This window comes from Centruroides vittatus, unplaced genomic scaffold, assembly GCF_030686945.1.
Source record: "Centruroides vittatus isolate TY-2023 unplaced genomic scaffold, ASM3068694v2 scaffold_2802, whole genome shotgun sequence".
NCBI lineage: Eukaryota > Metazoa > Arthropoda > Arachnida > Scorpiones > Buthidae > Centruroides > Centruroides vittatus.
Window position 1 is genome coordinate 1,781,256 of NW_027122693.1, and position 134,830 is coordinate 1,916,085.

Sequence of the window (134,830 nt, forward strand, 5' to 3'; positions counted from 1 at the left end):
GCATCCGGATAGTGTAAATGTCGTCATGTTATCAGTAATGATTCCTGCATCAGTACAACTCGACCAACTGCTACATTTCTCCAATCTAACAGCATCTGGACAATCGAATTCAATGATGGGTTGTCTAGTGAATCTCAACACTCGAGGGATGAAAAGTAAACCCGTGTAACTAACAGCTGATAGAAACAGTGATAAAACGATGAAGGTTTTATATTTAGCGTGTCTGTCTGCAATTATTCCAGCGATGAGAGGTCCAAAAATACTAATAAATGCTGCTGCGGTGTTGACTACAATGGTTTCTCTATACGTTAATCCAAGATCTCTGGTATGAGGACTTAGAAAGGGTGTAAGACATGCCAAACCTGAAAGAGAAAATGTATTTGTATTAAACATATTATTTCTATCGTGTCCTATATTTATTCCTCCTCTTTTGTGCCAATTTATTTTATAACAATGTAAACAATACACATCTTTGAGCCATGTTCTCGTATATTTTAAAGAAAGGTTTTATTTTTATCTTTTCCTAGTAACTTATTTAATTCATTCATAGATCCGTGAATCAAACAATGATTACATTCATTCATGGATTCGTGTTTATCAAGATTTATCAAGAGGCAGAAGACTTAAAAAATGACAAAATCTAACACCTTATCTTCGCTGAGAAAGTTTAATTTTAAACAAACGTTTTCGGCCTATTCTATAGGCCATCATCAGGCTAAATAAATCGAATAGTACCGTTCCATAAGAACGAATACAAATATTTAAACTTAAAAATTAACAACGGATTAATACAAATATTTAAATTTAAAAATTTACAAGGGATTAAAAGATGATACATAATAAACTAATATCGTATAAAATTAAAAAAACAAAATAAAAATCAAAAATAAACTCAGAAAAAACTTCTAAACACAAGCATAGAACTATAAAATAAACATGTAAATTAAGAGTTCCTTGCAGAGTTTTTAACCATATACTTCCAGGCCGATGGAAGGCCCTCAGCGTCCCTCGCATTTATACACGCCCCTTCCAGTTTGCTCTTGTAAATCTCTATCTTCTCAGCGGTCCTCGCCAACGCTGGGGAGCTCACGGGTTTTATAATGTCCGCTTCATCCCATTTAACTATCGAGCTTTCGGTCTGAGCCATTTGGGATAGTACCGTGGCGTTGGAGCTTTTTCTGATGTTATACCTGTGCTCCTTGAGTCTTACACTCAAACTCCTTGTCGTAACGCCGATATAATCTTTCTTAATTCCCAGCTGTGCGTTCTCGTATGGTATCCTATACACACCTGCTTTTTCTTCCTTCCTAATGCTATCCTTGTCATTCCTTAAAATCTTATAAAGGTTCGGGGCTCTTTTCAGAATTATTGATGTCCCATTGCGGTTCGCAATTTCTTTCATAATGCTTTTGGCATATCCGTTATAAGTGAATTTAGTGATCTTAGCGGGACGTCTAAAGCCTCTTGCTACGTTCTTCTCGTACCTTTTAACCATTCCTGTTATTGCGCTTTTCCTGTATCCTAAGGTTTCGGCTACCTGTAGAATTCTGTTAATTTCCTTTGCTCTGTCCATAACGTTGTCACAATATAGAAAGGCCCTTCGGATTAGAGCCCGGAATGCCGCCATCTTATAATGATACGGATCATTTGATTGCGAGGGGATATAAAGCGGACTGTGCGTTGGTTTAACGTAAACACTGGTAGATAAATGCCCGTTCTTGAACTGGATGTTGATGTCTAAAAAATGAATTGTTACGGAACTTTTCCAATATTTATATTAATCCGTTGTTAATTTTTAAATTTAAATATTTGTATTAATCCGTTGTTAATTTTTAAGTTTAAATATTTGTATTCGTTCTTATGGAACGGTACTATTCGATTTATTTAGCCTGATGATGGCCTATAGAATAGGCCGAAAACGTTTGTTTAAAATTAAACTTTCTCAGCGAAGATAAGGTGTTAGATTTTGTTTATATAATTTTTGCTGAGCACGTTTTATTTAATGTTAAAAAATGACATTTACTTGTATAAGTATATTATTTTGCGTAATAAATACGCATCAATCAATATAAAAATTATTTAATTTTTAAATCAAAACAATACACTTTGGATATCAATTACATTAATTTTGAAGTATCTTCTCTGATTAAACGATAAACAATAGATATTAAAGTACAAAAATCAATTGTTCTAAAGGTAAAAAAGGAGAAAACATTTCAGCTCAAATTTCAGTTTCAAAATCTCTCAGACAGATCAGGTTACCAGATGAAATTTCATATAAAATAAGTAAATTCCCCCGAATTTAAGGTATAAATTGTTCGAACTTTATAAAAAAATAAAAATGTTGTGGTCCTAACTTGTAACATTTAATAAACACTTCCCTACGTAGAATAATAATATAAGTAAAAAAAAGTAGGCCTCATAAAACGAGGCCCTAAGATACAACTTATATGCCAATCTAGCCTTGCTTAAACCACCAGGTTGGATCTCTTGTTAAATAACTATGAGGTTACTTTAAATTATCATAAAATATTGGCTCGTGGTTTGAAAGAAAAAACGTCCCCTTAAATTGTTTCAATTGTTAAGGTGCATTAAAATAAAAATAATTTTTACTTAAAAATCACTTAAATAATTAACAGACTTACCTGAAAATAAGAAGAAATAAATGACTTGTATAGGAATTAAATGTTTACGGCCTGAGAAAGACATCATGATTGTTGTTTATCTAAATGGAAAACAAACAAGAAATTATTGCACAAGACATAAGACATTTAGCCAAAAAATAAAACTTAGCCCACTAATAAAGTAAATAATTTATAATATATAATAAGAAATGTATTAGATAAACTAGTACAGTAATTAAGAGCCCAACCAAGGAGGGGGCCCATCATAAACTGTCATTCTATATAGGTAATTCACCAGTAAGTAAGTAAGGGCCTAACCATAATAAACTGCGATTCTATACAGGGTCCATAAGGCCACGTATAAAATCACAATTTGTCATGGGCCCTTATTAAATACTCTTTTTGAAATTGTTACGCCTATCTTTCCTTCTCTACACCTATTCCTGTCTACTCCTCTCTTGTTATATATTTTATGTTGTAAATTTCTGTAAAATTAAAATAATTTAAACTATTTCTTGTAAATTTGGTTAGAACATTCAGCAAAATACAATTTAAATTTCAAGTTATTTTTTTTTGTTTGTTTTAATGTTTTAATCTATGAAGTCGTTGAACTTCTTCACCTTTTTAACAAGTTGCGTGATGGGTAAAGGGTGGAGTGAAGACAACACCCTTCTGCTTAAAAAGTGTAGGAAGTATAAAAGCTCCTTATCTCTTTCCTTAATTTCTTATAGTAATTATTATAAAATATAAATTTAAAAGTCTATAATTTTAATAATTTTTAACTGATAAAACCTAATTTAAATCAATAGAACGTTAAGTTATGCTCCCTCTTTATTATTATTATTATTATTAAAGAAATGTCGGTCAAGTCTTGAAACTCGTTCAATTTATGCATCTCACGAGAAGGTAAGTGTTTGTTATTCAGTTACAAAGGTGACAAAACTGACCTAAGTCTATGGCGTAACTCAATTGCAAAGTTCAAATTACTTGTGTAATAGACCTATATTATAACAAAGAAATATAACTTTAATGTTTCACGTTTTAATTATAAATATATCATTTATATTTCTGATTAAACGATCCAAAATTGAGTGAATCGATGCATAAGTAAGTTCATTTATTCGGTTAAACACTTGTTACAGTATGCCGGATATGACGAGTTCCACCCCCATTACGGGCCTGGTCGAACTCATAATGGATATAGAAAAATGCTCTCTTAGTCCTTGGTCCTCTTAGAAGTATTCAGGGGATGAAAAAATCACTTAAAATTATAAATTTAATACTTTATATAGTAAATCCCCGCTTTACGACCGCTCGCTTTACAACTCTAGATTTATAGAAACGGTAAAAATTTTCTATTATAATTAAATTAAATGCCGTATTTAAATGCCTCGTATTTACTGATTATCTATGTATTTTATTGTACAGTTTGAAACTATTTTGGAGAACGTAACCTCCATTAACGACGCTGAGTTTGAGTGTAATAAATGGCTCGCTTTACGACGGATTTCTCAACAGCCAATAGCCTAAATTTATAAAAGTAGGTGGGTGATGTTACACATTTATACAGATTTAAGGATCAATGTAGATAGAAAGAATTAACTTTTAAAGTTTAGAACACAATCGAACCTCTGAATGACGGCCGTTGATGAGATGGCCGTTTTCGGAGGTGGTCGTTATATGGAGGTTCAACCGTATAAAGCAAAATAAAGAATTCGATTATATAATTTTCTAAAAAATATTAATAAATATAAAAATAAATGGTGATTAATCATTATTTTTTTTTATTATGTTTTAGTTAATATATTTTTGGCATTATTTATTGCACCCTAATTTTCATTTTGCCCTATTTAATGTAGTACAACAACCGTTATCTATAATAACGAGAACAAACCATAATTGTTAATCCTCAATTTGTTTTTTATTGTTCTACATATATTTTAAATCATTATGATAAACAGGCCTACGTGAAGGGAGTGCCATTGAGGCCATCTGGAATGCTTGGGATTGAAAGGAGCCTTAAAATTTAGTCTTTTAAGTGAAAAATTATATTTGATAGATCTTGTTGGTACCCTCTCTCTCCCTCCCTATGAGGTCTGGATAGATAGGGTATCAGTTGAAGGGGTTACGATGACAAAGTGGCCCAAAATTCAGATGTTTGCATATAAAACATGATAGAAGTAATATGAATTTAAATTTCGTTTGTTATATGGTTTATTTACTTTTATGGATTTCGGAAAGTGTGGGTCTTACAGTTCTGATTGTTAAGGGCACCTATCTGCTCCTCATAAAAATTTAGTGTTTATAATAGTCAGTCAATAGTTACTTCTAGATTACGCAAACTAGTGAAGCAGCACATTAAAATTGTACATTAAATTAAGAATTTGTATTTAATGTTTGATTCATGAGAATTCATTGTATTCAACCCCTCGTTCCAACCCCAACATCCTCAATCCTGACGTCCCTCTCCAGATTGTTCTATTAATCTAATCTCTTATCAAGGAGAATAGCCGGAACATGCCACTGACCTCTGTAAAATGCCTTCGAGTTATAAATGCGATGTTAAAGTAGAAGATAACGTAAATAAAAGTTAATATAAAGATCATTGTATGAGTCAAAGATATTATCCTATTGACAGGGATAAATCTCCCTTTATGTCTGACCGATTTTGGTAACGATTTTCTCTCTTACAACCCCTCTAATAATTTAATGGGTAGTATCATATCCGGATCAATTTATAAGATTTATAAAAGCAGGAAACAATTCTCTAATATAGATATTTTCAATTGATCTAGTCGATTAATCATTCCGCACCCTCATTTTTGCTCTATTTACTTATCATTATCACCAATAAATAACGCTGAATACGCTACTGTTTCTGGAAATAAATTAAGATTTTAGTGATAATTTTATATTTTAAAACTTTATTTATAACAAATTATTGTTGAAAAATTAATTACTAGTACATCTGATGCATCTCTATATCAGTGTTTCTTGACCTTTATAGTAAAAGGCACCCCCTTGAATCTCAAAATAAAATCTTTATTATCTATAAAGCCGAAATTAATATAATTGTAGATATCTCATTATCTTATAGTTAAGGTTTATAGAAATCCTAAAAATTAATCTTCTATTTTAAGTATAAATAGAAATAATTGGGTGAGCATAACTCGAACCAGAGCAATAGATCAAGATAATACTGATCGATTCTAACAAGCAAAGGGTCATTTAACGGTTAAATTTAGACTAACCGCAAATGGTACGGCTAATCTAGCACTTATAGCTATCAAGCATAAAGTATTCCTTCTACTTTTCTTAATTTTATGTCCCTGTTCCCACTAACGGTAGCTGTGAAGTGCTTCATAAACTTAAGAGAAAAGACAATACGTATGCTTAGTATTGTATCTAAAAGTGCATTATCGTAAATTTTAATGCTTACGACTTGATAATAAGCATTCAATAGTTATATATATATTTAATATTAATTTTATTAAAACCTGTTCGAAACAGAACCTGCCTAAACGGAAAACATTCATCGGAAGGCTTCGATTTTCCGTGTTAAAAACCTGCCAAACCGGAACAATATTCGGTACCGTGCCTGACCGGTTTACACAGGTTTTGCTTTACCTGAAAATAAATTGAAAAATTCATATTCTTCACGTCTTTCATGTGTATTTCCTGTGTGCTTAAGGCTATTGTAGTTGAAAGTAGACTTCACGAATTGTTACATAAGAGAATTTAAACACGAAACCTTGGCATCTACCTCTTATTTACATAATAATATGGAGTAATAAATGAAAATTTGTATTACAAAATTAGTAAATTAGTAGTTTGGAAATTAATAATTCGCCTGTTGCAAGTAGAAGTAAAGAAAAAACACCAGCGCATGCACTAGCTAAACACGAAAAATCTGTTATTTATTACATCAATTATAGGGGGTGAAAAACAGAAAAAAATCGTAAATTGACGAAGGTTAAAGTAAAAAAAAAAAAAAATTAATTCTAAAAAACATAATTTTAACTTAATGTCTGTAATTTATATATCAATTATGTTTTCTATTGTTTGATGTAAATGTTTCAACCTTGAGATCAAATTAATAAACAGAACATAATTTTATATTTTTCTTGGTTTATTTATTATTATTTTTTGCTGAACAACTTCCGCTTGAATCACAATTAAAATGATTTGACTTTTTCATTTACTCCATTCAATCAAATCGTTAAATTAATTAAAGAGATAACAATTACAATACGTTATATTTTTTATATTTATTCGTCACTGCTTACTAGTTAATTTGTAAAGTTTCATAAATATTAATAGTAATTAATTATAAATAAATTAATTATAATTTGTATCTTACCCCCTACTGTTTATAATTAATAGGAAAAATTAATTAAACATTCTACATTAGGTTCAGATGTTTCGAGGAGGCCTGGATGGAGAGTGAGGCCCCAAAATTTAATGTTTTATGTCAAAAATATAATAGGAAAGTAAAATAAACTGTTTTTATTGTTTAACTGATTTTATTTACATAAGTTTATAGTTTTTAGAGAGGAGTTGGGACACACACGTGTAAGTGTCACGTGCTTTTCTCGCTTCCCTCACCCTCTAGATGTGATTGAACTTTAACCTTTCTTTAGTACAATAGACGTCCACTTTATGACTGGTATAAATTTTCTCACTCGATAGGTTTTGGTGAACATTTCCATGTGGTATTGTAGTTGAAATTTAAACAGAACCTCGATATAACATACTGAGCTTATGGAAGATTACGGTACAATGAGTCCAAGAACCATAAAAGCGGGATTTTATATACATTTTTTCATGTGTATTCATGCCGTTTTAATAATAGTAAAGTCCTTTTAACCAAATTGCAGAATGGGAAATGTTTGCAGCTTTCAAATGAAGCTAATTTTATAATTAGGGTGTAGAGTCTACTCAGGGTCTAGGCAGAAGAAAGGGTGTAAAGGACCAAATTAAGCAAATATTCTAAACTAAATATGTGATAAAATATTTCTCTTATTCACCAATTAAAATTAATAAATGATATAGGAGACTCCACATAGGGAACTGTAATAGTTATATGCGAAGAATAACTAACTGACAACCGAAAAAAAATCTGAAGTTATTTTCAAATATAAAACAAATAAAATATCTTTATTTTTTAAATTTTTTACACAATTTAACATTTAACCTATAAAATATTTATTTATAATTTTATATTACTTACATTATCATTAAATAATGATATACTTTCGAAGAAACAATATATATATATTTTTTTTTCCTGACATAAACGAGTTATTATATAATTTCCCTTTAAAAATATAAAATTGTTAAAGTTTATTTTATTATTTAAGCAGTATTTTATAATAATAATAATAATAACAACAACAATAAAAACAGAATAACACTGTAAATAGAATACAAAATTGAACCTTGACCTAAAATACTTTTATAAATTGTTAATTCTTAAGTCTGTTTTCTTTAGTTTACAATTCTTGTTTTTTATAATTATTTTAAATAATATTTAGAGAAGAAAAATAGAGTGAAACCAGAACAAGTTACAACACCCAAAAATAAATCTAAATTTTCTTAGTGACGATTGATTAATGACACGAAAATCGTCGAAGTAACTCCTACTTCTTTCCTTTTCCACGTCTCTACCCTGTTTAAACAGAAGAAATTCCTTTCTTTTAAGGATTAGTCATCCAAATGAGTTGGAGAGCAGAAAATTCATGCTTATATTTTTAGAAATTATTCGAATTTTTGTATCAAGAAATTCGTATAATTACAGCATCCTTATTTATCATCCTCATCACCTAAATTGGTAAACAAAGCTTTCATTTCTACCTTCTATACACAGATCTATACCGCTTTGCATTTATTTCTATTAATTACTACACTAATCTACTATTTAAAAAATTAAAATATACAATAATACCTTTAAAATACTTCAGAAAATATTTATATATGAAGAGTAAAAACAATTAAATTTTAACGTCAAAAATTAATGTGAAGTTCAATACGCTGTTAACGATCGAATTTAAAGGTTTAAAACCTACGAAACATTTAAAAATAGTTAATTTAAAGTTTATATATTATTAATTTAATTAAAAATAGTTCAATTTATATAAATCATTTGACCATTATGTAATAATGGAGCTTCTCCTTTCTAGGATAAGTTCAAGGACCATTGATGACCTTCGTTTGAAATTGAGCTCGATCAGGCCTCCGTAATGAAAGTTAGAGTTCAACGAATGGAAGAAAAAGTAAAGAATTTTCTACCTTAATAATGAATTTTAAAAGGTTTTAATTATTATATTATTAATAAAAGATAATTAGGTTATTTAAATTTAACTTCGTACTCAATACGGACATTTTATCTTTGAATTTTCAAGTAGTCGTATGATAAGCATGGTCTAAATATTTAATTTAATATCTTTAGATAAAATTAGAATTAAATATAAACGAGATAAAATTTAAAATCGTCTGATTTTTCTATAATTATTCTTAATTTTAAAACGAATTTGACACTTATTTTCTAAATTATTCCACCTATTTATCACTCACCTAAACGACACTTTTACGTATATTTTTAATTTTTTTAATAGAATTTAAGCTTGTAAATTAAAAAAAATATATATATAAATCTGTCTTCATTTTATTTTTCCTAACCTAATTATTATTTAAATCATTTATTTCCAAACAGGACCTATTTTTTCTCTTCCGTATTTCCGTACATCTGCTTGAATATTTATAAGTTAAATCCACAATATCCAGTTTATATAATTATGCTTATTGAATATTCATATACTTCCCAGTTTATAGCTTATTTTAGATACGATTTTATAATCCTGTTCAGTTTATAATCGCATAAACTAGACAGGTCTTGTGTGTAGGTGAAACACCGCCTTTACCCCTGTAAACCACGTGAGAATTTACTCAATTTTTTTGTATTTAACCTAATTTTTTCGTTAATTTTACGCTTCTAAACCGAATTTAATAGTTAGATAATTAAATTTTGCCATCTCTCTTACCTGGTGCTTAGGTTAAACCATTACAACACCTGCCCAAAATTTTGAAATTGGCTAACAAGTCCAACGAGTTAACTTTCGTTTTCAATAGCTTTCACATAATAGTTGCTTCATAAGAAAGAAACATTGGACATTGCAGTCACACAACTTTATCAACCGGTTTATGAGGGAGGGAAGCAAAAGGGAAGAGACGAAACAGGAAAGAAATGCCTTCATATACACATTCTGTCAGGTCACTTCTATATCGAAATATGTATCTAATTTAATATAAGCGATAATGTTATAAAGTGTGCTATACAGAAGTATGCATAAACAAACTAAAGTCCGCTTTTCATATTTGGAAAAACAAGTTTATAAATGGAAGAATTTTTGATTTATCACGGAGATTTTATTTAGAAATTATACTGCTTATAACTGTATTTTAAAATAAATTAATATACTTTGAAACCTCTGGAATAATATAAAAACTATCTACTGAATTTTTCCTATATAATTTATTGATATTTATCTACTACGGTTAAAATGACAATATATAAAAACTAATACAAAAACCCCAATAAAATATCCCTACAGGTAATAATAGTCTATTAAATTTTCATTCTCTAAAGATAAAGTAGCCATTTTTATTCCCTCTTTAAAGATAAATAACTTATTAAATTTCCGCGATATGAAAATTTCTACTGAATTTCCCTACAATCCTGCTATTTAAATGAAAACATCTGCTTAAATTTCCCTACAAAATTAAAAAAGTTACAAAAGAAAATTTTCCACACAAAAATAAATAAATAAAAAATCCGTAAACAAAATTAATTAAATTCCCTTTCTAAACACGGAGTAGACATAAATAAAAATTTTCCGCATAAACACGAAGTACAGTATCATAAATAATACCACGTGAACACACGAAGAACATTTCCTTATAAAGTATTCGAAATTTCAATCATATAACGATATAATATTATTTAATTCATTTAAATTTTTTATAAATAACACACACAAAAAAAATCTCCACGCTAATTTAAATTAATTCTTAAAAATAGGGATGATACAAGGCGAATAAATAACGACCCACGCAACCTGCAACGTCCTCCTCCGAATTTCAAAAAAAAAAATGCAACGAAAACGAAGTTATTCAGCCTAAAAAAAAACTTTAAAATGGACGTAATGATACACTAAACGGAAATAGAGAAAGCATACCTTGTTTTAAATCCACCCTTACTCATTTTTTTATATATACAGTACATATATAGAAGCAGTTCACGTTAGACGACCTTCAATACAACCCTGAGGGCCAAATAAGAATGTGGAGTCAAGCTCTGGAACGTTCACAAAGAACACTATGCTAACAAAGAAACGTGGTTTTTCAACATATCGCCCACGTTACCTATTATAGTAATTTTCTCAGCAACAAGTGGACTAGAAACCTGACTCGAAACGTGACACTAGAAAAAAAAACAACTGCAAACACACCAACCAGCGAGCTGCGAGCCCTACTAACACATACGCATACACACTACTAACACACCCCTTCAAAACTATCTAAAGGTGTTGTTACTTAGTTAAAGGGGCCATCACTTCTCGAGATAGATCAGAATTAATGAGCGATTTTAACGTGTAGTTTCTTAGTGACAAGTCATTTGTCATAATCAAAATGCGAAGTAAATTGTGAGAACTTGTCAAATTCTTCTTTTAAAAAAATAATAAATAAATGAAAGCTTGTAACTAGTTGATTCACGCTGTTTATCCTCCTCATCTCTCGAGATTAATGGAACTTGTCTTCTATCGTTTATGAAATTCATAAAAAGAACAGAAGGAAATTGTAAATAAATTTAAGATTCCCCCCTTTTAATTATTAATTTATTTATTAAACTCTAAAAAATTTATTTAAAATTAAAATAAAATAACATTACCTAATAAATCGAATGTAATAATTCATAATTTCGTGTACCAAAAGAACACTTTACGAGTTTTAAACGAACGAAAACAAGCAATGTAGAACAATAAAGGTGAATGAACGGAAATCATCGTTAAAACTCCTTAATTTCGATTGTTTTTGTTACAATTTTTTATTTTTATACTTCATTAAAAAGGCGTAAACATAAAAATTAAGTAAGAAATAATATAATTTATTGTATATTATAAGAATTTTCATTGAAAGTGAAGCATGAAGAAGGCAAATTCTTCACATTCCACTCGAAGAAAGGCAGCACGAAAAGACCTTTATAAGGCTTGAATAGGTGAATCAGTCTCCACATTAATCTTCTTTTTTATTATTATTCTAGATACTTTACATTTTCTAGATACTTTTTTGTAGAATATTTTTCTAAAAAAGATTGCCATTTTCTTAATTTTTTTCATTTTACATTATTAATGCATATTTTCTGGTGTTCTGTATTAAAATCAACCTTGATTTAATATAAAATTTAGTTAAAATATTAAAATATTATGATCTTTTATAATTATAAAACTAATTAAATTAACTTTTTAAATTATCTAATTAAAATTTTTGAGGCATTTTTTTTTTTGGTAGTTAGCAATTTGTTACGTCTTCTAACTTGCAGATGGTTATCCTTCACTAGGATAGAAGTATTTAAGGAATATTCGAAGTTTTTCACTCCTACGCAGCTTAAAATTTAAAACACAATTTAACTTTTAATCCGTGATTGATCCTAATTACAGATAATGCAATGTGTCTGTCTGTTACGCTCTACATCTCACTAACTTTGCCTTGACATTAAATGCTTATTTGATATATTGTATACGTGTGCTAGAGCAATGTCTAAAGTATTTTTGAAGATTTTCGGTCCTTGCGACGCGATGCGATGCATTTAGCACTTAAAAAGTAATGTCTACGCGACGTCGCGTACGTATATATATATATATGTATGGTTAAACCACGCGCGATGCCTCCCCCTCAAACCGACGTCTTTAATAGACGAATATAAATCTTTTAAAGAGTAAAAATAATATATTTTTAAAGTAAAAAAAAAAGAAATAAATAATTGATATTAATAATAATAATTTATAAATTATTAAATTTGCCAGCTTATAGTTTAAATGGAAGGAAGGAAAACTAGTTTCTTTCTATAAATATATAAAAATAATACATCATACGTTTTAAAGATTTAAATAAAATGATGTCAGCATTATGAAAAGAATAGGATTTCTAGTTCCACTTATAAACAACTGTGTATATCAGGGTGTTCCGTCTGACTGACTACAGACTACAGGTGGGTTGTAAAGTACCTGTACAATTTTGGAGAGTAGGCAGGTGTGTCTGATGGTCACCTGTCTGTCCGAATCGTCTCTATTCTGTTAAATACAGTATTAAAAATACTGTAGTATTAAAAAAATTACTCTCGCTTCATCGATTTTGCAACTAATTAACGACATTTACACCTCAACAAGCACAGAAGTTATATTGTTTAACATAAATATCGAATGTTCATTATAAATTCCATTTAAAATAACAAGAAAAAAAATAAAAAAAAGTCATATTTTAATGTGGAACTTTGCCAAATTTAAGTATAAATATTTGCCTTTTAGCAAGTCGAAGATGAAGTTGAGTTAATTATGTATTTCTATAAACAATAATTTTATTGTAGTGTCTATAATTTGTGTTTTGATATACGAGGAAGAAATGTCGGGTTAGATGTAATTTGAATGAATTTAAATGTTTAAACTTAAATGATTAGTAAGAAGGATTGTATTTATTGTAATTTGATGAATAATCCTTAAAGAATTTTATGCTAATTTTTTTTTTTTTTTAAATATGCCTTGTTATATGCTTAAATTATATCTGTAATAATGTTTTTTGTGTGGTTTTAAACGTATTAAAAATTAAATTAAAGCCTTAAACCGGTTACGTACATTTAAAAAAAAAATTGTTTTTTTAATTTAGTTTTAATCAGTTTAAATTCATAAAGTACAATAAAAAAATTAAATAATTTTTGAAGTTATTAACAATAGATCTAATTTTTTCCTCTATTATCACAGCTTAAAATAAATTAAATTAAGTCATCACGTAGCTTGAAAGTGGCACAAAAGACTTAAAATTTAGTATATTTTTAAATTTAAATTAGATAATGACTTATTAATTAAAATTATTAACGTTTAAATTCAGTTTTTGAAATCTTAAATTAAACTTTCAAGCTAATTTAATTTACCTAAATGAATACTTTTAAAGCTAAAAACTATAATTATAATTGTTTTTATAGAATTTTCTGGCTTATTTTTTAAAAAATAAACATCTAACGAAACATAAAACAAAGAACACGACCTTTACTTTGTTTATAGAAAGCTGAAGGTTTATTATTATTATTTTTTTTATAAATAACTATTTAAAAAATAATAATAATAGAATTTAACGTTTCTACGCTCGAAGAAAGATAATTTTTTTTATTATAAAATAAAATTTTTATTAACTTTTTAATTAATCCCGCTCCTCCAAACTAGACTGAACAGTAAGAAACCCTAAATCAAAAGCCATAAATATGTCATAATAGTTAGGACACTTATTAATTACACATCATAGGGTGTTAAGTGTATATATCTGGGACATAAATCCAATTTAAAACTGGAAAAATAATAATAAAAAAATAACTTATTTATCACTGCACAGCTTCGATTAATAACTACTCAAAATAATTAATTTTCTGTAATCTTAAGCACTTAAATCTCATTTAATTAAAATAAAACACATATAAGAACTTATCTATAACTAAAATTTAATTATTTATAAATATTTTAACCTAAAAAAACGAGTATAAAAGCATAAAAATGCGTGTGTATATGACTCATAAACTTGAGCTTATTATTAAAGAAAACCTGAATTTTTGAGTAAAATAATTGACTTTTTTTTTTTTTTTTTAAAGTAAATACCAAAATTATATATAATTTACTTACTTTTACAATTATTTTATTTTTTAATAGAGGAAATTCAGCTTCCACGACACTTCATGACCATCTCTAGCAGAAGCAATGCGCTTAGTAAACTATGGAAGTAGAGAACACTACAAACGAGTTTTCGTTGCTGTTAACAGAAAACGAAACGGGAAAAAACGAAAATAACCTGAATTTCACTTTATCAAACTAACGAAATTTTACGTCACATTATTATTAAATAAAGGAAAATAAAAATTACAAAATCATTACGTAAATATAATACTTACTCTATCATTTCGTATTATGTAATAATATATATAATTTTATTACTATTATTATTATTTTAAGAAATTAAAAAAAAAAATTACATAATTCGCCATAAAATATTATTAATTTTTAAGTTAATTTAAGTTATTTTTAAACATAATTTAGCATTTAAAAGAAGAAATTAATATGGAGAATAATTAAACTATTTTATTTTGAAAAGGTGGAAAATTGTTATATAAAATAAATAAATATAAAATTTAAAACCACAAAAAATTATTTAAAAAATAGGAAAGAGAAATTTGTCGAAGGGGAATTTGAACTTATCACCAAAATTAGAACATCCCTACTTTTTGGCTCTCAAAATAGAAAAATATTTTTCTCCACTAAAACGAACGAAAATAGATTATTAAAGCAAATTATATATTGAATTTCCATTTATATAAAAGTCATAAAACTTTTTAATGAAAACAAAAATTAAATTGTAGACATATAAATACCCACTGTCGTTTGTTTGTCTGTCCGCACGTTTGTCTTTCCTTAATATCGAGAACGGAGTTAAATAGATGAAATCCGAAACCAGATACGGAAAGCTTGGGGGCAGGAGGCCCCTGTTAACTGTATAAAAATTTACGGTATAGATCGGAAGTCACTTGAATTCAATTCAAAAAGTCCCCCCCCTCCTCCCGAAAGCAGTTAATAGATGACCCGCACGATTGTATTGTTAAAGGAAAAGTATGAAGTACAGGGGCACGCCACTACTTATTTGAGGTGAATAAATTAAAATATGATTAAGATATTGCAGCCTGGCATTGTGAGAATATTGCAATAAACAATTGCTCGTTAATTAATATAAAATATTTATTTTTCTTGTATGAAAGTTAATTTCCAAACTCTACCATTTATTCTGTATAGAAAGGTAAGTTTAAAAATACCATTCCGCATCGTGGGAGAAAAATACCTTTTTATTTGTCAAGTGCAACCAAGTGTTCTAATGTCTTTACTCAACCGAAACCGTATCCTGACTAAATTTTCAAAATTTCAAAAGATTAAGTCGATTTGCACGAGTTTACGTCATGAAATTTGCTGCAAAAAAGAAAAAAAAATCTAAAATAAAAAATAATAATTATAATTTTTAACTTTTTTCACCACGTGACTCTTTTTTCCGCCCTCATTTTGGGTTTAACGTGGTCCACAATGAGGCATTCGGGTGATACGAAAGGGTCCTAAATTTCGAGACAGACTAGATAATTATTAGATGATCTGTCTTATCCTATCATTATATACCGAGAGGGTGGACTTTCTATGGTAAACAGGACCCCTATTTAGTATTAGACACGTGAATAAAATCCACGTGGCAAACGGTTGAGTTGGTGGGAAACCCACGACTCAGTGGTTTTATCAATAGGCCATTAGTGTGTCCGAAATAGAGTATATATTAAGATATCATGAGGAGTTTTTGGAGAAAATTTGACACGTGTCCAGATTTGTAAGGTACGCTTACGCCTTAACCGCCTCTACCATCCTCCATCTTAACGTAATAAAATAAATTTTGGAGTTTATTCGAAGATTTTAAAAGAGTTCCTTTGTTAAAATATTGTTATAAATCCTATATAAAACGTACCGTACCAATAATTATACGAGCTTATAGAAAATTCTTAAAATAAATTTGTACTTTTTTATTATTTAAAATATTTTTCTATAGATACAAAAAGACTGCAAAACATCATGTGGTAATGTTAACTCAATAATGCAGTTTGTAACAGTTGAATAAACTCTTCTCAACAATAATAATGACGTGAATTGTAAGAGACGAACACATCGTGCGAATAAAAGTTATAAATTTATTTTTACAATATGTTGTTGGAAAATGGTGTCAATGATCTTTTATATCCGTATGTTTTACGAGCGGTTATCATACATTTACATATAACACATACGATTGTGTGATATCTGGATTTTTATAACATATTTTTTCCCCACATATTTTCGAAATATTTTAACTAATTTTCTTAACGCCATCTTTAAAATAACATCGCCGGAAAAAGGGATTGAATATCACCCTTCTCATAAACAACCGTTAAAGATTTAACCACTACAACCGCTAAACGTTTATAACTCTCCTTCAAGAGTGTCAACATTCGCCTGCACAAACATCGTCAATCTAGCATTGCAAGAATCAGAGTTTACAGTTGACATCCGATTTCGTCATTTTATTATAGTCCCAGGACAACCTATGACCCAATGCCTGCTAAAAGCGACCTTCGTCTTCGACAACATGCCGTCACCTGACCAATTTTCCCAGGCCGATCCGAAAATAAGACCGATACACCCCCCCTCAGGGGCAGTCCTACTCCGAATTAAATTTTTGATTTTCTTGTTAATGGTGTCCATTACTCGTATATCACCTACACCTTGCCGACGACTCCTCTCTCCCTCCTTCACTCGACCTGACAAACTGATCCCGACCTCACGGGATCAAGAAAAGTAAATGCACCATCCACTGAAAAAGTGGGCAGGATCTAGAAATCTGTTGTCGAAAAAACGGTTAAGACATCCGCCATATCTCCGGTTACCCACGATTGTAAGCATCTACAACAAAATTTAATATTTAGAATTTATGCAAAACGAACATTTTAAAAAGAGTTTATACAATTTATATGCTAAAATGCACGACAAATTATCTAATCCAGATTTATTATATAAGTTAAATACAGTAGACCCCCCTATAACGCGGTAGATACGTCCCGTGTTATATGAATCCGTGTTGTACGAGTTGCTTAAATACATGAGCCAATCACAGCCTGGCACGTGTGCAGTTTAGGGGTTACGGTTGTTTGAAAGGTTTTCATCCATAAAATTAATCGATTCTAGACTAATATGACTCAACATTTCCAAATCACGTATAATTTTTTAGGAATAATTCATATAAACTATGCTATAAACAAAAAATTGTAGGATTACTTACCGAGTGTGCACCGTTCGACGACGCTATTGCTTAAGCTTGTTTTCGTCGCGGAGCGGCTCGTCGAACGGCGGACGCGTGTTTCCCGTCAGCGAATTTTTCGCAGAAAAATAACTTACCTTTGGAGACATCATTAATAAAAATATAATTTTTATGGCCGTTGAATAATAAATGTTTTTTAGAAGGTCCAGTGCTCGTTTAAACTCAACGGTTTGTACAATATCCGCTATTGGTCTCGATTCGACCAATCCTGTCGCGACACGAGTCGGCGACGACGTTTTACCGTGTTATACGCGTCTCTTTTAGCGTGTTATACAAACCCGATCGCAATTTTTTAGCCGTGTGATACGAATCCGTGTTATAGGGGTCTACTGTAGAATATTTATGCATACACACTTGTAGATGGTTGTCCCAGGAGGAGATCCTCCGTGGCAGCTTAGTAAAGCAATATATAAGAGATTTCAGCTAAAGAAACTTGAAGTTTGACTTGAAATTTTACTTTGACTTAAAACAAGGATGTCAACACTCATCGTTACTGTATATGAGCAAATACTATTGCGAACGGCTTTATAAACGTTCATATTCAAGAGACTATCAATATGTAGACGTAAGCACCCACAATTTGTAATTCATTGGTCAAGTACGATCTGCCATCTACTACTAGGCAGTGCCGTGCTGTCATTGGAAGCGGTGGAAGCGCCGCTTCCCTTGTATTTTCTAAAAAAATAAATACTGGTATGTTTTTATGATAGTTCTATATAGTTGACAGGAGTTTTAAAAAATCCATTAAAATATTTGGTATATTTATTCGGCTCTTCCATCTTGTATTACGGAGTTCAATGTTAAACTAGTGATATTACGATGTAGTATGTCCCATCTATTAGGAGACACAGAAAAACATGTGTACAATTCTTGTACAATGTTAAAAAATTATCTGTTACTTTGGCAGCATCATTTAGCAACAAGTAGTTAAATCATTAAGAGATTAGGGAATTTGGTAGATCACCTAAAGGTTTATTTACCTTGTTTTGTCAAACCACGTTTGTTTCATATAATTGAATCTTCACTCTACTTCTAGTATGTATGGGGGGCACGATTTTGTTCACTCTCTTGTAAGCTTAATAACACTTGTATTTTTTGTCGAAAATTACCGAAATATTGCACGATGGTTTGCATATTAGGGGGGTTGATGCTATTAAATTTTGGTGGTTATGAATAGAAGGGAAGAGGAAGGAAGTCATGTGTCATATCTCTAGTAGAGTCGGACTAAATAACGATTTTATTCGTTATTAACATTTATTATTTTTAATAAAACCCATCCCTACTCTCAAAATTAAGCTTATTGACCATTTTATAATAAGTTTAAAAAGTTTTTTAAAAAAAAATATCATAATAGATGGCGACACACATTACTATTTATTCGAAAATATCGTTTCTTTTTTAAATCTAGAGAAATTACTCATAATTCAACAGAACCGCCCCTTTCCGAAATATAAATTTTATATCGTAATAAAATTTAAAATTATCGAACTTTCTTCCTGGCCGCTTAGATACCATAAAAGTGGTGCAAAAGCTCATTCTAGTATTGTTTAAACTCTTGTTTTAATTAAGTAGTCCCTTTGCAATCCTGCAATGAGATCGGGCCAACTCTAAGTGGTCTTTTTACACAGGGTCTGCTTACAATTTTTTATGTCCTTGTGAATTAGTAAAACTTGGATAACGAATTTCTTCGCAATTGAATTATTTAGCAACGATACAATTTTATACGCTATATATTAGTTATATTCGGTAGAATTAGATAAGAATATTTTGTTGCATTGTGTGTTCCCCTTCGATGCCTTCCTTAACTTCAAAAGTCCTGAAAGAATAGAATGCAACGAACTCGCCATCTGAAAAGAACGATACTCGAAATTAGATAGTTACATTCAAATTTAAAAATGTCATAATTTTCCGGAAAAAGCAATTTAATAAATACTTATATGATTATAAACTAAAATAACCTTGGAAAGAATTTTCTTATCCACATCAAAGAAACCACCGATTGAAAGACACAAGGAAACTTTCCCAAATCTTTTCATAAAATCTAAGATCTACAAAGTAAAGAAAAAAAAGAAAAAAACAATTATCGCAATAAAAACGGTAGTAAAAAGTTGTAAACATTGTTTGGTGATTCAATTTTATTATAATAAATATTACTCGGTGTTGAAATATATTATATCGGACCGAATAGAGAAATATTGCCGTAATTCATTCTATTTTGGCATGTAAGATTTATATATAACTTTACGAAGGCTCAATATATTTATTATTCATGGGTAAAATATATACCTTGAGTTTTTGTTCGAGTCCAAGACTGCAATCTGCGAGTTGACGAATATCTTGGAAACCATTCTTCATCTAAAAAGTAAGAAATTAGCTTTCGGAAAAGTAACTTGTTAACACGAATACTTACCGAAAATGCGAAACAAGACAGTAAACATCCCCAAATTGTAAAGACGAAAGTGCAGAAAATGGACCTTCCTAATGCATGGAAATGCATCGATTCGTTCATTTCTTCAAATACGTATCTATAAAACATATAACTCGTTGCCCAGATGATAAAAAAGTACAGAATGCAGAATGGATGATTAAGTTTAGTGTTGAACTGATTGATAAATATCCACAATTCTTGGTGACGTAGCATCAATTCTTTCAATTTATTCGGCATGCTCTTGTCTTTCTTCTTCAATGAGGAGCGTTCAAACGGGATATGTTCATTTTCTTTATACGCGACAAACAACAATAACGCTACTAATACTAAAGCAAATCTAAATCCTCCTAACGGAGGTATCTGACCAAGAGAACATATAATAGAGCATAACAATGGTTCGCCTTCAAATTTTTTTGTACTTTGTACTCCGGGATAATAATAATATACATTCATATACTGAAAGGAAATAACAAATATTATCGTACAGAAAGATGTGGACAGGGCAATATTTCTAATTGAAACATTTTTTTTTTTTAATCATCTTTTGCTGTCATCTTTTATCATCTTGTACTTTTTAAATCAACTTTTAAATTGATTTTGTTGTTGTTATTTTTCGTAAGTGTAGTTATGCAGATTGAGTATGCTAAATGTACTATTGCACGAATCATAGTATATTGAATGGGTTTATCGCTTACATTATCAAACAACCCTTTACAAATTGCGTATTTATTTAATCCCGGTATTACCTGCCAGAGGAACAATAGAGTCCATAGCCACACAACATATTTTATGAATCTGACATAATTATTTTTTAATTTAATAATATTCGGCGTGAACACTTCTTTTCTGCAGCTACACACGTTAAAAATATCAAAGCCAAAGATGATTGCCATCCTGATGAAAGGTTCCAAGAAACAAGTCAGACAAATTTTTTCTTTTAAATTAGAATACATATTTTCTTTTCCTTGTGAAATTATTAGGAAAAATTTAAATAATTAACCGATTTTTGCATAAATTATGTCTTCAATAAGCATTTTATAATAATATATATAAATGGAATAATCACATGATTTGTACGATTATGTATAAAATACTAAGAGGAAAACGATTAATTAATGAATTATAGTTATCCGCTTTATCAATTAATCGATGTTATTTTAATACCTTTTTCACAAAATATTAATTTTACTTACGATAGAATTTCGGTTTAGATCGTATCTATTACAGTTTCTTAAATTCATTTATAAAATTGTGATTGAATTCATGTCGATAATTATTTGCAATAATGGCATTTCTGACGATTTAGTAATTTCTGTATTAAAAACACAAGAAAGATTAGTTTAAAAGTAAAAGCATAATAAACATCAGAAATACACAAACAATTTTGCTAGTTTCTAATTTTATTTAATAAAATATTATTTTTAATAAACGTTAAATTTTTTCAGTTCGAAAATGTAATTAATTTTTCTTTAGTTACGCCATTTTTCTGTTAATCCACTCAATTAAGAATTTGTAAATAACAAGTGATTTTTGACACGTTTTTGTTTTTCGTTGAGAATAAAATCATTTTACTACAATTGTTGTAATCTGTAAAACAGTGAAAAACGTCGACAATGAAGTAGTAATATATTAACATATAAAAGAAAAATTTTAAATTGTATTAATGAAAATCGTGTTAAGTCACACAAGTGCCGTGTTTATATAACATTGAGAATAGAAAATGGCTATTTTTAGTATTTTACTAAATTATGATATAATACATTTATTGATAAAATTTAACCGTTATTAATTAATGAAGTAATTTACCTGGGAGTGTCTGTAAGTCATAATTCCAATAATTAGAGTTACATTGATATCTTCGGTAGCTTAAGGTTTGAAATAGCGATTCCTTTCGTTGAGATCAGAACATTGTGAATTTCAAGGATCTTTTATTCTGGTATACATATTTATAATATTGATTTAAAAATCAATAACATGTACAGTACACTATACTAGACTTTTAAAAGATTTATTCCTACGTATATGTATTAATGAAGTAAACATCTTAGAAAATTAATTATCGATCTGCTGTTTAAACAGTTTTTTAACAGTAAAAACTGTTTAAACAGCGATAATTCACGTTTATGTTACAATCACGTAGAATAAATTGATTATTAAAAGCAATTTTTCGAATATGGCTTTCATAATTAAAGATTATCAAGAATATTAATATGCATAATGTCCTTTTCTCAACAAATGCAATTATAATTACGTATTTTTAATTTCCTCAAATCACGACTCAAAATATCACTGTTCGTGAGAACAGACCCAAACTTTTAAGATAATTATTTTATTAATGGATATTAAAACTTAATGCTTTTATGTTCCCAATATAATAATAAAAATTCAAAGCACAACAAATAGAAAATGGTCGGAGATTTTAACAGAATGAAAAATTTATCCAAAATTAATTGGTAAGAAACCATTAATCGATCCTCCGTTAAAATGTTTATAAAAGTATTGATTTTGAATGCAAATTTTCTCGTTTATTTCACTATTTTTTACGATAAATTAAAAATATTTTAATAATTAAGAAGAAAAAAAACAATTAATAAATGAATGAGTGCATTTAACTAATGCTTAAGACTTTATTATGAAAAACTCTTTTGTATTAAAAATTGGTTTAAAAAAATACGCTTTCGATTCACCTAATGAAGAGTTTGTGTACATTTTGATAGTAATTTAATTAATACAATTAAATTAATTTTAACAATTATTTTATGACAATCAAAGTATTAAGTTTGCTCGCGAGTGTAAAGATGTAAATTATATTGTAACTTCTGTAATATTTTTGTACGCAAGAATGTAGAATATTTCATAACTCTTCGATACGTCTATTGTACTTCGCATATTCCTGATGCCCACAGAAGATGTAATCTTGTATATGTAATTAGTCTACTTTTAAGTACATTATATGTTTATTAGTTTTATAATATAATATACAACAAAAAATATCTGGTTTGCAAAACAAAACATTCTGCAAGTCAAAAACAGATACATTTGATTTTTTCATTTGCTCTTACAGCAAGTGCGCGTAAACAGCACAAATAGCAAGTTTGGCTTTCAGTTACCACAATATATTAATATATGGCGTAACATTGTACTTTATATAGAAATTACACGTATACACCATCTAGCCCTTAGTTACTCTATAGAGCTGTCCATAAATGTCCACGCTAGGGAGGGAGTTGTTAGAAGTTGGCCAAGATCACAGAAGAAAAAGAGGGGTTGAGCTTCGATGAATATCAATTTTATTTCTTTAAATTCTATAAAGTTTATGCATTTTATTATATTTATTTCAAAATTACTTTTATGTTTTATTTTTACTTATGGTATCTATTATTCATGCAGTGATGGTGGTTTTAAGGGAATTGAGTTTTATTGGAAGTTCGAAAATGAGAGAAGGATTATGCAAACTTAAACAAACCGATATAAGAGGAATAGGGGGAGTAAAAGTTTCAAGAAAAGTGCAGATGTTATTTATGGACAGCTCCTATACAGTAGACGCCCCCTATAACACGGTAGATAAGTTCCGTTTTATATGAATCCGTGTTGTACGAGTCACTTAAATACGTGAGCCAATCACAGCCCGGCACAATGGCTGTGATTGGCTCATAATCTCTGATATCAAATATCAAATCTCAAATCTCTAATCTCTAATCTCTAATCTCTAATCTCTAATCTCTAATCTCTAACCTCCAACCTCTAATTTATAATTTGTAATCTTGAACCTATAATATCTAATCTCTATTCTCAAATTTCAAATCTCTAATCTCTAATATCTAATGTCTAATCTCAAATCGTAATTTTTCATAGTAAACGTTCTACAGGTTCCAATTTCTTATATTTCTAATGGCCGGCACCATCTTGAAATACAAAGTTTGCTGAAAATTAAAATTATTTTTTTCTTTTAAAAACCAGTTAAGAAAAAATAATTTCTTGCACTTCTCCAGGCAGGAGGTACAGCAGTAAAATTTATGACATTGTGAAATCCGGAATTTCCATAGGCAAAATTTTTAATTTTTTTCCTTCTTTTTGCTAAAAGAATGGGGGGGGGAGAAATAGTTCCAGGAAAAATCTAGCAAGTAAAATTGTCAACAATCTCTTGTTCCAAAAACAGCCCAAAGCTTGATTTGCAAAGGAAGTTTACAATTAAAATCCGATTTTTCACTTTGTTTTAGTCCCGGGAACCCTTTAACCTCCAATGACGTTTACCTCTACAACAATTCATCACATGATGTACTTTTTCACCACGAAGCTATAAAAGCCACTTCTTCCTCCCCTCAGGGGAGTCTCTCATCAACGGCTAGTCCAACGACGTCTAAGAGCTGCAGAGGAGTCTACAAACCGCCACGTCTCTGAGCCTCGTATTACTAACTACGATCCGTGTCTCAATTCGCAAAATTTTTACCTTTGTGCCATTAACCAAAAATGAATTTGAACTGTGTGGAATCTTCAAAAAGGAATGATAACCATCGATGTAAACTCTCTCTCGGCCCCTTGCACGTATTGGAAACTTAGAAACTAAATCTCGATGTTAGAGTTTGTAATTATTAGTTTAGTTATTTCAAATAAAGCGTATTTTTATTGTTAATGGTCTTATTTATTCTTATATCGCTTACGCCTTATCGTTGACCCCTCTCATCTCCCTCCACTCGACAGACAAAAATAATCCACTCGACAAAAGAACCCCGAACCCTCGGGATCAAACGTAAACCCGTCATCCTCTCAGAAGTGGGCAGGTCTCACTAGCCTGTTTGCCGGCAAAAAGAGGTACGACTCCGTTCTATCTCCTGGGCTACCCGCAACATTAATTTTTTGATATTTTTTTTAATTTAATGCATTTAATCAGCGGTTGAGAAACAAGTCATCGGGTGTTATACTGAATACCTTTAGTTTATGTTCTAGTTGAAGGTTACATAAAGCAAATTCATGAATATCTTCAAAACCATTTTGCACCTAAATAATAAAAGTACACAAACGCTATTTACATGTTATTAAATAATTTTTACTAATTAATATAAGCAGTAATAACGCCAATATTCTTTAAATCTTTATATTTTAAACGAATATTATAAAAACTAAAAAAATTCATTAAAGGAAAGAAATGCAAACATTTACCATCAACGAAAAACAGCAGAAAAACAACCCACATATATGCACATTTTTATAAGGGAAATGGACAATATTAAGACTATATTTCTTACTGAATCGTTCATTTCTATAAATAAACATTCATAACACCGAAAACTTGTAATCTAGAGAATACCAAAATAAACATGGCAGAGAATGAAATTAACCTTCGTATTTAATTAATTGACGAATATCCACAATACTTGATGATGCTGCATAAATTTGTCAAGTGTGCTTGGCAGCTATCTGTTACGTTTCTTTATTGCAGAGAGTTCGCACAGCAAATGTTCAAATTCTTTGTGTGTGACAAAGAACACCGCTGCTCATGAGAACACTGAATATCCAGTGCCAATCTTAAAAAGTATTGTAGCTAAAGCAAATTGAGTTCTACAAAACAGTGCTTCACCCACAAAATACTGATTCATTTGTATAGCAGAGTAACACAGGAATATATTAACAAATTGTGTGCTAGCAATAGACACCATTACGCTGAAAACTATAATTAAAGAGATTTTTCTCAATGAGGAATTATTTTCGTTTATCATAACATTTCTGAAATAGGCGTTTTTCAACACAGAGTGTGATAAATGAAATTTGTTATTTCGTACGAAACTGAAGGAAATTCAATAAAAACAGAACACTAAAAACAGCAATAAATGTATTTTCAGTAGCAATATAATCAAACGCTCCTTTACAAATTGTATAATTTTTCAAACCTAATACTGTTTGCAACAAGAACAGTACAGTCTGTATCCATAACACGACATTTACAGAGTTAATATAAGTCTTCTTTAATTGTGTTACACAAAATAGCAATGTTTTTATAACAGTTACATATGTGAAATGGCTCGTGTCCGAATATGAGCAACATCATGTAGCAAAGTCTTAAGAAACAGCTCATGCAGATATTATCTTGTACATTACAATCCGTGTTTGCAAATATGGAATTCGAGGAGAAGGTTAATTTTTTCATTAATTCGAGTCTTGAACTGTCATTCGTAGAATTTCGCAATTTCCAAATTGTATATTTTCAATTATAAGACGTATAATTACGGATGAAGTTGTTGTCACATTGTATCTTCATATTCGATACGTTTCTTAGCTTTAAAAGTCCCGAGAAGACAGTGTGCATGGTTTTTGCCATCTGAAAAACAATAGAATTCTGTAATTATCACTAAAACTTTTACTTCTATTGAACCACTAAAATAAATGAAATTTGAAACTTATCAACAAGAAAAAAGGAATGACAACCTTAAGAGGGATTTTCTTGTTAACGGCGAAGAATCCACCCACTGTAATACACAAGGAAACATTCCCGAATCTTTTCATAAAATTAAGAATCTGTAGAAACATGCAAAACAATGTAAAATATAAAAAGAATATATAAATAAATTCTTTAAAATTAACAGCAATTCAATACAGTTCTTTAAATGAAACTACGTAATACAAGAAATTCGTAAAGACAAATTTCAAACTGGACACTCAGTTACACCACTAAATAGTGAAATCAGTTTTTACCATGAAACTATCAATTAAAATCCTTGTATTTTAAAGATGTACAGTTAAATAGCCGCTGGTACTAAATATTGATTAAGGATTTAGCAAAAATACATTCTTTATACAAATTGAAAAGAAAACCGGCAAACAGTTGCTTAGCTTTTCCTGCAACATTTAAAATTTTACTGGCGCCATCTGTTATTACATTTTATTTTAAAAACTTTTAACATTTTATATATTATTATAAGCTGACCCCCAAAAATTGAGAGTAATGGAAAGTTTTATTTAAAAAAAATTGAATTTTAATAACGTGTAAAATCTTCATTACGTCCGACCATATTACAGACACAGACGACTCCCTTTATGTCCCCACTATCAACTTTTAACCACTAAAATTTTATAGTATCAATTCTCCTAATAATCAAACCTTCCTGCAAAATTTCAGAAAACTTCGACAAAAAGCACAGGAGTTATTAAGCTTCAAACAATTGAACAAAATCGTGCCCCTCTCACACACATACACACATATAACGTTCATACATAGAAAAAAAATAAATTTTTTTGCATGTGTTGACGTATCAAGTTCCCTTGTGTCCAAAAATGTAAAAACTGGAAGGTCAGTTTTTGACCGATTATTACAATTTCCTTCTGTAATATATAACAGCAGGAAAAGTAAATATTTATCTTTGCCTTCTTCTTCAATACTCATGTCCATATCCGAGAAAACTTATAAGCATACATATACTCAGCCTGTTTGTCAGCTGTTATGGATGTTATAGCACATGTCGTGCTATAACATCCATAAACTATTGGAACTTATGTCAGTATTGAACTCCACATAATCTTCTCAGCTACACGACATATTATTTAACTTTTGAAATATCACCAAATTTAATTAATTTGAAACAAACTTAAAAATAATACACACAATACCTTTAGCTGCTGTTTTAGTGTTATGTTGCATACAGCAAATTGACGAATATCCTGAAAACCATTCTCCATCTTTAGAATAAATAAAATAAAATGTAGTCATAACAATAATTTATAACAATTTATAATTTATGGTAATAGTACAAAACACATATAATAATATAATGTAAACATTAACGATAGAAGTAAATAATAGAACGGATAGAATAAGAATAAACTGTTACCGTGAATGCAATACAGCACATTAGACAGCCCAAATATATAGAGATTGAGGTGTGGACGATGACCATCCCGATAAATATATATTGCACTAATTCTTTAACTTCTGCAAAGAGATATCTATAAAACCAAAAACTCGTCATCGAAATAACACCGAAATAAACAAAGCAGAACACAAAATCAAACGTCGTATTCAACTGATTGACAAATGTCCACAACTCTTCGTGATGATGCATGTGAGATCGGGGGGGGATGCCGAATAAGTCGAACCCCTCTCGATTGTCACCAATGTGTGAGATCCCGGGGAGGTAAGAGTTTGTCGTACCTCTTTTTCCGGTGACTCACGTGTCCAGGATGGCTGTTACGTTTACGGCGCGTTACGCGTTACGCGAGTGGAGGAGGAGGAAGGATGGGGTCGACGATAAGGCGAAGCCGACAGTCAAGAAAGACACCAGTTTATAACAAAAACAAGATTTAATACAAGCTAAACGAACTAAAGTACACTTCTACCCTCGTATACAAAAAGGGGCCAGAGAGAGAGAGTTTACAATTATTTTTCATACCTCTTAACAAGTCCGTAATAGACGGAATCCGGAAAAAAGTTGTAGAATGTCGTAGACGGGCACTCAAAACTGTAGAATTCTTTAGAACTTTAGAAAACCTCTATAAATTCCGTAATAGACGGAGTCCGGCGAATGGAGTCGTAGAAGCTTTTGTGGGTCCGGAGGATGCCGCAGTGTACTGTACGTCGTACTCGAAAGACGATCGGAGAGCCCCTTAGGGGGGGAAGGAAGCGTCTTTTATAAGTTTTTGATGGGAAAACCTGTCACGTGATCGAAAACGAATCGCTATTAGGGCCATAGGTGTTCCCGGGATATTAAATAAACGACTAGTTCGGACGCTAACTATAAACCATCGTGCAAGATGATCTACCTGCTCCGAAGGAATAACGGTTTGTTGATAGTTAGGGGACAATCGTTGCCATTCGAGGGTCAATAATTTCCCGGGTATGGAATGTTGTTGATTAAGTTGTTTATAACTGGAGTGAACAAATTCAGAAATTTCTAGGTTTTTAACTTCCAGATTTCACAATGCATAAGATCCTTTAATCTGTTTGGCAAACATTTATTTTTCTTTATTACAAATAGTTCATTTAAGAGATGTTCAAATTCTTTCTGAATGACGAACAACAATGATAAACTTGACAGCATTCCATATCCAAATCCTCCGTGGCCAAATATTTGAGCTAAAGCAATTTCAACGCTGCACAAAATAGCTTCTCCCTCGAAATACTGTCTTTTTTGCATAGCAGGGTAAAACAGAAATACATTAACCAATTGAAAACCAGATACTGCCGTCATTACAATGAAAGCAACGATTAGGGATATTTTTCGCATTGCGGAATTATCTCCGTCTATCATTTTCTGTCGGAAATATTCGTTTTTTAATCCATTTCGTAGTAATCTAAATTTATTGTTTCGGAGAAACCTAAAACAGATTGAATAACTTAGAAATAGTAATCCGAAGGTAGCATTCAATATTGTATTTTCGGTACCGAAATTATCAAACCATCCTTTACAAAGCGTATAATTACTGAAATCCGGTGTTGCATGCAACAACAGCAAACAAGAATATATCCATAAAATGACTTCTATACACTTAATATAAGTACTTTTCAATTGTTCGTTATACAAAATGGCAATATCTCTTTTACAGTTGCATATGTAGAATGGCTCTAAACCGAAGACGACAGACATCATCCAGCAAGGTCTCAAGAAACAGCTCATGCAAATATTCTCTTCTAAATTCGTATCCATGTTTGCTAATTTATAGTACAGTGCCGAAAGACAAATTGCTAGTTCAAGCTAACCTAATATATATATATAACCGGTGGTGATATTCACCGGGTTCGCACAGGTTCGGCCGTACCCGTTGTTAAAATTTTCAGTCTTCCGAACCTTGTTAAACACACGGAACATTTCTCAGTGGTTTTGTTTTTTGAAATTATAACCTGTGGTATCCATGGTTGCGCTAATAATAACTCCTATCAAAATTTTTCCATGCGTTAGCTAATTAAAGCACTTAAGTTCGAAATTTTGCATACTTATAAAAGAATTTCAAGTTATTATTATCGAGGAATCGATTATATCAATTTAGCTAACATAAAATTACATTTTTCGATAATTTGTCGATAATGATTATCTATATCTTATCACGAATTTGAGTTCCTGAGATTTCACTTCAGAAATATCCTAATGGGTATCGATTGGTTTTCTATTTTTAGAGTTACAGCATTTTAATATTTTCTACTTCTAAAATAAGATAAAAACTTTAAAAGTTATATTATAACTTGCAATTCTTAGAAAATTTCTATAATTTGCAATTCTAGAAGATTTGTGAGTTATTCATACAACACATTTATAGCAGATTCATACAGAAATTGCATTGAAAACAATAATCTTACGCAAAATTGAGGAATTTCATAAAAACAAAATTCAAGTCGGCAGTACTATAATTGAAGAATTATAATTGATTTCTTGCATGTTTTACAAATTAAAACGATAATAATTGAAATTCGTATAATGTTAAACGTAATAAATAAAATTTTCTATAGAGCCATCTATTATGATATTTTATGATAAAACGTTTTATATTATTAATTATTATAAAACGTCAACGATCTTATTTCTTCTGCTTTTTTCATTTTCTACCGTGCCACGTGAGCCTTGGTCCAATTGAAATTGATAATATTGGAGGAAGTCATGGTTTCTTTGATAATGTAGTTTGCGAGCAGGTGATATGTTGAATTTTGCGAAAGATGTAAGGCAGAGGCGCAGTCAGTAAAAATAGAGAGTTAATTGTTGCTGAATTTGCTGTTGCTCCATTGCAGGGCCCTAAGAATGGCTAATAGCTCAGCTTGAAAGCAGTGCCTTAACTAGGGCAGTGCCAGCGGTGCCCAGGCACAGGGTGTAGACCTTGGGGGTGCAGAAATGACCTGGACCAAGATTTGGGTCATAGTTTTGGGGCGTAATTACAGATGCTCGCACCGGGCGCATAAAAGGCTAGTTACGGCGCTGCCTAAAAGGCAGAGCAGCTAGGATGTAGCTTGTAACTGTTCTTGTGAATTTCAACGTGTTCTTTTGGTAGGTCACGAAACTGCTTTCCACGCTGGTGTCTTGTTTGGAGCCATCAGTAAAAATACTTATTTCTGTATAGTCGTTGGAGTTAATTGAAATTGTTGCTAGATGGTAGATGCTGATGGTACCCTGTAATCTACAGGTTTATAAATATATTTTGCTTGGATGAAATCGTAGACTATGCTAATGCTATCCCCTCTGAGAATATTCCAGATGTTTGCATACTTCTCTATGAGGAAGTTGTACGGACATTTTTTGTAATGACTTGCAGGCTAGTGGTGGGGCAAGTCCTGTAGCCTTTGGCAATATACAGAAGTGCGTTCCTTTGCGATGATATTAGCTCTCTTGAGATGTGTGATTTGTTAATGGCTGTTGCCCTTGCACTGCAAGCATATGTGATAATCGGTATATATACCATGTCATAGGTAGTGGCCAAAGCCCGAGTTCAAACCCCCATGTATTCTTTGCAAAGCGAGCCAGGTTTTGAAATATTCTTCCTGTAGTGTTAGTGATATACTCGATATGGTTTGTCCAGAGAAGCTTATGATCCAACAGGATTCCAAGATATTTAAGATATTTTTTTATTTTTATTGTGTTTCCTCCCAATTTAATTGTTGGGACTCTCTTATAAAGGTGTTTTTTGCCAGGTCCGGTTAAAATAATGCCCTGTGTCTTGTTGGGATTGATATATAATTTATGTCTAAGTGCCCCAGTGTTCAATATTGCTGAGGATCTTGTTGCCTCTTAACTCCAGCTACGCGCGGGAGTTGGCCCTAATGAGAATGAAGACATCGTCCGCGTAGGCAGCAGTGTTGTCCTGTCCGAAGTCGTGAGTTGTCAAATAGCACTTTCCAAAAAAGTGGGCCGCATGCTGAGCCTTGCGGACACCCCCTGGTAATATTGTATTCGAAGTAATTGTTTCCAGACTGCAGAATGGCTTTATGGTTAGATAAGTAATCTTTAAAGATGTAAATATTTGCAGGGCATTCAAAGTTACGGAGTTAATGGAATACCAGCGGCCACCAGGTGGAATCAAACGCCTTGCTGATGTCGAAACTTATGCCCATAACGTACTTATTATTTTTCAGGTATGACGAAACATTGTTAATGACCATTTTTATTGCATCTGTCGTAGATTTCTGTTTTCTAAAACCCTGCTGTTTTTTGTTTAACTTGTTATTTGTTTCCAAGTGCCAGAATAGCCTTTCATTCGAAAGTTTTTCCAATATCTTTCCCCTCACTGAAAGAAGTGAGATGGGTCTTACGCTGTCTGTATTTCTGGGCTTGGGAATAGTCACTAGCGTAGCGATCTTCCAACAGTTGGGAAATGTACCATTTTTCAAGCAGTTATTGTATATATCAGACAATATTTGAGGGTGATTGTCCCAGAATGCTTGAGCTATGTCTGCTGTTATACCGTCCACACCTGGGGCCTTTCCCTGTTTGATTGTTAATTGTTTGATGACAGTATTAATTTTTACATAAGTATCAATAAATGATGGGTCGTTCTTGGTAGTGTACGGTTTATTCATCTCTGCTCTGATGCTTCTATGACATTCATTGTCATCCGTTTCTATATCGTCCATACAAAGCTTGTTGAATTGAGCATTTATGGTTGAGGTAAGGTCGTGAGTATAATTGCTTCCAGTATGAATGGTGTATATGGCATTATTAGGTTTAAGCTTGTTAGTGGATAGTTTAGTAATAAATCGCCAGAGATTTTTGGAAAGGTGGTCCTTCCGGATATGTCAGACCTCGTCCCTTACAATCCAACCACCCCATTGTGGGCTTGGCCGAACCCATAATGGGCCTTACTAAAAAAAGGAGCTCTTAGTGCTCATATGTCAGAAAAACCAAAAGAGTAGTAAAAAATATAATTAAATCACTCAAAAAAGTAAAACATGAATAACATTTACCGTAAATGCTAAACAGCACGTTAAATATCCACAATGTGCACAGATTAATATATGGACGATGGATATCCGTAAAAATATATCATGCAATAATTCGTCCATTTCTATAAACAAACATTCATAAAAGCAAAAGCTCGTTAAAGAGAAACCAATGTTTATGTTGTTAAGTCGTTAGTTTTTTTATTAATCTCTTTTCGAGTCGTTTCTAAATTTTACTTATATTGAGTAGAATTGAATTGATGATTATTTTTTTTATTTGTAATAGGAAATTATAATTGATATGAATTTATTATTTACACCAAGGATGACACCGCAGTTTCTAGAATGCCCACTAGGGGGCGTCCCGGGCTAGCTCGTAATTTATAAAGAAGTAGCATTTCAAAATACATTAATCAATCAAAGCTAGAACCTCCATATGAAACAGTAGTTGAAGAAGAAATACATTAATGAACGTATCTTGGAAAGTAAAATACTCAAATATTTACTCTCAGAAAAAAGATGATGATAACTATTAGTGTTGGTGCTGTTGCTTTACATTTACAAAGACAATTGATTCGTAGACTTAGCGAGGATGCGGCCGAAGTTTTCAACGCGTAAACGTGAACGTCGGACGTTCAGCGCCTCCTTCCTGTAAGCCTGGAAATTTGACAATGGCGTTCGGAGTGTCGAGCGTAATTCCACTGACGTTCCAAACGTCATTGTCAAACTTCTAAGCTTACAGGGAGGAGGCGCTGAACGTCCGACGTTCACGTTTACGCGTTGAAAACTTCGGCCACAACCTTGCTAATATGGCGAATTTTGACGTGTTCCGCTGAATACATTTTCAATTATTATCGTTTTAATTTGTGAAATATGCAATAAATTAGTAATAATTCTTCAATTATAATATTGCGGACTTCAATTTTGTTTTTATGAAATTCTTTAATTTTGCGTAAGATTATTGTTCACAATCGAATTTCTGAGTGAATAATGTAACTCATAAATCTGGTAAAATAGCAACTGTTGAATAATTGCAAGTCAAAATATTACTTTTACAGATTTATATAGATTTTATCCTATTTTAAAAGTAAAAAATATAAAAATGCTGTAACTCTAAAAATAGAAAACTAATCGATATCCATTAGGATATTTCTGAAATGAAATGTCTCAGATATTCAACTTCGTGATAATATATAGATAATTATTATTGATCAATTAGAGAAAAATTTAATTATATATTAATTAAATTCACGACATCAATTACTCTATAAAATTAACAAAAATTCTTTCTCATAAATAAACAGATAAACCCGACAAGTAAAGTTTAATGCATTTTATTAGTTAAATCTGCAGAACATACGATTTAATGTTATTATATAAGCTGTAAGAAAAGTATCGCTAGAATGCATTTACTCAATTTTAATTCACTTCCTCAGGTAATTACAGAAAATGGAAACGTTTTAAAATAAATTTAGCATAATGTCAAATCATTTATGCACTCATTCATGGATATCAATTAGTAATTACCATTATTTTACACTCGAAAGTGAATATTTTACTTTTATATTACGTCGATTAATGTATTTTCAAATGCCATTCCTTTATAAAATATTAATGTATATAACCACTTAATATAAAGATGATGCGGTATTAATATAACTACAGGCACAATGATTAGAAAAGAAATCAATAATCTTCCTCGACAACTCAGTGCGTATGTGCTCGAATGCCAGAATTTTTCGTGTTTTCTTTACGTGCGTAACACATAAATAGAGTCAGCATCGTACAGAAAGTGCTCTTGGATGGCACATCTTTAAACAGATTGCTAAAGTGTGAATTGTCTTATTCCATCAATTCAGTTCAACTCAATATTAGTAAAATTTGGAAGCAATTCGAAAACAGATTAATAAAGTACTAACGAAATAATAAGATAACATTTTTCTTTATACAATTTCGGCACAGTAAAAGTTGAAGATTTTTTCGGTATATGGTACGAAATTTACACACTTTAAATAGTTGAAAGTATAATGGTAATAAAAACAAGGAATAAGACAACATACAAACACAAGTCGATATTACGCAAATTTGGATAAAACAGAAAAGAAATAGAAAGAGAAATTTTTTAACAAATTTGCAAATATGGATTCGAATTTACAAGATAATATCTGCTTGAGCTGTTTCTTAAGACCTTGCTGGATGATGTCGCTCATTTTCGGATTAGAGCTATTTCACGTATGTAACTGTAATAAAAACATTGCCATTTTGTATAATGCACAATTGAAAAAAACTTATATGAAATGTATAAACGTCGTTTTGTGGTTACAAACTGTACTGTTCTTGTGGCAAACAGTACCAGGTTTGAAGAATTATGCAATTTGTAAAGGAGTGTTTGATAATATCACTTCTGAAAATTCACTAGTTGCTGTTTCTGGTGTTCTGTTTCTATGTTATTCAATTTGCTTCAATTTTGTTCGAGATAACAAATTTATTTTAACAAACTATGAATGGAAAAACGCACATTTGAGAAATGTAATGATAAACGAAAACAATTCCTCATTGAGAAAAATCTCTTTATTTACAGCTTTCAGCATAACGGTGGTTGTCGCCATTTTGCAACTTGTTATTATATTCCTGTGTTATCCTGCTATGGAAAGGAATCAGTATTTTGAGGATGAAGCACTTTTGTGTAGCACTCAATTTGCTTTAGCTACAATATTGCTAGCGGTTTGTTGTTGGGAATAACACTATGAGCGGTAGTATTGACGTGAAGGAGATCCAATATGGCGTACAGGTTTTGGCGCGACTTTCGAATTGTCAGAAGATTCGAGTGCTAGACTTGTGCTTTTTGGTTTCTCTCATATTTTGGTTTTTGGGAGTGTAAAGTTTTTTGGTGGCTTTTCGACTGTTCGGTTTTTGCTCATTCCCAGGCAGAGATTACTTCCTGGTGGCTGGTGCCCCGAGTGGCTACTTCAGCATCGAAAAAGGATTTCCGGAATTAAAGTATTTCCCAGCTTTCTCCCAGGTAGGAGCGCGATTCACGGGCCTATCCGGTGTGGACTGCTCCATGGCTTCGGAGGCGTCCTCGCCCCCGCGCATTCGCCCCCGGTCCCCGGAGTCGGGCCCGGGGGGCCCCGATCCCTCGGGACTGCGGTATTTGGCTCCTTTCGCGGAGGCGGATAAACTCCGCTCTATTCGGCCGTCCCTCCCATCGGACTTCTTGTTCACGATCTTCCTGGAGGGCCAGGGCCCCCTTCGTCGTTTACGTCCGGCCGAGCTACACGCCGCACTCCGGACGCGATTCCCACGCCCGGAGCTCATCGAGGACGTTCGTTATTCCAGAAGTGGGCTTCTTCTGTTGAAAACAAGGGACTTCTCCACCGCCCAAACGGCTCTCGCCCTGACGTCTCTTGGGGATTTGTCGGTGTGGGGCAGGTTGGCCCCGGAATGCTCCCAAACGGCGTATCTCTTGAGAGGAGTGGATGTCTCGCTAACCGCGTCCGAGATTTACGAAATGCTCACGGAGGCCATGTTGCCTGTTGTCGAGGTGCGCCGCTTCACGCGGAAACTCAACGACCGGGCAGAGGTGACCCCTAGTACGACGGTTTACTTCTCCATTGCCAGTGCGGACCCGATCGAGTCGGTGAAACTGTACTATCAACGGTTTCGCTGCGAGCGCTTCTATCCTAAGCCCAGATTCTGTGGGCGCTGCCTTACTTTCGGCCACGCTCCGGCTTCTTGCCGTGGGCGCCGTCGTTGCCTAAACTGCGGGGAGGACCACGACTCCACGGGGTGCTCGCGCCCGGCGGAGAAGTGCGTTCGCTGCAGGGGCCCTCACCGAGCGGACTCGCCCAACTGCCCGGCATACCTCTCGGAAGCGCGGCTACTCAAATTGAGTGTTATCCACCGCTGTTCGCATGCGGAGGCTAAGCGTCTCCGGCCGTCGGAGCAATCATCCTATGCCCAGGTGGCGGCAAAGCCTAAACCTCTCCAGGTTCCGGAGGCCAAGAGTGGTCCCAGCGGTAGGGTAGAGTCTACCCATCAGGCCGACTCAGCACGGGGCCCGGACCACCAATCCTTGACCCGGCGAATCGCCCGGCTGGAAGCGGCTATTGACTCGCTACGGGCAGAACTCCGACAAATTAGATCTGAATTTCGGTCTACCCCTCCCACCAGGGAATCGGAACTCCTTCTCCCCGAAAACATCTCGTCGCAACCCCAACAATTACCTACCTCCCAGGCTCAAAAACGTCCGCCGCAGCGGGAGGAACGCCCTACGCTCTCTGGCCCGCCTAGAAAGAAAAAAGGAAATAAACAGAGGAAGGCGGCCCCAAAGGCTACTTCCGACTCAGACGGTCCAGCATCGGACATGGACCTTTCCTTCCCGCCTGGCCCAACCCGGACAGTATCGTTGGAAGACTTTGGCTCTGCCAACCCGGCGGAAAAGGTAAAACTTCGTCACCGTCAGTCAGCGCAATCGGCACATAATGCCTAGTCCGGCCCAATTCAACTCGGCCCTTCGCATCGTTCACTGGAACGCCCAAGGCTTACGCGCTAAAAAGGACCTTCTTTTGGCGGAACCATGGCTCCGCGGGGTAGACGTCCTTTTAATCCAGGAGACTTGGCTTGTCCCGTCAGCCTCCTTCTCCCTCCCTGGGTTCACCATTTTCCGGTGTGACCGTCCCAATTCCCGCGGCGGCGGTCTTTTAGCGGCGGTGGCTACGGCCATTCCCGCGCGCCTCCTTCCGGCCGCCCCAGGAATCGCGGGCCTGGAGACCCAGGAGCTCAGGATCTTTCTCCCGGGGGGCCCTTTTTCCCTCGTGAACGTCTACGCCCCTCAAGGTGTTCAGCCGGATATGGATCTTGACGCTTTGCTTCGGGACGGTTTTCGCCCTCGGATCATCTGCGGCGATTGGAACGCGCATCATCCTTACTGGGATGATGGCTGCACCCACCCCGACACGGCGGGACGCGCACTCTTCGATTGGTTTTCCACAGCAGACCTTTGTTGCCTGAACTCGGGGGTTCCTACCCGGTTCAGTGCCTCTAGCGCTTCAGCCCTCGACTTATCATTTTGCTCTCCGGACTTGCTCGGCTCGACTACTTGGAACGTCCTCTCAGACACTCTATCAAGCGATCATGCCCCAGTCTCCCTTTCCATTACTGCTCTAGCACCCCGGCAGGGGCCTCGGGTACGCTTTCGCTGTAGTACTGACTGGTCCGACTTCCCCACCCGGTTCGAGAACTCCATCTCTTCACTGGCCCACCGCCCCCCTTCGTACTCCCAGTTCGCCGGCCTGCTTCGGCAGGCGGTAGAGGACTGTTCGGTGTGGCGCGCCCCTCCTCCCCCTGGGTCCCCACCTTGGTGGACTCCGGCTTGTAGCCTCCTTCGGGCTAAGAAACGAAGGGCCTTTCGTAAAGCCCGCCAATCTGCCTCCTTGGCTCTTTGGACTCGCTACAAACGACTCAGCGCCCTTCTCCGCCGGCAATCCCGACAAGCGCGTCGGGAGTGGTGGGGCCGACTCTGCTCCTCCCCTCCTTCTCCGTCCACGATCTATAGGATTTTTCGCCGCCTCCGCACGCCCGCGGACGCGCCAACGTCTCACCTCATTCTGCGTACGACGGAAGATATCACTTCGCCAGCCCAGCAAGCCGAGGCGCTGGCCGCCTATTTTGGTCGGAACCGCCCTTCGGGCGCTTTCGCCCCAATCACAGCGAACCACAACGATCAGCTAACCCTAGAGGACGGCCCGTTCCGTCCAGCGGAGTTGCTTCGGGCCCTTCGGGGCCTTCGCCCAACCACTCCGGGCCCGGACCGCATCCAGGCCCAGGCCATTCGTGCACTCCCTCCGTCGGGCCTTGCAGCCCTCCTGGCCGCCTTGAACAGAGCATGGTTGGCGGGGACATGCCCCCAGGAGTGGAAGTTAGCCCATATTATTCCTATTCGTAAACCGGGTCGCCCGGCGACTAATTGCGCCTCCTACCGGCCAATTTCTCTCACTTCCCACATGGCCAAACTATTCGAACGAATGGTTCTGCACCGTTTCCATATTTCTGCGGCTAATTCCACCTTCTTCCACCCACACCACTTTGGGTTCCTGCCCTATCGGGGCGCCGAGGAAGCTTTGCTCCTCCTTCACCATCAGGTCGCAGTGGCTCGGGCCCAACGGAAGTGGGTCTTTTTGTTGGCTCTCGACTTGGAGGGGGCCTACGACTCGGTCAACCAGCAGGGCCTCCTGGCCAAGATCCGGACTTATGGCATTGGGGGCAGGTTTCTTTCTTGGCTTAGATCGTTTCTGCTAGACCGCCAATTCCAGGTTCGCTGGCGTGGAATCCTCTCCCATCCCCACCCGTTCCGGCAAGGCATCCCTCAGGGGAGTGTACTGGCCCCCCTCCTGTTTACCTTATATATGGCCGATCTCTGGAGGGCTATTCCACCGGATGTTTCGGTGATAGTATATGCCGATGACATCTTTCTTCTCTCAGCTAGCTCGAGCCCTACCAAGGCCCACGCCCGCGCCCAACAAGCTCTAGACCACTTGGAACATTGGGCGTCGGGGTGGAGCATGTCCTTTTCTGCAACCAAGAGCGCATCCATCGATTTTTCGGCCAAAACCAATCGCTCACCTTTATCTTTCACCCTCAGTTCGGGGACCATCCCCCAGCAAAGGGTAGTCCGAGTTTTGGGCCTCCAACTCTCACATACTTTCACTTGGGACAACCATGCCCAATTTCTCCGGACCAAACTAACGCGGTCCTGCTCCTACTTAAAATACTTTGCCTCCCGCCGAAATGGGGCTCGGACCGCCGACCTCTTGCACCTTGTCTACTCGGTGCTTCGCCCAATGGCGGAATTTGGCGCCCCGCTCCTGGAGGGGGCTCCGCCCTCCAGCATTAGCCGTATGGAGCGCCCTTTACACGAGGCCCTTCGTACCGCGCTGGGGGTCCCCAAATCGACTCCCCTGATCTCTCTCTATACGGAATCCGGGTATATCCCGCTTCAGCTTCGTCTTCGCCACAGAGCGATAATGCATGCGGTAACACACTTATCTCGGGGTCCATCAAGCCCTCTGTTCCACCTTTTCCAGGCGGCTCCCAGTCTGGCCTCTCACCATTGGCGCCGCTTTCAGTCTCCTTACGTCGCCCGGGTCTTTACCCATTTCGCTAAGGAGAGTCTCCCGGTCGCCAGCCTTTACCGCCAGAATTTCCTCCCTCCGTGTGCAGATCAGATCCGGCCCAAGGTCCACCTCAATGAGTGGTCCGTAGCGGGTGCGGATCACGCCGAGGGCTTGAAAAGCCTTTACTCTGAGCTCCACGCTAAACTTTGGTACGACAGGTTCTGCATCGGTACTGATGCATCGAAAACTACTCTCAGGACGCAGATCGGCATCGTCATTCCTAGCGAGGGTATCCGGGAGACTTGGCGTCTCCACGACGCCTGCAGCGTTTTCACGGCAGAGGCTATCGGGATTCAGCGAGCGCTGATGATCGCCTCTCAATATAATCGTCCGACCGTAATTTTTTCAGACAGCCGCTCTGTCCTGCAGGCAATCACGAACGTCTCTTTCTCATCGACGGCCATTATCTCAGACATTGCATCTATTGTCAGCAGGTTCCCCGCCCCCCTGGACCTCGTTTGGATCCCAGGACATTCGGGCATTCAGATTAACGAAGCGGCCGATAGGGCAGCCAGTCACACCGATCTTACTGGTTCCTGGCGCCATTCCCTTACCCCGAGAGACCTACGTCGGTTCAACAGGGACAAGATCGTGCTCGCCCTCACCGACAATTGGTCGGCTGCTCTCCGGCACAAGGGGAGGGAGCACCTCCGGCCGTTCTCTCCTTGGCCTTACCATCTGGCCTCCTCGCGCCGTGCGGAATCGCTTTTGGCGAGGTTACGTACTAATACGGCGCCTCTTCAATCTTTCCTTTTTTCTCGTCACCTTAGCCGCTCACCGGACTGCCAGCACTGCGGGCAGGAGGAATCCCCCGATCATTTTTGGCTGGTGTGTCCGGCGTACAACGAGGCCCGTCGGGAGTTGGGCCAAGCCCTTTCTTTGGACCTGAACCAGACTCGCCACCTCAGCCAACTTTACTGGCCACACGCGGGTTTAGACCCGAGCCACCACATCTCAGCCCTTGAGCGGTACATATATAAGACCGGCCGCTTCGCCTAACCACCAGGCGGCGCATCGGAAGAAAAGCCGACAACGGCCATACCTTCCAACATAAACCCACGAACAAGAACAAGAACAAAACAAGCTACAATATTTTTAAACGGTGGGCGCTGCATATTCAGTGTTATCAGGAGCAGTGGTGTTCTTCGTCGCACAAAAAGAATTTGAATATCTGCTGTGCGAACTCTCTGCAACAAAGAAATGTAACAGATATCTACCAAACAAACTCGGCAAATTTATGCAGCATCACCAAGAATTGTGGATATTCGTCAATCAATTAAATACGAAGTTTAATTTCATACTCTGTTTCTTTTATTTTGGCCTTCTTTTCATGACAAGTTTTTGGTTTTATGGATATTTATTTATAGAAATGAACGATTCAGTAAGAAATATAGCTTTAATATTCAGCGTCATCCTTTCAGTAACATGTATATATATGGGATGTTTATTTTGCTGTTTCTCATTCACGGTAAATGATTGTATCTGTTTCTTTCTAGTGAATGTTTTATAGTTTTATAATATTCGTTTAAAATATAAATACTTTCGTAATATTAGTGTTATTACTGCTTATATTAACCAGTAAAGATTAATTCAATAACATGTAAATAGCGTTTGTGTACTTTTATTATTCAGATGCAGAATGGTTTTCAAGATATTCGTGAATTTGCTGTATGTAACCTCCAACTAGAGCATAAACTAAAGGTATTCAGTATACTTCCTGATTACTTGTTTCTCAACAGCGAATTAAAAGTGTTAAAATAAAACAAAAATCCAAAATTTAATATCAAAATTTTACCGCTTCACCTGCCGCATAGCAGGGTCAGGAATCATCTCTTTGTTATCTGTTTATTTCTTTTAAATGTGTTGCTCACACAGTTAAAGTTATTTCTCACTGAGTAAATAGCGAAAGCGAATGAGAAAAGCGAAAAGCAATTTTATTCACTTAGAAAAATTGATCCACACTACCAGAAGCGAATGTGCTTGAGAATAATAAGTAGGCAATAATTTGCAAACCAATGAAAACGTCAGCTCGAAAAACAAAATGGCTGTTGTCGATATTCTGTTGTTAACCATGTTTGTTTATTTACTGAAAAAAAAATCCGTAAGAAAAAAAAACGATGCTGGTTAAGATGAATAATTAACTACCGTAAATTACACCATTTACTCTATCGTGAGAAAGTTTCCCGAGCCATCTTGAAAACAACAAGAACCACGTGATCATTAGGAGGAATACGATTTGTAGCCAAATGTTTTCGCTAGAGAAAAATCTCGACAGTTTCAGTCTGAGAAACAAATCGCGAAATGCTAAAATTCTCCGAAAACGGTGTCATGTCTGACGTGTAATTCGCTTTCGCCGTTGAATCGCGCTCAGTGTGAGTTAAGCTTTACCGTAACATCTATGACGTAAACGATAACTATATTCGTGGTATCTCCATAACTTAAACATTGTACATTGCTTTATGTAATTTATTTTGCTTCCATCTAACTTATTTTATAATTTTTCTTTCATTTCTTTCTACAGATTTTAGATTTCATGAAAAGGTTCGGAAAGGTTTCCTTGTGTATAACGATTGGAGGATTTTTCGTCGTGAATAAGAAAATTCCTTTTAAGGTTAATATATATGTGTTCGTATACATAACTTATAAATTTCGTACATTTTAATGGTTTAATAGAGAAAATTTTTTCAGTGGTAATAAAGAAATTCTACTTTTTCAGATGGCGAAAACGTTGAAATCCGTTTATTCGGGCTTATTAAAATTAAGAAGCGTATCGAATGTGATGAACAAATGCGAGAGAAATTTCATAATTAATGACACCTTTTACAATTAAAAATGGGAATTTGTACAGAGCCAAATATAAGTAAAAGATTCGAGCGTTATATAATTGATGTAATGAAAATGTGAAATGAAATTCTCTATTTCTTTGGTGTTCCCCATTAAAATATTTTCCTGTTTGTAACATTTCACTTTATGTAGACAGGTACAGGTTATCTCACACTAAGAAACTTAATGAGTTCGAAAATCTTCTGTACACATCTCGAACACAATTATTGATATAGTACAAATTTTGGGTGTACTGTAGATTACCTCCTATGGAATTTCAGGACTTTGATTAAATATTTGAACTCAGGGGACCGAGACGAGTTCAACGGTACCCTATTTTTGGACCGGAAACGAAAAATAAAAAAGTTATCATACTTTTTTAATGCTCTCATGAAGACAGCACCATAGTTGCTAGTACTTCCATCTTGCGGTAAAGTCTGCAAACCATGACGTCGAACTACGGTCATCTCCAGTAGGGTTAAACACGGGATACGAGAGCGGAGAGAGCGACGCGACTTCCGATCATCGCGCGTCGCCATTTCGATTAATGTTACTTATTGCAGCGAACATGGCGGCCGTTCCCACTGTTTGTGCTCTCGACTGACCTCCCGGAGGGGAGCCGCCGGCACGGCCGCCATGTGCTAAACGTCACTAGTTATTGATTCACGGTAGTTCTTGAACAAAGTAAAAAAAAGGGGGAAACGTTCACTAAAGAAAATTTTAACGGCAAGCGACGCGACTCCCTATCATCGCGCAATCGCTGGAAAAAAGTATGATAACTTTTTATATTTTTCGTCTCCGGTACAAAAGTAGGGTATCGTTGAACTCGTCTCGGTCTCCTGAGTTCAGATATATACCCAAAGATTCGAAATTTTATAGGTGGTAATCTATAGTATCCCCCAAATTTTTAAGTTAAAATTACAAGTATAATCGATCTCGGGGTGTAAAATATTTGTATGTAATATTTATAATGCAAGCAATTGATACAACTGAATTCTTTGTATGAATATTAGTTCGTTGCGAGAATGTGAAACTATAACTTAAAACTATTTTTAGTAGTATTCAACCACTTAATGTAATAGAATAGTGAAAGATAATGTAAAATAAAATACATCTGAAATAATCAAATTTGTGTCTGTGTGTTGGCGTATTATGACGTTTAATATTTCAGGATGAATTAAAGATTCAGAAACCAAATTTTCCATTGTAACTTCTATGTAGGAGGCATTATTGCTATTAAATTTTGGTGGTTAAATGTCGAGGGAGTAGGAAATTTGCTGGACTCACTATCACTAAATATTTATTAACTTCGACCTGATATGTCTGATGAAATCGAAATTAATATAAATTTTAATGGTTATTAACATTTAAAATATTTTTAAAAACACATCCCCTAAATTCAAACTTAAGACTTTTGGCATTTTATTATCTATATATATAATCGAGACGAGTTGATAATAATAATAATAATAATCAGCGCAGAGTCCAAACGGTTAGGAGTTGAAAGTTGAAATTTGGTACACAGTTAGGGTACGTCACGAGAACGCACACTAAGAAGGAATTTTTCGAAATTCCTCCCCACGGGGAGAGGAAATGGATTAAGGCTTAACACTTCCATCAACAATGGAAGTGTTATGTAACAATGGAAGTCTTAAGAGAAAGCGACGTGCAAGATGCAGATGCAGATTTTTTTCGTTTTTGCGGGAAATCGAACATATGTTTAGACCCATCTAAAAATTCTCTAATTAGTCTGGAAACAAAGGGATCCAATTCTTTCATTCTGTGAAAACGAGTAAGGTAATATTCTTAATCTTTGGTATCGTTACTTTTGCCCGAGCAACGCCGGGCCCACCCGCTAGTAATTAATACTATGAAAGTAGTTCATAAAACTTAATAACAGATAACTCCACACACGATTTTATTTAACCTAATTAACAATATAAAAGTTATATTTTTAATGAAATGTCATTACAGCTGAGAATGTTACGTATGTTATTGCTGGACTTTTTAAAAATGTTAATGTTGATTATTAATTTTGCTGTATAATATACCAGAAATATGGTTAACCTTTTAATGGATTTGTAGTGAAATAGGCATATTTATTTTAAAAAGAAATTAATTATGTACAAACAATAGATACTATAAAGCGGAAGTGGTAAACCTATCGTAAAAGGATCGAAGTAAGTAACGAATCATACGATTTCGATTGACCATCTCTTCGTCACTGATTTTTATCATTTGATCATGTTTTTTGAATCGGCTTGTTTTTACATTTATTATAATTAAAGTATATTCGTTTATTTTTTAAATATCGTTGTTTGAAGTCAAAAACTTTGGCACACATAAACATCTTTGAAGCTAAGTATACTTAGTATATGGCACCCATGCTCAAAAAGGTATGCCATCCCTGCCTTAGAGTCTTTATGTTATATTACTACGATATAAAATAAAACAGATAAATCACACAAAACTAAAGAAAATACAAAATCTCAAAACTCGACGTAGTCAGCTCGTTGCTCAGGTACGAAGTGAAGAGTCCACGGTGGCCGAGTTAATACGGGAATGTCTATTATGTTATGTTGCATTTACGGAAAATATTACTCGTGTTTTCCTTTATTAACTAAATCGATTATAATTCGTTTAGATTATATTTTTTTTATTTTGCAGATGCAGAACGTCTTTCAAGACATTCGTCAATTTACTGTATGCAACTTAAAACTGGAGCAGAAGCTAAAGTTATTTCTTTTGTTATTAATGTGTTTGTTTTAAATGAGTTGTTGTCGCAATTTTAAATTATACTTAGCATTGGTCATATTTACGAGATTTTTGAAAAATAGTTTACGGATGTTGTATACTGAGATCAAACTGTTTATTGACGTTATAAAATGACAGTTATCACTTTTCGTAAATAACTAATATCTACGGTCTCATATATAAATGCAGTTACGTTTCCGCCAATATGTGCATGACTATTGAAGGATTGTTCATGTTGCAGTTTTTATTACTGGTTTCAGAAGAATTAAACAAATTATCTCTTATGTTTTAAACGACATAAATCAAAAAGTTTTGCGTTTCGTGATAATTCGCACACCAATTAAGCAATTTTCAAGAGCTTTATTGTTTTGTAAAATGTTTCAATCTGGTCATATAAAAATTAGGCAATTTTCAGTCATATTATTTGGTCTCCTCGGTGAATAGCAGAAGAGTGTAGTTCAAGTGAACCCAACTCTATATTTTACTACCCCAATGCTTTACTTTTGCACATTAAGGGCGCTAGAAAAGAAACTCTCTCTTGGTCTCTTTCAACAATGTTCTTCGTCACGGTTAGTTTCTCATTTCCTGGTCCTTTGCTTGTCCTGGGATTTCGAGAAAAAGTGATCTGATCCCGGGAATATAATTAATTGTTTCTAGAACGCTTCACGTAATGTGCTTATATTAGGACTTTTGTGTGTCTGTCCAATTAGCATGCGCATGCGCATTGATTTTACTTTCGTTATTTAGTGTTATGTTCCATCGATCCATTCAAATCAAACATTCAATTCAAACTTTGGAAATTTGGCTGAACTCAATCAGCCAGAAATTTCCAACGTTAGCTTTAGGAGTTACCTAAGTGTTATGTTACGTTTTCGTGATGGGTTGCAGTACTTCGTTTGCTGTCTGGTGTTCTTGATTTGTCTACTTCGGCTGTTTTAATAGCGGCATCAAGCTTATAGCCCGATATTTCGGCAGTTCGTTTAGCTTTAATAATCAAATTTATGAATAAAATCTTCGTACTTGCATATTTCACACTAGTTTGTAACCTTGCCCAATTTACACAACCCGGCATTATGCAGTTATTGGCATTACTGCGCATGGTTAAAAATTAAAACAGCATCGGCGCAATTATTCAACATAATACAGGTTCTGACAAGAAAATAATTTTCAAAGTCCTGCCACAAATAGACTACAAGTCGATTATTAACAAGCTGAAGGCATTCCATAACGAGCAAAAAGTTTAAAAACAAATACAAATGTATTCTGACAGTATATGAGTTAATTATACTTTTTATTTTCAAAAATTCCTCAACTTTAACACAAAATTTAAAAAAAGTGATTTTTTTCAAAAAATTTACGTCATTTTCGGAGATATTTCCGGGTTAAAAGCAGCCGGAATTCCGAAACAGACAAATAGAACGTTTGCGTAGTCTCTGTAGTGAAAATCAAGCTTTAATACAAAAACTGTTATCCTAATGTATCTGAATAATTGTGCATCAAATTAATTTAAACGGAAAATACTAATTAAATCAAGATATTTTATGCCTGTAACTAGTATCCAATGACTGTGTACAGTATTGAAACACTAAGCATTGCAAGAGGGAGTTTGCAATGGATAAAAATAATGCCTCAAACCGAAACTTTTGGCAATTCTCGATGAAATTTTTAAAATTACATCGAGAATTATTACACAAAAGCAAATTACTCCAAATTTTTTTCATTCGACAAAAGTGAAAGCTTTCAGAAACGAAAATAAAACATTTTTTCAAGCTCTGTAATACGTGAAGCAGAAAAGCAAACATCTGCGAATAAACGAAAAAGGTAAAGTGATAAAAACCTTTAAAGTACTGCTGTATATTTTCTTAAGGAAAAACAGATTTGTAAGACGAGAAACATTGTGTAATATACTGCCACCGCAGTGTATTGTTCAAAATAAAATTAACACGCACTTTCTGTTTCCTTTCATGTTACAACGAATAATGAGTAAAACGAACCTTGACAAATCTGAGTTATTTAACTATACTAAAAATTTAATTTCACTAAAATACTATACAATAATTTTTACGTACAGCATTTGTCGAATGTAATGAAAATAATATATATTTTTAATATTCGGTACATAAACTGTACATTTTAAAAATAATGTATTCACAAAAATTAATCATTAATTCAAATGTAAGCACAGAAACAAATTCAAAATTTCATTCGAAAAATATTTTACACATCACATTCCCACGTTATGATAGCACATAATACAAGTATTTGAATAATATTACTTTTGCATGGTTTGTTTAATTTCATCTTTTCTTACTAATATATTTTCTACTCATGTCTATAATGCTTGGTCGTTTCTCTCGCTGGGATACAAAACAACCAATTGCAATCACTATGATCATAACAAAAGGTAATACGTAGACATACTCCGCCAGCGTGTGTTCTTTATAGATACTTTTTCTTTTGCAAGTTCCGTTACTGCAAAATAAAAATAATAGTTATTACAGATTCTTAATTGCAAATATATGTACATTTACCTTGTACATTTTACCTTGTACATAATCCATAATTGTTGTCGCACTGAGTACCCTCTTTTCTTAAGTAAGCTTCCAAAGTCGACGTGAAGATGTCAAATGACGTTGCTGGTAAACATTCACTCGATTTATTTTTGCAACAAACATAACACTCGTTGTCGCGAGAACATTGACAAGATCCTAGATTTTTTATTTTGCATATTTCGGTATTGCATTTTCCTTTCATACATATGCCTGTGTTGTTTAGGCACGATATACCGTCGGGTTGCATTTGTGCAGGACAGAAAGGAGAAGAATCCATCGCAAACACTGGTCACGTTCCAGCAAGGCTTGTTACTGAAACAAGTTCTATTCTGTTTCGAACTAGTTCTGAAACAGTTGTTATTACAACATTCGTCGGTTCCAAATGTGCAAAACGCTCCCAGTCTAAGCGTACAATGCATGGTGTATTGTTTGTCGTAACAGCAAGGATTTGTTTCTCCACACTTTCTGTCGGAGGGATTACAGTCGCAGCTTTCACCTTCTTCGACGATGCCGTTTTGACACGAAGAATTAAATACCTTTTTCATACAAGAAGCTGTTTTTTTTGTTGTTGTTGGTTTTAAGGTTAGTCGTTATTTAACCATCAATATTAAGAAATAATTAATTATTGTATAAACTTACCTCTGTTTTTAATAAAGTTATTCATCGATTTTATGCAGCAGCTTGAAAATTTCCAATTGTTAATGTGTGCTCCGTTCGTGTAACTTGATTCCATTATGTAATTGCCTGCAGCTTTATGAAAGCGTGCTGGACTACATAAAGAACTATTTTCTGGATTATTTTGGCATCCGAATGCGTGTCCAAGGTAATGTAAAAGCGTCAATGCCATTCTGTGTCGCGGAATTTCCATTCTTTTGAAGAAATTCGTAATGAATATCACGTTATGTATTTTACTTTTCGAATAAGAATTAGAGCATATTCTTCCGAGTTTACGATTACTGCAAAGATTTTCTCTTTCGAGATCTTTGTGTGTGAAATAGATCAACAGACAGTAAGTACTTTGATATTGTTTTAACTTTTCTGTAAAGCCGGGACTGTCGCTGCTCTCATCTGAATATGGATACGCTATTTGAATTCTTTCTTCGAAAATCGTTATTTTGTCTATGAGGAATTCTATAACTCCCGATTTTCCAGTTCCATCGAGGTCTGACTCTTTGAATATCGAATTGGCAATGCTTATAAGGTGTACGATTTCTAGTAGTACCGCTTTTGTATCAGATTCCATGTATTGATAGTACGTGTGGTCAACCAATACTTCTATGGAACATATTTTGCTAGAACTGAACAAAAAAATAATCATTAATTCTCACATTTTTTTATAAATTGAAATATTTGCATTGCCATATTCTAACATTTATAAAAAAAAGACATTTACAGATACTGTTGAAACTACTTTCTACTATATAATTACAGTATACTATACAGAATTGCTGTATATAACTCATACAGTTTTTGTATCTTAGTGCTTAAAAGAATAGTGTTTCATGCTGAAATCTTACCTTTGAAAAGCTTTCCTTTGCAAATTATTGTAGTTAGGTTCTGATAAATGAAAATTGTTAAAATCGTTCACATTTTCTTTCGTTAACCGTTCGCAGGATGGTTGACTATACATATATTCATTGACACGACTAAGGTCATATATGATACCGAGTTTGGAATCTGCGTGAGGAAAATAAAGATTGGCAGGCTCTAGATAGTAAATTGTATTGTTTATAATTATTCTCCCGATGAATACTTTCTGTAAATAATATCCTGTTACTTTCGTATCGTTTCTTCCTTCGATATGCCCTTCGAAAATTATTTGTCCGTCGAAGAAGACATTTTGTAAATAGAATTTTTTGATGGTATTATTTGCGTACGAAAACAGTTTGGCAGTCCAGAATAATCGAGATGAATCAAGTTTCAACTTGAATTTAAAAGTTTTACCGAGTGCCGCAAAGTTTAATTCTCTGCTTGTCGAAGTATCAAATTTGACGTATTCATAGGTGGTGATGTTAATGGCCATGGGTAACTTCAAGTCTGAATTTTGAGCTTCGTAAAAATTAAGAAAACAACTGAAAATAAGAAATTTAAAAAATTCCATCTTTATCTGTTGTAAACAAATTTGTTCGATCCATTTGAATATCGTTCGATTTTAAATTTTAAAAATTTAAGTCTACGATTTTGTCGAGGAATTTACTAATTATATAACATTGGAAGAAATATTTCCTACATGTCCTATCTATTTGAATTATATATTTATATATAAATTATTTTCTAAAAAAAAACATTATCTTAATTATAAATTATTTGTGATCAAAATTGGATATTAGCATATATATAAGTACATAACTTCTGACATTGTGTTCACGTTACTGGTAAAGTATTGTATCCGATACTTAAATTTTGGTGTTTCGACGATCTTAAAAGTTATACAGAAACATTCGAACATATTTGTTATTAACGATATTTAAATGTCAGGATCACACTTTAAAACACTACGGAAATATTTTAACATTCCAATTTAACTTTGTTCATTCATTCAGCCTTCCTTTAACTGGAAAATTATATACTTCATTGTAATCATACGCTAACTCTTTGGAGGGAGGAAGATAGAGATATAAACTGTAAAGAATCCTTTAGGATAATTGCCTATTGGCTCAATATATTCTGTTTTATAGATAATATTTGAAAATTTTATGTTTTCGTCATTTCGACCTTAAAGTTAAAAATGCAAATCGACAAGCAAAGATGCAGAGTTTACGTCTATTATCACGCCAAAAGATTAGAACTTCTGGTTTGGATGGGACTAGAGATATAGACCCGAAACTGTCTTTCTGGGACACACATAACATTTTGTGTAGACACATGCAATATATTTTAATGAAAAACACTATCTATATATACAAATGAAGATTTTTTTTGTTCGCTATACACTTTTAGGCCGTTGGGACAATTGCTACGAAAGTTGATAGTTTCGTTGAAATATTTCTATCTTAGTTCATGCCGTTATCCCACCCCAAAATATCGATTGCATTTCTATAAATCAATTATATTATGTTTATATTAAAGTTGCTGCGTTACACATAGCGCCATCTATGGCATAAAAGTTAGCAAAATAATAAACTAAATATAATTTTATACACAGTAGACCCCCATAACACGATAGATACGTTCCGTGTTATATGAATCCGTGTTGTACGAGTCACTTAAATACATGATCCAATCACAGCCAGGCACGTGCGCAGTTAGGGGCTACGGCTGTTTTATTTTATAAATATATTTTTTTATATATTTTTAGCGAATTACCGAAATTTATCAACTGTACGTACAGTTGATAAATTAGTACATGTTGTACAGTTTACTACTTCCGCTTTATAGTATCTATTGTACATAATTAATTTCTTTTTAAAATAAATATGCCTATTTCACTACAAATCCATTAAAAGGTTAACCATATTTCTGGTATATTATACAGCAAAATTAATAATCAACATTAACATTTTTAAAAAGTCCAGCAATAACATACGTAACATTCTCAGCTGTAATGACATTTCATTAAAAATATAACTTTTATATTGTTAATTAGGTTAAATAAAATCGTGTGTGGAGTTATCTGTTATTAAGTTTTATGAACTACTTTCATAGTATTAATTACTAGCGGGTGGGCCCGGCGTTGCTCGGGCAAAAGTAACGATACCGAAGATTAAGAATATTACCTTACTCGTTTTCACAGAATGAAAGAATTGGATCCCTTTGTTTCCAGACTAATTAGAGAATTTTTAGATGGGTCTAAACATATGTTCGATTTCCCGCAAAAACGAAAAAAACTGTGTCTGCATCTTGCACGTCGCTTTCTCTTAAGACTTCCATTGTTACGTAAAACTTCCATTGTTGATCATAGTGTTAAGCCTTAATCCATTTCCTCTCCCTGTGGAGAGGAATTTCGAAAAATTCCTTCTTAGTGTGCATTCTCGTGACGTACCCTAACTGTGTACCAAATTTCAACTTTCAACTCCTAACCGTTTGGACTCTGCGCTGATTATTATTATTATTATCATCAACTCGTCTCGATTATATATATAGATAATAAAATGCCAAAAGTCTTAAGTTTGAATTTAGGGGATATGTTTTTTAAAATATTGTAAATGTTAATAACCATTAAAATTTATATTAATTTCGATTTCATCAGGCATATCAGGTCGAAGTTAATAAATATTTAGTAATAGTGAGTCCAGCAAATTTCCTACTCCCTCGACATTTAACCACCAAAATTTAATAGCAATAATGCCTCCTACATAGAAGTTACAATGGAAAATTTGGTTTCTGAATCTTTAATTCATCCTGAAATATTAAACGTCATAATACGCCAACACACAGACGTACAAATTCTGGTTATCAGATTTTTAACATTTTGTTTCCGCGTATAAAATTTCGAGTAACTACAAAATAATATTTGCTCAGAACTAAGTCGTGAAAATATATAATTAATTTACTATTTTTTTTCAACAATTGATTATTTCGATGTATTTTATTTTACATTATCTTTCACTATTCTATTACATTAAGTGGTTGAATACTACTAAAAATAGTTTTAAGTTATAGTTTCACATTCTCGCAACGAACTAATATTCATACAAAGAATTCAGTTGTATCAATTGCTTGCATTATAAATATTACATACAAATATTTTACACCCCGAGATCGATTATACTTGTAATTTTAACTTAAAAATTTGGGGGATACTATAGATTACCACCTATAAAATTTCGAATCTTTGGGTATATATCTGAACTGAGGAGACCGAGACGAGTTCAACGATACCCTACTTTTGGATCGGAGACAAAAATTAAAAAAGTTATCATACTTTTTTCCAGCGATCGCGCGATGATAGGGAGTCGCGTCGCTCTCCCTGCTAAGTCGGCCTCGCTATCGCGATCGGAGTCGCGTCGCTTGCCGTTAAAATTTTCTTTAGTGAACGTTTCCCCCTTTTTTACTTTGTTCAAGAACTACCGTGAATCAATAACTAGAGACGTTTAGCACATGGTGGCCTGCCGGCGGCTTTCCTCCGGGAAGTCAGTCGAGAGCACGAACAGTGGGAACGGCCGCCATGTTCGCTGCCATAAGTAACATTAACCGAAATGGCAATCACGCGATGATCGGAAATCGCGTCGCTCTCTCTGCTGTCGTATCGAGTGTTTAACCCTACTGGAGATGACCGTAGTCCAACGTCATGGTTTGCAGACTTTACCGCAAAATGGCAGTACTAGCAACTACGGTGCAGTCTTCATGAGAGCATTAAAAAAGTATGATAACTTTTTTATTTTTCGTTTCCGGTCCAAAAATAGAGTACCGTTGAACTCGTCTCGGTCCCCTGAGTTCAAATATATAATCAAAGTCCTGAAATTCCATAGGAGGTAATCTACAGTACACCCAAAATTTGTACTATATCAATAATTGTGTTCGAGATGTGTACAGAAGATTTTCGAACTCATTAAGTTTCTTAGTGTGAGATAATCTGTACTTGTCTACATAAAGTAAAATGTTACAAACAGGAAAATATTTTAATGGAATACACCAAACAAATAGAGAATTTCATTTCACATTTTCATTACATCAATTATATAACGCTCGAATCTTTTACTTATATTTGGCTCTGCACAAATTCCCATTTTTAATTGTAAAAGGTGTCATTAATTATGAAATTTCTCTCGCATTTGTTCATCACATTCGATACGCTTCTTAATTTTAATAAGCCCGAATAAACGGATTTCAACGTTTTCGCCATCTGAAAAAGTAGAATTTCTTTATTACCACTGAAAAAATTCTCTCTATTAAACCATTAAAATGTACGAAATTTATAAGTTATGTATACGAACACATATATATTAACCTTAAAAGGAATTTTCTTATTCACGACGAAAAATCCTCCAATCGTTATACACAAGGAAACCTTTCCGAACCTTTTCATGAAATCTAAAATCTGTAGAAAGAAATGAAAGAAAAATTATAAAATAAGTTAGATGGAAGCAAAATAAATTACATAAAGCAATGTACAATGTTTAAGTTATGGAGATACCACGAATATAGTTATCGTTTACGTCATAGATGTTACGGTAAAGCTTAGTTCACACTGAGCGCGATTCAACGGCGAAAGCGAATAACACGTCAGACATGACATCGTTTTCGGAGAATTTTAGCATTTCGCGATTTGTTTCTCAGACTGAAACTGTCGAGATTTTTCTCTAGCGAAAACATTTGGCTACAAATCGTATTCCTCCTAATGATCACGTGGTTCGTGTTGTTTTCAAGATGGCTCGGGAAACTTTCTCACGATAGAGTAAATGGTGTAATTTACGGTAGTTAATTATTCATCTTAACCAGCATAGTTTTTTCTCTTACGAATTTTTTTCTCAGTAAATAAACAAACGTGATTAACAACGGAATATCGACAACAGCCGTTTTGTTTTTCGAGCTGACGTTTCCTTTGGCTTGCAAATTATTGCCTACTTATAATTCTCAATCACATACGCTTCTGGTAGTGTGGATCAATTTCGCTAAGTGAATAAAAATTGCTTTTCGTTTTTCTCATTCGCTTTCGCTATTTACTCAGTGAGAAATAACTTTAACTGTGTGAGCAACACATTTAAAAGAAATAAACAGATAACAAAGAGATGATTCATGACCCTGCTATGCAGCAGGTGAAGCGGTAAAATTTTATATTAAATTTTGGATTTTTGTTTTATTTTAATACTTTTAATTTGCTGTTGAGAAACAAGTAATCAGGAAGTATACTGAATACCTTTAGTTTATGCTCTAGTTGGAGGTTACATACAGCAAATTCACGAATATCTTGAAAACCATTCTGCATCTGAATAATAAAAGTACACAAACGCTATTTACATGTTATTGAATAATCTTTACTGGTTAATATAAGCAGTAATAACACTAATATAACGAAAGTATTTATATTTTAAACGAATATTATAGAAACTATGAAAACATTCACTAAAAAGAAAGAAATACAAACATTTACCGTGAATGAAAAACAGCAAAATAAACATCCCATATATATAGAGATTGCTGTAAGCATGGCGCAGAATGTTAAAAATATATTTCTTACAAAATCGTTCATTTGCATAAATAAATATGCATAACCCCAAAAACTTGTCATGAAAAGAAGGCCGAAATAAAACAAACAGAGAATGAAATTAAACTTCGTATTTAATTAATTGACGAATATCCACAATTCTTGGTGATGCTGCATAAATTTGCCGAGTTTGTTTGGCAGATATCTGTTACGTTTCTTAATTGCAGAGAGTTCGCACAGAAGATGTTCAAATTCTTTGTGTGCGACGAAAAATATCGCTGCTCCTGACAACATTGTATATCCAATACCTCCGTTAAAAAATGTTGCAGCTAAAGCAAATTGAATGCTACACAAAAGTGCTTCACCCTCAAAATACTGATTCCTTTCCATAGCGGGATAACACAGGAATATAATAACAAGTTGCAAAATGGCGACAACCACCGTTATGCTGAAAGCTGTAAATAAAGAGATTTTTCTCAATGAGGAATTGTTTTCGTTTATCATTACATTTCTCAAATATGCGTTTTTCCATTCATAGTTTGATAAAATAAATTTGTTGTTTCGTAAAAAATTGAAGCAAATTGAATGACAAAGACATAGAACACTAAAAACGGCAACTAATGTACTTTCAGTAGTGATATAATCAAACGCTCCTTTACAAATTGTATAATTGTTCAAACCTGGTAATGTTTGCCACAAGAATAGTGCAGTTTGTATCCATGAAACGACGTTTATACATTTCATATAAATATTTTTCAATTGTGAGTTATACAAAATGGAAATGTCTTTATTACAGTTACATACGCGAAATAGCTCTAATCCGAAAATGAGAGATATCATCCAGCAAGGTCTTAAGAAACAGCTCATGCAGATATTATTTTGTAAATCCGAATCCATATTTAGTAATTTATGGTACAGTTTATGCGAAAGACGAATTTCTACTTCGAGCTATCTAATATATATATATATATATATATGTAACATTTGATATGTTACAATTATATACAAATGTTTTTAATACACTTCTAAATTGCTTAAACTTCACATAACGGTTAGGTTTTTTTCCATCGAATTTTATAAATACCAAACTGTATCTTCTTACGTCATCCGTGCGCAATTCATATGTTTTCAGGAAACAGTAATTATAATAACACGATTTATAAGGCTGTATATATGCTAGTTATCAGTAGAGGTAGTATGAAATTATAACCTGCGTTATCCAAGGTTGCGCTAATAATAACTGCTATGTGAATTTTCCATGCAGTTAGCTAATTGAAACATTTACCTTCGAAATTCTGTGTTTATGAGAAAGAATTTCAATTAATTTAATGGAATAATCGATATTATGCATTTAGTTATTATAAAATTACCTTTCTCTCTATTTTTTTTAATAATTATTATTTGTATCTTATCACGAAGTTGAATTTCTAAGACATTTCATTTCAGAAATATGCTAATGGTTATCGATTATTCTTCTATTTTTAGTTACAGCATTTTTATATTTTCTATTTTTAAAATAGGATAAAACTATATAAATCTGTAAAAGTAATATTCTGGCTTGCAATTATTGAAGAGCCGCAATATTAGCAGATTTATGAGTTATTCGTGCAAAATTCGATTGAAAACGATAATCTTACACAAAATTAAGAAATTTCATAAAACAAAATTGAAGTCGGCAATAGTATAATTGAAGAATTACATTTGATTTCTCGCATATTTTACAAATTAAAATGATAATAATTGAAAATGTAGTCAGCGGAACCCTTCAGAAGTCAGGACGTCTTCTGTTTTTGATAGAAGTGTGAAGCAACCGCGTGACCATTAAACGTCATCTTTGTAAATACAGTATCTACATCTTGGCAAGGATGATGTCGTGACGAAGCCAGAATTTTGAAATTTGATCCAATGACCGAGATATTCCACGTCGAAATTCGCCATATTAAGTCTATGGTTTGATTGCCCGCGACCACTCGAACACAGGACACGATTTTCGCAAATACTGTCTGTTCCGAAATGATAGAGCTACTTATTCCCATGCAAACAGAAAGTGTTTTAATGTACTACTGCGTGAATATAGCGTTTCATTATTAACCTGTAAGCAATTACCCATGTCCAATTGTTCTAACTGGCTCCCGATTTCCTGTAATTTTGCACATGAATCGCATTTATCTGCAAAACGGGTAAGATCGGCTATAATCTAATAATTTTAATTTTCACTATCGTTACTTTTCGCCTGAGCAACGTCGGTCTCACTGCTAGTAAAAATATAAATGAATGTTAATTAACTATGTTGTGGAGGCCATACTGGTTCCAAAACAGAGGCATCTCTGCTTCAGCAGTTAAGTAGTATGCATATAGTATTCAATATAAAATGAAAAACAGTATTCGATTTTCGGTAAATTTCCACATGATATAGTTCCAGTTTGTTTGTTAATTAATTTACGGCAACGCAACACTTGGGCCGGGAGATCCTTTTAAAAAATCCTGGCCCCTATTTAGGCGTTACGGACGTAGAGAAAACCAGGAAAACTCCACGTGGCCATCCCGTCCGAGCGCGGCGCGAACTCCCAGTGTTTAGGGAACGAAGACCGATTGGTGGGCCATATAGTTCCAGAATTTATGATAAATTAAACATTTCATCGTGAAAAAAAAACCTTCTTCTCATGTTGTAGCAAATTACATTAATTTTAGTTGAGAATATAGAACAAAAACAATTATCCGGAAAACTTGTGCTGAATTTTTGTCAAAAAAAAAAAGAATAAATTGCAGCAAAATTTTTCTTTTTTATTTGTAACTCTTTCCGCCCAGTGGGCACTAAGAGGGCCTCTTATAGCAAGCCCATTATGGGTTCGGCCAGGCCCACAATGGGGCGGCCGGGTGGTGAGGGACGGGGACCGACATATCCGGACGGACCACCCCCGAAAAATTCCTGGGGATTTTTCGACCCGTCCGGATTCGATCCCGGGTCCCCCAGGGCGGTAGGCTGCTAACCTTGACCGCTTGTCAAAAAAAAAAAGAATAAATTGCAGCAAAATTAGCAACGAATGAAAACAATTTTTGATATCATTCAAAACCCCAATCTTTACATTTTGATTCGTGGGTCCCTAGTGGTACCTGCACATGGTTACATATAGAAAAACCTGTCCAAAACGGAACCTGAATAAAACTGAAACCGGTATAAAAACGGGAAAATTCTTCGGAATGGAACGATTTTCTGTTAAGAAAAAACTGCATTCTTTGGACAGCCTGTACCGAATTGCCAATTATTCTTTCTATGCAGCTCTTAACACCTACTCATTAATGATCACCCTTAAATACATACACTGTATTATCTGTATACATCAGACTAGTAGTAAATCTTAATTATTTATGTCTATATGAGTTCACACATTTTAAATATTTCTCATAAATTATAGAAGTATTCATTTTATCGAAAGGTTAAGTGATCCACAAACATGCGAAGTATCATTAAGCCAAAGGAAGAGGACGGCCATCCAATTGCCCATCATCTGGCCATTCTGTTGAAACAGTGAAGGTCTCGGGTACATAGCGGGCAGGTCCTGGATGTTCTAGACTAGTGGTGCGCAAACCGTGGGACGCGATGAAATTTTTCGGGGTGGTCAAATTCAAAAGAAATTGATTTGACAATAAAAAATATAAGGCTGTTCTTCAACAAGTATCAAATACCAGTAAAATAGTGAAGGGAAATTATATTATTTATAAAAATAGAACTACAGTAGAGCATCGATTATCCGACTTAATTGGGGACTGGGGTTGGTCGGATAACCGAAAAGTATGAAAAAATACATTATTAGTATAGTGTATTGGGCCTGGTTTAAATACTAGCCTCCCTTTCATGGTCGAGCCAGTGCTGCCATCTAAAACATGCAAAAATTTAACAAAAATAATATTAAAGTAGCCAAGACATAACCAAATATTGTAGCGCCACATCACTAGCGGGCATTTGAATTTGCCGACTAGAACGCGGCCGGTTAACCGATAAGTCGGTTAATCGGGGTCGGATAATCGATGCTCTACTGTATATTGTTTTATGAAAACAATTGTCTGTATCAGGTACTAATACAGACAGGAGACGGCCGGATGACCGAGCAGTCAAGGTGGCAGTCTACCGCTCTGGGGGACCCTGGATCGAATCCGAATGGCCGAATAATCCCCATGAATTTTTCGGGGGTGGTCCGTTCGGATATGTCGGGCCCCGTCCCTCACCACCCGGTCGCCCCATTGTGGGCCTGGCCGAACCCATAATGGGCCTTCTAAAAGAGGCCCTCTTAGTGCCCACAGGGCAGAGAGAGTTAAAGAAAAAACAGACAGGATGACTTACGGCTTGCAATTTCCAACACAGATCATGAGCTCTTTGCAAGCGCATACCTCACATTGAATTGTGATGATGTAAAGTTTTTTAAAAGTATTTTTCATTAAATAAATATTTATATCCATATGCATAAATAAAATCATTTTCATAAAATTGTGCACTTTATTCAGACCTCTAAAAGGGAGAAACATAAGCGCAAATCCCAGAAAGATTTTCACTAACTACGTTGATGATTAAAACAAGCCTATTGTCTATTCAGCTATCGCAACAACTTTTACACAAATGAAAATAGATTGTGCACCACCGCTGTAGATAACCATCAGAACAGATGATCGTCTGAGGGCACACCTCTCTTGTACGAGCTTTATAAGGGAAAACTTGCCTCTATTTCGCTGTTACCCCACTGCAGTCAGCCTGTTTCAGGCACAAACCCACACCCAACTATCATGGTTCAGTATTATTATTCATTCGGTTAATGGTGGGCTGTAAAGTTTTTGGAAACAGCTCAAATTTCTTGTGCACCAGCTCAAAATACATATTCCTACCTTCTACTTGTAGATGCACCTTGTATCAGAAGTAACACTTACAGGTATAGATCTAGCGTGTTTAAATCTTCAAGTATTCCAGACGGAGCACGTTTTTGCGTTCTCGTAGTTCGGTTTGGTTTATTTGTTCACGGAAACTCAACACGTGGGCAATCTGTGGAGGGAAATTCAAGGGAGGACTAAAGGAAATTGATCCCTATTTTACAAACCTAAAGATAACCTGGAAAACTCTGAGACCAGACCATTAGCAAGGAGCAAACCTATGTCCAACTACTAGTGTGCAGTGTTTCATGCACTGTGCCATTGGTGAACACATTTTTATGTACATTTGACTTTTTCTACAATTTATTGATGCAAAATGAAGCAGATATAGTAAATTTTGTAAATATGTGCACTCTTGGGATCCCCGACATGTCCAAGTCAGGAATCTTGTAAGATTTTTATCGAGCATGAAAAAAGGGCATTTTAGTGCATGTAGGTCAGAATAATTTTTAAAATTTTTATTGAAAAAGTAATTCCCAAAAATTTTGCTCATTTGGTAAAGATCAAATCATTGGTATACATCATTCAGGAATGACAACCAGAAACATTTTCATCCCAATTAGTTGTAATGCTTGAGTTGTTTCAAAAATTTAAACATATGGTAAATATGAACACAGGTCTGTCCTAGGAACTCCCAAAATTACCATTACAAGAAATGGCAGACTGATCATTAGAAATATCCTGTTGACAGGAACAGCTATTGCATGGCAAATTAAAGATATTACAACTGATGCCATTGATAGACCAATATCAATTTCTACTTGAGTGCTGTACATGCCAATTTGCATAGACTACTCGTTATCTTTCGAATCCATGTGAAAGGACTCTGAAATTGAATTGGTGCAGGAATATATCTAATGTTTCAATTCCATAGCATTTAATGACAAATACATATTTAATTTAGGAAGCAGTGATTGCAGAACAAAATTTGGTACCTTTCAGCAGAAAGAGCAAACACTTCTTTTGTACAGTAGCATTCAGGTCAAACGAATGCCAAGAGATTTTATAAATATAATTCAATATAACACCTCTAGTTAGTTTACTGACTGTTGTGGGTGTATTGATGAGATCCTCACATCATACGCTCTCTTCCTTGAATAGCATCCATTAATAGTACTACCAGAATTCATTAATCCACACACATCTACTGTTTGCATATGTTTATTGCGTCTTCAGAGATGATTTCCACATTACGAAGACACCAGAATGTAGAAATCTTCTCTTTGGTTTCCTGCTCCTGATGTCTCTAATCTCTAATGTGTCGTCCAATCATGTTCCAGATATAACTGGAAAACACTTTGAAGATATTTCTCACTGTAGGTGATTTTAAGCAATCTACAAATGTAAGCTGAAACAACATGAATAAACATATCAGAAGTTGTAACTATTTAATGAGCATATTGCTGCTTGCATTAATGCATGTATTGAATCAAGAGATGCTGGTATACAATAAATACTTCTTTAACAGATGTAAAAAAATAAGCTTTTATCACATTTATCGTACTAAATCTATTAAAATAAGATGAAAATAAACACACACATACCGTAATCTGGAAATGAGAGAGAGAGAGAGAAGTTTGCTCTTTCTTCCATCAAAAATACTTTTTTACCTTCATTTTACTCATTGCTTTTCAATATTTTTGATTAGAAAATCATCAGTATGATCGAGAGACAGCAATCAGCAGGATTGGAGATCATTAATGTTTTAAAACCTCTCAGTTCAAATTTTACATCTGTGCAGTCTATATTTATACAATGTATCTATCTGCATAAAGAATGATTTTATACTGCTTAAACATTTCATTTTCTCTCAATTAAATTGCTTTTTAACATAATATACATTCATACAATGAAATATTTTCATAATTAATTATCAAATAATAATATTATTTTAATATATTAACTAAGTGTTTTCTAATGATATTTATCAGTATTTTTATATGATAAAGTATAACTGTAATATTTTGTTATTATTTAAAGTCAAACCATGGCACCACCATCATGTTAAATCTATTATTTTGACAATAATTCCATTCTAATGCTTGTTAAATCTCTTTGTTTTTAGCAATAATTATGTTGTTATTATAGCCAACCAAAGGACTGAACCGTCAAAATGCATTTTGGCTTAGTAGCAGTAGTATAAGTGTCAATAAACTAGTAACTAAAGTGTAACCAGTGTGTTTTATGAGTCTCTTAACCTGCACAGTATAGAATAATCAGAATACAGTAAAAAAAAAAAGCAAAATATTAATAATTTTTATGATCACATTAATATTTTTTTATTTTGTTTATAAATTAAGAAAACTTATTTTTAAAAATCCATCAGATAAGTTTCTTATACTTGACACTGCATTGTATTAAATTATAATTAATGTATCTAACAGCAGAATATGTTACAGTTTGCTTTATATCAAAGTTCTCATATTAAAAGTAAAAAAAATCATATTTCTTTTACGAATACAACCAAAAGCATTATTTAGAAAAAAATATTAAATACATAAAACTTGCATACACATTTTTCTAATAAACAATAAATAAAAAACAGCAAACTATTTTACCTCAATAAAACTGTTTAATATTAGAATTTATTTAATATAAATTCTTAGATATTTCTTCAAAAATATGATAAATAAATTTAAGTAGATGTTACATTTTCTCAACAGTTCTTATTCCTAGAATTTGAAATCCCGTAGACATTATGGCTGCTGTTGCTTCACACAACAACAGACGACTCGTGTTGACCTTTATAATTTCACCTGCAAAATGAAATTATTACTAAACAATTTATATAAGATAAACAAACAAAATATTAATTTTTATGATCAACTAAAGCAGCAACATGACACAGAACAATAATAGCAATATAATATATTGCTACCATTTATAAATATATTGAAAATGCATAGAAATCTAAGAAATTATATCAAACAAAAAGCAAAAATTATTTTGTCTCTATCTAATTATAATTATTAAATTACACATGCAATTTTAATTAAGTATTGTAAACATCAATTAGATTATACTTCAAACTGAGTAACTAAAACGTAACCAATCCACATGATTATAGCAAGAGACAAAACAACCGCCAAGCTGACAGCCTATTGATTTTCTTTATATCTAAGATATTGCAACTACAATCCAATCCAACAAGCATATATTTAATATTTTTATTTAATATGAACCAATCAACAAGCTTTACTCAATAGAATAGGACCAGCAAATAAAGTAGAAAATATGACCTCTGATCACAAAAATCAGTGGAATGGAGCAATGTTCTCGAAGCTACCAAATCAAAGATAAAGTGCGAACCACCAACGTCCCCATCCATTTCTTACCTTGTAAATACCATCTTAGATAATGACAGATTGTGCGTCAACGTATTTTGTCTATCAAGTAACTTAATAGGAGAATATGTAATGTGTAAAAGCGTTCTGTTTTTTTTTTTTTTTTTTTTTTGCTAAATAGCATAGAATTGCATTTTGGGAAAATGACTAAATCAGTTTACAGACCATCACTAGTCAATGGACACTACTTTGAGAAATACATGATTAGATAATCATCTGCTCAGAACTAACAAAAACCAACGTCATATGATAGAGCAGTCTTTCTGTAAAGAAGAGTGGAAACAAATAAAAATCATACTATAAAGAATGTTTTTCAATATATAGTAAAAATCAATCACAAAGAAAGTGTTTCCAATTAAATGACAACAGAAAATACACTAAATCTTAATTATTTGGAGTAAACTGTGGAAAATTTAAAGCATCATATGAATACATTTCATTAAAAACATTTCTATATGTTCAGTGTTCAGAATACTTAACTGTGATTTACCTAATTGTGGATCATGTTTGCAAGATATTAGGTTCAATTTCAATACGTCTTAATCGTTATTTAAAAATGAACTTAAGCCTTTAACTCTTGTATGCAATTTTCATTTAAATACTAATAACAACTATCTACAGAATGCTAAATACTGGTTAATATCATGCTAATAACACTGAATTCAACAGCCTAAACACCAACAAAAGTGCAACTAACTTGAAAAGCAAATCTTTTCATCCATTTTAAACTCATATAAACTGGATCTTTCAAAAATCATGCAGTTCCATTTTGAACTTTAGCCTGATGATATCTATTTAAAATGATGAAGACGTTTGCTCATCAAGAAAGTGGCACTTTCGCTGGTTTTTAGGTTATCGAGTTAAGTGTTTTTGGTGCAACTATCTACATTAAAAATTACATCATTTTATTTTGTCGTCACAAGTAATAAAACTTCATTAACAAACATATCCACATAGAAATAAATATACCTCAAAATAAGATAAGGGCCATATTCTGGTCACTTATCTCTTGTCTATTCTTTCAAAGACAAATGATGTCAAAACAAGAGACAAGATTCGTCTCTCAGAGACAGCAGCAATTCTGGTCACTTTTAACGATCTTGTCTTTTTGTTGACGTCACGATTCTACTAGGTTGATTATACATGTTCAGGTTATTTGCACGCACAACACGATACAGAATTTTAACCAATGAAATTGCAAAATTTTCGAAAAAGAAGAGTACATAATTATAGATCACATGGTAAGGAAAGCACACATTTTTGTTGACTACTAACACAATATAGTGCTTTCGACGATCACTTGGCTTTTCTTCTCCCTGTTATTTAGTTGAGACAAGCATTACGTGCGTATGTAAGCTCGTTTCGGGCCGAATATGCCCCTCTTCAGTCAGCTAAATATTAAGACGATGACACTTTACAAACAATGTTTCAGGCAATGGCACTTTACAACTAATGTTAAGAACGTCGGTTTTAAAAACTTTTTAACTTTAAAACATCTGATTTTAAACTTTGACTAAAATCAGTATTTTTTCCGTACATGGTAACTTAAAAGGTTGTAGAACCACAATTCACAATGCACTAATCAATACTGAACTGTCTGAATTATTCGTTCCTATCTGATTCTTTCTTCATGGCACTTCAACTGTTGTGCTTATTAGCATATTCGTTCGTGTCCGAGGTTAACTGATGTGGAGTTGAATTTTCGTGACTATGATTGAAGATTTTGGTGTATATTAATTCTTATAATATGTTTTATAATATTTTTAGCCAATTTCCATTTATCTTAACTGCCTGGGTATTTATTAATGCTGTTCTGACTCTTAAAAATTTCGACACTTTCTTTAAACTTTCTATTATATGCTTTAGGTTCTTTATGTAAAATTTTTATGTTATTTTGATCAATGTTACAACTATTTATCGTGCAATGCTCGAGGAACGCTGAATTAACTCTATGATATTTGAGATCTGCTACGTGCTCTTTGAGTCTTATTTTCATTTGTCTCTTTGTTTCACCTATATAAACATTTTTGGTACTGCATGTACATGGGATTTGGTAAACTATATTTTGCATTTCTTCTATTGGTTGTGCTCCTTTTTTAACAGTTTGCCTAGCTTTGATTCTGGCCGATAGCTTGTCGTACTTGGGTGCTAATTTGATATTAATTTTTTGTGTTTCTTTATTTATTTCCTCGTATAGCCCTTTAATGTATGGGAACGTAACGTATTGGAGTTTTAATTTTTCTTTTTTACTTATAGTGATATCCGGATTGTTAAGCTCTCTTTCCTATGCATCAAGTAATCATCTCGGATAGCCATCTAAGATGAATTTTTTCTTTAGCTCCAGTATCCAGTATCAGTTGAAGTGCTGTGAAGCAAAAATTGGATAGGATACGAACGAATAATTCATACAGTTCAGTATTGATTAGTGCATTGTGAATTGTGGTTCCTATGACCTTTTAAGTTACCATGTACGGAAAAAATACTGATTTTAGTCAAAGTTTAAAGTTAGATGTTTTAAAGTTAAAAAGTTTTTAAAACCAACGTTCTTAACATTAGTTGTAAAGTGCCATTGCCTGAAACATTGGTTGTAAAGTGTCATCGTCTTAATATTTAGTTGACTGAAGAGGGGCATATTAGGCCCGAAACGAGCTACATACGCACATAATGCTTGTCTCAACTAAATAACAGGGAGAAGAAAAGCCAAGTGATTGTCAAAAGCACTATATTGTGTTCGTAGTCAACAAAAATCAAGTGCAACACAGTTTCAAGTCATTAATTAAAAGCACACATTCAAATAAAGCATGTAATTTTGATGAAGTTATGTTTTTTGTTTTATAACGTTATTACAGATTGTAATGTCTTTTAAGTTACAGATTGTCTCTTAAGAAATAAAAATTTTGATAACCTAAATTAGAAAAGAGTGTGTACTTAGTAAAAAAGAAATTAAATGATAATATTTCAAAAAATACTTAGAGAGACAGATAAGATTAACATCATATTCAATAGTTCAGTAATTGATGTAGAATAATTAAAAAAAAAAAATGAAATCAGTGGCATTCCTGAGTAAGCACCGGAAAACATCAAAAGCATTTCTCTCTTGAGAAATATTCTTTCTCGAGATAGAGAACATTCTCTAATACGATTGTACAGCGTGAATAGTATCCAGTCATCCATATTGGCTATAACAAAATCATGGCAAAGACAAAAGGCAATTATCCACTCATCTCTGAGAGATGAGAGAATCTTTGAGTGAAAAAGTCACCCAGAATTGTGTTTGGAGAGACACTATGATCTCTCGAGACAAACAAATGATTAGCCAATCAGTGACCAGCTTGTGACGTAGAGAATGTGTCTCAGAGACGAGAGACAATGACCAGAATATGGCCCCTTCATGCTTCATAATTTAATCAAATTAAAACTGAAATAAAACTAATACATTAAAAAAAAAAAAAAATTGTAATGCTGTTACCAGTCTGTCTGTCTTTTTCAACACAATAGCAAGTGTCGTAGAACTCGGTAAATGCCGACGAAAGTTCAAACAGATAATCACATAGGGAATGCAAACATAAATCATCCATCATATTGATCAGAATATCGGGAAAACGTATCAGCACTTTAGACAGTTTCCATTCTTTTGGATGATCAAGCGAAATTTTAGTAGAATTGGCTTCTCTTTTTAACTGTTCCGGACTGATGTTGGCTGTTCGAGCAATTGACCTTCAAAAATATATTAAAAATATTATTATTAATTTATAAAAAGACTAATACAGTGCAAGCAATATATACATAAAATTAAAAAATTTCTCAAATAATTGAAATTTTTAATAATAATAATAATTTTTCGTGTGTAATTTTATAAAGATTTTCCAGTAATTTTCTTGAACAAATTGTTTCACTTACCTGATTCTAGTAAGGGCATATAATAGATATACAGCTGTGTTTCCTCTATCATCTAACATCTGGAAATATCATTTATGATTAGTTCAAAACAAATCTGATTAACAAGATCTAAACATTATTGAAATAATAAAAACTTCTTATAAGCACCAGCCTGCTACTCTAGGAAATCTTGGCTCAAATCTAGATTGGCTCAGAAATTTTAATGTAAAAATTAACTTGAATACATCAAGCCGCAATCTTTGCCATTTGCCCACAGGCCCGACCAAACACACAACGAATATTCAAAAACTCATTCTTAACACCAAAAATGTTAAAAACTTTACTTGTCACAGAATTTATGCTTTAATTTTAAAAAAAATCAATTTACATTCATTTAATCCACTCACTTTCTCTTTAAAAATGAAAATTAATATATACTATTACATGCAAGATATTAAAACATTCAAATAAATCAGTCTTGATTGACAAATAGAACTACAGTCAACTCTGCATAAGTCGGAAATGTGTAGAGTTATCCGACGTGACAACTAAAGCAAAGTTGGAAAAAAAACCCATAAAACTCCAATTAATAAAATACAGTAGTGCGTTATACAGTAGTATAAGCTTACAACACATTGTGTCCTCCATTTACAATTACTCTGTAGATGAAAAACTGAAAAATCTGTTTAGTGTTGTTTGTTTTGAGCACTTAACTGCCTCGACTTTCTTTTTCAACAATCACGAATGCCTTTAAAACATCATCTTCACAATTGTCAACTGTTGGCAAGTAACGTCTAAGGATTCTTAATGCCTCTGGCATGAGAAAATGCAAAATTGGATTCTGGTGTGACGTTGATGTAGATTGTATATTTTCTTTTTGTTTATCTGTTTTTATTTTATACATAAAAATACATAAAATGTTAAAGCATTTTTATTAATATGTATGTATGTATATATAATTAATTATATATTAATAAATAAATCAAGTCCCCCTCATGAAAAAAAAAAAAAAATGAGTTTGCACCACACATGCGGAGTGAATTCATGTTTTCAGAAGGGGGTGACGAGTTAAATGGTGTCAAATAAACCGGAGTTTTTTAACCGGAGTTTTAAGTTTTTTGCCTATGTAAGTCGGCCGGGACCACAGAAAACTGACTACTTAGCCGATGGTGTCGAGTTACCCAGGTGTTGACTTATGCAAACTCGACTGTATATGAAATAATATGATGATTAATTTTATGATTCACAAAACTTTTCACCATACTTGAACAAATATCAACCACACTACTATTTATATATGACCAAACTTACTTATTATGATTAAAGATTCTTTCAAAATACTTATAAAATTACAATTAATTCAGATTTAAAATGATTTTAATGAAATAATTCATAAATATTGTTAAGTATCTTTTTTAAAAATGTTATAATTACTTTGTCATCTTAATTCAGAAACGATAGAATTTGACATATCTACACAACTGAGCAAAATTATAAACTCATAGCTAAATCCCTATGTGAAAGAAAAGGTTTTGACTTATCGCACATTATAAAACCACGAAAAGCATACAAACACACACTCATTTACATCTCAGGCAAAAGAAACAAGTGTAAAATACTACTGCTAAAGATCTCCTTGGTCAAAAATATAAACTCACCTTCCACAATTTGTATTACTCTGCAACTTGTTAAAAGTCAATTAATATCATTTCAATAAGTACTATTCACTGTAATACCACAAATCTCACAACGTCGTGAGAAACAGAATTAGACTGCAAAGCAATTGAAAAAATTTCATGGACATAAAAGTATCCAGTTAGAGTTGGTAGATGATTAAAACCACTGAATATATGAATGTCCTAGCTGCCAAATTAAATCCAGTAGCTATATACATATAAACCATTACAAATTTAACAATAATATATTTTCTTGAATTTCAATAGAAATGGTTTGTATTTAATTTTAAAAGTGATAATCTAATTACAGTATTTTTTATTTTTTTGCTTTCAGGGTACAACTAAGCAGATGCGAATTTAGAGCTAGCGAGAGGTTGCAAGCGATTTAGTTTTCGCAAAGGAAAACTGTGCACAAGCGAGAAGCGAGAAATAACACTGGCAAGAGCTAATTTCTGGTTCTCGCACATATCTGACAGGTTTTGGTATTTATCGCGTCTCGCCTCTTCTCGCTCGCTCGCGTCTGCATAGTCGCACCCTCACTCTTTCTGCCCTATGAGTACTAAAAAAGCCTTTTTATCAAGCTCATTGTAGATTCAGCCAGACCCACAATGACGAATGGTGCCAGACATATCTGGAAAGACCACTGCAAAACTTTCTGGGATTTTTCAAACACCCAGATTTGATCTCAGGCCCCAGAGCAGTAGCTTGGTGCTTTAACAATCTCAGTCATCCAGCCATCCTGAATTGTATATTACGATACATATATTAGTGGTACAGTACATTACTACTAATATTACTATTTATCAATATAAGTATTAAGACTGACTATACCATATTAACAGAAAATAAATTTGTGTAGAACAGAATACTGATTATATAATTGAAGACAGACGGAGCAAAATAACTAATTACAAAGAGAATTAATGAAACAAACCTTCTTCAAAAATTTTAATGTTGATAATACCAAGATTAAAGACTTACTCTATCAAATGAAAATATATATTCATGATTCCTATTATGAGATAAATCGGCATATTTAATGCAACCGTACGCCACAGCTTCTTGAGCCGTTTTCAATTCTTCACTGGTAAGTTCCTATAATAATGATTATTATTTATTAAAAAGTAATAAAATAATAATTAAAGTTTAAAATATAGTCATACTTTTCATTTTATTAGTTAATAATTCATTAAAATTTAAATATAGCTAAAAAACATGAATCAAAGTCTGGTAGATTTTTTTTAATACAGTCAACTTGCATTAATATGAATTGCCAGGAAGACAGTAGTTAGTACGCTTTATCAGAAATTCATATTGAGTTTTAAGGTATAGGCCAAATTTAGGGAGTTCAGGTTTAACAGATGATCAAAATCTCTAAACTAATACAGTATTTTGAATTAATTTACTAATAAAAACAAATTCTAAATGATTTTTCAAATCAAACAAAATGAAGAGGAGATTTTCAAATTTCAAATTTTTCATAGATATTTTAATAAATAATTAATAATGACAAATAAATAATGATAAGTTTTTATTATTTTCCGGCCTGTACTTCGTTTATTCATTCTAAAATAATAGGGTTAAATATTAATAAATTTAAAACAATAATTAATAAACTAACATACCTGCTTCTGTTCGCTGTATGAATAAATAAAAAACTAAAATTGAAAGTAAATTCAAGTGCACAAACAAGGAGTAACAAGTGGATTGAAGCCAGGGGTTGTCACGTTACTGTCTGACACATGATTTTGCGCCATTTTATGCGCAAGCGTTGTGACTACAATTAATTTAAAAGTTAACATTCATTTGCATTGTGCATCGGGATAAATACAAACAGTATGGGTACATTGCACAGACAGTCTATTATTGTAAGAATAAATTATCGAATTAAGATTTTTAAACATTAATTTAAGTGAAAGCAAATTGTTCAACTCTAGCTTCGCAGGCTACTTTCAAAACCTTTGCGGTCGACTGGTCGAGCGCAAAGGTTTTGTTGCAAACGTGTTGGCCATCCCTGCCTTATATGCTTCCCGATATGCAAACTAGCACTCGGACTGCATCCACTTTAACCTCTATTTTCTGAGACAATCAAACCAGTCTCTGTTTACTTTTGTTTTGAGTAGAAAAACTCTATTCTACTCAAAACAGAATATTTATTACAGTACTAATTTTTATTGTTCACGTCAAAAACTAAAAAGTTATATAACTGAAAATAAGGTTATTTTTTGTGAGAATTGTAGAGTTAATTTACAGTTCAGTTTAACAAATTTTGGTAAAATTTTTTGTTTTCTTTATTGTCTGAAAATTAATGTTGTGACAATAGCATTTTGCTAGGGCAACAGCAAAATTCTCTTTTAAGGCGGGTCAACTGAAATAATTCATTGTTTATTACTGGATTTGGCATAAATGTTATGGAGTTTATCATGTCATACATATAACAAACTTAACAATCAACGATGTAAATTATTTCACGAATAGTTCTTTCAGTTTTCATTGTTTCAATTTATAAATCAGAGTAAATCATATAACAGATAGAAAAATTTTGAGAAATATTTACAAAACTACGATATTTCAACAAATTCAATATAAAAATTTAATCACTTCTATATTGAATTTGTTCTTGTGTCTTGAATTTTAAATCCTATAATTAATATTTTAAAAAATTACTTTATCTCTTCCTTTTTCTTTCAACTTTTGCAATGCTCTTTCTAGACCTTCGTCTAACAAATCTGCTAATCGAACTGTATCTCCAGATCTAGTTTTAAATTTCTTTCTGAAAGTTAAAATTTTTTAAATGAAATAATTTAATACACAAACATTATTTTTTTACATATACAGGGTGTATCAGAATGACGTTTTAAAAATTTGGGGGGTTGTAGAGGATGAAATTTTGAACGTTTTTATATAAGGAACCCATAGCCAGAAATGTGATATAAAGTTCCTATAGCACTTTGCACTTTGCGGTCGGTATGCTGAATGAAACAGCAGAATACAGTATTTATGACAAGTTTTATTGACAAAACAGTAGAGTACAGTCAAATTGTACATCGAATCAGTGGATGCACTACTTTAGAGTAAATGTTCAATGCGATGACCACCAACTTCATTACACCATGTTCTGTCTGACTCTCTGTAAGATGCCACGCTATCCTCTGATGGTATTAAATGCTGTAAAGATTTGCTCTGTAAGCTCATGAACTGTTCCTACAGATGTTGCTTACACAAGGGACTTTACATAACCCCACAGGAGGAAGTCAAGAACAATAACATGACGTCAACGGACGGAAGGGTAGCTACCAAAGTGAAGGGCAGTCAAGCACTTCCTACCGCAGTAGAAACTTTATATCACACTTCCGGCTATGGGTTCCTTATATCAAAATGTTCAAAATTTCATCCCCTACAATCCCCCAAATTTTTAAATCATCATTCTGATACACCTTGTATATATTTTATAATTTTCAAGTTCATTAATTAAAAAATGTTTAAATGAAAATACTTCCTAAATATTAAATTTTAAATTATATTCTCTGATAAATTATTAGCCTACCGAATGATCTTCCGAGCTGTATTAATGCTAATTAATTATCTGAAATACAGTAATTTGACTAAAGGTAGGCCCATCATCTCTTGATAAATTATTTTTTTCAAATTATTAATTAGCACGAATACAGTCTGAAAAAAAAATCTGGCAGATCATTTGATAATTCTAATATATCAGGCACATACTCTATTAAATTTATTACATACATAAATTCTTAGCTTAAACTTCCCAGAATAGATTTAGATTACTTGTAGGATTCAAGTAATAAAATAATTTTTTAATTTATTATTTTAAAAAATATTTATCTTCAGAAGTGATTTTAAACAGAAAAGAGAAAAATAAAAATATAAAATTTGTACAAATAGTCTTGAATTAATGTGGAAGATGCTTTCTTGAAAGCAGTATGTGAAATTAAAATCTAATGCATATCCCATAAGAGTATTTATGTACTGTAATTATGTTTGATGTATTTCTGATCCCAATCTTTACACATGATATTCCCTTGACTCTTATTAGTCCTTCAACTTGTAGGACAATAAAAAAAGACTTTATTTCATGCTACATGAAAGCACTTCAAACTCCCAACATGTGTCAAATCATTTCATCAAGCAGTACTTATTTCAAAAGATTAAATGTCACAATAAACCCTATGGCAACTCAAGACAGGCTGAGAAGGAACTGTATGATGATGGAATAAGGCTACAATTTTCCATTTTCTTCACACAAATGTCTTTCCAAAATCATATTAGAAAACAGCATGTAGTACAAAACTTGTACATAATTTCTAAACTACAGATGAAAACACATAAATTAGATAAACTTCCTAACATTTATCTATCTAAGAATATCTTGGATAATAAAAAGAAGTATCACTAAAACAAAAATACATTAAATGTTTCATAATTAGATTATTTTAGCATATCATAAATATTAGTTGATAATAAATTTATAATTCACCTATCTTCACCAAGCACGACTCCAAATCCTACATGTTCAATTCGAACTTTATCAGGATCATACCAACCCACATTTTTAGCACAAGAATAAACAGTTTCTAAGTGCTGACTCTGAAATAAATAACGTATAACTTAGATAAAAAGAATGATAATTAAAATATTTTAATAATCGCTAACCTGCCCAGCATCAACTACATAAAATATCCAGTCTGCTTTTTCTTCCATGATACGATGCTTTATGGCAGCCATATCCGACGTAGCATAAGTATAACCTCCGTCAGACTTGACAAGTGTTAACGGCACGGGAAACTGGGTATCAAACATTACTTTTCTCCCTTCTTCTTCAATCAAATGCCCTAATAAAATAAAATTTTTCTTCTTCAATATCTAGAAAATTAATTAGTAAAATTAAGCAACGATCCGTAAACACTGAGCAACTGTAATTAAAATAACCCTATTTAATGCTGTCTATAGATGATTAGGAGACCAAATGCAACCAAATCAAGTACGGCGATATTGCAAGACATGTAGGAGACGTTTCCAGAAAGAAATTTTATTACAGAAGGGACACTAAAATATTTTCTAGGGCAGACTGATTCTAAAATCAATGTATATGTATGTGTTATTGCCTTAACATTAAAAATAAACAAACCTTTATTTTCTAATTCTTTCACAACATCATTCATCATATCTTGATAAAATGATTCTCCTCTATCAATTAGAGTGATATCCAATCTTTGATATATTTTTTGATATTCTGAAATTACAAAATAATTCTATCAGTTTTATCCTAAGCTATTCAATTTATAAAAAATCATAGTACATTTCCTATTATTTTGTATAAATATATACTTCAGTAAATACATGTAAAGATAAAGGTAAGGAATGCATTTTCCTATAACAAATTCTTTATATATTCACTCTTCTTAGTTCAGTTTTTGAGAAAAGTGTGGATACTCGATACTCGGAAACACTTCCCATAAATCGTAGAATTATCAACATTCGGAAAATGCAAAATTTACAAGTTTCTCGATACACAAACAAATCTAAATCTATGCGACGTAAACAATGCCAATGTCGTCATTAAAAATACGATATGAATTTACAATTTTTTTAACAACTTCGGGAGAAATTGTGTAATTTAAGAGTGACTCACCTTTACGTGAAATATCACAGATTTGTTTCCAAGCTTTAATCATGAGTGGATCGTGTTGCTGCAATTTAACTACGCAAGAATAAGCTCGCTTCTTAAATTCGGGATCCTCGTCAAATTGAACTTTAGATTCCTTTTAAAACAGAAGATTATTTTATTCTAAACTTTTATGTATGGTTATTTATTTATTTTTATATTTATAATTGTTAATGTAGTATTTTGTAAAAAATTTTCTGACATCACTTAATTCATATAAAAGTATATTATTAGATTACTTTCATTACTGCTTTGTAGAGCAAAATCTCATTATAAAGAAATTGTGGGATCATCAAAATGATTCATTATAGTTAAATTTTACTACACTGAAATACAGTCAGATCATTCATAAAGGGCTGAAATTTTCGTATGTTAAAGAGAAAATTTTGTACTGGTAACAAGCTGACTGCCATGTCATTAGATGAAATGCTTCCCAACACCACTCTCAATTAGGCATATTATAGTATGCAATACTGAATTTGTAACATTTAATCTTCAGCCGAACTCATAACAAAAGCTTACTTCTTCCAAAAAGAACTTATCTCATAACTGGTATACAAAGCAGAAAGCTTCTTCAATTACAAACAGACCAAGTACAAGATAATTTGATCCATTTAGATAAAATCAAATATAATTAGATAATATAATAATGGTATGTCTGGCTTAGATTAATTAGATCAAATGCCTTTTTCTCAGCACTAAGAAAAACCTCAGATGACTGAAAGAATTATATTACCTATTCTAGAAATAATTATATAAGCTATATGAAACATACACTCATCAAATAAATGATTCAAGCATAAAATGTTTAAAGTAGAGAAAAATTATTGAATGCTTGAGTGGAGAAAAATGCCAAACATTCTTTATAATCTGAAACCGTGCTACGTACTTTGTTGCTTCAAACACAGTTGAGTGTTACAAATTAAGACACTTGGCAGTTTTTTTCATCTTTTATTCAGTTGATACATGCATAATTACTCCTTTACTATTTTAATTGGCCGACGAGGGGCATAACAGGTCCGAAACGTGTGTAATTATGCACGTATCAACTGAATAAAAGATGAAAAAAACTGCCAAGTGTCTTAATTTGTAACACTCAACTGTGTTTGAAGCAACAAATGCCAAATATTTCAAACAGGGTTGTATTTATACATTTACCACTGTCCGTCGGTATTACACAAAAGTAATTTATTTTGTGAGTACTTTTGACAGTATATAACTGTCTTCTTTGGACAGAATCATTCATAGAAAACAAAACATTTGAATTCAAGAAAAAGGATCTGAATATCAACCAAATTGATTGTCCTGCATTCGCATAGAAAATTTAAATTACACATATACAATTTACAAAATTATACAGTAACACAAAAATACGATGATATGTAAAAGAAAAACATCAAGAATAAAATTGGGTTAAAACAAAATACATAAATAATAATAAATTAAACAGTCAATAAACAAATAATAAATATATAGTGACACAATGCCTCTACAAAGTGTTTTATCAGGAACCATGTGATTTACAACTTTAGAAGATTAAACAGTGTTATCCACAACTCCGATATATCTAGCATAGGAGAGTTGCACGGTAACATTGTTGAGATGTAAAAAGATTCCCATTTAAATAATGATTTTTGATTTCCACGGTGTTTTAGAAGGGAAGTTTGCGACCAAACTGGCTCAAAGTTACTCTCTATCGTGTTTTTAGCTAGTTCTGTTGTACATTTGCTACATGTTCTGCAAGACAGAGGCAGAGCATTCTAGTAGTGGTTTCAATATATAATAGTTTCAACCCAGTTAGGGGATTTTATAAAGGTATAGCATATATGCCAGAGTATAACTTATTCTCTATCATTACAAAGTATCCTAAGTAAGGTGAGCTGAGATGCTAGTGGCAAAATATAGCCAAATTTCTTGAAAACTCGACAAATACATAACGAAACGGGACCCAGGTACGGAATGGCTGGTGTTACAAAAACCAATTCCTTCTTATGATACATTTTACTATATGTTTGAACTTGGCTAATACTCAGTGCTGCAAACTGCCAATTTAGACATATATTATTGAGGAGTGTGGAGGCTGAATTTGCTGACGTACCTATGGCTGATATTGATAATTCATATACAGTGTCAGTCAAGAAAGCTGGCTCTCCTCCCCCATTCTCCCACCTCATCCCCTTCTTTGTACTGCTGTATCTCTCTCTCTCTCTTAATTCTGAAAAATATATTATTATTTTTTATTGGTGTAATTTCACCAACATCGGGGTAAGACATCCCTCAAACCCACAGTAGCTTTGTCCTGATGGCAAAGATAATCAGGACTGAAGATGAATTTCACTATTTAGTGATTATACCATTATGCCATACACTGAAAAAATCAAGTAAAGGGACTAGCTTGACAGTGCACTAATGGTTGACATTTCCAACATATTTTCTCGGAAAAAAAATCTCTACAAATATGAATGCATTCTTTAGAAGATACAAAAGTCAATCTTGAAGTTATGGCAATGAATTTTTGCGATGACAAAAATACTTTTTAAACAAAATGAATCCGATAATAGAATTATTACTTATTCACAAATAATAGACATACTTCTAATGCCAAAAATGATCGCTACTGGAGATAAGATTAAATACCACTTATCTACATTAATTGATGTTAATGGTTAAATATCAACTATCGATAACCCAATAATATATCAACTTGTAGCAATTTTTGTTTTAAGCTGTGTCAATTATTAATGTCTTTATATTATATGTTATATGCTTACATGTCAAAAACTTTAAATATATTACTAATAATGATAAAAATTAATGATTAAATATGAAAACTGGGTATAAGCAAAGCAAATGTAATTAATTTCCAGCAAAAAATTATAAGAAAGTAAATGTTTTCTTATAATTTTGGAACGAAAACGAAGGAATCTACATCTTGAAAGTTTATAGCAGCGGTCTTTCTTGTGAAAAAAATGCAGCTATAAACTTTCAAAGGGTAGATTTCTTCCACCCTACACAAAAGTTGATCTATGATCTTTAATCTTACAATCCTCTCCCTCTCTTACATCACCCCTTTTAACATGTGGATGGCAATTCCCGTGTTTTAATAGCTGCAAAGTTAGTTAGCCTGAAGATACCCGTTTAACAATGCTGAAAACCTTCTCTTTCTTATAACTTTGTGCTAAAAATTGATCTAATTAGCCTTTTTTATATAAATTAATGCCAACATTTAGAACTTCACATTGCATTAACATATATTTGAGAAATTTTTTTATTACGTTTCAAAAAGACTAATTCTTACCTTATAGAAAGTTTGTAAATCTCTAATAGGAAGAACTTCTTCGGCAAAATTTGGATATTTGTCTTGGAGATGAGCAATAAGCATGCCGAATTGTGTTCCCCAATCTCCTATATGATTTAATCTAAGTACGTCAAATCCGACAAATTCCAGAAGCCTACTTAAACTCTCTCCTATGATTGTTGACCTGTAATTTAAAGGCCTCTTCAATACTTCAAATCTCGTTAAAAATCATAATAAATATTCCATTTACTCACCTGAGATGACCTACGTGCATTTCTTTTGCAATATTTGGAGACGAAAAGTCGACAATGACTCGTTTTTTCGGTCCCACATTTGGCGGTCGAACGCCATTTGTAAGTATCGAAGATAACATCTGACTAACATACTCTTTATTCAATGTTATATTAATAAATCCTGCTTGTACTGCATCCGTTTTCTCTATAATAGGATTTTCTGGTAAATTTATAATAATTTTTTGAGCAATTTCATAAGGTGCTACCCTGTGGCCTTGATTTCGGAACAACTGTAATATAAATATCATCTCATTGAATGTGTCCTTAATAATTATATATCTTTACATATTTACAGCTGCAATATATAGTTTATATTAACAAAAACTAATTTTTAATTATTATTAAAGAATATTTTATAAACGAAATTTACCTGAGCTAATTGCATAGCACTGTTACATTGATAATCACCAAATTTCTCCCTCGGATTAGGTACTACAGCAATAGGAGGATCTTCGACATTTGGATATGCTCTCTTAACTGCAACTTCAAACACTTTTTTCAATTCTTGTAAACAATTCACCATACAATTCTGAGATTCTTTGGACTCCTCTTCTTCAACACTCTAAGTAAAATGTTATTAAATTATACATATTTAAATAGCTTTTTCGGCATTCTTCTAAAGCTAATTTTAGCTGATTGGTCAACCAGTATTTCTTCTGACCAGTTAAAAGTATTTTTTTTTGTAGATAACCCCACTATAGAACAGTAGGGGGTTACAATATAAGCATTATTTTGTTATTGTTAACTGAAGATTATAAGGAAATTTACAGTAACAGCTAGCTAACATAATCTGGCTTTTAAATATGTTTAGTTATTAAAATCATCTTTAAAATGTTTTAAACTATATTTCTATCAGTTTGTTCATAAAGCCTTCATTCTGTTTCCAGTCAGTAAAGCATCATCAGTCAGATAGCCAAGGCAGTAAGCCTACTCCTCTGGGGGCCTGGAATTGAATCCAGATGAGAATCCCCAGCAGTTTTCATGACTAGCCTTTGTTGGATAGGTCGGGTCTGGTCCCTCACCACCCAGTCAATATGAGGTCTGAATGAACCCATAAGGGGCCGTCCATAAATTACGTAAGGTATTTTGGAGTGGGTGGGGGTCAAGGATTTCTTACGATTTCTTACTGAGGGGTAGAGGGTAATAGATCTCATCTTATGTAACATTCTTATTTTTATTTTTTGATCTCATTGAGTGGTGGACTGACTGAGAATTTGGCAGTTTTTATTAAAAACGCTCGTTGTACTAACGCCATCTCATGTGATGTGTTAGAATAATAATGTTAGTAGACTCACGCTCTACCATGGGAGAAAGGCCGCGTGGTGGTTTCTCTCTCTCTCTTTTTTTTATTAGAATAAGTGCACCACTTCTATGAGTGTATAACACTAAGAATACATAAACCAAAATACATGGTACAAAGTAAACATAAAATCAGTATTTGGTTTTTAGTGAAAACTAAAGTGTAAAACTAGAAATTAGAAATTATAAATAGTCTTTTCTTTCATATTTTTTGAATATAATTGTAAAAAGCATCAAACAGTGGCTTCTGAACAAGCTTATTGAGTGGACATGGCCACCTGAAACAAAGTGTAAAGATTTCTAATTTCAGAATAAGTCTATCTTGATCATAAATTGGACAATGATAGATCATATGGTTGACGGTGTCTAGGTTTTCTGTAGAGCAAAAGCAAGAGGCAGTTTCTGCCCAGTTATACATCGCCAGGTAGCTTCTAAAACTATAATGCTCAGTAAGTGGTTGAGCAGTAGCAAACGTTAAAACTCTAAGTGGTGATGATAACCTGCATTCAACACTAGGAAAATAAAGTCTTGTTATTTTACCAGTTTTACTGCTCAACCATTGTATATTCCACTTTTGCATAGCGTTGTCATGAATACAATTTATAAGGCTGCTACGTGAGAGAGGGATGTGAGAGATGTGTAATCCAAGTCAGTGGTAGTCCTTTGCAGCTGACTTAGCCTCAAAGTCGGCTTTTTCATTTCCTAGTATGTCAGTATGGCCAGGAAAAAATATAAAAGTTATGTTATTTACAAGATTTTTAATATGGTGCTGGATATATGTGATTTTATTGCTACTGCAATTGGGATCTAATAGAGCTTTTTGGACAGACTGAGAATCACTGTAAATGTTGATAGACAGAGTTTTGTTTGGTAGTGAAGTGGCTCACTGAACAGCTTGGTAGTCAGAATCTTCTTCAGCTTGATAGATGGAGGTATGTGCGAGGTATCTGTACCTTCTAACATATTTTGGGCAAAATATGCCAGTTTGGAGGAAGATAGATACTTGAGCCAACATGAAGACCTATCTGTGTAGATATTAATGTCTGCACGGCTATCCATGGAAAGAGATGACACCAAATGTACCTTGAGCATAACCTTGTTTACAGGGTGATGTTCACAGATAGTAAGGTAATTGCAATGTGGTAGCATATGAACAACCGTAGATAGGAGTAGAGCCTGTTGTTGAGCCTTGATGTTTGTAGTTCTGATGTAGTAGTTTAGAACCTTTTCTACAATACATAGTGTCAAAGGAAGGAGCTCTGCTAGTATCAGAGAGGCATTAATACAAACAGTTCTGCAGCACTTTGAAATTCTGATGGCAAACTGTCTTTGAAGAGAGAGTAATTTACTTGCTACTGAATTTTTACTAGTTACATCACCCCAGCTAGAAGCCGCATAAAGTAGCATTGGTTGTATTGCCCCATTATATAGAGTTTTACAAGCTTTATGATTTAGTCCCCGGGTGCACCTAGCACATTTTAGCAGCATTTAGTTTATTTTCTTGGCCTTAGCCGAGATGTAATCAGTATGGCAATGGAATGTGGTTTCTCTCCATTCTCTCTTTTTTTATTTTGTATGACGTTTGCACTAGCTAGTCAATCCGTCAAAGTTTTCTGCATCCTTTTGTGAAAATTAATATAAAAATGAACATTACAACATTGATTAATGATGATAATAAAAAGATTCAAGTATTGACACAAAAACCTTTATAATGCAGCCTTTTAATTCAAATTTCTAACGTTTTAGGCCATTTTGAAAGGTTTTTGTATTGATACTTGAATAGTAATTAAGTGCAGTTAAAGAAGAAAATAAAAAGATTGTTAATAATTAAAAAATAAACTTCTTAAAATAAAACTGTTATTGTTCATTTGAATTCATTAAATTTTTATATTTTTAAATTTGTTTACATATTAACTAATTAATAATTATATATTTTGGACCTAAAGCTTTTAGAGTTTCATATAAACAATTTTTTTTTTTTTAAATCTTCCTATAAAATCATGCCTAAATATTACGTAAGATAGGGAAGATAAGGGGATCAAAGAAAATATTACGGCTTCTTACACAGGGTTGGGTGGAGGTGTAGAATGGCCAAAATCGCCCTTACGTAATTTATGGACAGCCCCTAATGGGTAAAAAAGGCTCTTTAAGTGCCCAAGGATAGAAAGAGCCAAAAATAAGAGAAAAAAATTCATTCTGTTATTTCACATAAACAAAAACTGTTAATTATATTTCGATAGCCATTTATAAATTTCTCCATTTTGTAACACATGAGCACTTCAGGAATAAATTTAAGTATAGAATTCCTATCATTGAACTTCATTAATTAAACTAATAAACTTTTTCAATGTTTACTAGAAGATTTAAATGATACAAATGCATTTTACCTAGGTGTGTATATGTACTGTACATAAGCCATCAATTTGAGTTTCACGTTAACTTGCACTTATTCTATTTATTTATTATTATACTTTAAGGCATTATAGCTCAAATGCATCTTTCATTTATTATTTTGTAAATCCGTATGCTATATTTGTTTCTCAAAAATCGATTTTTTTTTTAAATTGCACAAAATAAAGTACCTGCTTTAATATTCCAATTCGATATCTTAATTTATTATTTTCTGCTTGAAGTAATTCTATTTCTGCTGGCAATCGAACGCCATTCAGATCTCCATTTTTAATTTTTCTTAGATCATTAAGTTTGCTTGTAATCATCTGAATATCTTCTTCCTAAAAACAAATAATAATAAATTTATTTAATAGTTTAGTTAAAAATTAAGCTTAATTCTATTAGTAGTAGCAAATTTAAATGATATATAAAAATTATTAACATCTTCAACCAAATATATTGCACAATCATAAAAGAAAACTCACTCACAACCAATTCAAATTACAATGATAGGTATTCAGTTCAAAATATTTATGTTAAAAGCTATTCTTCATATTTATGATATGAAGTGTTGACAGCCAGATGACTGAATGATTAAGATAGCACCCTATTGCTATGGGAACCCGGAATCAAATCCAGACAAGTTGAAAAATCCAGGAGTTTTTGGGTGGTTGCTGCATTGTAGGCCTTGTCAATCCCATAGTGAATAAGTGGATAAAACCACCAAACACTGGCAGTTGGGATTGTGAGTTTGCACCTCACCAACAATGCTCACCATGAATTTTTCTTCACATTAGTAACACCTAAATAGGGGCCATTTTCCCCACAAAATACCTCCCGGGAGGTATTTCACTTTGGCAGATCACCCACGTGTCGTATTGCCTTATACGAATAAAACCTATTACTAATCACTCAGTTACACCACTATGGTCTGAATTTAACTTTATATGGATATAAAATTAATATTTAGCATATGAAAGTTTTGATCCCTTACATTTAATGAACAAAAATCCTCCTTTCATTTAATTGAAAACAATTTCAAAGCTTTTACTCCATGATCAATTCTAATCATAATGTGTGACAATGGCAGGGCAAACAAAAATCTTATAAATAATCATTTGATTAAATAAAAGAAAGTTTTTAATTAATTTATTAAGAAAACATAACATGTATACAGGGCTGTCAAGCATTCATGGGGACCTGAATGCATGACAGGAAAAACATCTCCAGTTCCCCTCTCAATAGTCTTGCACACTTTATTAGTTTAGTTTGTTTGAATTTATAGTTTTAATGTATTATTCAGTGGTATTCAACAGATAATTGAATTTAAACATTACAACACATACTCATATCATAATCAATTTTAATATTTCTATATTCCACGTAATATCCTGTAATCTTTCCACTGATAGAAAACATATGCTTTGATCTAATTATTCTCACAAAATTTTCTTCTCATACATAAAACACTCTCTTTATTTTGCTTTCTTTCTCTGCAGGGAATTCAATTCAAATTTTTCGTAAAAACGTAGTTACTCGAATCAATGTGATCCAAATAACTCATAGTTACCAATATATGTATATAGTTTACTTTAAAAATTAATCAATTTATTAACATATCTTATTATTTATTAATAACTGATCAAGATATGTAATTAACTTACAACCTATACTAAACCTATTTATAATCATAAAAATATTAATCCACATAGATTAACAGAAACATAAAACAATTGCAAAAAACTCCTGTAAGAAATAGAAAACAAATGATTAATAAAATATTATTATTGCTAGAAGCCATCACTGATGTTAAGAGTTGCAAGTTATTCCTACATGAACAAAAACACAAATCATAGGAATACTTTTGTGGGATATTCTGATCCAAAATTTTTCTTATGCCCTATCCATTTAGTCAGACAGTTAAAACAGAAAATTTCTAAGGATATAGCTCAACCAATTGTTGAAGCTATTTAAAAAATAGTTTTGTATACAGTAGAAGTATTTGCACACACCCTGTATATCAGCAAATAACATTGTGTCAGCAATTTTGGCAGAAGTTTCTTCTACCAGGCTTTTTGTCATCTCATAAAAACTACATTAGACTTCAAACACCATTATTATTATTATTATTTATTTGGATTTGAATTTTTGCTAACTTTCATCATTGTTCAGCACTTCGAGAGCAAAATATCTCAAAGAATCACTACTGAACCCTTGATTTCTACAGTATTTTGCTCTTACAAATGGTCTTTAACCTTTACAAGATGCCAATGTCAACTGACAAATATAAAATTTGGTAAGTCAAAAACTCCAAATGAGGCACACCCCTTAAACTATATAACATCAAGTACTAAACTCAAGTGGACCACTCAAAGCCGGCATAATTGCTTGGTTAAGATGGCCTTATTGGAGCGACGTACTCCCGATCGCAGTAGAATGTAGAGTAGAGATTGGTCATATGTAGAGGTATGGTTCCTTTGACTTTTTTGCTCTTACAAGTATGATCTTCAACTTTGATAAGGTCTCAGTGTCATTTAGAGATGTGATTGTACCAAATCTTACACCAAAATTCTGTAAAAGTATGGATTTAATATTAAAATGCTAGAAAATGAGATGTCTAAAGTAATCCATTTAAGATCTGTCAGGCCCCATCTCTCTCCACCCGGCAGGCCCCATTGTGGGCCCGGCCCAACCTTAATGGGCTTGCTAAAAAGGCCCTCTTAGTCCTCACGGGGCAGAGTTCAAAGATCCATTTAAGATCATTAAAACTCTTCGAAATCAATAATCAAAACAACGTACATATCACTTTTTTTTTATATTGCCAAATAAAAATTACATATCTCGAAGGAAGATGGAATGAAAAAATGGCGAAACTTTTATCTTTAATTCGGAAATTTTGTTTTAAATTAAATACAGACCGCTTGTTTCAATTTCTTTCTATATTCTTCGATAACAGTTGCCTCATCCATCTTGTATAATACACGTGCACTTTAATAAGCGTGGACGAATGTCAAAATGGCGATAAGGTAATAGCCGAAAAGTAGCCAAATATCATATTATTTCAAAAATGGATTTTCAGTTTCTAAGTTCATAATAATTAATAAATATAATTTTTAAAAATTTTACAATATTAAAGTCTGCATCAAAGTGAAAGTCTTTACTGTTTATTTTTTTAAGGTGGCAGCTACCTCTCCGTGGATACAGGATCACATCCGTACGAGTCAGAAAACCCCAGGAACTTTTCGGAGAATAGTCCATACAGATATGTCGGATCCGTCCCTTACCACCTGGCTTCCTCACTGTGGGCTTGGCCGAAACCATAATGGATTTGTTAAATTATTATCAAAATTCATTTTTTGAACAATTTAAACAGTTAAACTGCAGAAGATTTAAAATTTTCCGTATTCAATAAGAAATTCAACATTTCTGTTATGAAATTATCTAAAATTATTGATTTAAATTAATGGCCGTACGAATAATTTAAACTTACAGCCGACAACAGGCCCAAATTTGACATCGTACATCACAAAATCAGAAAATGCTGTCTTTTCTAATATCATCTGAAGGGGGAAGGGGACTCGCCGATGATCCTGGTCTGGGGTTTCAGTTGTAGAATGTAATAAATAATTTAGTTTTATTAGTGAATTATTCATTTGTTAATTAGTAAACGAAGAATATCGGCCCACTTTAAGTTACATGGCCAATCAAAATTGTGCCATTACAAACCAAATAAGATCGATCATTCCCGATTGGTTTGGTAATGGAACGTCGACGTCGGATGAGAAATGGGAAACTCTAAACCATCAAAAGTCTTTCTTTATGCTGAAATTATACAATTAAATAAAGGCATTGTCTTTTTTGGAATAAATTTGATGAAGTTAACTAATATTTGAAAATTATGTTCCATATTTGTATTTTATCATCATTTATGAAACGTAAAGTTCAGCTTGATATTATTTAATTGCCGGGAACAAGACAATATTGTCTTGATCCAGGCATTTTCCAAGTGGATAAAACCTCTTGAACACCGGTAGTTGGTTTCGAGCTGGCTACATGGAGTTTCCCGGATTTTCTTCGGGATTATAACACCTAAATAGGAACCCGTTTCCCTTTATAAGTCCTTCCACGATACGGCCAGATAACTGAGCGGTCAAGACGACAGCCTACCGCTCTGTGGGACCAGGGAGCGAATCCTGACGGGTCGAAAAATCCCCAGGAAATTTTCGGGGGTGGTCCGTCAGAATATGTCGGGCATCACCACCCGGCCGTTTCATTGTGGGCCGGAACCCATAATGGACTTGCTAAAAGAGGCCTTCTTAGTGCTCGGCGCCCGACATATCCACACGGACCACCTCTCGAAAAATTCCTGGAAAATTATCCATCCGTCTGGATTCGAACCCGGGTCCCCAAGAGCGGTAGGACGTCCAACGGTTAAAATCGAATTTAAATTATTATTAATAGCTTATTGATAAATGAGAAATCGAATCATATTGAATAAATTCAAGTTTGTCAGTCAATAACGTAACTAAATGAAATTATTTGGCTTTTCATGTGTCACTTGGGTGGCGGCATGAAAGTGAGATGCGTTCTCATAGGGAGAGGCCGAGCTGGAGGAGCGGTTTTGCTTGGGAAAAAGATTTTTCTCTCATTAGAATGGGTTTCTACCCATATACCCAGAAAAGTGTATGTTGATAATAAAAATAAGAATTTTAACGATTATTTATATATTAATAGGCGAAGAGGATTCCCGCCTTTGTAAAAATTCGGAGAAAAAGTATAAAAATAATCAATTATTTTTATTTCGGATAAAAAACCGGAATTGAATATAATATTAAAATCGTATAATTTCTATGATATATCATTAAAACACGTTGTAAAAAAAAATAAACGCAACATCATCCGCCATTTTGTAAGAATCCATTATCCGCCTTTTAACGTAAAAAAATAGCCAAATGCCGGCCATGTTTAAAACGAGAAAGCAATCTTAAACTAACATTTTCGGATATTTCTATTTATCATATAAATATTTTAAACGAGATTTTAACGTAAGTTACATAAAAAAATTTCGATTTAATATTTCTAAAATTTCAAACTAATTCGTCCGATCATCGATAATCTTAACCATTTTTATTGTATTAACATTGGTCACTCCAAGGCGGATAAGGGATATATATTAATATTACAAAAAGCGTTATAAGTATTTATAATATAAAAACAAGATGATATATTATAAACGGAAATGTCGTTAGCCATAAAGATTGTTTGAAGTAATAAAAGGAAAGACGTAAGTTTTGACCTCGGATGTTGTTCAATTTCACTTTGACCTACCGGACTTAACACTTCGATCACGAGTTCGTCTTCGTTTATATATAAGTAAATAACCGAATTAAACAAATATCATTTGTAAATGCTTCAAATTTTAATTAAGTATTAAGCCTAAATATCACATTAACCTAAATTGCCAAATATATACATATATACATGTAGGTGTTACTTTTAGTTAAATGGTGTGTGTAAGTGTATATAAAAAATTAGCTAAAAGTAATCTCTACTAAATTCCTTTTAATTATTTTGTCTGCAGATTAGTTTCCTAATTTTATATTGAAGGTGATGAATATGGTTTGATTGGGATTATTATGGAAATGTTTACATTTGTTAATCTAAAGGAAAATCAATGGGCGGTGACAAGTTATGGTTTTATGGGGCCCGGGTATGTTTGTATTATGAGGCCCCGTGTGCGGTGTTGAATTTTTCCTGGCGGAAGGATGCTGAGGGAAATATTTTCTTACGAAAGATTGGTTTGTAACCGCCTGTTGATGGGGGCCCTGGACAATTGCCCTTAGGATAATGTGCCAGCATTACGGGAAATGTTTGGTTGATAAAAAATTTACATTTCTTTCTTTCTATTCCGTTACGTTGTGTAACCGAGGAAGGTCGGCAAATCCGATCGAAAACTTTCTTTATTCTTATTAAATTCGTTACCAGATTTATAATGATGTAAGTTTTTATGAACTGTTTAACTCCGGTTATTTTTGAATTTTGTGGTTAACATTTGGTTGAGTTTAGATCAAAATTTGGTGTATATTTATTAAAAATTTAAGTTTTTTTGCTCTTAATAGTATTAGGTAACTGCTGGAGTAGGATTGGGAAAACTATAGCCCGCATACTCAAAGTGGCATATGGGGAAGATCATCTGGCCCGCTACATATACAGTTTTTAATTTCGAATTTATCTTAGTCTCGGGTTTTTATATTACTGTCATCTTCTTATATTTATTATGATCAAAGTGTATTCGTTTGATTTCTTTAAAGATAGTTATTCGAAGTCTAAAATGTAAGGATTTTTAAAGATGATTACGATTACTGTACGACACACAGAATCAAAAAGATTGCCATCACTGTGCTACGGTGTGTCATTAGTTCATGTTTAATGATCACTGACCTGAAGAGGATCATTAAATATGATCAAAAATGTTCGTTTTCTCAGTTTAATGCTGCTATATGAGGTTGTATGTGATTGAAAGATACCCGTTTAGAGATTCGGATTACTGTTTTCATTAATCTGAACGTATAAATGAGTGTACCGTTAATGCGGATTGATATTAGAAAGCAGTAACCCCTATATGTGTAAATATTTGGCATAAAACTTCATGAAACGTAGCAAAATGTTGTAAGTAAGTTTACAAAGTAGGTTTGTTTTTTATTTTCAGATAACCAACACTTGTATTAAAAGAAACATTTTCAGTCAAATATCTTCCTTGGTTTACCATAATCCAATTAACAGATTAGAATAATGAAGAATGTTCTAAATTCTAATTTGTTAATCGAGTTATGGCATGTCAAAGATGATCGGAAACTTGGCCAAAAACGTTTCTTTAAATAAAAGTGTTTACTAGAACAAAATATTTACTTTGTTTACTTTGTAAATGCTCGAATCAGAGTAAAATTTTAAATACTTTAAATTCAGTTTAAGTATTAACTTATATATAACCTGAATTTTTTTTGAAAAATATATAATAGTTTCTTTGTATATATATAGATTATATTTTAATGATTAATGTTTTATAGATTATGTACAATTTAATTGATAAAATTTATTTTGTTTTTATTCATATTACGTGTTATCTTAGAACGAATTTGATATTAGCAAGATAAATGGTAAAAATTCTTTGTGTGCCTGTCTGTTCTCTGTACACTCCTAACCTTTAGACCATTCTGGACCAAATTTTTCAGAGTCACTCTCTAGGATTTTGTAGAAAATATAGACTATAATCTTGACATTTCCTAATTTTATTCCCTTTGTTATAATTTGTGATAATTTAAGTTTAATGCATTATTATAGATGTAAGCATTGAGTAATAGGCCTAATTAATGAAAACACCATATAGTCTGTGAATTACTTTCTCAGGAATGATTTCAAAAAGTATAGGGTTTTCTGGATTTTGAAGCTCTACCGAAATATTGCTATTGATTTGAGTTGGCCTAAAATAACCAGACTTTTAACATTGTTTTAATTTTAACTTTGTTCTTATTACTTTTTACTAGTGCAATGCTGGGAAAATTTACTATTGTACAATAAACAATAATGTATTGTACTATTGAGCCATATTTACATTTATGTGATCTGCTGAGCTGTTTGAAATAATCTTAAATCATCGGTATACTACATTGAAGCTTGATGAATTCGTAAATTATGTATTTTTGTAAATCATGTGTTATATACAGTAAAATCTTGTTAAGTGAAGGTGCAAGGAGTAAAAAATTCCCGACCTCGAGTCAGTTTCGGGTTAACAATTTTAATACTCGATTTTCTCGTATTTTTCTCTGGTCATCAATTTCCTGTTATCAAGTTGTTTCTCAAGAACTTTATTGTAGAATAATTACAAAATTGTATACAGTTTATAGAGCTTTTGAGGGCATTGTCAAGGTGCTTCCTTGTGTCCCAATTAAAATACTGGAAACATACAGTATCAGTAAAAGGATGTTGACTCAAGGTTGTAATGGCATGATGTTATCCTCGACAGTATATATCTTAATCATCTGTATTCACACAGAATATAGAAGAAAATGAAGATTGCAAATATATTCAGGGCAGAGATACATAGAAAATTAGGTTTGCGTTAAAAGTATGAAAAAATTTGATTCATTGAGACCAAAAATCCTATGTACTATGTCCGAAACTTGTCGACGGCTTTGAGTTAATGCAGTTCGACTTAGCAAGGTTTTACTTTATAAGCGCATAATTAAAATGCAGTTAAATTGTGTCAGTTTAACTGAACATTTTAAAATGGAATTAAAATATTTAATAAAATGTATTGCTATAATGATCCCAACGATCACCTAAATATTTGGGCTATAATATTAGGCGATCGTTGGGATTACTATATTAACTCTTTGGGCTTTGAGATGTGTATTATATTTATATCACGTATTGCTTATAATAAATTATAATATGTTAAATTTATTAATAATGAAATATCAATTCAAGATATTCTTAGACTGTAATTAAGCTACTGATTATATCGAAATTCTAGAATTTGAGTGCAAGACAGATGGATAATTTAAATTACGTAATTTCATATATAATTATAGCCCAAAAATCTGGCATTACTATTTGGATATTAATTTATTTAAATTATTTAATTATATATTTCCAAATTGTTCAATTATTTTCATAATTGATTTTATTTCTTTTTTTGGAATTGATTTAAAATCTAAATTAAAAACATAATTATACTTTTATTATAAAATTAATAATTAATTCCTTAAATTGTTGTTCCTTAAATCTATTTTATTCTCCTGGTTGTTACGGAGTAGAACAGGAATAGCAAAGTAATTGGCAAAATTTTGACCCTCTGGTATTTTGCATTTCTCAATGTTTTGAAACTTCAGAAGCCCAACAATGTGAAAAAAACCTGTATAAATTGTCTGTGTGGGTGTCTATTTTGCATTATAACTCAGGACTGGAGAAACTGAAAGTATCAAAACTTAGTTATTTCTAAATATGAAACATTTATATTATTTTTATTTATTTATTTAGGGTAAAGTTTAAGAGAGTTGTCTGTCTTGCTGACAGACTTAGCCCTTAAGGAAATGAAAGGAACAAAGAGTTAGAGAGTAGGGGGTAGGATAGAAAGTGAAATCAGAGGGGATCACATGAGTCACCTAAACCCAGCATTATTAAAAGAAAAAAAAATACAAAAACATAAAAATTTACAATTGTGGCTACTTTGCCAACAATGCGATTGTGAAAGTAAACATTTAAACAATTAAAGCTTAACAATTTGATAGTATTTTCATTATTTACACAATATCAATTCTGTTGTATTGATCCAGATGCTATTCTGACTGTCTGTCAGTCACTTCTTGAGATGTCAGTGTCAGTCTATTGTTCATTGGGTTATATTCTTGTTGGTTTTGTTCCTTTTTTCCTTTGTTGATGATAGCTTTCTTGTTGCTTTAATGAAGTTGCAAAGATGTCAATATAGGGTTCTGTTTTGAATCAATTCGCTCTCTTTTGGTGGCCAGTTAGATATAGCTATAACACACTGTGTTTGGAATTTCTCTCGTTGGTGTTCATACCTACTACATTTGTAGAAATAGTGAGAGACATCATCTGTTTTGTTGGTATCGGTGTCACACTTATCATATTTTTTCTTGCCGAAGTGGAAAAGATATGCATTGGAATTTCCGTGTCCTAGCAGACACGTGTGAGCTCATAGTTGGGCCTCAGATGGTTATATGTCTGTCTATTGTTGGTTGTTGGTATGAATCTGTATAGAGTTCTCCCAGTTGTGGAGTGTTCCCACTCCTCCTGCCATTGTTATTCGACTATTTCCTTGATATTGTTCTTGACAATAGTGAGCAGTATTCTTTTATATGTTGTTGGGATTTTTTATTGTGGCCCTCTTTGCCAACTTATTCGCCAACTCATTCTCCTCGTTTCCCTTGTGTCCAGGGATCCACTGGAATTTTATTATTTTATTTTTACCTAATTTCGGGGCCAATTCAATAAGTTCCTTGGCCAGTTGTGTCCTTCCGTTTTGATTCCTCAGTGTGTGGATCACGACTCTGCTATCTGTGTATACGTTTATTAGTCCCTTAAAATTCTGGGGTTTATTGTCTATGTGCTGCAAAGCCTTGAAGACTGCCCAGAGCTCTGCTTGAGTAATCGTGCAATACTTAGTTATTTTTAAACTCACCTGGTATGTTTTAAAATTTTTTGGGTCATATATGACTATTCCGGCTCTGGAGCCTTCTGCATTCTTTGATCCATCCATAAAAATTTTCCATGTTCTCTTTGGTTGTTATGTGTTTGATCTATGTCTGCTTTATAACTGTTCTCTTCCATTGGATGTCTAATTGTGTCCATGTTTTTCATTGTTCTTTCCAATTGGTTAACTTTTATTTCTTGAATAAGTTCACCAATGTCCAATGGTAATTTTCCCTTTTTGATTTTGTCTTCTATTTCTTTGTTGTTTAAGCTATTAATGCCTTCCTTTATTAGGGACCATTCCCACACGAGTTGTTTGGCCCTGAGGTCTATTGGTAAGATATTTGTTAGAACCAGCAGTGCATCAGTTGAGGCCATTCTGTAAGCCTTGCAAATGTTTATCATGAATTTCCTTTGTATTGATCATAGTTTTCTTTTCGTTTCAACTTTGTTTGCTGATTCGCCCTACACTTGTACATCGTATAGGATTGCATGCTCGATCACCACTCTGTATATCAATCTTGCTGACCCGTGGTTCAATCCCCAGACATTTCTAGAAATTTGCATGAGTGTGTTACTTTTCTTGAGCATTCTTTGGTGGATTTTATTTATGTGTCCAGCTGAGTTTCCTGTCAAAAATGATGCCCAGGTATCTCATCTCGTTCACATTTTTGATTTTGTTTCCGTTGATATATATTCCAATTTGTTTTTTAAGTTGTCCTTTTTTGAACACACCAGGATCTCACATTTTTTATAATTTATTTCCAGTTTATGTGTTTGACTCCACTTGTTTATCTTCTCCAGAGCTGTGTTACCTTCCTCTGCTAGCTAGGCAGTGGAGTGCCAGAGCATCATGTGTCATATCTGGATTGAGGAATGATTTATTGGAAATTTTACTGATTATTATCATTTACAATTTATTTAAAAATACAGTCAGACTCTTAAAATAAGCCTTTTACTTTTTTATAATCTATATATATAATCGAGACAAATTGATAATAATAATAATAATAATAATAATAATAATCAGCGCAGAGCCCAAACGGTTAGGAGTTGAAAGTTGAAATTTGGTACACAGTTAGGGTACGTCACGAGAACGCACACTAAGAAGGGATTTTTCGAAATTCCTCCCCACGGGGAGAGGGACAGGATTAAGGCTTAACACTTCCATCAACAATGGAAGTGTTAAGTATCAATAGAAGTGTTAAGTAACAATGGAAAACAAGAGAAGGCGACGTGCAAGATTTACGGGCGCTGGAGGAAAAAAAAAAAAAGTAATATGTTAGAACATATTCGATTTTCAAATTTAAACAGATTAATTCGGTTTTTCTCGACTTTTCTTCTTTAGAACATTCGATGAAAATCGAACGATATAATCAGAACACGTCGTGAAAATCGAACAATATTACAATATTCGATTTTCAAATTCGACCTTTTATTAAAAATATTTAGTTTGTTGATGAAATTACTCTTTTTCTTCTGTGACTATAACGTAATAATCTTAATCCTCGCTATCATTACTTTTGCCCGAGCAACGCCGGGCCTATCTGCTAGTAATTAATAATACAGTAAGACTCCGCTTAACGCTGATTCGATATAATGCGGTCTGCTCGAAGCCTAAAAAAAAGCTAAAAATTTATGCTGATTTAAATTATCATGGCATTTCATAAATTCAGGTATAATATGATTATTCCCAAACCAATCAGCAAAATGTGGCAATTCGTTATAGCATTGTATTTCCCTTAAATCTGTTTGTTTTGTGCAATTTTGGAAAAAATATAACATCATGGATGCCATAGGAAATATCAACTTGGCCTGGCAGAATTAACTGATAAATGCACAAACGGGGTATAGAAGAAGTTATGGCTGCAGATATCCAAGAATTCTCAATGAGAAGAGCCTATTGCTGTATCGTTAGGTTGACCAAATTGTCAACCTAATTGATACGGCAGGACTAGGAGATGTACACGAGCAGGATATTGAGGAGTTACTGCAGGTTTCTTGTGAGAGCCTTACCAACAACGACCTTCAAGAACTGGCAGAACAAGAAATTTGTGTAGAACTGGAAAATAGAGATTCTGAAAATGAAGAAACCAAAGAATTTCTATACAGATTTCCTTAGTAAAAGTTTGGTAACAATAACTGAAATCGTTGATCAAATTGTAGTGAATGATCCAGATTTTGAAAGGAGTGCAAAAACAAAACGAGGCATTTTGGATGAGATCTTCTGCTACTGACATTTGCTTAAGGAAAGAAAAAAGCGACAAATGAAACTTCACAACTTTATTGCAAAAAAATAAGAATTTCAGAAGAGCCAGGACCTTTGTCACAAAAAATGAACTTTACATTTCTGCGTGCATACATTTATGTGTTACTTAACATATATTATTATATAAATTAATATAAAAACAACTTAAAAGTAAAGTAAAATTTGTTTATTTTTGGTCGCTTGTTCCCCTATCCCTATTTACTCTATGTTAAAATGACCTCGTTTAACGCTGTTTCGTTTAGCGCTTTGTCATCTAGGAACGCATCCCCGCGTTAAGCAGAGTCTTACTGTATAAATATTATTTTTAAATAAAATGTAATAACAAGTGGCAACGCACATAACTTTAACTTGTAAATTATGAGTGCTGAGAAAGTCATGAAAGAGGCTTGCCAGCTTTTTTTTATTTTAATAATTATTCATTTTTAGGATATACAGAAAAATGTGATTTGTAAGTGTATATATAGCAGACACAGATTGAAAAAGCTGCTGAGATTTTGGAATCTTCAGTAAATCAATAACATAATGGATTAATGAGTCAATGTTTAGTCACATAGTGCCATTGTTATTGATAATATACTAAGCTACTCTGAAGAACTTTTTATAGCTACCCTGTCAAAATCTCTTTCAGGATATAGTTTATACTTAAAAGTAATGTGTGTTGTTTAAATATATTACATGCATAAGAGTCAGTCCCTGATTTTTGACAGCAGAAAATGTATAAATTAATAAAATTTTTCAGTCTAAACAGTTGGTTACATTATTCATGGCATGTTATAACAAGTAGATGTTAAATGTAATATTGTAATGGACAGTATATAATGCTAAAATCGTAAAAAATAAGTATAAAATGTAGAATATTTGTTGATATGTAGATGCTTAGAATTCTTTTATAATTTGTTCTGTGTGATATGACATACAGAACAAATTATGTATATTACCCTGCAAAGCGCTTTGTATATAAGACAATTCAGCAACTTTGGCTTTAAGTTAGCTACTGCAGTGCTAGTACAACAAAGTTTTGAAGTGCTATAAATAAAATTTAAGATGGCTGTCATGACTGCAAATTATTCACAGAATTTCTTATACTGGAAAATACTATTGTTAGCTGCCTCTGATTTTATAACATCATCTGCAATTCCTCTTCTTATATGACTAAACATCTTGTATTTGCAAATAACAAAGTGACAGTAGAATTGATTTCTTCAAAAGTGGGAATTATTTAAAACAATCTCAAGCATCTTTTACCATCAGAATACCTACTGTACTTTAAAAGAGTTGTATTGTGTATTGTTTTTGAATCATTAATAGAGCAGTTATCCACAGTTTGTCAGAAACATCTCGTGTGTTGTTATAAAATTTAAAAAAAGAAAAAATCTAAGTACTATTCGTCTCTTTGCTTTTTAAAATAACCACAGAGTTTCAATGTTGCTGACGGCATACGGTAATGGTTGATGCTTTATTATAATATATCGGGTTTTTCATAGTGTTATATTTTGTTTGCGTAGGCCTATGTGTTTTACTTTATTTTTGCAATATACCCCATCTGAACTATATTTGCAACTTGTTTAAGTGTTGCATAAAATCCTCCAAATAAAATGTTTACAATAGTAATTTGTAATCTTTTTTAATAGTTAAATTATCTCATAAAAGTTTTAAATTATCAGATTTTCTCTGTGGTAGGAATAAGTTTATAAGTTTCATCTTACTTAGAAGTTAACATTTTAAGATTATAAAATGGAAATAGTGAAAAGATTGAAGATTTGTCAGACCTTTAATTAACCAAAGGATATTAAAGATCATTTGAAAACGGTATCTAATGAAAACAAAGCACAAGAAATCATACCATTTTGAGAATAAAAGCATATACTTCTTTAGTAATAATTAAGGTAGAAAAAAGTAAATTTTTGTGGTACTGGTATGTTTATTGTATCCCTAATAATAATAATAATAATACAGGAAATTCTTGTTAATTCAAACTCGGATACTTGAAAATCTTGTTAGTCCGTAACTGTACTTTTGTCTTGGCCAGGGATATAGAGATTTACATGTTAACGACTACAATACAACTACAAAAAATTTGAATTTAAAATTTTGTCTGAACTGTGATATGGGTATGTTAACTCATTCATTTAGATCAGTGGTTTCCAAACTTATTATGCCCACGGACCTCTTCTCATAGCAAAAACCTGACCATGAACCCCAAGTGAAATAACTCTATACAATTGCATTATAGCAAAATTTCAAATTTAACTTTGATGTCTTGGATGGTGAATGGTGACGTAAAAATAAAATATAAATAAAACATTTTTATACTTAAAGTAGTATTTATTCAAATTATAAATTTTGTTTTAAAATACAAAAGCACATTATTTTTTAATGAGATGAGTGAATCTGATGAGATGATATGAGATTATTTATGTTCGGCTCGATGTTTGTAACATTCTTAAGTTTCTGTGAGTACTAATTTGCAGCCGATTTCTTTTTTTTGTGATGAGGGTTCATAACTGCACTAAATCCACATTATACTAAAGAGGAAGACGTGAAACCAATCAACAGCTTCTGTACAGTGGCCCGTAATGCAGGATATAAAATTGGTATCTGTTTTTGTAACTAGAATTTGTGGTATCCTTGTTCAAACATTGGTTTCAGCTCCTCATTTGTGGATAATTCAATAAGTTCCTCTGTATTAGTATGGCTTCATCTGTTTGTGGGTCTACTTGCAAAAGGGTCTAACACCCAATCAGGGATGCCCAAGTGAAGAATATCTTCAAATCTTTGGCTGAGGTCAGAATGAAGAACCGTTAAGTGTTGACAATAAACAAGCAAATCATCATCTTGTGTTTGCAATTTTGAAAAATTTGGAAACTGAGAGCATTCTCCTCTCCCCAAGTTTTGTTTGTATAAAAAATGTTTTGCAACAAACGCAGATATTATACTTTTAGTTTTGATTAAATTTAATTGGTCATCTTGTAACTTCAAATTGGTTTCGTTAAATTTGGCAAATAAGTCAGTCATATGTGCTATGTCATTTTTTGAATTAATTAAATTGAGCTGCAAATCTTTGTCTTTGCTGTCCAGGAATTCCAACACTGAATCAAAGAGTGCATAAATTCGATTCAAACATGTACCTTTAGATAACTAACGAACTTCTGTGTTAAGTAGTAAACGATTATAATCTTCATAATTTTCTAAACAAAGTTGAGCAAATAGTCTCTCATTTAAGGCATTCCTTTTGATTTTATTAACTGCCTGAATGACATAACGTAGTGGGTGAGCCATGCAAGTGTTCACTAAGGTTTTTGGCGACTAAATGGTGTCGGTGAATGACACAATGTACAGATAATATATTCGGTTTAGCTTGTTTCAAGTATGCCAGAAAGCCTTGGTGTCATCCTACCATTGCCGGAGAACCGTCAGTAGCAACAGAGAGGATATTACTCAAGAGTATATCTTTTGCATCGAAAAATGTTTTTAATTCATTAAATATTGTTTCACCTTTTGTATGTTTCCAAACATTTGGCAAATAACAATTGTTGGGGAATATTCTCATCTTATACAAATCTTACATAAGCTAAAAGTAATGCTTCATTTCCTGGCAAAGTTGCCTCATCAAGCTGTGTAGAGAATTCAGATGTTTTTAAGCACTCACATAAAGAATTTTCTACGGACTGAGCCATTTCGTCAATCCTTCTTTTCACCCTATTATTACTCTGTGGAATTCTTCTTATAATATCGGAAGCTGGTTTATGCAGCATGGTGCGTACTACCTCACTTACAGCTGGTAGAATGAGTTTTTCACCAATGGTGTGCGGCTTTCCGGACTTTGCAATCAGTAAAGAAATGTTATAAGAAGTACGTAGTCCATCGTCGTCTTGCTCAGATATTGTCGCAAAGACTTGTTTCAATGACGGTGTTTTCAAATATTTTTCTTTGATTGTTTTAAAAAAATTAAATCTGTATCTTTTTTGTTACTATGGACTTTTGTCAAATGTTCCTTAAGCTTAGAAGGTTTCATTGATTCGTTTGACAAAGTTTTATTACATAGAAAACACATAGGTAAAGTACTGTTTGTTGATAACGGATCAAAGCCATATTTTAATTATTCAACACTATATTGTCTGCATTTTTTCTTTGGCTCACTCATATTATTATCTGTAAAAAAGGGCACAAATTTAAGATACAAGAAAATAAAACAAATTATTTCTTTGGAAAAAACCACTATTTATTCATAAAAACTTCTGTTTCTTGTTTTTTGCAAAGAAATAATTTATTTTAATTTGAAAATGGAATAATACTACAAAGTAACACTCGAATCAATTAATTATTTTAATATATAAGGGTAAAATTTTAAGTAATAATAAATAAATAATAAAGTAAAATATTGGTAAATATTATATAATAAAACTATTAAATAAATTAACTTTAACAAAAGTATTGTGGTTGTATTCCGTTCCATTTCGTTGATCTTTACGGCTTTCGGAATTCTGCTTTAAAACCTATTATAAAACCTATTTGGCAATGTATGAGGTTCTCACTGGACATGTGCTGTTTACCTTCACATCTATATTATTATTCTTATTAATTGTTAATTAAAAAAATAGCATTCTGTATAAGTATCCACTTACTATTTGCTTAATAAATTTCATCAGTTACATGGCATTTGACACATTGTATAGATATATGTAAATCTCGGATAATTCGAAACCCTATAATTTGAATTTTGAATTTTCTCCTTCTCAAATCCCTCCTTAAATCAAAATAGATTTTCAGCCTCAATGAACTCCTTATGTATTATAATGTACCTTTCCTACTCCTAAAGTCAAACAAAATTTCATGTATCTTAATGTTGTCTTCCTTAAGTTGAACTAGTCGAGTTCGGCAGGTGCACCTAAGTTCTGCAAATCCTTCCAATACATTGCCTGTTTAAGTGGTTTTAAAACGGATGGGTAAATGAGCCAACGACATCAGAGTTGCCAAGTTACCAGAAAATCTGTTAAATCTAGCATTCCTAAAGCATTGTCGAACGGCGTAAAAGTTACGTTCTCTGCCTGGTGGAAATTTTGCAGCTTTTTGTGTCATGGTGGGCAGAGAAGAGACACTGTAACAGTTAAAGTTTATTTTAGTGTTGTTTTAGTTTATTTTCTCATAATTCATATTTCTATTTAGAGTCGTGGCAGCCACCTTGAATTTTGTCTTTGGTACAATATGAACTTTTGAAGCCTTTACATTAACTCTCATCCAAGTGCATCACATGACCAACACAGTGTTAGTACGTGTAATGTATTAAGTAAAATTAGGCTTTCGAATAACTTCACTGTAGCATAGAAAAGTAATTCTGTGATGTACCTAAATTCGTATTTATTTAAATCATTATTACAGCCTAATTATTCGAGTAAATATCATTGACCTAAATATATTGTAGAATTACGTCTCTTATTCTTTATCCAAATAAAAATGTTTTTAGTTTTCATATTAGAAATCTGAAAACAATTTTTGATACGTAATTAAAAACTAAACTGGAAATAAAATCAACTGTAAGCAATTGGGAATAGGTTTGTTGTTACAATTAAAAAGAAACTGTTTTCTTTAATAGTGTTTTCTGCCTTTAAAAGCGTATATATGGTTATTTATGTGAATAAGATTGTCTAAAGTTTTGAATTATAATCACGCAACTTTTGTCTTAATTTTAAATTTTTAGAATTTTTTAAAAAATATGTTTAAAAATACTTATCATAAACCATTTATATAAAGTACTGTATACATTAAATAATTTTTTAATAATCACAAAAGTTGCTAAAAAAAATACAAAGGAGGAATAATAATTTTGAGTTTAGCCTCACAACATTTTAAATGAAAACGAGGAAATGTTAAATCGTTTAAAAGAAATACAATAAAAACATTTTATTCCCTCGTTTTCACTCATTCAGTGATTTATACTTGTTTTGTTAATGTACATTTTCAAGTTTAGTTTAGTTGTTTTTCCGGTTGTTTACTATTCTGCAGCTGTGTTTACTTTTTGCAAGTAATGCCTTACGTTCCAGTTACAAATATAAGTTTATCTTATCATTTTAGACCAGTTGTTGTCAGTTCTAACATAACAAAGTCATTTTATTTTGATAGGATGTTGCACTGTATCTTTTCTTGTCAAATTTGTTTGTTTGTATAACTACATCCAAAGTGTTTCCATTTGATTTGAACTTATATATCCGTACATGCTTTGAATAACCAAATTTTTATATTACGAAATTATCTGTTTACCTTATCAAGCTGTTAAAGATGACCTATTACAAGTCCTTATTTTATATATTGCAGATATAACTATTCTGTATTATTAAAAACTTTCCTTGTAGAGAAAAATTTTATTAAATTATAATAATTACATTATAATTTCCGATACGGTTGTTAGAAAATAAAATTTGATGTCAATTAAAGAAAAATAGTTTAATTTTTGAATATATTTACATTAAGTAGATTCGGGGTAAATTAACATATTTAATAGCCCCGAGCGCTCACTTGTTTCGAGACCGCTCGAATATTCAATTTAATAATTTAATATTTATAAATAGAATCAAATATATAATTACTACTTTCTTGAGTTTCTTATGTTCATGGTTTAGTTGTTTATAAGATATGTTTGCCAAGTTTGTTATAAACAAAACAGCAAGTTAGCTTTGTCTTTACGTTGGATTTATCTTTAACAGTCACTACTATGTAGCATATAAAATAACTTTTATCCGTCGTAATTATTTTATATAAGTTTTTTATCATGTTTTATAAAATTTATTTATTGTGACATAATAAATAAAGTGTCGCAATATCAAGTGTAATTATAATTTTAAAAAATGTTCTTCATCATCATCATACACCATTCACGAATTTAGGCCATGTTGACCTGTTTCGGTCTCAGCTAGACATTTACATTTAATTTACATTTACATTTAATTGAAAAGAAAGGGGGAGGGTGCCTCCAGGTTACACTCATAGGTCCGACCTGGAGGTTGGGAGGGAAAAGTTGGTGAAATGGGAGTGGGGGAGATGAAGGATAGGGGATGAAAATGGGGCAAAGTGGGATAGAAAGGTAAGAGTACATGGCGCCTGCCTCGCAATTACAGAAAGCATAACAATACATAACACACATTAAAGAATTGACCGAAATACATTGATGTGCGCCAGATAATGGCCAGTACATAAAATGTATACATATAAAGATACAACAAAAACATGCCTAAGAAACAAGATATGTACAGTACAGCAAAATCTTGCTTGTGTATTACACGTACAGGATACACAGATAGCAAAAGTGGACTAGCACGTTTGCACAAGGGAAAACTGTGCTACTTACCCTGTTACACAATGAAGGAACAGTCTGTGTACATGCAGCGACAGCTAATAGAGCAGCATAACCATTGGAAGCCTGGAACAATTGTCGGGGAGAAAAAGTTAGCCAGCTGATCAATCATTTCTAGCAGATTGTTGGTTGCATGGTGGGTTGAGTGCTGCTGTTGTTTCCAGAAATCTGATGAGATGTTTATAAATGTTCGGGTCTTCCTTGAATCTGTTGTAAGGACATGGCCAGTTGTTTCCGGCATGGAGCACGTGCCCCATGAGTCTGACTCTCTCCTGTGTGAAAAATTCACAGTCCATTAGATAATGCTGACTGTCTTGGATTGAAGTACTGTCGCAGGGGCAGATGTCCATGTCTTTAAGATGAAACCTTCTTAAATAGCTGTTGAAATTTCCATGTCCAGTAATTAACTGGGTCATGGAAAAGGTGGTCTCAGCTAGACAGGATCTAGGAGTCATTTTTGTGGACGTCCAAGTCGTCGTCGTCCTCGTGGTTGATACTGTAAAACTGCGCGAGGTATCCTACGCAGCGACATTCCAGATATATGTTGAAGCCATTTTTCTCTATGTGTGGAGAGTTTTTCAATTAATGGTTTCGTATGGAGTTCCTCCAAAATATCCTCGTTTCGACGATGATCCAAGAGCGTATATCCATCAGTTTGGCGCATAAACCTCATTTCGGCTGCCTGTAATCTTTTGATATCTTCTTTAGAATCCAGATATCACTACTGTACAGGAGAGTCGGAACAGCCAGAGTTTTATATAATTTCATTCTGGAGTGTTTTTGTACAATGTGTAGTTTTAGAGTATTATTTATTATTCCTAATATTTGTAGAAATTTTGTGAGCTTATTATTTATGTCATTCTCACTTTCCTAAGAAATATTGCATCCTAAATAAAGGAAAAATGTTCTTATCTAATATAAATAAACATCACTAAGCCCGACGAGTATATAATGAAATAACAACGATTAATTATTAACTTAGATAAGAGATGGCGCCTAATGTCTACCTATAGTAACAAATTACTTTATATTAATCATTTAATTAGCCAATTTATAGCCCGATTTTTAAGGCGATCGTTGGTATTTCAACGTTCTTATTTAGACATAAGTTGAAGTTTAAAATACAATGTATAAAATAGTTGAACAACAGGGACATTTTTTTAAACTCTTGTAGCCCGTTATGAATTGTTGTCGTCATCTATTCGTTTAATATCTCAGGATGGGATAAAGTTTAAGAAATGAAATTTGGCATGATAACTTGTGAAAAGGGGCATTGATGATATTAAATTTTTGTAATTAAAGGTCAAGATGGGGCGATAGAATGGTTCATATGTCACATTGTAAGTGGTGTTGACTTAATGAAAATTTTACTCATTATTGGCATTTACAATTTAAAAAAACAGCTCATTTCTACTCTCAAAATTAAGCCCTTTGCCGTTTTCTAATAAATAATAATATAAAAATTAAAAATTACTTTTTAATAAAAACTCATAACATATGGTGCCATTCACAGTTTTAACTTCACACCATTGTGTCTTAGTGTTTCTTTGAAAGCAAAGATATTATTTTTTGTCCAGAAAATTATGCAACTTGTTGCTGGATTTATTAGTACAATGTGACCTACTATTACAAATCTGGCATAATTTCAAGAACTCAGTAAATTAGTTAAAATTATTTTCTATAATTTAGTTTGTTTTCATAACTAATTAATTAATGAAAATTATGCTATAAGAATGAGATTCTTGTGTAATGTCTCAAATTTATTTTCTTCGATTCTTTCTTAATGCCGATGCTGTTTTTAATACGGATTTCTATTTTGTTTAAATGTATATTATCGAGATTGTCGTATGATTATATTACACACTAAAAACATTACGTAAATGCTAATCTTGAGAACATAATGTTTATTTTATGTAACATTTTCAAACATTCGCATCCTCTTGTCATTTTAAATGAGATTTAAATCTCAGATCCTTGGTACTATTCCTAGATTTTCGATAGTTTTTGAAATAAGTACCAGAGTATTTTCCGAAATGTCTTAACTAGAATTAATTAGGGTTTTGCATGACTTCTTGTTCAGTTAAATTTCTAATGTTCGTGCGTAAGCACGAAAATTGCTTTTTGCCGAAACTTATCTTACAAGAAACTCTTCAGAATTCTTCAGACCATAGATTTTAACTAAACAGCAGACTTTATTCGGTTTCACTTTTAGAAACTTGATTAACAGTAGTTTTTGTAAGTGAAAAGTGCTCATTAAAGTACTAAGTATTCTAAATCAATTATGTGCAAACTATGGGTTTCAATCACCGAAAGGGGATTTCAGAGATTTTTATCTGCGAGAAAAATTTTATTATCATCACCATCCGTTTGTGCTGGTACCCAGATTGTGTACAGATCAAGATGGTGAAAAATCATACTTTTATACTACCATCCACTACTTTTCTCCAATATTTCCTATCGACAGACAAGCTTTTAGCTTGGAATAAAGTTAAATTCCTTTCCTCTGTCCTTAACACCATCAGTCCACCTTCATCTAGGACAACCCTTTGGTTTTTTCCTTCAATTTTAGCATCAAATACCTGTTTGGCTAGTCACTCTTCTCCTGTTCTTTCAAAATAGCCAAACTATCTCAGATTAGCCTCACTTATTCTCAACTGAATATTCAATTTTAAAAATTATAAAATACAATATAAAAACAGAAAAAAGCAAACCAATGCAGCCTTATATTACGCTACTATTGAATAATTACAAGTAAAAAAATCCTAAAAGATAATTAGGATAGTACTGAATTTCTAACTAAAAATGAGGGATTGTCAGTAAAAAGTTTGTGTGACACTTGTACATGTTAGTATAAGTGAGGGATAGGTAATGATACCTGCCCAAAATAAATGTGATAAATTACGAACTGCCGAACCTGGATTCTTGTGGCAGTAGGCTTATACTCCACTGTGCGGCCGTATCTATCTCTATACTTTACTTGTCAACATTTTACCAGAATAAAGATTTATTTCGTTAAAATAAGTTTATCATGATGAAAAATGTTAAGTTTGGCAATTATTCCATCTTTGCATCGATTGTTTGATGTGCGAATCGAAAAATGACGGCAACAAAAGTTGTTAACAGATGTCAAACAGAACAAATTATACCGTTGTGTTATGCTTTATAAAGAAATCCGAAGTTGGAATTAATTATTAATGTTTATTTTTGAGATGAATTTAATTTGATAGATAAATAAATTCCATAAGATTTTGTCGTTATTAAATACGTTATAGATTTGCATTCTTGATGTGAGGGAAAAACCACAGATGTATTTTTTTTTTCTATTATATTATAAATTCATTTATACAGCTTTAAAAATGTAATATTTTGAGAGGCAATTTCTTAACTGTATTTAGTCGAAAAGTTAATAGTTTGGAAAGCAATTTGAGCAGTAATTCTTGATACATAAACACAAAAAATTGCATATTTTCCTGTTATTTAACTATATTTTAAAAATAAAATTAGGCATTAAGTGACGTAAATTATGCTAAAATAGCATGAAAATATGTCGCAAGAATAACTTTTCCTTTTAATTGGTTTAATTTGGTTCAAGCTTTTCGATAGTACTGTAGACGTCTTTATGTATTGGGAATAGATTGTTTACTAGCGTTAGAGAATCAAGTTTAATAACTTTTATATTTAATTTTGAGAAAAATTAATGTCGTATTACGAATACTGCGTTTTGTGTATTTTTATTCATAAATTCTTATAAATTAAATTTCCTACCTTATTTTTCAATCTGTAGCAGTTTCTTTGTCTCATGGAAAAAAATAATATATATATATATATATATATATATATTATTTTGTTTGATATTTATTTTTTATCTTTTATATTTTATTACATCTTTTGCTTTAATAATTTTGCATATTTGTTATATTCTTTCCATTGTGTACTTTTTCCTCATTCGTTTATTCCTCTTTCTTTTGACATAAATTCTTTTCAAAGAACTTATTAACGTTAAAAAATTTCTTTTTAAATCTTTTCAAAACAATAAAAGAAAACTTTAAATTTTGAGTAAATCATGCAAAGCATATTTCTTACAGAATCTCATATTTATTGGAACACTCGGGAAAATCATATTAAAATTTATAAACCATATTTATTCAAAGAAAGATGTAAGGATCCAGACGAAAAAAATTATTCTAAATTGAAAACAAAGCCTATTTTTATCCTATCATTCTAGGAACAAACATGTTTTTCTGTCTAGCGTTTGTTATTTATTTGTTTATGCCGCTATTTATATTAATAAATTTGTCGATTAAATTTTTCACCGACATATTTACAAAGTTAGTAAAATAGAAATAAGTAACGTACCATAAATACATTTAAAAATTATCAAATATTAAGGTTTTTCTAAAAAAAAGGAATGTGTTTATTCTGTTTACAAATACGTTTTATTCGTATTTAATTCGATTTACTGTCTTTAAAAGAAGACACGAGGGTACAGAGGTATATTTTACTTTGTTAAATTACAATACATTATCTTAATGCCATCAAAAAATAATAAAATATTAATTTATTTAAAAGAAAAGTATCGAAAAAGTTTTAAATATTTCCTATAGGACAGAAATTTTTTGTTCGTTAATGGAGGCTATACTATATTATTAAGCAACAAATTATTACATGATTAATATATTTAAACAAGTGTAAAATTATATAAATTATCTCTTAATATTTTAAAATTTTAATAATATATTTATATGTATATATTATATAATATTTAAATAAGTAGTCGTATTTCTTTATATAGCTTAATAAATTCATTTTTTTATGTTTATAAACCGAAAAATGTAGTGGTTTAATTATCAGATATAAACTGTTTAGATAAAGTTAACGATAAGTGAAATGAAATATGTAGTAGTTGTATTAATAACTGCTGAAAATTTTCGTCTCCAGACTTTGAATTCGGGTTTTTTACTAATTGGTAAGACATTATTCGATTTTTTTTCTAGTCCGAATAATTTTATACAGTTATCGAGATGTAATAAATATGCTATAATTTAAATAAGCATTTTCTAGCTTGTATTTTATTATTATTTTTTTAATCAAAAATTGATAAAAATGTTAATATGCCTACTGTAATTGTATCTAAAAGATATACCATATTGCTTCAAATTTATTTACAAATTTAAATTTGGAATATTCATCACTCTATTAAACAATTAATAATATCGTTTAGTTATGAAGTTTTGTCATTTATTAAAATGTATATATCTAAAATATATTTAAAGAATTGTTTGATTAATGCGTACATTTTATTTTCAGTTGTTTTCTTAGTAAAATAAAGAATGCTGTCACGTACTTAGCAAGTTATTCACGAAAGCAAGAGGTGCGTGAATATTCATAACTCATACAAACCGAACTTGAACATTGTTGATGTCTGATTACAATGCCTGCATTGTCAGGACCCAGTCCTGGAAATAACAGTAATGAAAGTAGTCCCAACGCTCAAATTAGTAATGAAGCCTGTGGGATACGAGACGTGTGGGCATTTAATTTGGAAGAGGAGTTTAAGGCTATTCGTAAAATCGTCCAAGAGTACCAATATGTTGCCATGGTAATAAACAGTCAATAGTTATCTTGATTTTGTTAATTTTATTTAGATATATTATAAACTTCGAACACGTATGTTTTATATACTTATTCGTATCGACACGACACTAATTTTATTCCACAGGACACAGAATTTCCTGGAGTTGTAGCACGACCAATTGGAGAATTTCGTAGCACAGCCGATTATCAATATCAGCTGTTACGTTGTAACGTTGACCTGCTAAAGATTATTCAATTGGGTCTTACATTTTTAGATGAGACCGGTAAAATGCCTTCTGGTGGATATTCGACATGGCAATTTAATTTTAAATTTAACCTGACGTAAGTTTATGTCGTTATAAATTTTCTATTCTGTTTAAAAATATCCGTAATTTTTAAAATTATTCTAAAGTTTATTTATTATATACATTATTTCAGTGAAGATATGTACGCCCAAGATTCAATCGATCTGTTAACAAATTCTGGTATTCAGTTCAAAAAGCACGAAGAAGAAGGAATCGAACCTTACGAGTTTGCCCAGCTATTGATGACATCCGGAGTTGTTCTTTCTGAAAATGTCAAATGGATATCATTTCACAGGTATAAGATAAATTATGTTGATATAAAAAGTTTTTTCAGCTTACTGCTTTCTGAATATTACAAGTTTTCATTATTTTTACCACATTTTGGAATCGGTAATAAAATAAATGTACGTACAAACATGAATAAGGTTTTAACCTTTCAGTAAAGTCGTCTCTACACATTTTGTATTTGTCAGTTACTGAATAATTTTCTGTTTGTTCCCTTTGATTCAGTAAGATATATCGATAAGGAATAGGAAATACAAAATACCAAATACAGGTCTCAAGTAAATCATCCCCACTAGTCGTTATTGGGAAAATGTTTGCTCAACATTTGGCAAATACAAAACGCGTGGAGCCATTTTAATATAATGATCTTAAAATATCGAAAGCGTTGGTTAAAATGCATTCTGTTTTCATTAATCTTTGAGATAGATTCATTTGTCTATCTTAGGAATTAAATTTTTGTAAACAGAGTTTGGGTATTAAAACAAAAGTTTTATTATGTTTTTTTATTGGGTGCATTTGTACCTCACTTATGGAATACAAATCCTTTGTGGGATGCGCAACCTAAAATATTATGTGGGGTGCATTTGTACTCCATATAAGATTTTAGGTATACAATCAATTTTTTTGAAGGGGAATGATTTAATCAATGCAAAGTGTATTGCACAAATGTTTTAGTTTGGTTTTTCAAACATTTCAGTATAGTTCTTTCACCTTCACACTGGGCTTATTGTATAACATACCTTATTAAACCTCACTAGTGCCTAGTGACAAATTTCGTGGGTAAACAATGTTTTTGGGCTCAGAAGAAGTCCAAAAATGTTTCTTTACCTGTGAAATTCGTCACTGGGCACAGGTTTAATGAGGTGTGTTAAACATTTTAGTTTTAGAACAGTAAAATCCACAGCCTTATCACCAGCAGAAAATGTTTATATGTCTGCAAGTGGAAGATGCTCATTTTGACAAAGATAAAAGACAAAAAATAGAATCAAATGCAAAAAATGTAAAAAGTTTGTGTGATAAGGTCATAAAACCCATGTAATGTATTGCAAGTTGTGTGAAGACACTGATACAGATAAATTAAATATTTTACTTTGCATTCAACGTTTTGAATTTAGTAAGATTGTGTTTTTATTTGCACAGTTCTGTATCTTAATCAACTTTTGCATTTTTGTATATCAAAGTTAAACTATTAAATAGAACTACTAATAGGCTGGTGACAATATGCAAAAAAAAAAAAAAAAAAAAAAAAAACTGCATTTCCATTAATGAACAATAAACCAGCAAAAGAACCACTTAGTTTTGCTGATTTCTTGGTTTATAAGTAGACTGTTCATTAATAATAATAACCAGTATTTTGTTATTGTCTTTTACATTTCCAAAATTTCTGTATCATGGCTTGTTATGTTGTTTAAATTGTTTTTTTACTGTATATTACTTCATTTTTCTACCAAAAGATAATTTTAAATCAAGTATAAGATAGCTGTAAAAATCTTTTGTTTTTCAATGGGAGTACAAATATACCCACTTAAGAGTATTCATTGTTTTTCTATGTTAGGGCTATGTGGGTTTAAAACTTACAACAGAGTTGATTTTTAAAAACAGAATAAAAAATTGCTCAGCTTTTATGCTAGTGTTTTGGAATACAACTTTTTTGAAAAATGAAAACATATTTATTAATTCATTTATGTTTATTCATACAATTACGACTTAATTGGATTCTGCAATTGTTATTAGAGAATTTAGCTGTTTTTTTAAATAGATAGCAAGAAATAAATTTAAACAAAATTAAATTTTTAAGAATGTCCATTTGTCTGAATTGATTTAAATTTCCTCTTATTATTATTTTGTATTGCAGTGAAGCATTTAAGTTACATTCTATAATATTAGTTGGACTAGAATACATTGTAATGATATAAATAACTGTTAACAATTGGAATCGAGTTTTATGTTAGTTTTCAAGCAAAAACAAAATAGTGACTAATGCTGGAGCAAAAGAAAAATACTGGAATTAGAATTTAATAAAAATACTATACATATATACAAATTTAAACTCCAAATCTGATACTTATAATTCTTTTTACCTCTGTGTCCTTATTGTTATAAATTTCTGTTTGTATCCTTGTCTACTTGGACCTTTGTATTAATAGGATTTATTATACTGGTGGAGTTTTTGATTAGCAAATAGAGAAATCTTAGTCAAAAGTCCTCTATCTACACCAGTATAATAAGTCTTATTAATAACAAAGACTTGATAGTTATATATTAAAGCCAAACAATTGCTCAATTATTATAGTTGTAGTAATATTGGGCTATATTCTTAATACTATTATTAATTAAATGCTAAGTAATTTGGCAATAGAGGCAGGCATTAGGTGCTATGTCTTGCCAATTTAATAATTAATTTAGAATGTTCTGGAAGAAAAGAATTGGCCCAAAGCAAGACTCAATTTGATCCACTTATCTAAATTGATATGGTTATGTTTAAATTAATAGGTTCTGGAAGCAATGATCAGAACTGGCAACACAACCACACGTATGCGGGAATTGTTGGTTTTAATCCCACTTTGGGCCTATTTTCTTCTTCCAGAACCTTCTAAATTAATTATTAAAATATTAATTTAATTTTAATTATTAAATTTAGTAAGATATTGTGCCTAAGGGTGTGACTATGCAGATGCGAATTTAGTAGCGAGAGAGAGGTTGCAAGCAATATAGTTCTTGCAAAGGAAAACATGCACAAGCAAGAAGCGAGAAATCTTGCTGGTGTGAGTGAATTTCTTGTTCTCGCACATATCTGACAGGGTTTGATAGTTATTGCATCTCGCCTCTTCTTGTCACATATTCTCACTCTCTCTGAAAGTTTGCTTGCTTGCATCAGCATAGTCACACCCTAACACTTGCCTCTAATGCCAAATTACTTAGCATTTAATTAATAAGTATAATTATAGTAAAGCCATATTACTACTGGCTTTATTATACAGATAAGTTAGAACATGTTCTAAAAGATGAAATACTCATTTTATTTAATAAAAAAAGTTAACTTTTAGAGGAGAAAATGATTAACTCATGACATGTATCTCAATGGGATTTGGAATATGGCATGTATATATATATATATATATATATATATATATATATATATTGTTAACAATTTAACAGAAATTTTAACTTCTACTGGAATTTTTATATTCAGCTTCATAAATTGGAATATTTTACATGCATAAACAACTTAGCTTAAAATTTACAGCTGCATAAAAATGCAGCTATTAATGATAATTCTGAAATAGCTGGTTGGACTGATAAATTGAGAGAGAGAAAAACTACAGTCAAACAATTCTTGGTGATTTTAATTTAATTGTATTACAAAACATATTTTATTAGTTATGTTATTCTGTATTTTAACATATAATTTATGAATTTACATGCCATATTATGGTATTTTTCTTACAATTTTATTTTTGTCATACTTTTTTCATATAGTTATAGATATTAACACGATATTTAATATATACATGCTAAATTTCAAAAATAAGAATATTCATACATATTTTGAAACATTAAATCTGTCAAGTGTATAATTTTGAATTAAAGTAGCTATAATTATTTTTTATTTGTATTTTATAAGTAATATTCAAGGAAAAGGTCCTCATATTGTGATTATTTGTTAAGCTATGATAGCATTTAACTATTTATAAAAATGCTTCAGTATAACTATTATTAGAAATTATAATTACTATTTTAAAAAAATCATTAAAAATTCAAATTAATAAAATATTGTTTTTTAATATTTCAGTGGATACGATTTTGGTTACCTTTTAAAATTATTAACAGACCAAAATTTACCTTCTGAAGAATCCGAATTTTTTGAGCTTTTGAGAATATATTTTCCCACTATTTACGATGTAAAGTATTTAATGAAAAGCTGTAAAAATTTAAAAGGTGGATTGCAAGAAGTTGCTGAACAACTTGAGGTTAGTGTATAAATAAATATTAATATTATAATGATGACAACCTTGTACAGCAGCAAAAAAGATTTATTAAACTGGAAAATAATATTTTCAGTCATGTTTAACGACCTTCATCAAGTTTATATTCCAAAAAATAGAACGTTTACGAATACTAACGGAAACAGATCGGAGATATGCAAATGCCGAACATGTTTAAATATAAAAAATATAAATAAAAAATGATATAATCTGCTACATTGCTGCGACATGCAAAAAAAAAAAAAAAAGACAAAATAACAAAATTCATGTTACCTTATGTTGCATAGATATCAAACCAAGATTGTTAAACATGCAATATTATCTTTATCGGTTGATGTTTGTTGTTTTTTTTTTCTAGTTTAACAAACCTTTTCTGCTGCCGTACAATGTTGTGTGTAGATGATTGAGCTAACAGCACTCGCTCTATGTATTAAAACATTTTAGTGTAACTTTGTTGAAATTTATAAATGTATTACAACATTCAGTAGCCCAATGTAATACACGAATATCAGATTATAGAAAATTTATAAAAAATTAGCATCTTAGTGGATTTCTCGCAACTGTAATCTATATATATACAGTATAAAGAAAAAGTTTGTGTGTCTGTCCTTTTGCAGAAGAAAGTATGAGGAAATTTGGCCAAACTTTACAAACATTAGCCTCTCTTCCAGCATATATAAGCCAAAGACATAACCATCGACGGCTATTACGGTGCCGACTGAGGACACCTCTGTGCCCACGGCCAGAAACATCCGATGGTCTTTGGCTTATATATGCTGGAAGAGAAGATTGGACCAAAAGTCCGGGTAGTGTAAACATTATCCTCTCGTTCATTGTCTTTTTGAAATTTCCTACAATGTCAAGAGTGCAATACCAAATTTTTCTGAGAACTGCCGAGTATATCTGCTAGTTTTAGATATGTTTAAATATAGTTTCTGTAAAATCTGCCATGAAAATGAATAATATATAGAAATTGTATGTATATTTTGTAGCCTATACTCTTGGCAAATGCAGGAATATCAAATTTAAAGAATTATTTAATAGAAGTATAATCAGTGATTCTAACAATAAAGGAAATATACAGGATTTGTTTCTTATAAAATATATTCTGAGTTAATAAAATTAAGTTTTAATGGGATTAATATTGAAAGAGTGGGAATTATCCAAAAATTCAAATCTATTTTTGAAAGTTAAACTAGTTTTCTTCAAGTTTGTATTGTTTGGCATTATAATATTATGTCTTTTTGTTTCTTCTTCAGCTCCTTTAACTATTTAGGCTTAAAATAAAACTGTATATTTTTCTTGCTTAGATATAGTAAAAACATAATTAAACAACTCTGATATAGAGAAATAATTGTTACTAAAACTGTGATGCATGTGATAATTTTACCAAATTTACAGAAGTTTTCCGGATTTCCCGAATTTGTGCATTCCATAAATCGGTAAATCATATACTATTTTTCTTTTTTGCATTTCCTGATGAAGTATGAAATGTAGCTTTGAATAACTATGAAATAATAGTATGCTCAAATTAACCAGTATTCAACGGTATAATTTAATGTTAAATTAAAACTTATAAAACATAAGAAAAAAATTAGAATTTTTCTCGTTTTTATTAATCAGATACAGATAGAAGTAACATTCATTAATAATAGCGAGGTTGAGGCCGAAGTTTTAAACGCGAAAACGTGTACGTCGGACGTTCGGCGCCGCTTTCCTGTAAGCCTAGGAGTTTGACAATGGCGTTTGGAATGTCGAGCACGATTCCACTGACTTTCCAAACGCCATTGTCAAACTTCTAGGCTTACAGGAAAGCAGTGCCAAACGTCCGACGTACACGTTTTCGCGTTGAAAACTTCGGCCTCAACCTCGCTAATTTTTCATATTAATATTTCTTATAAACTTGTGTATTAGAGTATAGTTAATTTTTATCTTTGAAATGTTTAAGACCTCAATTATTTTATTTTGCATCTTTTAATTCAGAATACTAACGAAAAATCCTTTATTTTTTTTATATCACTTTATTCCGTTTATTTATGTTAATATTCTAGTATCTTATTGAATTGGTAAAGCATTTATATGAATCAAGCTTTATTTTGTAATTTAAAAAGAAAAAAAAAACAAAATATGATTATTAATTTTTGCATAATTTTTAATTACAGTAAGGATTTTTATTTATTTTTTCAATATATCACTGTATATAAACTAAATTTTTGAATTAATGGTTCAGGAACAGTAAGTATAATATAATAATATAATAAAATTTCTTAAAATATACAAAATACATTTGAAATATATACAAAATTACAAAAGAAAAAGAACAAAATTGATTGAAAGCTGATATTTTTGTAAAAGTCCAAATGGGATCAGTTTATTTTTATATTCTTTTCAGGTTACTACCATTACAATTTTGCAGACAATATTATAGAAAAACTTAATTTCATAATACGGTTAATAGGGGAAAAAAGTAAATTAAAATTAGGAATAATTGTTTCCTTAAATAAATTAAATTTCAATTTATTATAATAAAATTTAATTTCATTATACATAATGATTACTCTTAATACAAATTACATTTTCAGTTTATTTTAAATTGATTCGTGTTTTTCTTTTTGTACTTAATAATCAAATAGAAATGATATCTGAAATTTTATTATAATTATTGATTTATTATACGATTGAAACCTTATTGTGTATAAGAATAATAATTAATTTTAACTTATAAAGTTTTGTAATAAATGTATTACAGTCAAGTGTTGTTTTTAATCAAAAGTTTTCATTATTACTTACTTGGTTCCTTTGTATGAAACAGACTCAGACATCCAATGTTATTTATTGTATACGTAAGGATTTACAGACACAGTACGCTCATCACAGGGCCCAAAAAATCTAAAGGATAGGCCCCTCCAGCTGTACAGTTGCGTCCTACTCTCCCTCAATATCTTTAGTATGATCTATGCTTCATTTGAAGAAACCAAATAGATATTATTAGAACTTTTACTTACTTTAAAAGTGTATTTAAGAAGCATGCAAAGCTATTTTGTGTTTATATCAACATTACAAACATAATCATTTTTAATATTCAATAATTAAGTTTGTTTTTTTGCTAGTTGTACATATAGATTTGCAAATTGGAAGCTTTTAAATATTGTCAGTTATCAAAATTACAAAAGTAATCGTAATTACAAACTTGTAAACTGCAAGCGATCTAATTACCAGTACTTGGTGTATTTATTTTGTATGTATATGTGTCGATCATAATGTCAAGCTCAAGTAGTTTCTTTCCATTTATAATCAATAGTTATATATTCATATTCAAGATTTATGATTGTGCAACTATAATTGTAATATCTTTTACTTATTCTGTATTTTTTATTCATAACCAATTTCTTATGATTGAATAAAGAAAGTTTCCTTATTTATAAAACTTACACATATTTTTTAATTTGAGAAAAATTCATTGAGGTTCCTTAATAAAGAGTCCTTGAAGATTCTCTATTGAGACACTCTTTGAAAAATGGTACGATCCATTTCACTTAGACACTATCTATGTTTATAAGTATAAAATAGATAGTATATATGTTTAAAGCAATGATTACTGCTAAATTAATAACTAGATAACTTATTTTCAGAATAATATTTACATCTCTTCTGTAGAGATTAAATGTGTTATCATTTTGTGCAATGTCATTTAAATGTTGTCATCATATACAACATTTGCACGACGACATCACAGATGACACAGCTAACAATGTTATGCATGATGTCATCGGCAGATCAGTTTTGTGGAATGTCGTTCACAGCAAGGTTAACTTTTACATGAATATGTGAGTATATCATGATTAATTTTGAGAATATTTGAGATATAAAGGAAAAAAGGATCATTTATTACTTATGTAGCAATTGGATTTAGTTTACTTTTACAATTACATATAAACAAATTTCGGTTACTAAAAAATGTATATTGAAACCTGCTAATGTGACCACCTGTGTAAGATGACTACTTTGAGCTGGTCCCTTCAATGGTTACATTAGCAGGTTTCACTGTACATTAATAGCACGTGGTACAGTTACTTTCTAGCACCCTCTCAGCTGTACGCTGCAGTTGGATTTCGATAACGGTTTGATTAATTTTTCGTCTACATTTCAGATTTTTTTTTCTGACAATAAAATCATAAAAATTAGTTTCTTGTTATATGATGAATGATTTTATAAGTTGAATTATTTTCAAGTATTGAATATTTAACAATTTTCACAAATTAATTTTCATTAGTATTCAAAATGTTTTAATCCATAGAGCTTTCAAATTTCTATGTACTGAATATTCAACAGTAGTTTAGCAAACCATGCAGTTTCAGTTGTTGAATATTCAGTGATTGATTAGAATAAGTTTTAAAATTAAAGTTTGTAAATTCTACTTTCCTGTGTGTTTAATAATAACGATTTAGTTTATAAGATATTAAATAAATTGAAAGGTTTTAAAGTGAATTTAAAGAATATTTTAATTTAAAATTTTAAACCTGATAAAGATGAAAGAAAATAAAACAAGAATTGTTTAGTTGGGTTTATTGGCGCAAGGATTTTTGTGTTTTCAGATGTTTTAATTACTTAATAAATGATTATACAGGGTGCTTATTAGTATAGTCCCTATATGCCGATGTGTGAGTGACGCACAACATAGAACACACAGTAATGAATGCAGCAAGTAGGCAGGAAAATGAGAAATGGACATGTTATAAATAAACACTGAGAAATACACGTTTTACCATCTGTGCTTGATGTGCACATTAGCTTTTTGTCTTTTCCATTCATACTATTTACATATGCAGGATGTCCTTTTGTACTAAATCAGTCATACTCTACAAGTTTGTAATTGACATCTTACCATATCGTACACTGTTTGTGAAATTAGAGTGCTAAATTCTGAATTTTATCCCTAAAAGCACTGCAAACAGTTGTGTCTCGTCTCGTAGCACAGTCACCTTATCGTAACTATATATCATGTTCATAACTGTAGCTATCTGCATTTGTCAAGTACATGGATACATAAGAATGTTCACCCAGTATGTCTGCTGTTCCTACTATACCATTATCATATTAAAACAAGAAGCTTTTTTTATGTTATTTATGAATTTTCCTATTTTGCAAAGATACTTTACTGTTAAAATATACTGGTAATGCACTTTGATCTTGTCATGGATATGAAATTAGATAATTACAGCTCTTTTTGTAGATAGCCAGATGACTGAGATATAAAGATATTATTGTATAAAGAGATAGTTATTGAAATTGTTATGCTGTTGTGATTTGTTTGAGATATTCGAGAATTCAATTAGAGTATTAATGATGAAGTTATATCAAAATATTTAATAATGATAAAAGTCTGCATTCTTTATTTGTAAGAATGAAGTTATAATTTTATTTTAATGCCAAATAAACTGTAAAATATTAGATCTCATAGCTTTAAGATTCTTTAATGTAACATGCATTTAAATTCTGAGATTAAACTACAGTAAGGAAGATTATAATTTATCTACAGATTTTGTTTACGATTTAAAAACGAATTGATGTCTTTAAAGTATTTATTCCATTAAAGAATTTTCATTTTAAACTCTAATAATTAGCATCTTTCCAAAAATAAATAAATTAATAATTTATTTTCTAAGTAATAAACAACTCTATCTTTAATTAACAATGTCAACAAATGCTAAGAACTTTCAAATAAAGAATAATCTTTAAATTGAATGTATTAATGACAATCCGTAGTTGATGTACGTCTCGAGAAATATTTAATCGTGAATAAATCTTTGAGCTCATTAAGCTTTTAGCATTTGTTTACTTTGTTAAATTATATTTATATAGCTTTTGAAATAATTTCATTAATGAAGTTATGAATACGTCTTTGTTTGGAAGTAATTATATCATTATTTTTTTATCTAGCTTGAAAGGATAGGACCCCAACATCAAGCAGGAAGTGACAGTTTGATAACTGGTGCATCATTTTTTAAAATGAGAGAGGTAATATAGAAATTGTGTAATTATAATCTTTATAGTTAATAATTAACAGCTACATGCTATAATGATGGTCTGCATATACATTGGAGGTCCCATAAGATTATAATAGAGATGACAAATTCATAGCTGCTTATACAAGTAGTAGACCATATAAAATTTAAGTACACTCTATAATTGCATGGAACATATCCCTGTCATTATGTGACATTTACGCATATTTATTCAATATTTTCAAACAGAAATAATAATAACTACCATTATAACATCTGAAAATATGCAAGTAGTAATAATTTACAAATATTAAATAATGTTTTACTTCCGACTGTTATTTAATTTATTATTTGAGAAACGTTTTCTCCACGGTCGAACGTGCTTTTCGTACGTATCAGTCATGTACAGGATATACGAAAAATAATTATTCATTTAACAACAGTTTAACATATTTAAATTTTATAATTAATACATTAAGAGGGTTTGTTTACAAGTAAGAAACAAATTATTATTCTGAAATTTTACAGTAAATTCTTACTTTAAATCTTCTAATATTTCAACCATAATCGTTACTTATATTTATAAAATTTTACAATACTGTTTAATTGTAGAATTTATTAAAAAGTTAATTTTCTACGTAGATGTCACGTAACAAAGAAACGTATTCTTTGGGAAAAGTAATAATTTTACATAAATTAAATTAATTTTTGTATTCTGTGATGGTTATTTCCAGTTGTAAAGTGAATACTTATAACATATTATTTACATAATAAAAATGTGCTAGATCACTGTTAAATAAATATTTACTTTAATACAAAATGAGAAAGTTAATTTTTAAATATCCTGTAAATGTAGTTTAAAAATTTGCTATATATTTTTTTGAACGAGTAAAAAGTTAGTTTACTTCCTCAACAAATAAAATTACAAGATATGACTTGTACGTTTGGTCATTAATATTAATTAATGCTAATTAATTTGAAAAAAACATTGTTTAGCTTAATGATATTTAAATCCTTTCATCTTTGGCCGCTGCAGATACATACCAGTGTATCGATTTGCATTAGAATCTGGTCATTCTTTTTTTTTTTATCGCAGTAAAATTATAAGTCAGTCAATGTTTGCTAATTTTTATTACAGAGGAAAACATTTTTTGTTGTGTGTCTGTGTTGGATTGCTATTCTGTAACATTTAATTTAACAGAATCATTTGTTTTGCTTTTTAAACTAAAGTAATTGGTTGGTAAATTTTCATTATTGAATAAAGAAAAATTTTAAATAGCATTTGACTGATGAAATTTACTTTAATTTCACTAAAATTGCTTCAAAGAACTCAAAATTTAACACAAATACAAAATATACATTCTCCTTTTCGATGATGACTAGAACGTTTTTGTCATCAAACAGTAAGCCAGTCGAAAACATCCGGTTTAGAGCAAACTTTATCTAATTGTTTTTGTATCCTCTCTTTGGTTGCTCTATTCATTAATGTTTATATATACATTTCTTATCTGAGTCTTTTACTGTATTTCTACTTGGATTCGGCAGCATTTCACTCAGTTTCTCTCACTCACACATATATAATAACAAAATATAAACCTTTATATTTTGGTGCTGAAATTTTATGGAAAGACAAGCGTAGAAAGTAAATAAATTTCATTGATTGATTGATATGCATATATTTTATGGCATATAAGATGCACTCCCATTTTGACATGAAATATTTAGGATAAAGTATTTAGTGTATTAAGACATTCTGCACCTTTGGCACTAAATCCCAAATATTTTTACTGTTTAAAGAAATCATTTACAATTAAAATTTATCATTAAAATATCCAACAGTGAGCAACAGGTAGAGATTATCTGTAGACTAATGAAGGCTTTTTGGGAAATTCATTCATCTATGGAGGATTACAACTTCATTTATATGATTTGGGATAATTTTTCAAGTTTTTTTTTTGGATGAAAGTAGTTTCCTACATGTTGTAATATACAGTAATAATTTGGAGAGACAATCTACAATTTTGTAATTAATTTTAGAGATTTTTTAAAATTTCTTTTTGTAAAAATAAAGAGAATTTCTGATTGTTAACATCATTTCTAATCATTGATAAAATCACTAATGTTTGATTAAGTTTTTTGAGATGAAATAAAAATTTTGTATTGCTTAAAAGTCTTTTAACATCTGTGTTGTTGATATTTTTTGATGGATTTAATAAACAATTTAATTTTCTTTTTTCGGCAGATGTTCTTTGAAGATAACATTGATGATGCAAAATATTGTGGACATCTGTACGGTCTCGGAACGTCTTACATTCACAACGGGAATTCGTATCCAGACGACGCTCCTTCGTCCGGCACTCTCTCTTCCTGACCTTGAAGAATGGCGTCGAAACATTGAATCCAAATGAAAGACCAGCGATGTACAGACTTCTTACAAGCATTTTGATTGCTAGGCATTTGTAGTCTTGCATGTGACACCTTTACATGTCAGTTCTTAGACTTCTATTAATTCAACGTATGAGGTGTGATTTATATGTTTTGGAATCAAAAGGAATTTTTTCAGAGGGAATGGAAAAAAAACAGATTCACATCATCTGTAAGTTTTATTTTTGTTTCAGATATGCACAGAATGGCATCATAGTGTTATATATATATATAAAACGTAAGGTACAGTTTTTCATAAAAGACCATAACAATTTGTCCCATAAAATTTATAATTTGTAATTGAGAGAGTCGACTCTTCGTTAGAAAGGTCATTCTTAAATACTCATCTTATATTTCTGTATACTTTCTTAAATGTAAAAAAAAAAAAATATCTCCCATTTTATAAGTTTTGATACATTGTATACTTTACTATATTGCATTTACTTTTGTTTAGGCATTGTCAGCTCTTCTAATTGTACAGAACGTCGTCCAGATTATTAATATATTAAGAAAACAATATTCCCGTAGCAAATTTACTTTTGCTCTCCGTGCGTATAAAACTCATTTTCGATACCACCCCCATTTTAAAATGCATGATCCATTTAGTCATTTTTTCTCTGTTTAAAAGAAATATTTCTCTGTATTTATGCTGTTTAGAAATTTAAGCTTAACTAAATTGATAAGTCATTTACCAGTGCATGTCATATAACAGCGATGTGTCATTAATAAGAGAAAAAGAAAATCTGAATTGTTTTTCTTTACAGAATAGAAATGATGCTATAAGTGTTGGTGTGCTTGTAATTCATTATGTAAATAAACAACTTTAAAAAAGCAAAGTTTTATTTATATTTACTTTATTAAACAGTTTCTACTTTGATGTAAAACATTAGAATCATTGAATTACTACAAAATGACATTTTAACAATTATTTAAAGAAAACTTTTACCAATCTTCAATTGTTTTGGCACTGAAATTTCATTGATTAATATAAAATTTACACTGTATACATATATATATATATACATATATGCATAAATATATTGAAAAATAATAATAATTTTTGAATATTTTTGAACTGTGGGACTGAGAGTAGTGATATGACCCTCAGACAGACAAATATGAATCCAGTCCAACCCTCTCCAAAAGTCTAACGACAGTGGATCCATTGTCATTAGTAGGCATCACTAAAGGGTTCAGAAAAGAGTATTAATTAGATGCCTATCCTTGGAAACTAATGTAAGCCAAAGAAGCATCCAGTGGATTGGCCACTTGAACAAGTATCTTCCATACAAGATACAGCTGTTTCTATTGGTTATACAACATGCATCTGCTGCAACACTTCAGCAAAGGTAATTACAACAGATGGGCAGAATGTTCTGAATGGGTGCAGGAAAGACTGCAAACAATGCCGACTCTGGAAAAGACACTTTTTTCTCTGATGAAGCCATCTTTACTGTAACTGGAGAGATTAACAGATGTGACGCGATACTGCACTGATTCCAATCCACATTGGATATTGGCACATAAACGAAGGAAAGCAGTCAGGGACCACTTAATGGCAATCTAAATGAGATCACATGCAAGCACAACCTAGAGGTCAAAGTCATATCCTCATTCACCAGGGGTGAATGAGGATATGACTTTCCTGCTTATTTTGAACAAGATGGAACACCCACCCCATTTTGCTGGATTAGACAATGTGGTTTCCACTATCACCAGACGTGACACCACTAGATTTGTTCCTCTGAAACTATTTGAAAGAAAACCCACCACCATAGTAGATTTGGGATCCAGATCACCTGAAAGCATGCATTTTGGATGTATGTACTTATGTAACATATATCATGCTCTAGTGTACTGTACATCATGATTGCCAGGAGCATGCAGACAAGTGCATTCAGATGGAAGATGCTCACATCAAACACATGTTATAGTGTAATGCATATTTTTCCATATAATATAATTTTTTAAATTTATATTATATGGAAAAATATGCATTACACTATAACATGTAACATGATATTTTAGTAATACAAAAGATATTTGTATTACTAAAATATCTCAAATTCATTTCTCCTTACTCAGTGTCATGCTTTACCTATAATAGAATAAATGAAGATCGGCATAACTGTACGGCTCCAAAGTCGTCGGACGTCCGGTATATTGAATATTTACTGTAATACAATAAATTATGGTGTACTGTATATCATCATTTAACTCTGGACGATACTAATTTTAACTTCATGTTTGTTTCAAAACTACCACAGAGACTAAATGTAAATAAGAATATCTGAGTTCTTTTTATAATATCTGTGATCTTAGATTTATTTTCATAAAGATTTCTATAAATTTTTCAAACTAATTAATTCATTCTAATGTATTAGAATATGGAACAACAAATATTTATTCTACATTGAATTAATGATACAATAGTTAAAAGTTAACTTACAGTAAATCAGTTTAGAAAACAGTATGTGTCGACGAAGGTGGTAAAGAATTTATTTTAAAAATATACAAAATAAAAAATTTATTCTTATTTTTTCTCAAAATTTCCAATATGTTACCAATAATAATAAAAATTTCAATATATAAAAAATATTGGGAATTCTGACTTGTATAATTTAATATTCTGTATACTATATAAAGATTCATCATCATCATCATGATTTATTTGCACTAACCATGTTGTATGATGAAAAATAATAAGGTAAGATTTGCAAATGCTGCCTTAGATTAATACTGGGAATTAAAACTTACACTGTTGTACCTTTACAGTTTACAACCTCTTGTGCCTTTGTAGCCTCACATGTTTTTTTTATGATAAAATATTCAAAGTAGAAGGATTTATTACGAAAAATGCTCTCGGAGACTGCTATTTAGTTACCACATACCACCAGTCATTACCCAAACTCTTCAAGAAGTTTTGGCATACCCAGACTTGGTAAGCAATGTATAAATAGTGTAAATTTTTCACCCATTTTCTCTCCGCGCTCCGAGAAGCTGCATAATTTATCGCACCTAGAGCCGGCACCGCGTATTGGCATCTGGCCCCGTACGCCAATATGCGTGCAAATTGAAAAAAGGAGAGAATTATCCCAGTGACAAAGAAATCAAGCATAATAAATTATATAAACCACCAAGTCATTTTAAGACTGCAAATTCATCCAAGCTTTCTAACACTCTCTATTGTCGGCCAATTGTGTATCAGTTTTTGTGGAACAAGGGAATTTCTTTGTTCATTGATAAATCATAGAAGGCCATAATTTAAAAATAAGGTGTACCTTTATATCCGCACTGATTGATTCTAAATATTAATAAATTACCAAAGAATTATTAATGCATAACAATATCTTAAGCATGTTTATAAATATATATAAATATATTAAATAATAAATTGCAAGTTTGTAAATATTTTATTACAAATAAATTTATATTTTAAAATTAATATGAAAATAGAGAATAAAAAAAGAAAAATACTTCAATTCAGTAAATATATTATTTATAGAAGATATTTTGTTTAAGTTTATAAATAAATTAATTTTAAGAGAATGAATTAAAAATAAATAAATAAAAGATTGAAGAGAAAGAATTATTTTAGTATAAATATTTTAAAAGAAATTAAATTAGGTGTAAAAGTCTTCTTAAAAAAACAAATCTTTTAAGAATTATAAATGTTTTTTTTTAAATTATTCTCTTATTTTTCTCTTAATTTTTAATTATATTATACATTTATTTAATAATAATAAAATAAAAATAAAATTGTAAATAGGAAATAAATAAATAAAAATTTTCTAAAAATTAAATCTAAAAAGAAAAAAAATACAAAATAAAGTAATAATTAATTTTGAAAAATAAAAAAAAATCAAATGTAAAAATGCAAAATAAAAAGCAAATTCTTCGTTTTCAATTGGCCAAGTTAAAAATAGAAAATGCGGATTGATCCATTTGCACCTGTATATACTTCTGAGATACCTGAAAACAATACGAACTTTTTCTAATGACGTATATAATATATAAACACAATATAAAGTATTATTTAATAACGTATATTAAATCGATACATTAAATAACACGGGTTAATTTAAATGATAATTTAAAATGCAATTAAAAATTAAAGGATTATTTATTTGTTTGGCGTAAGGATATATACAAACAGGTCGTATAACACACCTGTTGACTCTAGTTCGTTCCTGTTTGGTGAAGTGTAGTCTTAGATTTTCATTGTTGCAAAGTCTTTGGGATTATGTTTTATGGCCTTGTACAATTGTAAGATGGAAGAAAAGATATTTAATTTCATCAATAACAGGCGAGTTTTTTTCACATCTTAAAGAAAATTCATTGTATTTTTTTCCACCCTCTCACTCTCTCCTCTCTAAACTTTCTCTCCTGTGTACAACTTTATACTTGAATAGTGTTTAGAGTATTGACCTCGTGTACAAAAATATAGAACAGCATTGGACGAACAGGTTTCGTTTGAAGTTTTTTGAATGGGAATTTTAAAATGTACATTACAAAATTTCGTTTTCGCCATTTTTGTACGCGTTAATGATGCCGATTTTCATTATTAAACCGGGCCTGTATTATCTATTATTTCCTGTTGCGTGTAGGCCCTACTATATACAAGTTTGTGTGTGTGTGTGTTGAATGTTTTATCTAGTCGATAGTATTGGAAGAATGCCGTGTGTTATATACACTACAAACTAGATGTGTTTGTGTGTTTGGTTGGTTTAGATAAATTTCGTGTTTGAAATCTGTTCGTGGTGCTGTCCTTGTGAAACTTTCACATTAGTCATCTGTGCGGTGTGCTGAATACTTAATGTACAGTACTTTAAAAACTAAATGTGGTGTGTTGTTAAGTGTTTAATTCGCTTCTATACTCTCTCAAATTTCGAAAATTATATATATATAATTCGGTATGTAGGGTGTGTTTAGAACGTTGGTAATTACGAGTTTCTAGCGTGCTTTCTGTGTAGATAATTTGTTAGCGTATTCTGTACAAAATTCGACTGACTTTTTAGATTTTTCTACTGTATATATGTCTAATTTAACAACAAATATCGAGGAACACTAAATTTTAGTCAACGTACAAATGCCAACGTACAAACGAACCATTAATGTACAGATAATTCATCCCCCTCCAAGATAGATTTTAGCAAAGGTTTTTCTTAAAGGGCATGATTCGTAGAATACATAGTATATATATATATATACTGTATAGTGTAAGGCGCTTTGATGTTAAGGGCCCGTTAAAGATCACCCTCCGAGATCCTCCTAAATATAGATGTGATGGTTTATACCCTCCCATTTCCAAGTCCTACAGATGCCCCTTAAGTGAAGGGCTCGAGTATAATTTAAAAAATAAGAAGAGAAAAAAAAATGGAGGAGGAGGAAGAAGAAGAAGAAAAAGGTGATTCTGGGGATGGTGAAGAAGACGTTCGACAGTTGCATTTATTACTAATGTAGTAAGTCATTTTAATGGATGATAGAGAGGGAATTCCAGAGGGGGAATGTTAACTTAGTTGGAGAAGATATTCCAAACCGTGTATTAGAGACAAATGCAATTTTAATGAGCGTCTTATTAATGCTCTCTGCCTTATCAGTAATGCTATTGATCGTTTGTAGAAATGACAATTTAAGTGACAAAGTTTAGTTAGTAATTGACACGTCGGTAATCCGATTTTTATTTTCAATTAAATTTATATACCGATGGTTTGAAATATGATAATTCCCTTTCCTTTAACATGATTGACGTTTCAATTACTGCACCAGACAATATTTGAAATTTTACAAAAGTCGCACAGTTTGTAATCGTTTCGCCTCCCCCTCCAGCCAATTCGCTCCCGTTCAGAAGTGCCTTGTTTTATGCACTCTGTGTTAATTTATATGCCATAAAATTAAAACCATCATCATCATGAATTACGCTTTCATGACGATGATAATAAGGATGATGAGGACCAAAAAAAAATGCACATTTTTTGAAGTTTGTAGGGGAGATTACACAGGGGAACAGTTAAAAAAATCACAATCTGAGCGCAAAAATCCAGCTTAAAAACCGTACTTTGGGCACAAAAATCCAGCTTAAAACCGCAGTTTGGGCGCAAAAATCCAGCGGAAAAATTGAAGCATAAAATGCATATGAAAAAAAAAACAAAAATGCAGTTTATTAATGTAAAATTTAACCGCAAAAATGACAATAAAAATTCATGTAATGGGATTTTGATTCTAATCATTTAGCAATTGTAACTTGCGTTATTTATTTATTTATTAAAGATCCATTAAATAAGGGAAGAGAAGCATCCAGTGATTAAAATTCCACATTTTATTAGCATAATTAATCGCTAAAAATATCGATAAATGTGCAAAATGGCGACGTTTTTTCGCCATTTTATATATATATTTAACTTGTGGTTTTTTCTGGGGGACTTGGCGTCAAATTTTCAAGATGGAAATCCGATATCGGTGTTAATATAATGTATATAATTAAGGTACTCTGTCTTGATTGACATGCAAATTACGTCTAATCTGCAAGGGCTTAAATTGTTGGTTACAATTCGGTTAATATTGTTATGTTTCCCGTATACTACTCCAGTTAATGACAACACAAACTTTATATAATTACAAAAGCAACAGAACGTGTATCCTCCCGGCGTAACTCATTTAAGTAATGCAAAAACCTAATTATTTTCGTTGAAAGCGCTACAAATTCTACAAAGTATTATTTACGACGTTGTTTTTTCGCTTAAATTTTAAATACGAAACGGATTTTTACACGTATTTCGATGAAATTGCGCCGATTTCAACGAAGCGAAGGGTCGCGACTCGCGACGCGATTCGTTACGTTTGTCGCTTGTTTTTAATAATTTATCTGTATTTTTCTATCTGTTAAATGTTTAGTATGTGGAAAATTTATGTGTGTTTTTTTGTTTTAAAATTATTTAAAAAGCTATCTAGAATAGTTGTTGAATGTGTATTTTTGTTAGATTTTGGTTCGGGCGCGACGTTACGCGACAGCGTGCCGTTGATGCTTTGTCGCTATCGTTTTCGTCTGTTTGAGAGGAATTATAAACTTATTTGTGATTTAGAAATAATTTTGATTTATATAATTAATAAAATACTTCATATTAACAAATATTTCTTGTGTATACACGCATATTATTAACGCGACGGCGGCGTTGTCGCTTCGACAAGCGCGCGTGTTAATTTATCATTTAGGACTTTAGGTTATGGTTATTCCTTTATTACTGTTAAAAGTACAAATTTCAAAGATATATTTTTGTTTTTTACGCAGTAAAAGAGGTAAATATATCAAGAGATTAGTGTATAAAATAATTTTTACCGCCTGTGCGACGCGACGGCGCGTCGTCGCCACTCATTCAAACATTAACTTAACAAACCAGTTCCTGTTATAGTAATGTAAATCTATATGAAATATTTATCCGCATAAATTTATAATTATTATATTTACACATATACAAATTATACTGCAGATGATCGTAAATTAAATTTTATTAAACAATGAATATTTTACGAGTTTTCGAACGAAACTACCAGTTTATGAACGTAACCGGGAACTTGGAAGCTTGAAATGCTCTTTGTTAGCAGAATATCCTGGAAATTTATTTAAAAACACTATAAAATATTAAATAAAAGAGCGTATTTCAACGTTAAATTAACAAGTATTAGTGTTTGCGTGTAAAAAAACTCGCCAAATTCCGCCATTTTTTTGCCGGTACAAAATGGCGGATTCGATCGTTTTTACGTATCAATTTCGTTACTTTTAAACATTTTAACGTCACAATATTCGAAAATTCGGTCAAGTTCATGTATAATGGGGGTGGTTAGTTTACAGTTGTGTTCAAAGTTCTAACGTGTAGCGTGGTACAGTACATAACTTGATAATCTGCATGACTCAGCTCTAGTGTCGCCTTCGGGGGGAGTGTCTCCCGGGGGATCTCTAATAGAGTAAATATCATTCTTGCTTGCAAAATCACGTGACAAACCGAGAAAAGGGATCGTTCAGGTGTGAAGTTTTTGTGTGTGACAGCGTGGAAATGCGCGCCTTACATTCGTCAATGGGGGCGAAATTAGTTTTACATGCCGAACGAACAAGTTTCGAGTTACCCTGTATTCCGCTTACTCGACATGAGACCTCCTAACACCAATGTGAATTAAATAAGTGAAAGCAGACATTTCAGATGTGTTTATAAAAGAGGAGGAGGACGGAAAGTACAGGAAATACCCCTCCTCGTACGTGGGAATCGAACTTGTGACCACCCACAGGTGTGTTATCAATGGTTGATTTATAATGGTTCCTCGAACAGTGTCGTTTTACTCCATGATATCGTATTCTTATGCCAACTTTACGTACCTATTTCTCAAAGAATTTCGATTAAAATACGGCACGCTCTTCCTAATTCGTCTCCTCGATTATCCGGCGTAACTAAATAATTTTACAGATAAGAAAAACGGTAAAGCTGCAACAGGCCCGTACGCTCAATAATCCGGCGCTCATCTGCGCAATTAACGGCCGGATTAGGAAGAGTCTAGTGTTATTTAAGTAACTTTTAGCTCGTTCTCAACCGATTATCTGGTGAAATTTTGGTAATTTATCATCGTTAGTAATCGGCAAAAACTCTTGTTAATGAAAATTGCGACTTCATTAATATATTTTCATTACAATAATTTCAAATCGAATTTAAAAAATTTCAGGTAATTAATTAGCATTAAGTGTAGAAAGGTAGATTTTTTTTAAAAAAGATAATTAAGGAGTAGAAGGAGGTTTAACCTTCCTTTACCACTTAATTAACCTTCTCTACCCCCTTAAAAATTAGCATAATTTGATTTAACAAGGTTTTTATATTCAAATTTTTGTAAAATGTCCGTTACATTTTCACTTTAATTTTCGATTTTAAAATTTACTTTTCACACACGTCAAAAATTAGAAAATAAAAATGGCAGTCTCTCGTTATAAATTTATTAATTTTTTTAAATTATTATCTATAAAAGTTTTATATTTTAAATTTTTAATTAGTTTGAAATTAATTCATCATCGACATATTAATTTTAATCAGTTTTTTTAACTCCCTATTTAAAAAAAATGGCAGCCATTTCTAGCGGTCTAATTAATTCTGATCGATTAACTTGCCTTATTATCTTCATTACTTATCGGAATTAAATCGACAGTTTTTAAAAAATGTAAATTGCATTTTTTCAAAAATCATCTCTGAATTACCAAATGTAGGATTTTTTTTTCATTGTAAAAGGGCATTGTCATCACCCAGTCATGTAACTTTCAAACATTAAATCAACTTTTATTGCCTGAGAATCTTCAGTTTAGTATCCTACTCGATTTAGTACCAATTTCGGAAGTGGCGCTATATCGAGGTTTGTGCCAATGGCAAGAAAGAGTGAAATTGTGCAGGAATTTCCGGAGATGTATTATGATTTGCACTTGAAAATTACGTTAATGTGGGCTTGAAAACGGGAAGATGAATCAATAAATAAAAAATTTAAGGCGCCTGTCTGATCGTGGATGTTAATAAAAATGGCCGCTTTTTGTTTTTTAAGTCTCGTCTTACCAAACCAATGAAAACAAAGTACATGTGGATCACTTCCTTTTGCTATTTATACATAGATCCAAAGGTCTGACGATAAACTTTAATCTCAATAATTATTGTTCAATATTTAAATTTATATATTTTAATTATTTTCCTTTAATTTAAAAAAAAAACAAAAAGATATTCGTCAAATAACGCCATTTTCACGGCAACGCTTATTAACGGCCGTTAAATTTGCGGTGTAATCGTTTACGTCAGTTGCCGAGTCACGTGATCCGGCCGGCGACGGCATTGTTGCGCGAGTCACGTGATCGTCGACGACTCCTAACGGTCGTTAACGTTTTTATGTGACCGATCCCGTACGGCCAATTAGCTCGTAGTTTACTTTAGGACATAGTAATTGTGTGGAGATTTATGGTTGGATATCATTCACAGCGCTTCTCGTAAATTATATAGTAGATTTTTATGGAGAAATTTATGTTGGCCAAAATTTTTCTTAATGGATAAATTCGGGAGAGATGCCCCACCGGGTTGGGATGCCATACGGTAGAAATGTGTTTTTAAGGAGTACTTTACGTGGGAAAAGTCATAGTTATTCTTCCGAGTAAAACAGGTGTTGCGTCTAATGTTGCATACAGGCATGCAGTTTCTTATGCAACGTGTAATTCATGTCAAACCCGCAAGCTACATTGAAATAATAAGTAACAGTCGCATGTTTGTTGCATAAAAGACACACTACGCAGCTTTTATTTCATGCTGAAACTACAAGCAATTGTTGCATGTAACACTGTATGGAAACAGGCATTTTTTTATGCAGCTTCTGTTTATTGCTAAACCTGTAAGCTATGCTGAAACTATAAGCAACTGTTGCATGTAACACTGTATGGAAACAAGCATTTTTTTATGCAGCTTCTGTTTATTGCTAAACCTGTAAGCTATGCTGAAACTAGAAGCAACTATTGCATGTAACACTGTATGGAAACAAGCATTTTCTTATGCATCTTCTGTTTATTGCTAAACCTGTAAGCTATGCTGAAACTATAAGCAACTATTGCATGCAACACTGTATGGAAACAAGCATTTTCTTATGCAGCTTCTGTTTATTGCTTAACCTGTAAGCTATGCTGAAACTACAAGCAACTGTTGCATGTAACACTATAGAAACAAGCATTTTCCTTTTCAACCTTTCACTTTCCGCACTATCCTATGCAATATTTAATTAATGCTGAGAGATGTAAAGTGTGAATTCACACTATAAATAAATTTAAATTACGTAAAACAAGCATTTATAGCTGCTTGAAACATTTACGTATTGCTTCAGGTGCTCGAAGAACGTACAAAATTGAATTATCCGTGTATAAGGCGCAAATAATTCCTGAAGTGTTGGAGAATAAATTCGACATTTTTGCCATTTTTCTACGTATAATTTAGTATTTTATTCATATCGTAACATTCTGACATCCCTGTTTATTCCCATTTTATACCCGAATAAATTTAATTTCATACAAAGCAACTAGAACATGATTTATATTCTCATCATTCATGCATTAAAATTTCAATAGAAGTAAACCAAGAAGTATACTTTAAATCAATGATTGAAAAGGCATAATCAGGACAGTTATTGAATTCTAGAATACAGGATTCTAGCTTTTAAAAGTCTTGCCTTTACTGTTGTTATCTTAAAGAAGGATAAGTTTTTAATCTTACTCCTAAATCAAGGAGAATGACAAGTTGCAGAGATACGTTACAGCTCGGTGAGATTTGTTTGATGCGAGCATTTTCTTATCTGATTTTAGAAATTTCTTCCTGTATTTCAAGTATGTTAAATTGCACAGGAACTACTCATTCAGCTTTAAAAAGACAGCAAAAAAAGAAAAAAAACAGCAGCCATTTTTTTAAGAAACTGAATGAGGAGTTCCACCGCAACTCTGTAGATTTTGCTGCAAAATTCTTTATCACAGAGAATAATTAATACAGTAATCACACAATGCAACCCGCAGACAATGGATTACAGTACCATTTATTGAATCCTTTGCAGAGATTTCAGTTTCCGAATGGATTTCTATCAGATTTCTGCATACAGTTTGCACGTTGCCACGATTTTACTAGTTTGTATGTCATCTGTTTCTTTACTATACGTGTAAAAGAGCTCGGAATTTTCAGGTTGTGTCCTAATTATGCTGAGTAATTCGTATTTTGGTTGCATCCGGCAATTTTTCATTTGAAAAATGGCTGCCATCTTGGCACTTGATACACTGTGACATATGAGTTTTCAATGAATTTAAAGCAAAATATAGTTTATCTTAAAGCGAGTTTTAGACATTACACAGGCTCTAAAATGTTTTATGGTGTAGCAAAGTAATAAAATGATGTAGAATTTTTAAAAAATTTTCACATAGATCCTTTGAGTAGTCGATGATGTAGATTAATTAGAATATATAGAGATAAGTGAGATGTCACCCTGGATAGTCACAAATGAGAGAGGCCTGACACTCACCGAAAGCCATAAAAATATATGAATAAAATCAATAAAACAAATACAAGGCAGATTTTTCACCCCTTATCAAGAGAATCTTTAATTTATTTCACATTCCTATCATTTTTTCTCATAAAATACAAAAAATTCGAGGCCATTCTGTATCAGGGGCCGCGCTAAATGCCCTTCAGGGCCCCACTCCGGGACTATTTATGATTAATTTATTAAACTTAACGTATTATTTCTTGCATCCATTACTAAAGAAAATTGGCATCTAACGTTTTCTAAAAATTGCAAAGGGTTAATGAAAATTACCCGCAGGAAGCTAATTTAAATGTTAAGGCTAAAACAACAAAAACTGGTTTTATTATATTAATATTTATTAGATATTCAAACAGCTTTTATTATTATTTTTCTTTACTTCATTCTTTAATTTACTTTGCCAGAATTTATGCTGCAAGAAGAAAGCTGGATCGAAGAAGAGGAATTTTTATTTAATTTTAACGGTTAAAAAAACGAAGGGGAGGGGTGGAAAGACGAAGTGTTTATGTGAATCGATAGCTTATCTTTTGGTTTCCTATAGAAGCAATACAGCTAAACATTTATTCTGCTTTATTTGTAGAGCCGCTACCGATAAGACCAGTTACAATATCATTTCGACATTCTTTTCTTTAAATGCAACAGTTAAAAACATTGGGCCACTTCGAGAATGGCCAATAAATCACTCCGATTTGGCTTAACTTTAGCCCCAGATAGAAAAATTTCTTTGAAATTTATTATCTTTTTTTCTCCTTTCTTCTTTTTCCTATGCTACTGGATTGTTATTTTCTACTTTGATTTATTTATCGTTACTTCTCTATCGGGGCGGATAGGAGTACAGACGAACCTATTGAATATACAGTATATTTTCAAGGAAAAACGTAGCAAAACAAACGATATTGTATATATAAATGTATATAGTTTAGTCATTTCACTTGATTTCCTTGAAAAACGATTATGCAATGTCCCTCTCTGTCTCGTGCTCCGATGACGTTAAAGAGGGGTTTCGAGGACACGTCGATTGTGCCAATTGATCGTAGGATTTTTAAATGATTTATTACAAATTTAGAAGGATATAATTGTGAAAACGTGCCAAAATTAGGCCCCTATGTAAATTACGGCCCAAGTTTGTGATTCAAGATTGGTTTCAAGGATACGTCAATGTGCCAATTGATTGTGGGTTATGAACGCATTTTTAAAATATAATTCGGGAGGCATCTTATAAAAGGCCCAAATTAAGTCACCTGCAAATTACGGGCCCAATTTTGGTGCAATTTTCCTTTCTAGTAAAGTCCATACAAGTTATGATTTCATTCGAATTTCCTAAACTTTTAAACAATTTTAGCCCATTTTAATGCAAAATAAGCCCAGGTTAGCTTTTATCTATATAAATTATCTAATTATAATAAATTTATTCATTGTAATTCATTTTCTTAATATATCCTGGTGTTGTAAATTTCATGCTTAATTTAAATTTTCTAGATAATTTACCACGCCTTTATGTATGTACATTTATTCCTTCCTCTAAGTAAACGAAACCGATTAAATATTGTATATTATCTAGATAACACGTATTGTTTAAGTGTAGAACATCTGTTTAAACAGAGCTGCCTTATCTAGACACGTCACGCAATTTTCTTGAAGAACTACCTTGTTAAGAAACTCTTACACCGTGTTAGACAGACAATTTCTTTTCGTCTTATCTAAATTATCTATTTATACGATTAATAGTATATTATATCATCTAGATAACATCTATCTAGATAAATTATCTGCCAGTTTGGCATGCCAAACATTGGTCATCTATTGCAAATTTTCGTGGTATAAAATTAGCCTGTATCTAGATAAATTATCTGCCAGTTTGGCATGCCAAACATTGGTCATCTATTGCAAATTTTCGTAGTATAAAATTAGCCTGTATCTAGATAAATTATCTGCCAGTTTGGCACGCCAAACATTGCTCATCTATGCAAATTTTCATTGCATAAAATCAGCATTTATCTAGATAATTAACTTGCCAGCATTTCTGATTGCCTTGTAAGATAAGAAGAGAAACGATTCTACTAGAATGAAGAATTATTT

General features: G+C 32.1%; 4 protein-coding genes across 10 annotated transcripts in view; 1 reads left to right on the plus strand and 3 right to left on the minus strand.

Annotated features, from left to right (window-relative positions):
- Nucleotides 1-14,705, minus strand: part of LOC136987891 (major facilitator superfamily domain-containing protein 6-A-like) — a 19,985-nt gene extending 5,280 nt beyond the window's left edge. For 2 of the 4 annotated variants that reach the window (XM_067285663.1, XM_067285660.1), the window contains exons 1-3: nt 14,567-14,705; nt 2,646-2,725; nt 1-362 (exon numbers count right to left, since the gene is read on the minus strand). The exon at nt 1-362 is cut by the window's left edge and continues 1,156 nt beyond it. In XM_067285663.1, coding sequence (XP_067141764.1) covers nt 1-362; nt 2,646-2,712 — 429 coding nt within the window. In that variant the 5' untranslated portion in view covers nt 2,713-2,725; nt 14,567-14,705. Of the gene's footprint in view, nt 363-2,645; nt 2,726-9,664; nt 9,933-10,858; nt 11,051-14,566 lie in introns of those variants that run through there. The other 2 variants (XM_067285662.1, XM_067285661.1) reach the window with 2 other exon arrangements.
- Nucleotides 14,706-48,126: 33,421 nt separating this feature from the next.
- On the minus strand, nt 48,127-50,535 carry LOC136987829 (disintegrin and metalloproteinase domain-containing protein 10-like). Of its 2 annotated transcripts, none has more exons than XM_067285571.1 (4): nt 49,913-50,535; nt 49,035-49,693; nt 48,389-48,948; nt 48,127-48,315 (listed from the first exon to the last, which is right to left on the minus strand). In XM_067285571.1, exons 1-3 carry the CDS (start codon nt 50,494-50,496, stop codon nt 48,500-48,502), a joined length of 1,692 nt encoding a protein of 563 aa, XP_067141672.1. In that variant the 5' UTR covers nt 50,497-50,535; the 3' UTR covers nt 48,127-48,315; nt 48,389-48,499. The 2 variants fall into 2 exon arrangements, with proteins under 2 accessions (XP_067141672.1, XP_067141674.1); XM_067285573.1 differs by having other exon boundaries at nt 48,128-48,315; nt 49,035-49,687.
- A 12,120-nt stretch (nt 50,536-62,655) lies between these two features.
- Nucleotides 62,656-85,300, minus strand: ArgRS (arginine--tRNA ligase-like protein). Its single transcript, XM_067285589.1, has 14 exons — nt 85,187-85,300; nt 82,460-82,609; nt 78,949-79,140; nt 78,540-78,808; nt 78,286-78,469; nt 74,955-75,084; nt 74,451-74,555; nt 73,976-74,154; nt 73,800-73,909; nt 71,969-72,074; nt 70,283-70,396; nt 67,647-67,705; nt 67,216-67,463; nt 62,656-63,158 (listed from the first exon to the last, which is right to left on the minus strand). The coding sequence occupies exons 1-14, from the start codon at nt 85,235-85,237 to the stop codon at nt 63,049-63,051; spliced, it is 2,007 nt and encodes a 668-aa protein (XP_067141690.1). The 5' UTR covers nt 85,238-85,300; the 3' UTR covers nt 62,656-63,048.
- Nucleotides 85,301-87,185: 1,885 nt separating this feature from the next.
- Nucleotides 87,186-121,512, plus strand: LOC136987823 (CCR4-NOT transcription complex subunit 7-like). Of its 3 annotated transcripts, none has more exons than XM_067285567.1 (7): nt 87,186-87,313; nt 107,405-107,696; nt 107,817-108,013; nt 108,110-108,271; nt 112,055-112,232; nt 118,188-118,265; nt 120,495-121,512. In XM_067285567.1, exons 2-7 carry the CDS (start codon nt 107,529-107,531, stop codon nt 120,621-120,623), a joined length of 912 nt encoding a protein of 303 aa, XP_067141668.1. In that variant the 5' UTR covers nt 87,186-87,313; nt 107,405-107,528; the 3' UTR covers nt 120,624-121,512. The 3 variants fall into 3 exon arrangements, with proteins under 3 accessions (XP_067141668.1, XP_067141666.1, XP_067141667.1); XM_067285565.1 differs by lacking the exon at nt 87,186-87,313 and adding an exon at nt 87,391-87,552; XM_067285566.1 differs by lacking the exon at nt 87,186-87,313 and adding an exon at nt 87,540-87,641.
- Nucleotides 121,513-134,830: the final 13,318 nt, after the last annotated feature.

Excerpts from the sequence above, each read along its gene's own strand:
- LOC136987829 (XM_067285571.1), bottom strand. The coding sequence starts at position 50,496 with ATGGAATTTTTTAAATTTCTTATTTTCAGTTGTTTTCTTAATTTTTAC. Across the intron at positions 49,694-49,912 it reads CAAAGGAAAGCTTTTCAAAG|TTCTAGCAAAATATGTTCCA; the intron begins GTAAGATTTCAG and ends TTTTTTGTTCAG. Across the intron at positions 48,949-49,034 it reads TAACTTTATTAAAAACAGAG|CTTCTTGTATGAAAAAGGTA; the intron begins GTAAGTTTATAC and ends CAAAAAAAACAG.
- ArgRS (XM_067285589.1), bottom strand. The coding sequence starts at position 85,237 with ATGGATGAGGCAACTGTTATCGAAGAATATAGAAAGAAATTGAAACAA. Across the intron at positions 73,910-73,975 it reads ATGTAGTTGATGCTGGGCAG|AGTCAGCACTTAGAAACTGT; the intron begins GTTAGCGATTAT and ends TATTTATTTCAG. Across the intron at positions 72,075-73,799 it reads GTCGTGCTTGGTGAAGATAG|AAAGAAATTTAAAACTAGAT; the intron begins GTGAATTATAAA and ends TTTAACTTTCAG.
- LOC136987823 (XM_067285567.1), top strand. The coding sequence starts at position 107,529 with ATGCCTGCATTGTCAGGACCCAGTCCTGGAAATAACAGTAATGAAAGT. Across the intron at positions 107,697-107,816 it reads AGTACCAATATGTTGCCATG|GACACAGAATTTCCTGGAGT; the intron begins GTAATAAACAGT and ends TTTATTCCACAG. Across the intron at positions 108,014-108,109 it reads AATTTTAAATTTAACCTGAC|TGAAGATATGTACGCCCAAG; the intron begins GTAAGTTTATGT and ends ACATTATTTCAG.